Source organism: Trachinotus anak, unplaced genomic scaffold, assembly GCF_046630095.1.
Source record: "Trachinotus anak isolate AG129_WGS33_773 ecotype Australia unplaced genomic scaffold, CSIRO_AGI_Tana_v1 ptg000012l, whole genome shotgun sequence".
In the NCBI taxonomy this organism is placed as follows: domain Eukaryota; kingdom Metazoa; phylum Chordata; class Actinopteri; order Carangiformes; family Carangidae; genus Trachinotus; species Trachinotus anak.
In genome coordinates, this window is record NW_027273863.1 from 8,083,560 (window position 1) to 8,204,746 (window position 121,187).

Consider the following 121,187-nt stretch of genomic DNA (forward strand, 5'->3'; position numbering starts at 1 on the left):
AGAGCCAGTATGTATGACTCGAAGGCCCTGAAAGTAGAACCAGAAATCATCATAGTTACACCTTTGCTTTTCAAGTTGTTACAGTCAAAATTTCTGCAGTGAAAAACGTCTATAACAGTCAAATGTTTTGCTTTATTTATTTGAATGTCTTTTGTACTGCACCTTTGTCAGCTCAAGCTGTGTTCGAATGTGCTCTAGAAATAAAGTGGACTTGACTTCATACTATTTTATTATTATACTGGTGGTTCATTTGCAACGTTGTGCATTTAGTTCATTTTGGACAAATCCCAATAATCTGCGCATGTCAGTGCCAGTAAATGTGTGAAGAAAGGTTTCTCAGTAGTATAGCAGATCACACTACAGAAAGAGAACAGATTGTGTAGACTCTTCACCACCTTTTCATCATACAGCTGCCAAATAACTATTACTGCATGCTGATAATCCAATTCCTCACAGTTGCCTTTGGTGGCACCATTACAGCCTCACTTCTCACAGCCTGGTAAGCACAGTCCAACAATTTAATGGGTAAAAGTCACATAATACCAACATATTAGGTGTTTTTAACAACAGCTGTTTTGACTTGTCACAGTTGGGAAAACATAGGTGCTACAAATAGCAGTAATGATGGCTCTGTTCTATTCAAGTGTCCCAATAAGCAATGACAGTGAGCCAGCATGCACAACAGCAGGACTCTGAAACTGAGGCAGCTGAAGGGAATTCAGACACAGTTAACTTTATTATTTACACCCTTGCTTTTCTTACTGCAACACGTCAAAACGTCTGTGAGAAAGCTTTATTTCCTTGCTAGCATAGTTTCAAGATATCACTGCTATTACAGTAGCCCAGCATACATCCAAATTGTTAAATCGTACAGTTTCAGAGTAAAACTTGCATGAAGTAAAATAAGCACAACATAAAATGAGGGAAACAGCTGGCACAAACAGTTCTGGGAGAAAGCTCTCCTTCCCAGGTCCCTCAAAGGTTACATTTTGTTCTCAAATCAAGAAATTAACTCTGAAGCACAAGCAACTGTACAAATACACACATACAGGATGACATTTTGGTGTAGCCATCTCTTGATTCCCCTTGTCCAACAAGAATTTTGTTTTTTCCTGCTCCTTCTTAAAGTCATAACAGTCAGTGTCATGGTCAGTGGAGACTCGGATAACTTTAAGCAAAAATATGAAAGTTTCCGCTCTAGGTTTGTGATTTTGGACATCGCAAACTGGAGACAAAAGCAGATGTTGGTGTCACAGTTAAGTGATATTTATTAATGTGGACTGAAATGAATTCCTTCCTGACAGCATTATCTGTCTTACTGCTGAAAAACTCATATCATGGGCTGAATAAATCAAATTCAAGACTAAATATAACTGTAATTAATCAAGATATTTTCATATTTTTCTCAAAATGACTGAAATGATATATTTAGGATCTTTTTTTATATATTGCAGCAAATTCAACTTCCTTCTTTATAGAAATGAACTGCCAATCTCACAGCTTATACACAGCTCATAAGGCTTTTTGGTGCATCAACAGTGCATGCAGAAACAGACAGGACACTGCACTCAAACCGGTTACCCAACACAGAGACAATGAAGCCTAAATCAATTATCACACTCTCCTGTTTACTTGCCATCCAGCAGGGCCCGCTGCCAAAACAGACCTCAGCAGATGGTACATGTTGGCTCTCAACTTCACAAGTACTGTAGATCCTCAACACAAATACCTTGACAGCAGTTTGTGGGCTAATAGTTGAGGGGAGGGTGAACTGTTAGTACAAAACCAAACATCACTGGAGCACAAAATGACACATTCATGCCAGCAAAAGCTCAGTCACCCATACAACCATACACTCTACAACCCTTTACTCATCTACACACACATAAATGGACAGTACAAAATGCATTTAATCCCCCCCTCTCATACTAATGAGCAGAATGACCACACCACTTTGAATTTTACAAAGATGCTGTGAGGCTAAGTCACAATTCTACCACAATGCTTGATGCCATCATGGAGGTCCACCGGTGAACGTTTTTGTGTGCAAACAATCCTATCAGTGGGATATACAAATAGATCAATTAGTAGCAAGTGTATCTATCCAATTTGTGATAGTATGGATATGAGAATATAATACAAAATTGTATAATATGGCATGCTTGTTCCCCAATCACCCAAATTATTGTAGTTTATTGAAAACATACTTGGGTTATTAGATAAGTGCAATCGTATCTCTACCCTTTACTTTCAGGAAAGTTACTTTTTTTTTTTTCCAAAAAAAAAAAGGAAGTAACAATAGTTTCTACTGCAGTGGTTCCCAACCTTTTCCAACTCGAGGCCCACCTGATCTCAGAAATGGCCCACTGCCCACATCTGACCCTGTCATTTTAATGATAACGACTGGACTTTCAGGATTGAACTGAAAGCAGGGGAAGCTCAAATTTTCTCTCTTGTTTTACAAGAGGAGATCTTTTGTTGATTCACCATCTTTTTTTAATTCTTCCAGCTATCCATTTTGATGCTCCACTTTTTGCTGTGGATGTAGTCATTTAGTGCTTAATCAGACTGGTAGCAAACCAGTCTACAATGTGATAGGCCTTAATACAAGAGAAAAAAAAAACATGAAAGGATTTTTTAAAAACATTCTTAATCTTTTTTTTTTTTTTAAAGATAATTCCATTTAAAAATATTTAAAAACAATATTTAGATTTTTTTTCACCAATTCTTTGTCTTTTCACGGCCATTTTCAACAAAATTGTACTGTTTTGGTTTTTGATCATTTAGAAAATGATTTTGTTGGCCCACTTGCAATATCTTCACAGCCCACAGGTTGAGGAACCACTGCCACTGTTCTACTGGATATCAAATAGCTAATGGTCAAATTAGGTTTGTCATAAACCAATCATGATTTACAAAGTGACATGAGGTCAATCAGATTTTCTTCCTATTGTTAAAAACAGTTTACACCATCATGCGTTCGTTGATGGTTGGAACTGGTCTTTGATGCGCACTGTGGTTCTTTTGCTGGTCTTAGCTGGACCCAAACTGGTTAAAGCTGGTTAAAGAAAAAGTTTGACATTTTCAGGAAATACTTGTATTTGCTTCCTTGCCAAGAGTTCAATGAGAAGATTGATACCACTCTTATATTTGTTTTTCTGTCTGTTAAATATAAAGCTGCAGCCAGCAGCCAGTTAGCTCGGCTTATTTTCGCATAAAAGCAGAAAATATCAGGAAACAGCTGGTGGGCGGATTTTGTTACCTTTGGACAGAGCCAGGCTCGTGGTTTCTGCCAGATGTTATGTTTAAGCTAAGCTACGGTTGTTGCTTCAGATTTAGTGTACAGACAGAGTGGTATTGATCTCATTTTACTCTTGGCAAGAAAGCGTATTTTCCCAAATGTCAAAATATCCCCTTAAGGTGGGAAATGGGACCACTGATACTGGTACATAAACCAAAATGAGCACATGTTCAGAATACCTTATGCTAACCCAGTATGCATGAACCAGTATATGAAGCTAGCTGCTTCCAAGATACCCACCTTTACCGATATAGGTTGCTTTTTCGGCAGGGATGACCATTTCCCAGTCAAATGTTACACAGACCTCCACTATGGCAGCCAGAGTGTGTGTTACATTAACTTATAGCCCACTGCAAAGTAGAGTGAGTAGTGAGTAGAGTGAGTAGAATGACATTCTCCTTATCTGATGAATCCTCTCTTTTCTCTTTCAGAGCCTGTTAAACAGACTGAAGTTTGAACAGAAGTTTGACTGGAGTTTCATTAGACTTCACAGACAGTCCTGGAAGTTGACAGGAGGCACTGTGGGAATCCGTAGCGGGCAGGGAAAGAATAAATCTTTTCAAACATTATGTGAGTTTTTTAAATTGCCGTTGCCATGGTCACTCCTGGCCCGTGAAGTACGACCCGTCTCGTTGGTTTCTTCCTCGTCCTCCACATCGAGCTGTTCGTCTTTCTTCTTGATGTAGCGCTCGTAGAGCACCATGATGACGCCCATCACCCAGGCCGAGACGGTGCCAGCAGCAAAGATGACAAAGCCGATGACAACAAAGAAAAGATAGTCCCAGGAGCCCAGCGTCTGGTGACATAACGTCCGTAGCTGGATGCCCACTTCACCCAGTCGACGGCCCTGTATGTCAGCAGGTGAGCCACACACTGTCTGGCCCTCATCTGTCACACAGACACACACCAAGAAGGAATGATGAGGATTAATCATAGGACTGTAGAATGTAATACATCAGCATATTTGGTTAGGAAATATGTAACACTGAAGTGTACTGAAAACAGAAATCTGTTTTTCATCTTTTTTATATGAACTCCAGGCCGGTGGTGTTGAAACAAACACAGTAAACAGGTCAGCTGTCCTGGGGTAGCATCATGAGTCATCTTGTTCTGGACTGAATGTGCAGGGCTCGCATTTATTCATGGGCAATTTTAATATGCATAATTGTTCCTTGACAGTACCAAGTAAAATTACATTACAGTGGGTCATAGCCGGGTACAAGCATATATAATTAATTTTAAAGGCCTTGAAAAGTTTTGAATTTAATATTCTTTGATAACATTAATATTACAATCAATTATTATTTATCAACAATTTAACACTCAAACACTCAGACAATCTGCTTCTTGCCCCAATTCCGGGGCAACATCCTTCAGAGGACGTGGTCTATGTGGCCTTTGCAGCCATTATTGACTACGAACCCTACTATCTAACTCATTTCTGTTCGCTGTTCAACTGAGCTGAAACCTAATACTTACTTGTAAAAGTATAATTCTAATAGGCTGCAGCTATGGGAGCCTTTGTTGCCAACGAAAATAAGGCTGCATTTCTTGTCGCATTTGAAGGAGCCTTCGAAATGGGACAGTGTAGTTGCACTGCTGTGACGCAATCAGCCTTCAAATGCAGCCTCCGAAGGATGCGGCCACTGAATTGGGACACAACTCAGGTCTTTGATTGGCACTGATGGCAACATAACCCAACAACTGACAACATATTACCATTAAAATGCTGTCAAACTCTGATTTGTGCACAGAAGTACAGGATATCACCTTCTTACAACTGAGCCCTGCTCACCTCAAACCAGTGAGAAAACCAGGGAGAGAGACACAAGTGCAGGAATCTGTCGTAAAAAAGATAAAGCTGGTTCAACTTTGGAGGAAAATAATGTGCTCATGTGGGACCCCATCACTCAGAGTAGGGAGCTGTTTCATAAAATATATTTCAAGAGCCATTTGACTGCTGATCTCCTTTGCAAATATCATGTAACTTTTCTTACATCACAGCCTTGACGTTTTATTTATATAGCTCCGAATCACAACAAGTTATCTCAAGGCACCTTTCATACAGAGCAGGTGTAGACTGTAATCGTATTAACATCCAAATCCCAAGGATCCTTTGATGTTAGGAGAGCTATAACAAAATGCACAAGTAACTCAGCAAGGAAAATATTGGAATTAATCAGAGCAGCTTGTTGAATAATTCAAGCATATTACTACTTATCATTTTACATAATATCTGTAAATGGCACATGGCAGCAATCTGAGCTGAGGATATCCATAATCCATTCAGGTTCATGCAGCTAAAAGACTAAAATGTGGGAAACTGCAGTAGCAGAACAATGTTGCATCCGTTATCAGAAAACTCTGAGGCTTTAGGAGCTTCCCGTGTACTACAGTCTTGAATTGATGCAGCAGTAAATAACAAAAAAATTCATGGATGAATTATTCACACACACACACACACACACACACACACACACACACACACACACACAGGATTAGAGAGTGACTTGGGCCTTTGTGTCTGAAACCACAGATAATAAGGTTTCCCATCATCAGGCACCCGGTATGACTACAACAAAGACCTTGCTGAAATCCACAAATCCTAATAAAAATGTTGAGTTCCTTCTCTTTCACAAAACTGCAGTAGATGGATGGACTTTCAAAGGCCTATCAGTCAATATCAAACACACCGCATGATGGATTTTGAGCTCTGCAGCAGCTGACAAGAAAAGCATTTTTCAGATAATCCTGCAGCCTGAGTCTTTTGTTACTGGGAGCAAGAACTGGGTGCAACACAACAGAATGTTGCCATCTCCATACTGCCACTGTTTTTAATTGGCTTATGTTTTTTTCAAAGCTTTTGTGCAGGGGGGGAATTCCCACTGGGAAAGATCAAAAGACTCGGAAGTTTCTGCACAGGAAACAGTTTTCTGTAACCCTGTTTCTACACCGGCAGCTTTAAAATACACACTCTCATTTTGCTGGCATATTGCTATGAAAATGTGGTTTTGAGATTACAAGCAAACCCAATGAACACATTAAAATATAGACTCACACAATAACTTTATACTTGCTGTATAAGACACACACATACTCTCACTAAACAACTGCTGTGCTTTCAATCAGTGGTTCCCAAACCGTTGTTGTTTGTCGGGTGTGCACTACAAGTCAGTTCAGATGTTCCTTTGAAATGACTGAAAATGTTGATAATATTAATAAATAAAATATAAATCATATTGGTGATAACATTTTTTTCACACAGCGGAATTGGTAATGCTTGGGTCGATTTATTGATTATTTTTAACTGTCTATCAGTTACCTTTAGGTAACTTTTTTAACTGGTTTTGTATTGTGTCTAGTTTAACAGGTGGTTTTCACCTGTTCATCCACTTCTCTACATAATTGTTTGAAATTATATTGGGTTACTTTTCAACTGCCCTGCAGACTCACAAAAAGTAGAAATGTTACAGTATACATTTTTATCTTAACAGTGTTTTAAAATGATTGTCCCTCTGAATTATGGATTTCAATCTCCTGCGCATGCCAAGCATGTTCCAACTTCAGTCTTTACTGAAAGATCTCCAACTCCTGAAATCCTCTGATGGAGCGCTCAGATGATATTTACTTTTAAATTGTACAAACTGAAAGTTGTCTTTGTATATTAAGTGTTATAGAAGATTACCCACACAAAATCCTAATCCAGATCCAGAGAAGTCAGTCGCGGTCAACTGGAGCAGCACAAAGAGCACACAACCAAGGCTTCTTTATTCATTTGTGCAACATTAGATGATTTTTATGTCACACATCATACAGTAAATGAAAGGCTTATGTACAAACTGCCACTTTTAAGTTGTACTTATCATCTCCAGCCTCTGCTTTTGAAAAGAATCTATAGCAATTACTCTTGTGTTCGATCAAACTATGCCAAATTATAGAGTTAACTGATTTAATTTCCTCTTTTTTTTCAATCTTATTCTTGGACATCCACTATGCCAACCAATCTATGATGAAATGTTTGCTGGATGTTTATCCATGAGTCCTTCAGCTAATTGTTTCACCTGTTTCTGTATTACTTGTCTCTAACTATTTTAACTGTTTATCTCAATTTATCTATTAGTTTTAGTGATTTCATCTAATAAACCAGTCATTTAGCTGATTGTTTGTTTTGGGTTTTTAGCCAACTTCTTTGTCTCCTGCTTTTAGCTAACTATTTCACCTGTTCATCCATTATCCTCAGCTCATAATTCAACTTTTATCTATTACCTTTAACTCTTTTACCTGTTTATCCATTAATTTTAGATAATTGTAAGTTTACCTTCTTGTCCTTTATTTTCAAATGGTTAGCCTAGATGCCTGACCATGTAAGCCATTCATCCATTAGCCTACTTTTTTGATAGCTATTTACCTTGTTAATCTATTAATTTCAGGTTATATTTCAACCCTTTATCCAGTACTTTTTTCTATTTTTACCTGCTGTCAGCTTGCTCACTAGTTGGCGTGTACTTTCAGTAGCAACAAAAGTTGTTAAGATGTTGAAACTGGCTCAGGTTGGTGGGTGGTGTGATTTGACGGAGGAAGAGAGAGAGATCATACAGTTCCTTTCAATCAAATCACTTTACATGTTAATTTCATGGGATGACTGGAATTCACGTTCTCCTAATATTTTATTCACATTGCATAAATCTGGGTTCTTATCCTCAGTGCGGCTCTTCTCTGGCTCACAGATCTGAAAACGAGCCTGCAGCTGAAGAACGCGAGGACAGTTTGCTCCTCTAAGCTCCACATCTACCACAGAGAATTCAAAGCCTGCTCTGATCCTCTCAAAGGCGGCTACTGTGCACTGTTCACACAATATGTGGTTGGGCTCTAGTTATAACAAAAACACACACACACACACACACACACACACACACACGTCCATCCATGCAAACACATACATGTACCGCTCTGTCTCAACCCCCCTCCACAAGACTTTACTCTCCCATCTTCTATCTGTGCCCTTGCAGAGTCTGCTAATGTGTGTCTGCACGTGTCCATGTGTGTGTTTGTGCCTGACAGCTAGGAAGGAAACCCTTCTGGCTTCACCCCCACCATCCAGCCCCCTCCCCTGAAGGGACTGGCATCAAAGAAGAGGGCTTTCCCTCTCTCCTTCCCCCATCCACACTCTGCTCTATTTCTAGACACTCTCCTTATATAACAGCTGAGAGAGTGCTAATCTAGCCAGAAAGGCGAGACAGGAGGAGAATCTGTTGGTTCCTTCCTGAAGCTTTCTCTCTCTCGCTCACCCGCTCGCTATTGATGCATCTCCTAAACCAAGGAGACAAGCGAACTGTGTTGCATGAACCAGGTGAGACCCAGACGAGAGATAACAAGCCTTTGGAGACAGAGCTCGCAGCCGAAACGCAGTCGTCTCCAAAATGTTATTCTTCCGTTTTGCCCCCTCGGGCACGAAAAGTGTGCTGAGTGTGTATTTGTGCGTTTGTATGCATGTGTGCCTGCGTGTGTGTGAGTTTCCACATGGTTTAAGAGACGAGGTGCTCAGTTTAAGAGAGGATGGGCTGTTGTTTGTGTTGTTGGCTGCAGGAAAGCGATGGACAGACTGTGTGTATGCATAACAGCGGTGGAGAATGTGTGTGTATCTGTGTGTCCGCCTTCTCCCATGCTGGCAGCTGTCACTGGAAGAGGCTTCACTCCAAATTAAGCTAGACAAAAGGCAGTGAGCAGCAGGAAAATAGGACAGCTCTTGCAGGACTCGTTTTGAACTTGGACTAAGCTTCACAGGGACTGTGGGGAACTGTAGTGTGTCTGTGTGTATGTGTGTGTCTGTGTCTGTGTGTGTGTGTGTGAGAGAGAGAGAGAGACAGAGAGAGAGAGACAGAGAAACAGGGGAGGCCTTTTTAGTGAGTGTGGCAAGTGTATTATTGCTATGGTGCTAGAATTACGACTGACTCCTTGCTCAGTAAGACGCACTATAAATAGCAGCTGGCCTTTTGCATAGTGACACATCCACACCAGAGCTTGAGCATAATAACTCAATGTAAGAAAGATAATGGAATATCAGACGCATCTATCAGCTTGACTGCAAATAACACAAAAGGATGATCAATATTTGCTGGTGCCACCGCGATCCATTCATCACACCTGCAGCGCAGTGTCCCACTCGCTAAATAGAATAGAAATTGATTCGTCATTTCTAGATAAGAGACTCTTGTTTTCCTCCCAAACTGCAGAAAGCACGGCTGAGTTACTGAACACAGTTACTGGAAGGGAAACCAAATGGCTCGCTGCCTCCGATCTTCTTTCACCCTCTTTGTCATTTGATATTTTGAATGCTGTCACGCTCCACTGCCGTCACCTGCGCCTCATCCCACTGAAAGCTGAGAGAGGGGTGAACTTTGGAGGCCTCACTAAGCAGCATGTAGCTGAGCTGTGGTTACATACATGTGTATATCTAAGACAAGCAACAACGTCATTAGCATGTGATACACCGTGTTTTACAGCTGAGAATAACGCAGTTGTGGGTGATGATCGTGTGAGATTATCTGTTGTGTGAGCTCAGAGGTGCAGAGGTGACGGGGAGTTTTGATGTGAGATGTTGACGTGACATTTGCTTCGACGCAGGGCTGGCACTGAGTCGCTCATTAAAGTGCTCTAAAAATATATTTATCTTTTTAATTGGTGAATAATGCTGCCTCTATGAAGGGTTTATGTGGGCTTGATGGAAGGTCAGTAAATATTAATGCTTTATATATCAGTTGTAAGCCATTAACAACAACGAGCTGGGCAACTAGGCAAAGTGGGCAACTGCCCTGGGGCCCCAGAACTCCACGGGGTCCTGGAAGCTCCAGTCTCAGTGTGTGTTCATGTTTTTCATTGAAAACGTGTTTGGCAGTATAGAGCACTAACACACATCATCAGCTGGCATGAACAGGGTCTTCAGGTAATTTTGAGGCCCTGTTCTGAAGAGGGCCCCTGTGCCAAAATGCAGTTTTGAGATTTGCTCATCAAAAATCAAAGCAATGGCTTATTTTTGCTCCAACGCTCAGGAACATGTTAACAAAATGATTACGATTCCTCTCACCCTGGATAACTCAAACATTCTCATTAATGGCTTATTACTGATATTTAAAGCATTAGTACATTATTTATCAACACTTTATATCACCAGTAATTACAATTTATACACTATTTATTTATTATTATTTTAATCTTCTATTCAAGTTGTCTGCTTCTCTTTATTAACAATGTTTTATTTGTTCCCAATCAATTTAAAACACTTACAGCTGCTCTTGTCTGACAGATAAACAGGTTTTCATGACGGGATACAGGCCTGTTATTGGGGGCAGCCAGCAGCAAAAGGCCAATAGTTTATATAACCGGGTATTATCTAATAGGCTCATTAATAACGGAGCACGGCAGTCCTTATAAGTGATACCACATTATATGTCATTACAATAAAACAGAGCAGAAAAATTGATGGGACCTTGGAACTTGAAGCCCTCCAGGTGGACCCACAGACACAGGTCCTCGTTGTCGCACTCGCAGCTCCACGGGTTCCCGCTGAGCCCCACGGAGCGCAGGGCGGGCAGCGCAATCAGGGACGTGATGTTGAGGACCGTCAGGTTGTTCCGGCTCACATCCAGGACCTGAAGGGCCGCGTTTTCCGCAAAGGCGTCCGGATGAATCTCCGAGAGCCCCGGGTTGTCCGTCATCCTCAGCATCACCAGACTCGCCAAGGGGCCGAACGTCCGGTCCTCGATTCGGGTCAAGGTGTTGAAGGAGAGGTCCAGGTAGGCCAGCTTGCGTAGATTCCCAAAGGTGGACTCTGACACCTCCGTCAGGGAGTTGTTGCTGCAGTCCAGGTACACCAGATCGGAGAGGTAGTTGAGAGCGAGCGGCGGCAACTCCACGATGCGGTTGTTGGAGATGATGAGCTGCCGCGTAGCCAGCGGCAAGTTGACCGGGAAGGTGGTCAGGTGCTGCCCAGCGCACTGAACCACCAGCTGGTCATCACACACGCACCTGTCCGGGCAGCCAGAGGAGAGCACCGGGGATGCGATCGCCCCCGTGGTGAGGAGGAGCAGAGCTACGAGCCGCAAGGGAGGCGCGCTTGGCTGCGGGGCAAGACGCATGACACCGCCGAGGGCTTCATCCACCCCGTTTGGAGAGAGTCAGACGCAGTCACATTCTTCATTGATACATTCTCTCTCAAATTGTTTTCCCCCCAGAAATGATTTCCACAGAGGTCAAACGTAACGCTTGCCCGTGGCAACCTCTTGCGCGTAATGTCTCAGTGGATCCAGCGCGCATCCACTGTCTGGAGCCTGACAGCCGGATGCTTTCATGCTGTGTCAGATGTCATTGATTTATCGAGCCTCTTCCATCACAACACAGATATTCACACATCATAAAAGCTCACCACGTCCTCGCATGCTGCGCTGCTCGCAATGATCACGGTCAGTTGCTCCACTACATGTTTGCCATGTCTCGCTTTCCGAAACTGAAACCAAATGAGGGGGACGCGCTGAGCTGCGCTGCGGATGGGGGTGGGGGTGCGCTGTGGAGAGGTCTGACGCTTTGGAGAGAGCTGGAGCGAGAGTGGAAGCTCTGGGCAGCGGAGGTAATGGAAGTGTAACATTAAATATTGAAGCCAGAATAATATTGAAGAAGTATAATCTGAGAGAGCTACTGCAATAAAACTGACCTATAACGTTGCAGCTGCAGGTGCGTGTGAGTGGAAGCTGCATCCATCCATACAATTTAAATAAATAGACTCTGTGCACAGTATGTAAATATCTTGTGGGCATGAGTGTGTGTTGCAGACACTTTTATCAGCCTATATACCTCAGGTGTGTGTGTGTGTGTGTGTGTGTGTGGAGGGGGAACAAGAGTGCAGAGCACCTGACACCTGGGAGGCACACTGTGTGTGATCACATCACATGGAGAATTAGGCTTTGAAACAGGAGTGTGTTAATTACAACAATGAGCTGAAAAGGGGATCCTCAGCCTATCGACACCACTATACTACGTGCAGTGAGACACTCACGATAATAACTGAGATATCAGCCATAGGCAGCCAGCCCCCCACCTCCCCCTAATTCAAACGCTACCCAGTATACAGCCAGCAGATGATGGGACTGGAGGAGATGGGACAGGGTGGTCTCAGGCAGCAGTTGTTTTCCTCATCTCTCCAGTCTCAGTAAGAGTCCTGAGTCTATTCTTGGTTCTCTGTGTAGGTGTTGAAGTGCTGAATCAGACTCAGCATGATGGAGGAGGAGGAGGACAGATGTGCCGCTGACAGTCCGTGAAAGAAAACTACCCAGAGCTGGCAGTCAACAATCAGCCGCTCAGTGACCACACTCTCCCTCTTTCTCTCGCACACATACATCCACGTAATGAAGTTGAGCCTTTTTCCTGTACTCCCTGCTGTAAAAAACTGAAGAGCAGGGGGCCTTTGGGCTTAGATAACCTAATGCTGTTTCACACTTGCCATCCTGTGGACTGAACTAATCCACACAGCTGTTTGAAGTCAAGGATTTTCAGTGACTTTATGAGGACATCTAGTGACGAATACTTGGTAATGTTTCATAGAGTGAGCATGCATGCAACAATCTTCTTATACTGTCTTTACTGATGCCGAGACCTTCGCTGAGGACTATCCAAAATTTTTATTTTGATGAGACAAATTTAAAAACAAGTTTATTTTGTAACCTCTGAACAAGCAGCAGCCCAGACATTGAGACAGCTTGATTTTAAATTTTATTAGAGAAAAAGTTTCCCAAGACACCAAGCATGTCAGGCTGGATTTTGGGAAAATAGGTAAAAAATAAAATGGACATCTAGAATATTTAAATTTCAAAATATAAGTTGCTTTAAAAAGCTTTAAAGCTTCTTTAGGGGAAGCGCAATGGGAAAATTACCCTAACAGGGTGAAGGACAGACTTTAGAAATGTTTTTTTTACTTGTCTAACTAAATGACCAACTAGGCTGGTGCTGGCAACAACCACAACTTTGCATGCAGGCAATATAATCCAGTTCTATCTAGGTGACTGCATCTATTCATATACTGGCATCAGGGAAAACAAATCTCTTCAAGATGCAGGCCATATGTTTTTTCCAGTAAACATAAACTCTGCCATATTATCTTCATCTAAACTCTCGTATCTTCCTCTGGTCACATATTTTCCATGTCAACCGTCAACTGCACTGTCATTCTAAGGGAGTACGACAGATCCTTTACAAAAAACAAAAAGGAGAAGTGCGATAAAACACGTGTACAGAGAAAATGTACATTTGTTTGTTTTAGTAATCCTTACTTACAGCTTACAGCTTGTCTGGCAGGTTCTACTGCTGTTGCAAGAACTTGCCTCCCCTATTATTTCTATGGTTAATCGAAAACCTGTTTTGGCCACAAGCACCATTGATGTACTTTGCAAGTTATAGGACAAAAATAAGAAAAAAACATCATCACTAGAGCATCCAGTTGTTAATCATATATCATATCGTATCGTATCATGATATATGGCTATGTCTAAAATGATTATGAGTCCAGGCCCATGTCAGCAGCTCATGCATTAGTGAGCCTGGGTCTGCTGAACAACAGACAGCACAAATACTTCTGCTTCACCTGATATGTGCTCCAGGAATCTGTGGCCTGTCAGATCCCTGGTCACCTCACCAGAGGGCAGATTTTCTGGCTGCCTTCCATGTTCCTGTAATATGTAGTGGCACAGTTTACTGGGAGATTGCAAAACAAACGATCCGTCATTAATGTGATTACTCGCGTTTCCTGTTATGTCAAGTCAAAGTGTCTGTCATAAAAAACTGCAGTAAAAGTTTATTTATCTGACACTCAGATAAATGGATGCCTTGTTGAATACTTGGATTCTTAGACTACCTCTGGCTCTGGCAGTAACCGGGGAGGAAGAGGAGGAGGTGATCACCCATATGCCATCGCAGCATCCTCTCCAAATCCAGTCTTTTTTTCAACTTGTTTTGAGATGAATACATTTTTCTTTTCCTTTGTGGGAAATTTCCCTGGAGGGGTCCCGGAAGGGAAACAACTGCTTCTCCACAGCAGAGTAACTGGACTTTCTAATAGCGCTGGCTCCCAATTTCTCTGGTTTGAGAGCTGTAAAAAATTAAGTAGTGTCTACTTGCAACCCCCTGTTCTCAGGTCTATGAGATGAGAGTTGTCACCGAGTACTTAAATGATCAAAAATAAAAGTGCTCATTAGACAGCAGAATGGCCCCTGTCACTGTAATGCTGAATCATATTTTCCAAATATCATTACTACATTAACCTTATATTGATGTTGTAGCTGGTCGAGGTGGTCTTCTGTGTACAATTTTAATCTGAAAATAAACTATTAACCAAAGCTTTTAGATTAGAAGTGTAGTAAAAAAAATAGTTTTAAAAAACTCCCTCTGAAATGTAATGAAGTAGCTTAAAATAGAAATACTCTAGTAAAGTACAAGCACATCAAAGCTGAAGTATTTGAGTAAATGCACTTAGTACCTGTTCACCACTGGATCTATAGGTAGTGCAGTGCATCATATTTTATGGGGTCATCATATCTTTTGCCTGTCAGATAAATGCATTTGAAGAACCCATGTTGCCTGTGTCCTTATCTTACCTGAGAGCTGCGCATGTATCATGAAAGCGCGGCTCAGCTGCGCGGGCACGTCAGACTGATTAAATACGAGCGACTGCATTCACAAGTGAAACCAGCCGTTCCCTTGACATTTAGCACACTCCAGCAATAAAAGCCACTGATTAAATCATTGTCTGACCCTCTCAGCCTCGGGCCACAAGCCGCCGCCGCCACGCCCTCACCGAGGGTTGGTGTTACGTAGGCGTCGACGCACACGGACGCGTAAGAGCGGAGCCCGGCAGGAAGCGTCAGTGTGTCCGTGTTTGTCGCTGTGTGTGGTGCTGCGTGCTCCAGCTGTCAGGGTCGCCCTCCACATCTTCAAGGTAAACTCGGTATTCCTCAGCGAGAGCTGCACATTCACCGCAGCTCGCTCTCTAACACGTTGGTGGAAATATCAGTGGCGCCGCCTGAGCTCTCGTTTGACCTTTCGATTTGAAGGCGGCCGTGCTCTCCGCTGCTGGTCTTACAGCCTCTGTCCTCATCTTGGAACAGATTTATACGCGGTGGTTGACGGATACACACAAACAATGGAAAAAAAAACAGGGGTTTCCATAGGAACTGCTCCCTTTTCTTACACAGAAATGGAAAGTTTAAAAAAAAAAAAAACAGCTGAAATGAAAAACGTACATATATAATTAATTAAACAGTTATTTGTCCTCGTTCAGGTTTGTCAGCATGGTCGTGCTTTCCAAAGAGTATGGGTACGTGGTGCTGACAGGTGTTGCCAGCATGGTCATGATTGGTCACCTGGCAGTTAAAGTTGGCAAAGCCCGCAAGAAGTACAACGTACAGGTGAGCAGAAGCCTTCCTCTTCAGATGCTTAGCAGAATACAATAGCAAGTCCTGGGTTTGTTGACATTGCTTCCTACTTGGGCAGTGCCTCTTTGTGGCTTATATGCATTACCTTGTTGAGAGGAAATAAACCTGCCTTGTCTTGCAGTATCCTCAGATGTACAGCGATGACCCAGAAAATGGACACATTTTCAACTGTGTCCAGCGTGCACACCAGAACACGTGAGTATAGACTGACAGGCGCAAAATGCAACTCCTGCTCTGATGTTGCACCAAGCTTTCATCATTCACAGTAACAGAGGGAAAGGAGGTTAAAGTTAACATGCTGCTATCTCCTCCCATCAGCCTGGAGTTGTACCCCGCCTTCCTCTTCTGCCTGGCCGTTGGTGGATTGCATTGCCCTGTGAGTTGATATTTGCACTGTCATACTACCACAGCACTATGGCATACCACTTTAAACCCAATGTGTGACATAGACATTCTTTAGCATTGATAACACAAAGACTTTTTGATAGGTTTTGATGTGCATGATAGGACCATTGTGTGCAGGGATTCTGGGAGGAATGTGTGCGCCTCTTGTCAAATCTTGTCTTAGCTGAATGTGTTTTTCTTTGTGTGTTTGTGTCACAGCGTCTAGCCAGTGGACTTGGAGCTGTATGGACTGTTAGCAGAGAGGTGTACGCATATGGGTACTCCACAGGAGGTAAGAAAATGTCATCTAGTCCTTGTTTCATTTAGGTTTTCTGCTTTTTTTTTTTTTTTTTGGAGTAAACTGAAAATTGCTCATTTTTATTCATCCCAATCAGATCCTAAAAAGAGAATGTGGGGAGCGTTTGGAAACGTGGCTTTGCTCGGGATGATTCTGACAACAGCCAGCTTTGGCCGCCACCTGTTGGGCTGGACGGGTCCACGGATGGGGCCGTTCCGTCACGCACACTGTTGACAAAGTCATCAGGCTGGGCTCACTCAATCATTACTACAATCGCTCTCCATAAACCATATATACATGCTAACCTCTGATAAAGGTAACAGTTGAAGCTCATGTTGTCAAGTGACCTGACCGGTTCTCCCATCGTGGAAATGCCTCATGTAGGATGGTGAATGTGATGCATTCTCAGACTGGCACTCCTGCCACATGCCAGATCTGTCAGTTTGTCTTGGTCGCATTTTCACCTGTTTTTGAAATTTTAAATGAATTGGCCACATGACTTTTCATATCGTCTATTTTTGCAATAAACATATGAAGGTAATGTTTAAAAAAAAAAAAAAAAAAAAAAGAATTTGGCGATTTCAGAGGAAAATAAGCCTCTCGATGTCTGAGAAAGTCCACTTTTGTACACTAATGAGCAAATGAGAATGGTTAGTCATAAATAATGTTGCTTCATAATTCATGATTGTTTTCTTGATGTTTCTCATACTGAAAGTATGATATTAAATATCACATTGGTTATAAATAATCTTGTGCTCTTTCTATTGGGAGTTGACTGGGGTATTGATTTACTGTGCAGCCTTGGGAACAGTGGAGTGTTTTTTTTAAGGGAGTGGCTTTCTTTTTATAAACTGAGTAATTGATCAAAGTCCACCTTGCTTGTCTAAACAGATTCACAGAGCTGCTGAGCTTAAAACCCTCATACAAATTCAACATGTTTGACTGAAGAAACACAGGTTACAATGATGCAGCCTAATGGCTTAAAACCTCGCCCTCCTTTTGTTGCTCTTATAGAACAACATCCGTCCCGGTAAACGTGCAACAGATTTTTTTTAGTGGTTTCTATTTTATTATCAAACAGGAAATCCTTATCAATAAATTCTTACAGTCTTCAATTCAATAGCATATTATCATACATCACTGTTGGCACTTTACAGTAAAGTAACACTAGGTTAAAAACAGCTTAAGTCCAGCACATCTGCTCCAACTAATACAGATACAGGTAAGAAAAAACTTCCCTGATGCTGCTTATCACCTCCACCGCTGAACCAAGGCTATGTGCGCAAACAATTACATCCTCTATAAATATGAACACATTTAATAATAGTAGTTTGTTTTACCTTCACAATTGACTCATAAGTGATTATTTAGTGTAGCAGGGTCTTCTCAGTGTGCATTGGTGGATTAAATATTAGTTAAGAACAGAATAACCAAAGTCAAGTTTTATATACCAGCATCAGACTATAATGATACAAGTTCCATGACATTAACATCTACACATTAAAAGCTGCAACAATAACTATCTGCCACATAATTTTGGGTGACTTGGTTAATACATCTGAGCAGTTGAATGATGCCAGGCTTCTTCTGTAAGAGAACAGGTCTGGTTTTCCAGAGATATGGCTTTTGGATTTGATTTTTGTGTAGATTTTCTGCAAGACCTCAGCTTTAAGACAACAACCTGGCAACTTGGTTTGAAAGTGCACTTCACTAACATTTGGTCGCCTGAGGGATCATAATTTATATTCCTTTATCAATTTGTTCATGTTGGCAACTTTTCCATGTCTCGAAGCACTTCAGGTTTTCTTTCAGTCTCTTGCTCTCGCTCTCTTTTTACTCGCTGGATAACCTGAGGTGAACAAATTTACAATGGAGGACTTTATCCAACCTTGATCCACATTACCTTACATGTCCCCTAGAGGGCACTGTGACCATTTGTGCCACATTAAAGTGCTGTGCATACGTAAGGAGTCCAGTCAGGGAGACAAAGAAAACATACAGTCGCCACCTGACTCAAGATCTCCTGAACTTTAAAGGGAATGTGGAAAAAAGCTGAAGTGATACAAAAACCCTCTTATTTCAAAGACTCTATAAGAATCCCTCTCACAGAGCGACAGATAAACATTTTTATCACTGACATAAAACAGTCACAAGGGGAAACTCATCAGCTGAGATGCAGCTGCATCAGGCAAAGGCTTCGGTCACATCCACACTGGTCTTTTCCTTTGGTGTCTGCTCTGCTGCTGTTACCTCTGAGAGGCTGAAATGACCGAAGAAGCATCCGTCAGTAGGTGTATCTGGAGAGGGGCGTGTCCTCCATCAGATCATCCTGGAGAAGATTTAGAGGACAGTTGTTAAGAATGACTCTATAAAGTTGTGCTTCCAAATAACCCATGAATGTTGAGCTACAAAAGCATATTAGACTGTGAAGTGTTTTACAGTTTTATACTTTATTTGAACAGGGACAGGTAAATGTTGTGACCTTTGAAATGTTATTATCTTAATGTCTGATGGCATCTATGGAGCCCCTAAATTAAAATGTTTTTTTTAAATAATATGTATATTTTGCACCATACAAATTATTACAATCATTTATTTGTGTACAGTATATCTGAGAAGCCCTGAAATGTGGGATTCATAGTTCCTCTTAGGCTCTTTAAACCAATTTAACCAGTGACAGAGGGACAGGTTGGGGAAGTAACAAAAAAATGGTGTTGCAGAGACTGAGATATATGTGTAAAGCTCCAAAACAGTACATCCTACATTTCCCACAGTTCAGCTGGATAGTGGATTAGATCCTTCTTGCGTTGTAAACAGCCTCTTGTTTGAAACGCAAGTGTAGAAAAAAAATGGTGGCTTACTCCTTCAATCACTTCTAATCAGTGAGGGGTAACAACGTAACTGTGATGCACGCACAGGAAGATCTTACCATGGGGAGATCCTGCAGCCGATGAAACTCTGGGTGGTTTGTCCGCTGGCGGAACTTGAGGAAGAGGACGACAAAGACGATAGCAGTGGTGACGATGAACACTGACAGCAGACCAGCCAGCAGGGGGTCTAAAGGGGAGCTTGAGTGGTATCGGGGTCCCTTGAGGTCTACATGACACAGAAATGGACGAACATAAGAGAAAATTAGAAAATCAAGAAAATCAAGCCAATCAAGTAGGAGAGTTCATCACCTTACCTTCATCGCCAACATTAAGCTCAGACGGGACCTCCTGGTGTGTCGGCCCAGCGGGGTCTGGAGCTGGGGTTGAAGGACGGTCTGTGGTGTGTGATTCAGACTGTGGCTGGGTGGTGGAGGCGTGGGCTGTGGAGCTTACATCCTGCACTGTGTGGGCTGGCTGAGATGAAAAGGTGGCAGTGGCGGCGGCGGCGGTGGTGGTGGGGGGCTCTCTGGTCGTGGTCAGCGTTCTGTTTTCAGCAGTTGAGGCGTGATGGACAGTGGTGGTGCTCCGTGGAGTGGGTGTGGATGAAAGGCCCTCTGCAGCAGCTGAAAGTGGGGATGTGAGGGTAGCGCTGTATCAATTCAAAACAGTACAGAGAAGTCTTCAAAGGAAACGGACCATACACACACACATACACACACACACACACAACAGGTAACTGTTACTATACTCCACCCTCATTAAGGCGGATCACTCCCACTGACATTAAAGCATTAAAGCATTAAAGCCACAATGTTTTTGTTGTCCTGTGTGACAGTGCCAAGAAAGTGTGTTCAAAGCAGAAGCAATGACTTGTTCCACACACTATTTTCATGCATGAAATCAACAGCATGATAATACTGGTAGTGGTGGATATGACACGGACACTTCGCTCACTGCTGCAACCTTAAGGTCTGTAGTGGTTGATTCAGACAAAAACAGGTTAACAGACCATCGTGAACATTGCTTTGGTTCTGGCGTCATAGAGGTTAGCATTGTCCCAAACTCTCACAGAACTAAACAGACAAGCTGAAATAACTCAAGCTAAAACAGAAACTAAAGTATTTAGTTTAGTTAGAATATCTAAAACGTGTATGGCTGCCACTCAAATGATTTATTAGGATTACAGGCACTACGGTGATTTTGTATTGCACCTCTATAAAGTTGGGGAACCTATGAGAGACGGAGTAAAAGAATGAATGGTCAGAACTGAGGCCTGTAGTATGTATCAAGCTCCACAAACGTTGGAACCTACATTTCACACAATACAACTGAATAGTGTCTTTTTGAATGGACCGTCCCTGCCTCCTAACAGTCCTCTTCATTCATATACGGTCTTCAAGATGGCCGCCTCGGTGTGTTGGTGTGCAGTGTGGTAAGAGCAGACTCCAGCGTATCATTCGCTCTGCTGAGAGGGTGATTGGCTGCAGTCTTCCATCTCTGCAGGACCTGTCGGCCTCCAGGGCCCTGAGGCGAGCAGCTGACCCCTCCCACCTCCCACCCCGGACACAAACTCTTTGAGTCACTTCACTCTGGACTGCACGTTCTCCCAGACATTTGCACACATATTTGTATTGCATATATTCATATTTTCTATTATATTTTTCACACCTTTATAAATATTTTATAAAATATTTATAAAATATAAAATATTTTATTTTATTGTCATTTTCTATTTATATTGAAGTGACTTGACCTGCAGGACTTGCCTGTTTTATCTTTGGTTATGTTTGTTCTTTCTTGCTATGTTTACTGTTTCACACCAAAACACCAAAACAAATTCCTCTTTTGTGAAAACCGAAATCAACCTGATTCTGATTCATTCCTCACACCCTCAGTCTGTAACGCAGTCTTTTTGGTGAAAAGTTAAAGCCTCAAGCACAAACCACGATTACCCTTTTAACACCATCAGGGTTATTTTCTGAAGCAGAGCACATTACACAACTGTTTTCCAGTCTAAGTGGTGCGCCTTGTGACCTAGCAGCGACCTCCAGGAATGAAAATTTAAGCCAACTTTGAAGTGCCAAAAACTGCAGTTCCTCTAATGACCACTTGAGGCTGGCTCCAAAAGTGAGTCAATCCCCTGAGACTCCCTTGTTAAAATGTCCAACTCACACAGCAGAAATAAACATTTAAAGTAAGTGACCAGAAAAATAGAGACACCACTGTACTTTAAGTCTGCTTCAGCTGTTTGAGTTCTGACTCAGTTTGGGTGTTTTTTTTTAGGCTGAACATTGTGGGGATGTTTCATTGGGCAGCATTATATGAAATTGTTTTTCTAATACTGTGTCCACATCATGTCCACTAAATATATACAGAGGAGCAAAAATATTAGAAACACATTCAAATAATGGAATGCAAAAAGACACCACTGCCTCCAGCTTCTTGATGTTTGACTGTTTGTTGAACAAAATAAGTTATCTGGATATTTTTCACCATTTTCTGGTATTTTGTGGAATAAATGATTAATGATCAGTTGAAGCAATCACCTGCGGATTAATCAGTCATGAAAATAACCATTAGTTACAGCCTAAGTAATTACCATGCAGTTGAATCAGCACAACACAGATCAGACTGCACGATGCAGGACTTTGTTGGACGAAAAGCAAAAAATACAAAAATACACACATTCTGCATTAAGCACAAAAGGACGTGAAAGTAGCAGTGATGCAAGTTGTGGCTTTTAAAATGACAACCTCCACATTATTCCACAGAGCTGAGTGAGGTGGGGGCGACAGCTAAAGAGGGGGCAAAGGTATGATCTGGAGGCCGATGTGTTATATTGTTTGTTATTTCCGTGCTCCTCAAAGAGGCAACATGGCATCAGCTGAGGGGGGTTATATTTAACTGATCTATAAAAGGGAATCTCTTTAAATGAGGTTACGACACACCTTCTCAATCTCAGTGTAGGCATGTGGGGGTCAGGGGAGGTCTACGCTCCTGAAACGCTGCTGGCAATGGAGCTGAGTCTGAGAACAGAGTCTGTGTTTGCAAACAGGCCGCTTTTAGTGTGTGGGTAGTTTTATTTTAAGAGTCGAGTCTGGACTAAGTAAACAGAATGGACTGGAAAATTATAGATGCAGAGTTATAGACTTATGGATGAGATGGTGACCATAATTTCTGTGTCAATAGCTTCCCATGAAGGCCCAGACTTCTAGAGAGACATATAAACAGTGCATGCAGGTTTGTCTGGGTTACCTGAAGAAGAGGCAGTACCAGTGTGAGCCGTCATGACGACGGGTACATCCGTGTGTGGAGACGTTGCAGCTGCAGAGCTTGTGCTCAACAAGTGGCTTTTGAATTCTGCATTTGTCACAGTCTCTGAACGGACTGTTCCCTCGGTCTTGGTAATGGTTGCGGCTCCAGTTGAGGTTTCATCCCTGCCTGCAGGATTATGTGTCCACTTTGGGACCTCGCTCCCAGGATCCTCTGTCAGGTCAGGAGATGCTGAGGTGCCAGCATGTTGAGGGAGGGCAGCCGGGGTGAGGACAGGGGGCAAAGCACTGCTCTGACCTGTAACAGATGAGATAAATCATGCTAAAGGGGCAGATACAGTTAAATGATTAATTGTTTTGTCTATAAAATCATATCTTAACAATAAAATTGTCCACATACAATTCTCCAGATCTGAAATATTCAAATGTCAAAGCCCAAAGATCAAGAAACCCTCAATATTTACTTGTTAAAAAATGATTTAACATGATTAATTGATTACAAAAATAGTTACCAATTAATCTTCCGTCAATCAACAAATTGATTAATTGAGTACCCACTGCAGATCTACAGTCCAGAGATATCAATTTACCATCATAAAATCAAAGAAATAGCAGAAAATCCTCACATTGAAGAACCAGGAACCAGATATTTTTTTGTATTTCTGCTTGGGAACTGATTCATCAGATTCACTGATTATCAGAATCGTTGTTAATTAACTTTATGCCACTACATAATCGATTAATCACAAACACATCAAAGTCTTCTGAAAGCCATCTTGTGCAATTTTAATTTTATGGCTGCAGTTTTGTATTTTGGTGCTGATTAGCCAAGCATTAAATGAGGTTAATTATGACAATGAGACACACTGAGAAGACTAAATGAATATGATATTCAAAGTTAAAACAGATAAATAGGATGGTAATGAACATAAATAACAGCAAGATGAGTTCCCATGAAGAGAGAGAAATGGTTACCTTGTTGATCACATCATAATGATCTGCGCACACCCTGCTGAGGTGCTGAGTTATACATATGATATATGAGTTTATAAAAATAAAGCCAACTGTCTGCAACTTCCTATAAGATCAATAGACGATCGAGAGCATCATGTGCTGAATCAATAACGAGCCCAGCTCACGTCAGCAGGATATCTCTCTCTCTCTCTCTCTCTCTCTCACACACACACACACACACACACCGGGGACGACACCTTACCGGTTGCCAGCGATGAGCCGGTAAGGACCACCAACACGAAAAACACCAGATTACTTTCAGATGTCATCTCCTCCGCGGCCTTCCCCCTGCAGATCACTGTAAAACCGAGCGAGCGGGCTCTGCGCGGCAGCTCTGCTCCTCGGCTCTGAGGTTGTTTCCGTTACGTGATTTGACAGGGCACATCATCGGCGCTAAAAATATCCTGAGGGAGTGGGGCATGCAGAGAGGGGCGCAGGGGTGGGGCTGCGTGGCGGTGGGAGCAGCGGTGAGACACACGCGCGACTGTTTTCGAGAGTGTCGCTGGTCCCCCCGCAGACCCACGCTCCCCCTCCAGGCTCTGTGTTTTTCCACTCACAGCCGCTCGTCCCCGCATCCATTCCTCCGAAACGCATCGGTGTGCGGCCGCTGTTGCCCCCGCTGCTCCAATCAGGTGCCAGTGCGTCAGAGGCGCAGTTGTCTGCGTCAGGAGCGCCTGTTGTGGAGCGCTCAACACACACACACACACACACACACGCACACCATCAGGCTGTGGTCAGGTTTTACTCTGCTCTGTGTTTTTGTAGGTTCTGGTGCAGAAACTGGTTTAGAAGTGCGGCAGCTGAACAGGTGTGAGAGTTTGCTGCCTGGTTTTGTGGGACAGCAACTTTTCGGTCCCCGCAGAGGTCAGTGTGTCGTCACGCCTGAGCGCACTGCCCACATGTGTGGTGTGTAGACAGCTGAGCGGCCCGCTGCGTCCTCTGTCAGCCCGCTTGGACACACTTTAGAGGACAGCTCGGTCTAATCACCGATTTTTTTTTTTTTTTTTCCCGATCGGGCTTTTATTTCTAAAGGGTCTCCAGAGGCAGCGGGAGGAAGGCTTCGCGTCGCGCCAGATGGAGCCTCCAGCCAGCCCGGGAGACAGCCCGGTGGAGTTGGAGTTAACGGTGGAGAATGTGGAATCGGTGAGATAGTTGTGAATAACCAGCCAGTTCTCTGAATGGCTGTTTACCGGATTAGGCCTGCAGATGCACTTTAAAACACCGCTGCTGATTTGAATGCACATGTTTCTGGAAAAAGAAGAGCGGCAGCATCATCCGCTATTGATACGGACAGATTTTATTTGATGCAATAACTCGAATAATAACACAACTCCAGCAGCGTCCTCTCATAGAAAACTGTGGTTTGTTAATTATAGTTTCACATAACGAGTTTAGACAAACTGGACCTTTTGTAACATGATACCGGCTATAAGCATATGCTGTCCTAATAATAACTAACACCATGTGCTTTGGATTAGTTGTCATGACAACACATTTTTTTACTCTATTCAAACAATTGATCTTCCAGTATGCATTAATATTAATGCTTGTGGAAATTACAGCTTTGACAGCAATTGACATTAAAAGTGAACTCTTGTGTTGATTGTCGTAGCCGCACCTCCTCAGTCAAAAGAGTTAATTCATCTCCTCAGATGCTCCTTATCAGTGTTGACCAGTGTCCACTCCTTACTTGCCATTACCATACTTAGTGTAGTAGTTGTCATTTCATTTGCTTGTCCCTCTCCCTCCAGGCTCTCTACCAGCTGTACTTTGATCCGGACATGGAGCGGAAGAATGTGGCCCAGAAGTGGCTGACCCAGGCCCAGGGCTCTGCACAGGCATGGCAGTTCTGCTGGGCCCTGCTCAGCCCTGACAAGGTGTGTTGTTGTGTGTGGGTTCACTCTACAATCTCTACAACTGCACAGCTTACATTTGCCACTCATACTGTGAACTGCTAATGAACACTATAGGCAGTGTTATGTGGGTAAGAGCCCCAGAGAGTTCTGTTCAGAGCAGGTAAATGTGAATATTTTTGCTCTGTTGAGCTCAGAGCAGCTATTTCATCTGTTACGACATCTTCATAGTGCGAGTCTGACTCTTTGCAGCTCCCAGAGGTTCAGTTTTTTGGTGCCAGCACTCTCCACACCAAGATCTCCCGCCACTGGAGCGACCTCCCCACAGACCAGCATGAGAGCCTCAGGATGCAGCTCCTCTCCCACATCTTGCACTTCTCCTCAGGGCCCAAAATGGTGCTGACTCGTCTCTGTGTGGCCCTGGCCTCTATGGCTCTTAACTTAATTCCCCAGGCTTGGTCTCAACCGGTGGCGGACATGGTGAGGGCGTTCCAACCGCAGAAACCTGACTCTGAAGGTGGCTCTGGTGCAGAGGCTTCTCAGGACCCCCACGCGCACTGCCTCGCACTGCTGGAGCTCCTCACCGTGCTTCCAGAGGAGTTCCAGAGCGGCCGGCTGGCTCAGGCCCGCCGCGCCCAGCTCAGAGAGGCCCTGGCTGGTGAGTGGGCGGTGGTGTGTCCCATGCTGCGTCAGCTCCTTCAAAGCCAGGACTCAACGAACGAGGTGAAGGATAAGGTGCTGCGCTGCCTGTCCAGCTGGGTGGGACTGGATGTGCCGTTAGGGGAGAGTTATGAACTGGTTCAGGACTGTTTCACCGCGCTGTCCAACCCGGAGCTGTTTGACACGGCCGTGGAGACGATAGTTAACGCCATCTCACAGCCTGACTGCCAGAGGTGAGAAACATGCTGGAATCATAGGGTCAAAAGGTCACAGTTCGTTTTCAGGTGTGTGAATCAGAACGTGTGTGTGCAGGTACATCGACGCTCTGGTGAAACTGATGCCTCTGGTGCTGGGTCTCCATGACCAGCTGAAGACAGCAGCTCAGGGTGGGGACATGGAGACCTCACACGGTATCTGCCGTATCGCTGTCGCTGTGGGAGAAACACACTCCAGGTACGCAAAGATACACAACCTCAACCTGTAACCTGGCAGTACATGGCTTTTATTTCTTAATTTGGACCGTTGTGTTTGTGTATGACAGGGTTTTGTTGGAACAGGTGGATCACTGGCAGGAGTATCTGGCTTTGGTCAACATGATTCTGTACTGTACTGGTATCCCTGGTCATTACCCAGTCAGCGAGACCACCAGCTCCCTCACGCTCACCTTCTGGTACACTCTGCAGGTGTGGACACTGAGAAACATTTTTGTAGTTTTGTTGATTTTTTTTTCTTTCAGCTTTGTGAGTCACTTGTGTGACTCTAACATGGGTTTTGCCAAATTTTGGTTCTTATTATTTCTTGCACGGTCAGGATGACATCCTGTCATTTGAGGAGGAGAAACAGGCAGTTTACCTGCAGATTTACAGGCCGGTTTATTTCCAACTGGTGGACGTGCTGCTACATAAATCCCACTATCCCTCCCAAGAGGAATACACCTCCTGGTCCTCTGATGACAAGGAGCAGTTCAGGATTTACAGGTAAGACAGGGAACTGGCGGAGGCTTTTAAAGAGCCCTAAAATTGGATTGTAGTCCTCCCTCACAAGAAAGAAAGACTTCAGATTTCATGATATTCCATCTGATAGTTGTCAACACATTTCTGCTAACGTGGCTAAAAAATGCTAGCACAGATTGAGCTTCGGTTTGCGTCTTTGACTGTGTTTCCTTGGCTGCTTTGCTTTATAGGGTAGACATCTCTGACACTCTGATGTATGTGTATGAGATGTTGGGGGCAGAGCTGCTCAGTAACCTCTACGACAGGCTGGGCAGACACCTGATGGACCCGCAACAGTCGGCGATATGGCAGGTAATGTAGTGAAACTACCAACTCAAACTCAGCTCCTTTCTTTCCATGTGCAGATCTTCACACCTCCTGCTTTCAGGTTGTGTTACATCCTCCTCTCTTGATCCTCTCCTTCTTAAGGACACAGAGGCTCTGTTATTTGGCTTCCAGTCCATAGCCGAGACCATAGATGTGAACTACTCTGACGTTATCCCCGGTCTTATCGGTCTGATTCCCAGAATCAACATCAGCAACATTATGCTGGCCGACACCGTCATGTACACCATAGGTATGTGCACGCTTTTCCTTCTCATCTTTCTCTTACCATTTATTTTGACATGTTTGCTATTTGCTTTCAGTTTCCATGACACATGCCCTTACTGCCTTTTCCGTGTTGCTCAGGATCCCTGGCTGAGTGGCTGGCTGACCACCCGGTGATGCTGGGTGGCATATTACCCATGGTGCTCCAGGGTCTTGTGAAGGCAGAGTTGTCTGTGTCTAGTGTGTCTACTCTGAAGAGGATCTGCAGGGAGTGCAGACATGACCTTGGCCCCTATGCTCAGGACATCCTGACTGTGTCACAGGTCAGACACCCAGCCTAACGTGATTGTTAAAGTTGCTACATGTATTTTCAACCATGGTGTGACGTAACCATGGTGACACTTCCTGTGTGTCTTGTCTGCAGGATGTACTGGTTAAAGAAATCCACAAGGTGAGTAAACAGCCTTCAACATTTCCCAGTTCCATCCAATCTCCCTCTGTGAACACGAAGGCACCAACCTTTTCTGTGATGACATCATGTATGAGGTGTACTGTATGTGTCTGTGTGTGTGTGTGTGTGTGTGTGTGTGTGTGTGTGTGTGTGTGCAGAGCAGCCAGTGCATGTGGCTGATGCAGGCTCTGGGTTTCCTGCTGTCTGCCTTGCCGGTAGACGAGATTCTGGGCAGACTTCACTCTCTCATCACTCCTCACGTCCAGCGCCTGGACACACTGGCCCAACATGAGGTACAGAGCATCAGAGAAGCTCATGCAAGTTTAATACTGAAATAATAACTGGACTAGGTGCTTATGCACAAGAAAAAAATAAAGCTCACTGTATTATATCATGTAATGGACTGTATATTGTGTTACTGTTCTTCCATCACACCCTGAATGCTGGGTTTCAAATTTTCACATTAAATATTTATGCCTAAATAAGCAATAGTTAAAGATAAAATATATATAAAACTAGAATCACCGCCTTGTGGCTGTATGCCTCTAAGACTGGTTTCAGGTTATATCCCTGTTTATCCAGAGTCATATAAAATATCAACAATTTGTGTGAAATGGCTAAAAGGTGTTTTGTGAGGTCATTGTGGGCTTTACCTTTGACCTTTGACCACCAAAATCAATTTGTCCTTGAGTGCAAGTGAACGTTTGTGCCCAATTTGAAGGAATTACTTCAAGGCATTATGTTCACCAGGCCAAAATCACATTTTGTGAGGTCACAGCAACCTTTGACCTTTGACCAGTATGCTTTGACAATTCACACATTGTAATGTAAAATCTTTACAATTAATAACAATTAATTAAATATTCTCAACCGTTCACTTTTATTAGTAGCTTTTGATTGATTATCTCTAAAAATCTGGTTATTACATTTTAAAGAATACACCTGAAATACACTATTACTCAAGGTGCATTTAAGTATATTAATCAGTGATACTACTTCACTTTGAATAAGTACACTGCAAACCAATACAAGATAGGATGTGATAAGTAGATGTAAAGTATACTGAGGATGGCACTGAATATAAATGCTGAATATTGGGATAAGATATTTGTTTAATATATACTGTGCACTACTAGCAGTACTGCTTCAGCTTAATATTGTGTCCTCACAAAATACACAGTAAGTCAACATATCGCAGCGCACAGTTGAGAGCGTGCAGATAAGACACATTTTAATGAACTAACTGATGGGAGGCAGGAGATCAGGGTTCAGTGTCTGAAAACTCTGTCGTCTGACAAGATCTTTTCTTTAGCTGCCACTGTTGTTTCAAGGCTTCATATCAAACCCAGCCACTTTGTCTCCCTCTACAGCCTGATCCCACTAATAAACAGTCCATTGTGCACATCCTGGGGATGCTGTCCAGTCTCTTCACCACTCTGGACATCAACAGGCAAGCAGACGGCTTAGAGGGAGCAGCCAGTCCCAGACCCACACCCTCACAGAACTCCCAAAATCCAGTAAGTTCAGGTCAAAATAACAGCAAACAAAGCCTTCATAAAAACTGGGCCTGTGGACGTGGGTACCACTAGCTCTACTATCATCCATCATACCAGCTACTGAATTAATTGACATCAACTGTTCGCTTATTATTTAGTTATACAGTGGTTTGTTTGTCGTTCTTCAGAATAGACCATGAGCAGCAGTGTTTCTCAAAATGTTTAAATGTGCTGAAATAAACCAAAACAAACTTTTATCAAATGTATCAAAATATTTCATTTGTATATAATATTAAATATATTTCAACCTATTTTGTTTTTTTTGATATTTCATGTTATTTTTTAGGTGGTGGTTGTGCTACAACAAGTGTTCACATTGATCCAGACCATCCTCAGCAAGTGGCTCGATGACTCAGAAGTAGTAGAGGTGGGAGGGCTTTTACTGCTTGCATAAATATCTTTGTGTGTGATGTTGTGTGTGTCTGTGCATGTATGATTTCTCAGTGTGCGTCTACTGACTCACACTCACTCACAGCACTCCATTTGCCCCCTCCAGGCGGTGTGTGGGGTATTTGATAAATCAGTCCGAACCCTCCTACATGATTTTGGGCCCATGGTGGCTCAGCTGAGCGAGATGCTGGGGCAGATCTATAGCGCCTTCCCACAAGCCTCTGCTCTGGACCTGACACGGCAGGTACGCCCCCACAGATCAGGGCCCCGAATAAAAAGCTTTATCACCTCCAACTGTAACGGCAGCTCTTAACGTGCTTCTGGCATCAGATGTCATCCTCTCTCTTTTTGTTTTTAGATGGTTCACATATTCGCTGGAGATGAACATCACATCTCTAACATCAAGGGCCTGACTGAAGTGCTGACTTCTGCTACACTCACTATATTTCAACAAGGTGATGCAACGAAATGTCTGTTTGTTTTTAGCGCTTACTTCGTCTTGCTCATCTTACAGTTATGTTACAGGTCCGCGGGATCATCCTGATATTGCAGAATCATTTATGCACCTTCACGCTCAGGTTGGTTGAATTCACACGTCCGTTTATGCACATCTGCACCAGATGAAATCTTTTCCTGACTACACTACACAACTACTACACTACACAACTGTGTTCTTCACTTAGATTCTTAAGAGGAAGCCTGATCTGTACCTGTCTGACCAGCTGGACATCAAAGCTCTGTTTTACTGTGGTGAGTATCATTACATGCTGTTCTCACAGATACGTACAGATTTCTACATAATAATATATTGTTTATTATTAATATAAATATAAATATATATATATAATACTTTTTTTTTTTTTTTTTTTTTTTTTACCATTGCTTCCTTCTCTTTCATTCCTGGCTGATGTGAGGGTATACCCAGGCATAGCATTTATCAGCCGGTCCACACCACACACACTGATCAGTGCATGTGCAGAAGCTAAGGACGTTGCTCAATGATCACATAGTGACATCATCATGGATAGACCTCCTCCTGAATATCACCATGGCCATACTTAAGCAATTATTGTTTACAAAACCAAAGCTGACATTCCAGCACTTTTTTTTTTGGGTTTAATGTTATGGCCTGTGAACAAGTAGGCACTTTTTTCCATAAACTAGCCTGTTACTTTTATGCACATTTGCATTGCCAATTTGGTCTATTTTTTACCATGTAGTTTGAACTACCTTTTCAAAGTAGCTGTTGTTAATCAAATTAGATTTTCTCCCAAGTGTAGCTTTGCTGCAGTTCAACTTGTACCAGTGGGAAGTAACCTGTAGCTGTTAGCTTCCCCAGCACTGAATATCTTTATGTCTGTATGTACAAAAATGAATTTATTGAATAGTTCAACCTTTTCACAATAGATAAATTCAAAAAAATGTTATCAGAAGTGATTAGAATATGGTTTTGCATGATTTGACCTTTTTACACGTTTGGTGCGATGTATTCTATGGTCACATTCAATATTGTGTCTTTCTAATAAACAGTCGTTAGAAAAAGTAAATAAACCCTTTGGAATCATAAGCATTTATGAATAAATGTGTCTTAAAAAATGATCGGACCTTCATGTAAGTTACAGTTATGAACCAACACAATCTATTTTAACTGATAACACACAAATCATTGCATTGTTCCTACACACACTGAGTACATCGTTCAAACTGTCACAGTGCAGGTCGTAAAAAGGTGTGTGCGCCCACCTGCTGGAGCTCAGTAGAAGCTCAGAGATCCAACTGGACAATGACCTTAAACATCAAAGTAAATCTACTACAGAATGACTCCAGACCTTTTGGAGTCACAGTTTTAGACCTTAATCCAGAAGAGATGCTGACCTGAAGAGAGCCGAAGCAGCTCTGTAAGGAGGAAAAATTCCTCCTTGTATGTTACTAAGTTAAGCACATTGTGTTTGTCTGTTTGTCTGTGACTTATATGAGAATCAGATCACATTTCATGACTGGGTAATGCAGAAAAACCAGGTCATTCTAAAGGGCTTTTCCCCCGAGCTGTTTTTGTTGTTGTTTTTTCATGATCTCAAATTTGTGCCACAGTTGTGTGACTCATTAGCCGAAGCAAACACTTAAAAAATAATCTCTTCCTGTTTTCTCCAGGGATTCTATCACTCAAGTTTCCAGAGACACCCACAGTAAAAGCCGCCACTCTGTTCTTTGTAAGTGGAGGCAGACATGTGTGAGGTTTCATTTTGCCCTGTATTTTGTGTCTAAGTTCAGTCAGAGTCAAAGTCAGCTGATAAACTCTTGTTGTCCCCGGCAGACAGAGCTGTTGCCTCGCTGTAAAGACATGCCATCTCTTGGTGAAGTGCTGCAGAGGGATGGAAAGCTCCTGACTGAGACCATACTCCAGGTGAACCAGGCTTTAGACAGAGGACATGATACTGTATGAAAACTAGATGGAGCCTGGAGAATACCCACCCACTTTATTTTTAAACTATCAGCTTGTAGTTCAGACTCTGTCGATGTGTTTATGTTGTACCATCGTACCGTATGTTTTTACCCCTGTCTCAGGCGGTTGGAGGCGGCTCTCCTCGCAGTCTGGCAGAGCAATTCTCTGAGGTGCTGCTGAGTCTGAACAGACACTGTCCAGCTCTGTTGTCCCAGTGGCTGAAAGAAACACTGCAGACCCCAGGATTCCCCTCTGCCCAGGTCTCCACGGAGCAGAAACACACCTTCAGTCAGCAGCTTCTAAGGTAATAAGCGATCTGTTGTTAGAGGCAAGGGATTTTTCTACTTTAAAGCTGCAGTGCCCTATTATTTCATATTAACAACAGACCATTTCACTTGTATGTGAAAAGAGAGGCTCGTAGTGAGCCAGAGAAATATCATCTGATTACAGTTCCCCTTATTTTAGCGTCTTTTAGTTCATTGTTTTGATTTTCTGTGTGGCCCTGCACCCAACAGAGGACAGTTTTACCTGCCAGCTGGTGAATTTTCCCACAGGCCTTGGTTTACAGCAAAACAGAGCTCCAGAGTGAAACCTGGAACATTTATGTCTTTGGAGTGAGGGATGTGTTAATAGCCAACTGTTGTTTGTTCACTGTAGTGAGTACACCATTACAGCCTAGGGGATGGGTCAGTGTTGTGTTTACAGCTTGTTGTGTTTCCCCCATGTGGTCAAAAAATCATTTGTTGTGGATTTTAAAACTGAATTAATTTACCACAAAAGTTGAAAATCGTCAGCCGCATCATAGGATTTGGGTGCTGTTCCAAGTTAGAACGTTTAATCTGTGGAATATTTTATAGTTTTTGTGACGTCTCAGTCAGAAATGTTCCTTTTCATATCTTTTTCTTTCTTCCAGGGAGCAAACCAACAAGCGTCGCGTTAAGGAGATTGTGAAGGAGTTTTCTCTGCTCTGTCGAGGCCTGCAGGGGTCTGGATACTCAGATTACTAGCCTGAGCTGACTTTTCCTTGCTCAGTAGGTCACTGAGGAAGGTCAAAATACAGTAACCAAAAACAAGAAAAACAATCTGAATCTGTTTCCATGACAAATGGTGCCAAATAGGTGACACTGGACTATCAAAAACAACAATACTCAGCCTGAACCAAAGCAGAGCCACAGAGTAAGTGGACTGTTGTGAGCATTAATGGGCCTGTGTGCAACATGTTTTTAATAAAATATCATTGTTAGTTCCAAAGCAGGATTAAATGAAAGAAAAAGTGTCATGTTTCTTATCTCTATGAACATGGATCCAAAGCATTTTTTGACAACTGACAAAACACCAATAAACAGATCTTTATTTGCAGCTGCATGAGCAACTGTGTGTGTTCATGTATTTATTGTTTTTCTTCTGTTGTATACTGCTGTAGATCATATTCACACATTATCAAAATATAGAAACCCTCCCCACCCGAGCCAGGCTACTTCTTCTTCTCTCTGTTACAAAGGAGAGCCTTTTAAAAATGAGACGTTGTTACATTATATAGTGTAGAACTCTTGTAGATGTATACTTCTGCTAATATATAGTAAAACAATTTCATCACTTTCACAACAGAAAAGAAAACGAGACAAACATTTTTTTTTAATCGGACGACGTTTCCTGACAATAGACTGCTTATTTCTCTTTTTTTTAAATCAGTGACGTCACTGTGAGGGATGGCAGTTGTCGAAGTTGTAAAAAAAGTGGACTGGAGAAGTGCCGTGTTCTTGGTGGTCGTTGAGGATGGTGCTGAGATGAGAGGGGTGTAACGGCCAGTCTGTGAGCGTGGCTGGTGACTGTGCACTTCAACCACAGCTTAGTAGGCTCCTCCTGAACCAGTCCTGACAGGGGCCGTTCACTATCGTATTCTTGTGAAGAGGTTCAGCACAGACTTTGATTCCTGAGGAAAATAAAGATATTTACATGAAACATTATAGTACATCAAATTACCCTTGAATCCACAGTTGCCTTTATCTGTCAGGTGAATGTTAATTTCAAGGAATTTTAAATGACTTTCAAGATCTTGTTTAACTTTTAAGTTCTTGTTGAGAACTTAAAAGTTAGACATTATATAGGCTTTGTTATCTGCTTAAGATTTTGTTAATACAGGCAATCAGCATTTCCAGCCAGGAATTAGACAAACACCAAGTTCATTCAAGACATCGTTCAGTAACTTCAAACAATGTACACACTATTGATTACAAATGTACTGTACCTTGGTGCAGCGTGTCTTACTGAAGACATTCCAGAAACGTAGTGTCTCATCCCCTGCTCCTGTAACTATGGCCTCCCCGTCTGGTGACACAGCCTGAGGAGGAGGACAGAGAGAGGAACAGGTGAAGGGGTGAAAACTTTGGTGCGTGTATGTTGAGAGACAGATCTTGGAAACTGCTGAGAAAAAGCTTGACGTCACTGAAACAGAAATAGATCTGTGGAGGTGAAATAATGAGTACTTTAACTTAATATACTCTGAGGTGCATGTTTCTGATAATACTCATCAAAGCATCCAAATCCTTTTACCACCACAGGATAAAAGCATTCTATGATTTTCACTAAACACACTGACACTAAAAGCATCAATGAATTGCTTATCAGTTACATCAACCCTGAACATGCTTAGCCACACATTTAAACCTGCTGTCTTACCAGATACAGCACTCTGTAGGAGTGTCCTGTCAACTTGGCCACCTGTGTAAGAGATGGATACTTCCACACCAGGATCTGGTTCTGAGAGTAGCCGTGAGTGCTCACCTGGAAACAAAGAAATAACTATTATTATTATAAATGTAAAAACCAAACAATTCTGTTGTGTTGTATTAATAATTAATTCATTATTTTAGTCCATCCCCATCTACATACAGCTGAACCAGCACCAATCTGATACTGTACCAACACAGACTTTATACAGTTACCTTCACATAGTGGTTGTAGATTTCTATTGCAGAGATATTATACAGAATTATGTATGATTGTAAATAAGTACTGGAAACTAATTGTTTAATAACTGGTAAAAAGTAATGAAAATGTTACTTCATCGTTAGATACTGAACTAATATCTCTACACTCAGAGTGTATTGTTTGTTTTCTGATAATGTTTTACATTGTCACTGTCCAGCCTTATATTAATAACACACACACACACACACACACACACACACACACACACACACACACACACACACACACACACACAGAGTCCTTGCTGCTACCATTTTATCTGAAGATGTGATTACATTTTCTGATCATGTATTACTGAATGGATTTTTTCATTTTCCAATTGTTGCGTCACATTTTATTGATTATTATATTGTTATTATCAATTACTACAAGGTCACTACTCAATCACTTGTGAGTGTGAGTGTGTGTGTGTGTGCGTGTGTGAATGAGAGAGTGTGTGCCTCCTCACCAGTTCGTTGGCGTGTTTGGACCATGCCAAGTTGCAGACCTGGGAGCCGGTGTCTGTGCTCTGCAGCGCCTGACCTGTCAGTGTGTTCCAGAAGCGCAGGCAGCGGTCAGCGGTGCCGCCGCCTGACGCCAGCAGCCCGTGTTGGTGGGGGGACCAGGCAATGGCCTTCACTGCTGCCAGGTGGTCACTGTACTGCTGCACAGGGAGCAGGCTGGAGCTGTTCCACACCAATAACTGACCAGAAAAAGACAGCAGCATGAAGGTTGAGTATTGTTTAAGTCTCACAGATTATTTAAGACGCTAGCCTGAAAGAACCTGGAATGACTAACAGTTAATTTACAAAAAATAAAAATCTTGAAATCTTCTCACCTTATTGTCGTTGCCTCCAGATGCGAGGTGCTGGTGGTCAGGAGACCATTTGAGGCCGCACACTTCTTGCCTGTGACCTTGCAGCCTCCTCTCAGCAGAGGGGGGGGTTCTGACGTCCCGCTGGAGGATCACTCTGTCCCGACTTCCCGACGACAGCTGCTCCCCATTCCATGCCAGGGCACCTTAGGCACAAAGAGTAGGAGGGGAGAGTCTCATATTTCGCTCTGGCTATCTGGTATTCCTTATATGACACATAACACATGTTCAGTGGTACAAACCTACTGTTAATGTGCAAAACTAAAGTCTTAAGATATTCTCCTTCTTTTCTTTTTTAAGACTCAAACACACTTTAAACTAGCAGTGTGTGATTCCACAGTCATTCAGCTATGACTGACCTACACGGGCTGAGTGACCCTCCAGACTGGTCAGCTTCCTCCCTCCAGCTGCGTCCCAGATCTGAACGTAACCTTTGTGGGTTCCAACGGCGACCAGACTTCCCTGATAGGACCAGAGCAATCCAGTTTGTATTTTTTCTACACTTTCTATTCTGCAAACACTTGTTCATGTGCTCATAGCACATAAATAAACAGTAGATTCAGCTCTGGCAGCTCACCCTCTCATTCCAACAAACTGATGTAACCGAGTCTCCATCCACTGAAAGGTCACATAATCTTGTCACCTGTTAAGACAGACACACACACTTTATTTCTTCCCACTGACCAGTGGAAGAGAAATTTCAAAATAAAACTCCTCCTCTGACCTGGCTGGTGCAGGCACTCCACAGATAGACGCAGGCCCCCAGGCCGACACTGAGCAGGTTGCCCGCTGACCAGTCTACCAGGTTGAGGTAGAAGTCATCCTGCAGCTCCGGAGCATCCAGCACTTTGAAGGGGATCTTGGAGATCTTCCGGGCTGGTTTACGAGGGGAACGGAGCAGCTTGTGACTGCAGAAACATCAGGAAGAAATGGAGTCTACTAAGCAGATATTTGACAAGAGAGCTTTCAGCACCGACTCTGTTCAGTCTGCAGAAAATGAGATGAGCCATACCTCTTGTTACTAAGTGGAGAAAGGGAGTATGGTGAGACTTCATTATCGCTATCGAAAGGCACTCTCTTAGTGTGGACAGTGTACTGCAGAGAACGGACACACAAAGCAGAATCATAGTAAGAGTTTATTTTTTGAGCAGTTTATTTTGTAATTTATTCAGTAAGAAAGGAATAGATAGATAGATAGATAGATTAATAGAAATTAAAGATTGATTGTGCCCATTTTCTTATGCTGTCTTAATTAATGACAAATGTTAAATGCAATATTTAATCATAACGTACAGCACCTGCCTTCAATAAGATTTTTTATTTATTCCTCTCATTGTTTATGATAAAATACAGTTAGAGATGTTGCAGCTTTGCAAAGACACAGACAACGACAAGTACTGCTGTTGTTAAAGAACATTATATGTTGAGTTGTTATTTGTATAAGAGGCGTAGATATACAACGTTTTTCACATCAGATCTTTGTCAGCCTACCAAAAATCCATTCATATCTTCCTGCTAACCAGTGTCACTATCATTACTGTTGCATAATAATAATAATGTCACTTTCAGTTGTGTCTCTAAACATGTTTGGAAACAAATGACTTTGGAGTTGAATAGACACTTACCCTAAAAAGGCTGTTAGAGTCTTGAGAGAGGACTGCATGCCGCCGGTCGTCTGTGTGAGGGTCTGGCACGGTCTCTATCCCCGCCCCCAGCAACTCATTCCTCAACAGGGCGGCATACGCCACAGTGTCTGGAGGGGTGGCAGTGAAAGTGGCGATGGACACACAGAAGGTGGAGAGATATGACCCAGAATTTAAAACCTTAGAACTGAAACAGCTCCTGATGAGCTCTTACAACTTCACATCAAAATGTCCACTGAGGATTTCTGACCTTTGCTTGAATCTGTACTGGCATCCTTTGCTTTATGGTTCTGACTGGGAGAGCGACAGTTCTCCTGTGGACAGAAGGAAAGCTACTTTAACAATGATCGTGGCACTGATCCCTGAGCTTTGCCTGTTTTTGTGAAACAATGTGACAAGTGAAGGAAATAGCTGACTGAGCTGACAAACTAATATCCTTCTCACATTAGCGTAGTGGAAGTTGATGCTCCAGTTGCTTCCAGCTCGGGTGGGAATGAAGCGGTCCCCTGATTTAACACTGACAGGACTGCAGGTGGCACTTACACACTGGGACAGTGGAGAGAGACAGGAAAACCATAAAAATACCAGCAGGGTTATAACCATCATGACTAAGAGGTGTCCTGAGGCAATGTTTTTCAAGAGCCCTTAATTTCATACCATCACCTAGCTGTCACATGCACTCATGTTATGCCTGGCTATGTTGCACTGGGCCCTTGTCTGCAGAGCTGTTTGCGCCCCAGCATTCACACATGAGGGCTCTGAGCCTTACCTTTGACAGGCGGGCCTCTGTCGGCAGGTTCTGGTGGTTAATTTGCCTGAGCAGCCGTCTCTCGTACTCTTGGTCCATCTCCTCAGGGCTGACGAGCAGCAAGGCCCCTCTGCTGCCCTCCCCGCCCCCCTTTAAACGTCCGCTCCCTCCCGGCGAGGAAACCCGCAGAGGATCCCCATCTCTGTCAATTCAGAGCAGAAATTCAGAGCAGAACTCACCAGCCGCGGCTGTGTGGGGCTGGGCGAGGACACAGCAAACGGCCTGGTTAGCCTGGCGCAGGCCGCCTTACTGTTCTCGTTTCATGTTTGAAAGGAGCAAACCTGCCTTTGCTGTTTTTTAAAAGCAGACATATTATGAAAGCGAAATCGCTGCACGGCTTCACGGTGCGCTCATGACAGCCGCACCGTTGTCATGGCATCGTGCTCGCACACACAACCAGCCCTTTAAAGAAGCGGGGGAACCGTCAGCTGACGACCCGCCGCTCCACACCGACGCTTTCTTACCGACGGACACGGCGGCTCAGGGGGCCGAAGCAGCTGCCATCTCCGGTTTGAGGAGATTAGCGCCGCGGCGGGGAAGGCTGTTGTCGCTTTCTTCCACAGTAACGGCGGTACATCCGAAAGCCAACGCGACTCACTGGTGTTGTTTATGTTCGCGACAAAGATGGCGACCGAATCAGCTGTAGCAGAAGTTCTCTGGCCTCCGCCGTCTGCGCAGTCACAGCGGCGCTCAGCAGCGGCGCCCCCCGGCCGCGCATGCTCACTGCGGCTGAAGTCGCAGTGTGGTCGTTCCCCATGCGGCCACATGGCGTCGCTGCTGCGCTGCGAAATCGTTCCGCTTCCGTTGTACCAGAGGTTTCCTCTTCAGTGCGAGTGCACGTTAGAAGTGGAGGTGGTGTAACAGGAAACATAAAATATTTATTAACTGGATGAGGCTTTGACTCTGTGCCCCTCTTTAACCATCAAACATATATTTACCTAAAATTGTTTTCCAGGTTGACACTTTTACTTTTACATCAACTTATGACTTTGAACTGATGTTTAAAATGTTCAGAATATATTTTCCGAACAAGAGAAATATATACTTCACGCTTAGCTTGTATAAAATACAAAGCATGACATATTTCCATATTTGGTGCACTAACAATCCTGAGTGGCCATTCTCATTTTGTCAGCATCATCTCATGTGAAAGCCCAACATGTGTCAAAAGGATTGAAAAGGAATCACCTCAATACTTACTTATAAAAAGATGAGATATAAATTAATTTTGCAATTATTATATTATGTTTACACACACAGTGTTGCAGTCTGTGGGACCCAAAACAATGTGGAGGTTTGTGTCAGTTTCCTTATGTTATACCGACACTGTCAATTTAGAGGTTTGCAGAGAAAGTAGTTCCCTAGACCATCAAGGTCCCCGAAAGCCCTGGATTCTCCTGTAAATACACTTTAATTAACTTTTAAAACCAACCTCTTGCATGAATTTGTGTGCCATCTGTGCTGTCGTCAATAGCTGTGTGTCATGCAGAGAATGAGAGTATTGATAGCACATGCTTGCCTAAGGGCCCCCGTGAGAGCATGACTTCAAAGTAAATAAAGATCTTACATTTGCCCTCACTGATACTACATTTTCCATCCACCTGCTAATAGCACTGCAGAGCACTCTTTCTTAAACAGGCTGATAAAGGTTTCCTCTTTGAACTCTTTCATGTCTGGTTTTTGTTCTGAGCCACTAAAACACTGAAAGAGAGGGAAAGGCAGAGACAGGAAAAGTGGCCCGCTGCTGCCAGGGTTTAATGAGACTGACTGACATGGTAGAGTGGAGGCAAGGCATGGCATCTTTGGTGGCACGCTGATCTGCACGTAGGCCGTCTGCCACACCACCCATCGACATGCTGCGAGACGCACATACGCTATCACTTCATTCTTCTGTTGCACCACATTTCACACGGTAATCCTGTACATTTCCCTCCTCTACATTTATCTGACAGCTTCGGCAGGTTCCCAACCTTCTGTGCTCGTGACTTTCTCACAAAAAGCAGTGTATCATTGGGGGCCCGTGTCATGTGTTAGATATCCATGAGTTGTTTCACAATAGCAGTTCGACTAAAGTGAGATTTCCCCTTTAGACTTCTCACGTGGTTTAATTTGAGTAACTGTTTGAGAACCAGAGAGGTCAAATCATCCAATGTTTCACAAAATACAAAAGATTAGAGTAGTGGCTCATGGGCCACTGTCAAATGAACTCAAGCACCCCTTCATGTCAACCATTTACCCATGGCTTTTAGCCATGGGTAAATATCTCTTTCAACAGTTTATCCATTAATTATCTATTTCAACCATTTATCCATTACGCTTAACTTCTTTGCTTGCTAACTAGTTTTTATGTATTCTATGCATACAATATGTCTTGGTTTTTTTTTAATCCAAATTGTAATTTCTGTTTTTTTAACAAGGTAGTTTAGCTTCAGTCTTTTAATGTACCACCTGGCAACTGCAGGAAAGTAATAATGATTTTAAAGGCAGGACTTGTTATGGAGTATTTTTAGGTTGTTGTTTTGGTACTTCTCCTTCTGGAGGGCATATGCGTATTTTTTCCACCACTGTACATTATACACTACAGGCAGGTTTACAGCACTCAACATGCACACATTCCACACATGCAGACACACGGGCCCACAAACACCAGGCTTACTTACAAAGAACTATCTGACCATGATCACACTTTGCTTCTCAGAGAGCCCAGTCACAACAGCCCCTCTTATCTGCATCCTCCATCAGTTCCACACAAGAGCAACGTGCAGCGAGGCCCACGTTTGAGCAGCCCGATGCCGACAAGGAGGGCAGCGTCTAGGGGTGTAGAGCAGCTGTCTGCCCCGGTCAGGGTGGAGGGGGAAACGCTGTGGCCTTATCGCTACTGTAATACAGTGCAGCTCAGTGGGCACAGAGGAAGCTGGGTCAGTGTTTGCAGACTGTGACGCTCTCAGATCCTTACTGGAATTCACAACAAATCAACAATAGGCCTCTGACTAATCTCATCTCTTGTGTGATGACAAGAAAAATAACAGTTTCAGTATGATTTTTTTTAAAAATGGAAAAAGTTTACTTCGTATCACTGTAGGTGTTGAACACAGGCTCAGCATTTTTCCAGGCAAACATGTGCAGAGAAAGTTTTTATGGAAAGAGTAAAGCTGCTGCATAATAACCTGAGGACTGGAAAATACAGCAACGCGGTGTTACTGTAAAACAACAACCTTATCTGAGAATCATGTCAACAGTGCCACATGTTGTTTAATACCTCAGGTGCGCAGTCAAAGCCCGTATTATTTACTAGATGGCATCAAAAATCATTATACCAGCTGCTGAATCTGCATTTCCTTAAACAGTTTAAGACGTTTTTATGTAGATGGTCATGTTTTGGTGAGAGAGAAAACGTGAAACAGTAAAGATTCAGACCCAGATCTAAGCCCTGGGCCCAGAGCCACATGACCTTTGATAGCATCTCAGGAGTTTACGTTTCACAGCAGCCAGATCGCTTTGTTTATCTCACTCCTATAGACGTGACATATTTGATATTTTCACATTGTGTAGGCCTCACATTTCTTTTCTCTCTTTCTCTCTCAGTTTCTTTTCCCCCACCACAGACTGTGTCGGTGCAGTGAATGAAGAGAATCTCCGCCCACGCTCTCGCTTACTTTGACACACCAGAGAGCTTCAGAGCTGCTTGTCTCCTCCTGACCCCACTTTCTCTCTCTCGCTCTCTCTCTCTCTCGCTCTCTCTCTCTCTCTCTCTCTCTCACTCTCTCTCTGTTTGTCTTTGTGTCAAATAAGGACAATTATTGATCTGGGCAAAATCAAGAGGAGGACATGTGGATTTAACGTGGTTTGGTTTACAGTAGACCTTTATCTCGTGCAGCCCAGACAGAGACGCTGGTTATTTGGTGAGAGAGCCAACAATCTGTGCAGCTGCAAAGGCAGAAAAATCTGACATCCAGCCCGCATGTGAGAGTGTGTGAGAGACTGCTGCGTGGATTTCAGTTAGTTGTGTGTCTATACAGCCATAATCAATATTCACTCTTCTGTCTTTCCCCACAGGTGCAGTGGGTTCTCTCCATCTTCAAGTGTCACATCTGTTCATCTGCTATGTCACACAATTTCCACCGTGTGTGTTTCTGTACGTGTGCAGGCATGCATGTGCCCCGCAAATGTGTCATCTTTGAGCATGCATGTATGATCCCAGCATCCCAGGGGTGGTTTTATTTCATTTTATTTATTTTTGACAAACAAAGATGACAGTGCGCTCTTGTGTGCCGCTGCGTCCCCACAGGGATGTTCCGTTCCATGTCCGAACAATTCCCGGGCTGGCTGCACGCTGGGTAAAGAGCCCTGAGGAAGCGGCACAAATGTCAGGCTGGAGCCACGTCCTTAAATGCATCGCGATTAAATGTGATTTGACACAGACAAGTGCTTTTACACACAGGCTAAAATCCATGTGTACACTTATCTTTAATCACATAAATCCAACACCAGCATAGTCTTTCCAAAGAAGTAATTCGATATCATAAGAAAGATGCATTTATCACACAGAATTTCCATAATATGTTTGTGCTCCACATCTAACTGTGACTAATATTGTTTCCTTTTCAGGTTGATTAATGTTACTCAGAGTTGGTATTAACCACTACATGTACAATCCCCCTTTACATCATGGAAAGGTCAGAAAAACGTATGTCTTATGTTTTGTGTTTGTTGAGACATTTCTCATGTTTTTGCTCCTTCTGTGTATTATGTAACTTCTGCCATACACATTCTGTGTACATGAGGATACTTAAGACAGTTGCATGCAAAGGAAAAACCAAACTGGGAGAAACAAATGCCATATCTATGATGACTGCCGCCACGTTCGATAACTCAATGATTTGTGACATTTTCTGGGAAGGACGCATCCTGTTATTGTCCTAATCCTGCATTTTAGAGTCCATGAAACACAAGACACACACACACACACACACACACACACACACACACAAGGCCTTAGAGGAACTAACTGCCTCATCTGATCGTTTCCAGATTCATCATTTTCTTTAGAGCAGGGCAGAACTGTCTTTTTCAGCTCACTTCCTCACCCATCTGTCTCAGCCACTCTGAGCTGATCTCTGCCATCTACACACACACACGCCTGGACCTCTATTGAATTATCCTGGAATGCCCCATATTAGCCTGTGTTCCTCCCAATGACTGCCCAGTTGACTTCAGTCCTTACTGTCAACCCAACTAAAAACAAACAGCAGCTGGCCAGGAGAAACTCCAGGAAGACATTTGTTTTTATAAAGTGGATATGGAGAGAGCAGGTTTGTTTTGCTGGAAGTGGTTCTCTTCCTCTCTTGCCTTGGCCCCAGGCCGTGGGCCCTTTCAGGGCCTGGCTGGTAGAGTGGAGAAAGGAGGCTGACTGGCTGTCAGCTGGATCCACTGGCAGTGAGCGCCTCCGGCCCAGTCTGAACCCAGGCAGTTCACAGACACTGCTGCCGGGGCTAGGGAAGTCCGCCTTCACCCTGCTGACGTCAGTCACCAACAGACCACAAGACTTGTGTTAGACATTCAAACAAACTCACTGCCCATTGCTATGGTACTGTGGACCACCACCATGGAAAACACTGGTCCCTGTCTGTGCGAGTGTTTACCATAAACAGTTACCTCATTTTGCTGAATCTAAAGGAAGAGGAGGATGGTTCAGGTTTCCTGTTGTCACCCAGACATCAAGAAACTCCAAAGTAAACTGAGTATAATGTCTCACATGTGTGCTTCAAAATTTAACCCGTGATTCATTAACTATATATATCACACATGTAGCACATTTTAGGTTAGTACACCTTACACTGTGTCAGGAACAAAGGACATCTGCATCAGTCTTTCTCAGCAGTGGCCCATGACTACCGCCAGTTCTGTCCTAGCATGTAGTTTTCATAGCTATGTAATGAGTGATTTTCCAAACCACCAGATGAAGGCAACAAACCACCTGGTTCAATTTAAAACAGACAGACAGACAGCGTTCTGTACGTCAGGAGCAGATCCGAGAGCTGAAGGCGGTATTAATATTTATGACTATTTATTACGGTTTATCGACCCGAAAGAGACCCACACGAAATCTACAACCTATCACCACAAAGCTCACCGACCTTCCACAGAATCACAAGCAGTGAAATGTGTAAATGTCTTTACTTATGTCTTCCCTCCTCTGTTTTCTTGCACTTAGTCAGGACCTAAAGTCTGTTACAGTCATCTCTGCCTTCATGCTAATTTTACTCAGCATGCCCTCCTGTTGATCACGTATTCCAGATGCTTATCAGTGGGTCAAGGTGCTCTCGGCTATGGGAGAGTGAATGCCCTAAGGGCCCAGCACATAGCTCCACTATCTCTACCCTTCCTGTTTACATTGCTGCCTGTGTGTCCAGCACCAGTGAACTCATATCAGAGGGATGAGATGTCACTGGTGTCACTGCAGGAAAGTGACTGAAGACTGAATCAAGTTGTTTTTCCTCCTCCTGTCATTTCCACCTGGTTTTTCCGCTCAGAGTTGCAAAACTGGAATCGTGGTGTAAACAAAACCACATCAGTTGCTTTATTGCAATTACAGGATTGTGTTTGTGAATGTGGCTCTGAAGATTGATTTGTGTTGTGTATGGTTGTTTCACTGCAGCCGGACATTCCTGAGTAAAACCGGCAACGATAAATAAAATCTCTCAGACTGCAGCAGTTTGTAATACATGCCCATTTTAATAATCTGATAGAAAACATTTGTTGAGCACAACATACACAATTTTTCACCATATATTGTGAGGAAAACACTGAAAAAATACATTTGAAACAATGTTATATATTTCAGCAAATATTCCCATAGCTGTACAATGACCCGTCACCGTACACAATATACTGCAGTAAATATCCAGCCTTCATAATCCGCCAGGAACAAGAGACATAAACAAAAAGCTTCTTCTGCACCTCATGTGAGGCGTTGTTGCTTCAGACTGTACAAACGTTTCTGGCTGGACTCTCAAACCAAACTTTTCAAATTTGCCAAAACTGAACTGCATAACTTCATGTTATTGTCTCGTAGCAAAATAGCTCGCTGAATACAATAAATCAGAACCACCAGACGAGTTCAGTCAAACTGTGATTTCACACGTGGTAGTGCATATAAATAATAACAAATATACAGTGAATATTATCAATCAATATCAATATTATCATGTACAAGGAAAAGATAATAAATACACTGTTACAAACAGCTGAAGGGTCAGCACTACACAGCTGGGTGCAACTAGCTTGTGCAACTGTGTAACCACTTACATACAGACGCACGCACGCACGCACACACACACACACACTCTCACACACACAGAAGGAGGTATCATGTCATGACACGATATTGACCTCCGCCTTATTCTGAAGGTTGCACCTTACAATGTGGTACCTTTAAGGTAGTGTTGGACAGATCAGCGACCAGCTGCAGAACTGTCGACATATTCAAAGTGCTGCAATAATAACTACAAGATACAATAATCATATCACTGACAGGTGTCTTTATAAATGTGCACGCAGTCTTACAGTCATTCAAAGTTCAAAATGAGTTACGGTGTAAAGCATATTCACGAGGATGGAATGCAGTTAACCACAACAGATGTGTGTGTGTGTGAGTGTGAGCTAATGAAAAGAGGAATTACAAGGTGGAAACAGATTTGTCATAATGGAATATAGCTCAGCATGATACAAGCTTATGGAGTTTTTTATAAGATATTCTTGGTGCAGTTCCACTTTGTAATTAACTTTCAATGGCCTGATCTATTCATTTAGCTACAGGAAAATGTGAGGGATCAATCTGACTTCTGGTTGGATGTTTAGAGTACTATGATTTAGTACTACTACTTTTCAGAGGTGGCAGTGAATTCACCAAAGTGCTTTCTTTACAGAATCTTTGGAGGTTTTTTTTTTTTTTTGGTTGTTTTTGGATTTGAAAATACAAAATGTTTTTCCACTTTCAAGGAATCTGATTGATGGGTTATTTAATTATGTAATGACTTATTGGGAAAAAAAATATTTGGATAAATCAATCAAGTCTGTAAGTTACTGAGGCTTTAAACACTCTTCTTTCTGTATGCCACAAAGTGCAAATTGTGCTGGGAAGTCAACTGATTTTAGAAATACATCCACTGAACGCTTTTGTGAGAACAAGCTCATACTATTGCCGTAACATTAGGAAGACTGTGTGAGACAAAGATGTCCTCTCTGTAGAAAACTTGACACATTTTACAGCTACATGAATGTGTTCAATAAATTATAAAAACACTTACAAAAAAGACACTGCTGTAAAAAAAAAAAAAAAAAAAGAAAAGGCACACAACTTTTTTTCTTTTTTAGACATGTGTTAGAAAAAACTACTTGGTTACACCTAATTGCTGACCAGTAGTTTTGATTGGACACTTTACCTGGTGGCATCCAATCCTGACACAATACAAAGAATCATAATGAACATAAAAAATGTCCTGAAGTGCAAGTTTTGGATTTTTTTACTTGACCCAGTTCACGGATTCATATCGTCCACTTCACCTTTTTGTCTGCGAGGACCAAGATGCAGCTCTGCCTCTGCAGTCCCACAGTGGTCCCTTCTTTAAAGAACAGAGGCTACACTCTTCCAGCTCCCTTCTAGGGCTCAAAAACAAACTGCCACAGGGTTTCAAAGCCTCGTTTGCAGGGCTGCCCCACATTTAGTCAGGCCCTGTTAGCCAGGCTGCTCCAAGGAGCCAGATTGCAGGATTGCTCCACTGCAATAAAACGTATTCAGCCAAAAACAGCAAAACGTGCTGCACTCTAAGAACACCATCAGTTCAGCTATGTTTCCGCTGGGGAGACGTCACGCGTCGCCATTTCTACCCCATCTTCATCAGAGGGATGGTTTTGGAGTGTCACAATGTCACATCCGTCACTTGTCTCCATCATGCCGCTCTCCCTGTCTCCACCCTGACTGTCCTGGTCATCAAGCGTCAGTTCAAACTGAAATTTACTCGCCACAGGCACCCCCTCCAACTCCCCGTGTGGTCCTCCCTCTCCGTCACTGGTGTAGAAGGGAGGGGAGGGGCTTTGGGGGATCATGCTCTGGTACCAGTTCCTGTTGTCCTCAAGTGTGTCAAGGATGTCCTGGGCGTCGGGGTGGACGAGGTCGGCCCACGTCTCCCACAGAGGATGGACGATGTAGTCGATGAAGCCAACCTGGGAACAGAAACAGGGATGATGTCAGTAAGAAGGTAAAAATAATCACAATATTAACTTCCTGTTTTTGGAGCTGGATGTGTGTGTTCTCCTCTACCTGCGTTCTCTCCACTGACGCTGTGTGTTTGTCACACATCGGACTGATCTCCATCCCCCGCTCCCTCTCTCTGTCTCCCTGGTGGAAGAACTCATCCATGATCCTGTCCGTCCACTGCCGGTACAGATCCAGAGGTTTGGTGGGGTTGCTGAGGTCGGCACAGTGAACCATGTTCCGCAGAACCTGCAGGAAAAAAAAATCAACAATTTAAGTTTATTGTATCTCTGCGGTATATACGAGAGTGTGTGTGTACTGTGTGTGAACAGGCATGCCTCGTACCTGCATCCTGTCTGTGTAGTTGTCCAGCAGCAGGACTCCAGAGCTGGTCACCTTCTTGGTTTCCACCATCGTCTTCAGATCAGCCAACAGGCTCATGTGTTTAGACATGTCAGTTGCCAAAACCTAGAAGACAGAAAGAAATTGAGAATGATGTAAGAAAAAACTCAGGAAAGAAGCAATAAAGGAGCCAAGACATCATTTTGAATGCTAAAGGCAGCTCGCCGCCTCCGACAGATATGCAGACATTTCCTCACCATGTCTATGACCATTCTCCGCAGCGTCTGCCTCTGCTTCTTGGAGAGGTTTTGGAAGATGTCGCAATTGTCTTCCTGCAGCAGTTTGAAGCCCACGGCCAGGTGGTGGTTCTCCAGCACTGACTCATCGTTGTACATCAGAGCCAGCTCCGAGTCTGAAGGCAGAGGGGGGAGGGAGAAACGACAGGAAGGGAGAAATTAAATTGAGGTTTTTTAAACTCAGGTCAGGTAACTATGGTAACCATTCAAAGTCCCTAAAAACCCACGTTGTTGCCTTTGGAGACATATCCCATTAAACCATGCAAATATTTCTGCCTGTTATGCCGGTGCAGACTAAATAAATCAGCGCTCTTGACTTTTCGCGACAGACAAGTGGCAGTGAAGAGGACTTACTGGTGTTGATGAGGAACTGGTTGGACACTCCTGGGTGGTCCACGTCGTGAATGGCTGCAGCGAAAATGGCTGCCAGGATCTCGAGGTCAGTGAAGACTGCCTGCGTTTGAAGAGAAGGAGGAAGAATAAACATAAAATGAGCTTTCACACTTAATAAACTGGTTATACAGAGACTGGTCCTTCCATGTGTCATCCTCTGAGGAATGCATTTTCAGGGCCATGCCAGTATTGATGATGGCAATGCCAGTCGCCTCATTAAACCATAGTAAATAACATTTTGATGTTGTCACACGTTTGACCTATTACAGTTAAATGTAATTACTTTTAACTGTGCTTTGTCACTGAAAGTACTGAAATTCTGCATCATCAGATAAAGGAGGAGTGATGAACAGCTGGATGTGTAAAAACTACAACAACAAAGGAACAGACTGTCAACTAAAGCTGTTTTTAAGTGACTTACATCCAGTGCGGGGGTGGACAGGAGGATGTGTGTGGACTGGGCCACGTCGGCGGCGTGCAGGCTGTTGTGGTAGGCCACGTCGGAGTGATAGTGGCCCTCCAGGGTCAGCATGAACGTCACAAAGGTGTCCGTTGGAATCTTGAACGTCCTCATCAGGTCTCGTTCCTGCATGTGACACAGAGGACGAAAATGAGAAAAACAAGGCCTCAGTGATTCTTGAATGATAATGTTACAGCGTGTTGTTTGTCTTTTTAAGCATCTCTTACAGTAGATGTGTTCACCTGCAGACTAATGACCTTAAGATTCAGTTTTTAACCCACAGTCATCAAATTGTGAATCACACACTACAGAAAAGCAAAGCAACATGAAAACACGCCCTCCTGCCAAGATGATGCACAGCTAGGAATCAATTTCAGCTGCTAATGTTCCTCTAGCAGATGCTCCTGCAGTGATACATTACAGAGAACATACTGTACACATCGATGTGGGCTGCATTTCATACCCTCTATAGCTGCGTCTGTATGTATAAATGCTTTCACACTTTTTTTTTTTAAAGCTCTCTCTGACTTAGTGTTGGAGGATGAGGAGGATGAAGAGGCAGAGCACTGACCTGAAAGATGGTGTACATGATACACGTGAGCGGTCGGTTGTGGGTGTGCTCGGCCACTTTGAAGATGTTCAGTCCCCATTTGTTGATGTCTTCCAGGTCCTGTTGGAGAACAGAAAAGACGACTGTGAGTGTCTCAGCAAATCACAAGATGCTCATGTTTTTTTTTTCTCTGCTGTATAATCTGCCTACCTTTGACAGCAGCTCCTCCTGGTCCGTCTTGACCCCAAAACGATTGCCTGTGCTCCCAGAGATGCTGGGCGTGTGGCTGACCTTCCTCACCCCGCTGATCTGAGTCATCATCCCACCCTGCTGCTGCTGCTGCTGCTGCTGCTGGCCCTGCCTCCTCTTCCTCTCCCTGGACTTTGGAACTGGACAGGGAAGCTCCAACTCATTCTGCTTGTCTGGAGAAAATAGAGAAGGAAGACAGAAAAAGAAGAAGGGAAGGAGATAAAAAAAAAAGATTAAACCAATGTTTTTCAGACAAAAGACAAAGACAAACTAAGCTATGGATGTTGGATAAGCACCCAGGCTTGTTTAGCCACTGTACAGAGCAAACAAAGTTAACACAGAGATAGTTGACCTCTCACACCTATGTGATGACATGTTGAAACTACACTGACAGTTATTCAATTAGCAAGCAATGCTTCAGTTAGTCCTCTTTACTAAAAACACATTTCTGTTGCAAACAGCAAAGACAAAAAAGTAACTTTAATACGAAAATATTCCAATACAAAGGTGATGAGACCATTATTATCACATAAAGGCTCTGATGGAGCTGATGTAACCTGCCCATGTTTCAGTGGCCCGTGGATTCTGAGAAACGGAGCCATGTAACAATAACAATCCAGAGAATTGTGGAAAACTGGTTCATATTCAGCTGAAATGTTTAGAGGAGGGACTTATTAATATGCGGGTTTGTTTGCAGCATGTGATTCAAGTCTGTCTGCTGGTTGAGTGTGATTCTCACATGCTGCAGACAGCTGAGACTGTGTGTGTGAGTGCAAGGCTCCCTCGGTCTGTGCATGTGCACCACACACACCGCAGTGAGAAAAAAATATCTCAGCTGCATCCTCCACAAAGCACAGGAAGAAAAGGATCTCTCTCTCTCTGTTTCTCTCTCTGTCTACACCTGACAGGAGTTAGCTGCAATGCAGATGACAACAAAAGTCGCTAAAGCTTCAAAGAAAAGTTCTCGTTGTTTGTCTCTCCTCCCTGAGCAGCTCTGCCGTGCAGAAATCACTTTCACTGCACCACTTCTATTGTTAGGAGAGGTCCAGTTTCTCCACCATGCATCATCCATCGCCTTGTTGGATGGGGAGGTGGAAAAGCTGAGGGGCAGACTGGCTGGCTGTTCTGCAGGGCGAGCGAGCTGGCTGACTGGCTGCGAGTCACGAAAACGCCGCCGGGCTCATAAGAGACAAGGAAACACTGCTGCCCTCCTGATGAATAATGCAGCGTCTATCTGGACCTGATGGCACAGTATGCACACAGACATTCCCCCACTCGCCCACTTACTGCCCTGATCTCTCCAGAGGGAAGTCCCCACACACACACACACACACACATCTCTCTGCAGTCACAGCGAGGGGACTCTGTCTCTCTCCCCCAGACCAGATCAGACTGGTTTGAAAGCAGTGGTGAAGACCAACTATGAGTTTCTCCACCACTTAGCACATGCTCTGAGTAACCTCATCACCTCTGTGTCATTCCTGGAGGATGTTGGTTCATTTGAGTCTCACATTGAAATGATGCAGATATTTCATTTTGTGACAGTCTGTGTGCGTGTGTGTTTTTGTTTTCTGTGTGTGAGTGTGTGCTCACCTAGGAATGTGTTGGAGATGTACTCTGACACTTGGTTGCCTGAGCGACTCATCTCAGACAGGTGGCTTAGCTCCCGGTTCAGCATCCTCTTGAACTGGAGGCAGAGATAAAAAACAAAACAAAACACATAAGGTTAAATAATCTATTCAAGCAAATAAATACTCAATAAATCTTTTTACTGCTGTTTCCAAGCAAACGGATGAAGCATTTCCTGTTATTTTCCAGTGGAATTTGTCCCATGAGAACATGGCCTCTGTTTTTTATGTGCCATATAAGGTCTGTGTTTATGTTTTCTTGGTCCTGGTTTGAGTTAGTCACTAAGACCCTTGACTGCTTAGCATTTCAACAAACAAAATACTGCAATGCATAATATACAAAAAGGTAATGTTTATGCACAATTTTCCAGGGGAACAAAAGGCGCCCGATTTTCGTCAGTGCACGCAACCACTGCGCTAATCGAACACATCCAAGAGTGTAATTAAAACACAATCAAATCAGTGTGGGTAGTCTGAGACATTTCATCAGGCTGCAATGAAAAGGCATGAACACACACACACACACACACACACACACACACACACACACATACACACACAAGCACTAACAAACACAGAGTCCAATCTATGGCGAATCTCCTCTGGGACACACCTTGATGTATCCCCAGGACACAGAGAACAGGTAGTTGGCCTCAGGCATGGTGCTGAGCTGTGCTGAGCCCCTGGTGCTCCCCAGCAGAAGCCCTGTATGCTCCTCTCTGAGTGGACCCCCAAGGCTGAGCTCAGCCCTACTGCCTGAAGCTCAAGGCGCCACCAAATCACCGCCGTTCCAACGGTCGACTATGGTAAAAACGCCCCAGCTGCACTCTCTGGAGAGGGGCTGTGGTGGACCCCTACATCTCTAGCCAAATGCGCCTCCTCATAGCGTTGCTCACTGTTTTCCAGGACTGCAAGCCACTGGTGAGACTGATGGAATCCCCCTGGATGCAATCAGTTTCCTTCCCTTTTCTCTTGCTCTCGCTGCCTCCGTCCGTCTCTCTAAACCTCTGTCTCCTCTTGCCACCATCCAAATGTTATCATCCAGTGACGCGCAGGGAGTTGGGGGGGGGGGGTCCAGCCTTCCCAAGCCCAAATTGAGCAGGGAAGGAAGGAATGCCAGGCTCTAAGGCAGAGGGAGAAAAGGAAAGGAAAGACGGAGAAAGGCGGAGAGGAGGAGGCTGAGGGGGGGGGGGGGGGGGTACACTGTAGCTGTAAGTGTCCCCTGTGGCAGACAGGCTGGTGGAGCCTCTCTCTCTCTCTCTCTCTCTCTCTCTCTCTCTCTCTCATTGCCTCCCGCCCCTGCTAAACACTGAGCCATGCACAGCACTGCAGAAAACGGGAGTTTGGAGAATCCCCCCCCCCACACTCTCTTTCTAGCTATTTCTCTCTTTCTCCCTCACTCCTGTGCTCTCTGCAAAACCCCTCCCACCATCTCTTTCACCCCCCCCCCTCTGTCTCCCTCCTGTCTTGATTTGCTCCCCCTGCTCAGTAATGCAGAACAGATCCAATGCATACTGCGCAATCTGAGGCTTCAAAGCACCAGAGTGTTTATCACATGGGTGAGGAGACGCTGGATATTCATTTACCAGACTGGGTTTGAGTCTCTTTTATGTACATTGTAAGAGTGGAACCATAAGCTGCTGCTCACTCCTTATCACCATGTTGTACTGTATTGTTCTCAGTACCAGCTGTAGTGCACAATAATACCCCCAGACGGTTTCCTGTTTCACTGCAGCAGTTTTCTGTATTTAAGACACAAATAGAGACAAGCCGATGAGAGAGTGTTCAGTCTGCAGCCCACCAGTGTACCACCAATTGCACGACAACCTGAACGCCATGGCAACAGAGTCACGTGGCCCCCTCCGTCGTTCTCACAGTGGTCCCTACTCCAAACACATCGCATCACATCACACACATACACACAAAGGCATGTACAACCACACACACGTTCAATACACCATCTACAGCAGAGATGCTCGGGACAAACCCAGCCAGGCTGGATGCTGCAGAAACCCACAAGGAAAGACTCTTTCTTTCTTACAGACCACAGATTCCAATCAGTGGTGCAAAATGGCTTTTCTTATCAATAAAGATAAACACTAATGGGAAACCACATCAAACTCTTTATGATGAATACAATGGAATAATGGTGCAATCAACTCTATGTCCTGAAAAAGTGATTGTGCTTTCCTGGTTCTATAATGTGTTCAAACATTTTGAGAGAATAAATCAACCAAGGTTCTGCCTTTTGCCAGGGCTTTTATTATTTCTTACAATGGGGTCTTTTCTTTTCACACTGGACCAGACTCTCTCTGGTCTCAACAGCTGTCTAATAGCTGTCAAGCAGACAGCTAACATCTACTTGACTGTGAAACTTGAATACCACTTTCAAAGCGTTGGCTCCACAAAAAACCCAGACTGCCAGAGGCAGTCCATAAAAATCAAAGAGAGCTCGTAAGAACAAAAATTTGAGTTTGGAATCAGACGGCTTTATTCCATTCAAAGGGAACTTGTAATTGATTCTTTAAAGCAGCGGAACAGTGTGGATTTTTGTGACCTCTAGGAAATGAATCAGGCACAAAGCCACATGTCAGTCACCCATGGTCATGTAGTTCAGCTCAGACTCACAGCATACGCTCACGGCATGGTGACAAGTAGATGACTGTGCTCAGGAGAATAGATTACTCAAGGCATGGTATTAACTCATACATCCTTTTGCGTTAGCAGGGAGCGCATACATTCAGAACAAACCCTCAACTTATGAAATCAAGAGAAGTGACGTAAACTCTACCAAAAAACAAACAAAAAAAAAACCAAAAACTTGTGGTCAGTTTGCAGAAGTTGATGAGCCGATGCCTCATCAAGTTTGAATATTCAAAATAGATGCTTCCTGAAGCCATTGTCTCGGAAAATGTAAAAGTAAAGGATATGCTATGGTGTAAGTTGAAACACTACTAACACCTAAACTCATCAAAATTAACACAAACAATTTTTTAAAGAATATTTAAGCCACACTGCCATCTTTGTCCTGCTGACATGAATCCTAAAAGATCCACACCAAAACAAGATTCTCAACATAATCCGTAAAGAAAGAAACTAAATTCAATTTTTAATAATTTTTTCCAAGGTGATTAATTAACTTAGATTAAAATCAATTTATATATTCTTGGATAAATCACACTCTCCATATGGCAAACCACACTCACAGCACAGAGTAAGCAGCTCCAAAACTAACTTACCTTTTTCCAACTCGTAAACATCCCAAAGTTTTTCTTCTGTTTTTCAGAACAACATAGTCCCATTGTTACTTAAAAAAACCCAAAACACTACACAAAAGAAATCCCGTAAAGTTAGACGAGCAATAACTCTGTTCAGTGCGTCTGAGACTCTGCCTGCTTCCTCTCTCTATTCTCTTTTCTGAAGTGGCACTGGGCAGGAAACATATAGTGATAAAGCTGACTTGACTGACTGGCCTACACAGTCTAACGAGAGATCGATGGCTCCTCCCCCCAGCACAGGCCCGAGCATGTAGTCCCACCTACTTCCCTTTTACTTGATAAAGTAATTCACTGAGGTCATTTACTGGTAGACATCCCGCTTCCTAACACGGCCTCAGGCACCAAACAACTAACATACCTGAGCTCATCACTGAAAAGTCCCAGAAAACAAGTTGAGCAGACTGCAATGGTGATGTATTGTGGCAGAAAATCACATAAAACATGCATGTATTCCTTTGGGACAAGTCTTTAAAAGTTGGCTGAGTTCACACAGCACACTTTGACCTTGAATTAAACAGCAGAAACAGAGAGCCCGATTGCGCAGGAACAGCTTGACATCATATTGCAATACCACTGCTGTGCAATCTGACAAAAGCCCAGGCTGAGCTAATGCTGCCTCTGTCCCATGTGTGGCTGTTTACAGTGTCAACACACAGCGGATTAGGCCCAGAGAGTTTTCACACTTTAGTAACATTAGAAAGACACATTTCCTAGAAGGTGCTGATCAAAAGTAGCTATGAATGGGGGTTACTGTGAAAACAGGTTTCATATTTAACTTCCTCATTATGCTTTATTTTCCATGACAACAGCAGATTACAGAGGTTAAACTTTTTTAATTACAATTAGGCACCATAATCACTACTGTAGCTTGTCTGATCTCCTCACCACCCTTTCAGTCAAAAGGAATCACAACACTATAATTTAATGTCCATTACCCCTGCTACAGCTACAGACCCACCGCTACATCTGTTTCAATAATTTTGTCATTTTTTCCCCACTGAAGACGGCGGCGCTTCAAAGTTGAAGTGACCACACGTGAGTTAAAGTTTCCTACCCACTCGCGCTCTGCTCGGGGGCTTGCTCGCACGCTAACCCGCAAAGCGCAGAACTCCCCTAACTGGATTCAGATGGCAGTGTTTGTCCAAGGCCGTCACCAGCATCAGCATGGAAGTGTGGCGAGGCTAATGATAGTGAGGGGCAGGGAAGCAGCTCCCTGCTCTGAGGTCACAGCAACCAGGCTGGCGGTCAGCAGGGTGTGTGGTCCCGTAGCCCCGGATACACCTGTGCCCTTGGACACTGTAAGGGGAGACACCCTGGGTTTGATCGTGGGTTCAATTACATCCTCTCTGGTTCTGAAAAGAATTGGGCTCTTTGTCAGGCATCATGACATATGAATGCTGGAAAAGGAGCAAAAGTCTGCAGATGCTGCATTAATGCTGCAATAATATAAAACACCAAATGTGTAATAAAAACGTGACTGTATTGATAAATGACTTCTTTCCGTCTCGGTAGAATTGCACAACAACCCAGCCCACTTACAAGTCTGAACTGTAACATGATAAACTGCTGACCTCTGCTCTTTCAAAAGCTTGATTGGTCAACAATACTTAGTGGGGGTATTGGTTCATATTGAGACTCTGAGTCACGGTGAATAATGTGCCCTGCCATCCTGACCGGGCGGCTGTGCTGTGCTGCGCCTGCAGGGCCTTGTGCTCATTGTCTTGAAAGTCCCAGTGACGTGGATATCTGTAAAGACTCAACCTGGCTGCCTGGTCAAAGCACAGCTATTGTTGTCTGGTAAGAGGAGCGGGGGGCACTGGGAGAGGGCCACGGGAAAGAGGCAGGAAACTGGTGTCACGGTCATAGTCACCCGTCACGGTATGACAGCACCCCTCCCCATCCCAATCCGTGCTCCTCAGACCACAGTATAGAAGACAGGCGGAAATGGACAACGCCACCCTGGGTGTTTAGAATCTGACGCCGCCACACAGTCTCCACTGTCTGCTTGGGGCTTGAGTAATACTGCACAGTGTATAGTAGTTTGATTGAGCTCTACACAAATGAAATACGCACCAAGAAACATTTATGTGCATCAAAGCAAAAGGAAGTAATTAGTTCTAAATAGCCCCTTTGTGTAGTCTTGCAGTACCACAATGTGTTTATTTAGCTTCACTTAAAACAAATAAGAAAGCTGACTTTTTAAAATTTAAGATAACAAGTTGCATTTATCCAGTGCGTCATGCCAATTGATGAGAATGGATCCTTTATCTTTTTTAGCTAAGCTAGCAGGGTCTTCTGGGTTTGGCAATGTCTTTTGATTTTCATGATGCCTGGAGGATGAGTTCCTGTGACTTTGGCGATCCTCCAACTTTTCCTCCAGTGCCACCATGAGTTTGACATTTCTGTTTTTAGAGACATTATTAAGTATTGGATGGATTGCCAAGAAAGTAGATTTCAAAACAAAGAAGTCACCTAAGTTAAATTGGAACAACCATCGCTAAAAAGAGGAGGAGGTCTACGACACAACTCATCAACCACTTGCAGTGCAGTCGTGAGTTCCTTCCTTTGGCAGCTTAACACCTATCTACTCCATGACTCGTGACCCTGAGGACTCACATGACGGCCGGGTGGGTCACCGATTTACATGTGACCTCAATGACTCTCAAGGTGTTAATGACCCCACGAGAAGTTAAATAACTTGAAGTCCCCACCAGTCAGTCATATAGCACTTAGAAAGGAACTACCGCTACATCTGGGGGAGCATTTGTGTTGGCATTTCTAGTTGCTAGTACATGCTAGTAGGTAAAATTAATATGGGAACATTTATTGTTTCGACTGAACAAACTGCATTATTATCTGTGTTTGCAAGTTTCCTGACAAAAATAGAAATGTTTGGTCGACACAACTTGAAAAATATCAGCTATTGTTGTAGCACTGCCTCTTTGTTTAAAAGCAGATGTGACTTTCCTTGCTCCACAGCTGGTGGAAGAATATCAATATAAAAAGAGAATAAATTGTTGATTGGCAGCCTCTGTAACACAGAGTGCAATAAGGATACAGCAAATGTCATGAGAAAGACATGAAGATACAGTTGAAAAACAGTGGGGTATACCTTCAAAGCTAGTCTGAACTCTACTCAAATGTGAGCGAGGGCAAACTGATGTCTGTCAGTTGAATGTGACCTTTTAAAATGACGTCAGTTGAGAAAATGTGCCCATTTCCCACTGAGCTCACAGACACAACATCCGAACCACACTGAATAAATGCATAATAACTGTGTGCAGTTTAAATCACACTGTAAATACTGTAAGTATCACAGTCTGTTGTATAACATACCATGTGTCACAGGTAGTTTGAATAATGGCATTGAAGCAGAACAACGTTTTCTGTGGAACACAGGCAATGATATGCCTACTATGCTATTCAAAGATAAGAGGAACTAGTAGGCATGTATGCAAAACAAACCCTGCTCATTTTTTTATTTTTTTTTTTTACACGAGATCCATGAAATGATGATGCCAGCTCATACACTACCACAGAACAGCTGTTACTTTGCAAGTGCGTCAGTGTGGCAAAAAGCAATTTACATTTTGCATACCCTGTGCAAATGGACCGCCACACTGCAACAAAAACCTATTGTACAGCTGTGAACAAGTCAGTCAGGTCATCATCACAAGCTCAGTCTCAATTATCATGCCCTCAGCATACTATAGAATATGTACTGTAATAATATTTTTGTAATATTGAACAGCTATTAGATATATCTAGAATGAACCTATGACATTATCATTTCTGATCTGAATTTTTGTTAGAGATATGACACTGTATAATGCCAGTGTACTTCCTGGGAGATCTTATGGTGATCATTGGTGCACTGGGTATAAAAGGAACTGACACAGTGAAATGTATGTTAAGAGTTTAAGCTGCACTGACAGAATGACTGTTATAATTCTGTCTAATACAGTGCTGTTTATGTGTCAATAGCAGGTTTTTAATCCTCAAGTGGAAAACAATATTAAACTTCCTGTTTTCGGAGAGTTCTAATTTTGGAGAAGATTTACCCGAGTTCCCCTCATGACCCCCATCAGCTAATTGTTGTTGTAAAATACGAATAAAAAATATCAAAATATGAAGGTGTTCTATTTGAAGATGAGAAATGTATCTTGCACAGGAAGACGCTCAAATGAAGATCTTCATCAACAGCTGCAGTTTCACTTGCAAAACTCACATCCATCAGAGAACAGATTTTTAATGTTACAAAAAAAGAAAAATCACATTTCTGGATATATGGATGCAAAAACATTCCAGCAAATGCATTGTTTGCATATATACATATATAAATATATAGGCTGAATTGTCCTACCTTGTTGGAGGCCATATCACTGACAGAGCGGTAGGTCTGGATGGTCTCCAACTGGTCCAGACACCAGTCCAGCTCCTCCATGGTCTCCATAGCCAGCTTCTGGTAGGACTCATCTGCCAACAGACACATGGACACGTAATCAGGCCCAAGAGGATCCATGTCCATAGCTGAGCCCCCCGACACCATGCACGCAGGTCCAAGGGTCCCAGAGTGGCTTGATCGTACAGAGGACTGGCCCGCAGGACATCCGGGAGACGCAGAGGAAGAGGGGGAGGTGTGTACACAAAGCTCCTTCATCTTGTTATGCTCCAGCACCTCTGAAAGTTCAGGGATGTCGTACTTTCAGACAAACTGAGGCTAGAGTTACTGTTTGCTGACTCTCCCTCTCTGTAGGCTCTTTCTCTCTGTATCCCCTCATTCCCTCACTCTCATGCGCTCTGCAAACCCCCTCCCACTCTGTCTGGTTCCCCCACCTCTCTCGTTCACTTATCCCCCCTTCTTAGTACCACTCTACTGAGCCAGTGGCTTGCAAACTAGGCGGTCTGCTGCCTCCTGCTGTTGATGTGTCTGTGACCCCCCCCGCCCACCCCAATTTAAACACATACAAACTGTGTGTACATAGAGGTACAGTACACAACCCCAATGCCTGAGGGGAGGCTTTTGGTGAAAGAGACCCATCTGACTTTGCTTTTCTATATATTTTCACACAAACAAATGCATGTCAGACAAAAAACTGCTTCAGCTTATTTAATGCACTTTGTCAACTCACTCCACTCCCGATGACTTCCTTTCTGAAACATGCAGACCACTTCAAGGCTGTACTCTGCTGAACTGCAGCAGCAGCTCACACCACACCACCATGCTTCACAAACTGGCTCTCTCCTCTCTGAACCTCTCTGAGGGAGAAAAAAAAAAATTATATCAAACACCAAGCTCTGTGTTTGCACAAGCAACACGAGAGGCAAACTTTGACTCCCTGAATTGGGGGAAGGCCAGGCCAGGGTCTCGCTGTGTGCCAAAGAAACCAAAGCACTTCCTCTTTGGCCCTGAACTCACACAAAACATGGAGCGGAATTACTGAATGGCGGAGTGACTGCTGAGGACAATCATAGCTGTCATACGATGAAATAGCTCTGTCGTTAGCAGCTATGACTCACATGTGGTAGGCGTACAAGTTTTAAGGGGAAAAAAGTGGTTTATAAGAAATGCACTGAGATGATAAAACAGGAAACAAATTAAGAAGAATCATAATCTGATATGCCAGGGAGAATGTTGATTCAACAAATTTCTGCCCAGAGGGAGCAAACACTCAGTGCATCTGGATCTCCCCGTCTTCCTTTTTCAACGGAAAAGACTGATCTCTACTTCATAGGGCTTCACACATGGAAGAAATTTACCCCATATGCTTAGCACAACAGGACAGCCAGCGTGCTGCTCCCCAATTTACGTCAATATAGTGGATCAAAGCACTTCAAAGCACAGCGATGGCGTACAGACTCTGAACCACCAGCGTTTAACAAAGAACTTCAATGAAATCTCAAACGATGTATGTGCAGTTCAGGAAACCTCCCACAATTGAAAAGGTATCAGAACAACATGATGAGGGCGACTCTTCTGAATCACAAAGGAGAGTCAGATCTCGGCCGTTAAGGTTTGACTGCGGTTTTTAGAAATCATGCCACTGGCTCCTCAGATTACAAGAGGAAGACTGCTAGCATTAGCTACATTCCCCAGGTCAGACCAGTTTTCCTTTACTTCAATCCAGGTTGGAGAATTGAAAGAACCCTTGGCTACAGAATACCACTGGACGCCAAGCTTCGTGGTCCAAACTATTCACAGGAACCACTGGCATCCGAGCCATGTAAAAATCAGTGACATGGAGCAGAAAGTACAACATCAAAGCAGCTCATACACAAGGTGGTGAGCTGTTGAAACTGGGTATATATCCATGTGCGGCCGTCATGAGCCATAGGGGCAGTTAATGTTGCCAAGAAGGTGCGACCACATCCTGCCCCCGTTCCTTCCGATGAGGGTATATAGAGACATTAGACATTTTAACAGAGCACTCGCTGAACATCAAAGGGTTGGCTCTTTCAAAACACCTGTATGACCAGAGTTTGGGTCATTTTGAAACTGGCAGCTGATTCATGCACACAGGCCAGAATTCGATGGCAGTAAACCACTCAGACTGCAGAACAAAAGTTTACTGGCTTTGGTCTCTGGCTTCAGACCACTTGCGTAAAAGCAAGATCACTGAAGCAGAACTTCACACATTCATCTCTCGTGTTTCCTACAGATGACAACAGTTGGAGCCATGCTTCACTAATGTGACTCATGTAATAATCAGATTTGTGAGTTGAAGCTGTAATTAAAACAAAGTTATGTGCACACACGCACACAGTGGGAGTAGATGGGACTGCTGAGGCCATCATCACCTCTGGTCAATCATAAATACAGTGCTAAATGGGCTGACAGACATTTCACAATGTCACCAGTCAAAGGTGGCGTGACGAACTTTCAGTCTGAAAAACCTGCTCCCAGACAGAGTGCGAGGTACTTTTCCAGCCTGTTTTTCACTGGAAGTCTATTTTTTTTTCTTCAGCAAGTCCTAATGCTTTGGCCATATGCTGGAGGCTGCCCAGAGGACAACAGACCTCAGTGTGCAGACAGACCCCGTCTGCCTCCCCTCTCTCCCCCCTTTCCCTCCATCTCTCTCCCCCTATAGGGCCACAAACCGACCTCTGTAAGAGCCATCAACTGCACTAACGACCAGGGCTGGGCTCAAACACCCTCACCCCCCTCCCACCTCCATTCCCGCCCAAGACACCTTCCACTCACATCCACCTCACACTGCCCCTCTCTGTGCTCTTAACCCACCCCCCAAAACCTGTTTCTCTTGCTGTCTGGCTGAAGCTTGGTTTGCAGAACTGTTCTGTCTCATCTATTATACCACCTAGTGATGAGCTATAGCCAGGCATGGATGAAGTATTCAGATCCTTTACTCAAGTAAAAGTAGCAATACAAGTATAAAAAAAATGTTTCATTACAAGAAAAATCCTCAGTTCAAAATGTCACTGAAGTACAGACACATTCTTAGAAAACTGTACTTTAGTATTAAAAGTTAAAGTACTCAGTACGCAGAGTTGAGCCTCTAGGAGATGTTATATTTGTGTATATATTATCTATTGTTTTTATTACTAATGCATTAACATGTAAGCAGCATGTCAAGAATAATCAAATTAAAGGAAAAACCTACAAAAAGTGTTTTAGTGAGGTGCTGGGCCACCATGTGCCTCCAGAACAGCTCAGTGTCTGAGCTCTACTGCAGGGATGAACACCCTCATTTGATGTTTCGGTGATGGTGGTGTAGAGCGCTGTCGAACATGTTTGTCCAAAATCTCCAACAGGTGCTCAGTTGGGTTGAAATCTGGTGACTGGGAAGGCCATAGCCTCATTCACTTCATACTCATCAAACCATTCAGTGACCGCTCTGGATTGGGGCATTGTCGTCCTGTTTCTCATTTTCCAGTTTTTCCTTTAACCCTAGAACACTAACGTTAAAATTAGTAACACCATCACTAACGTCGGGTGAAAATCACCTGAATGCATGCCTCTTGAAAAAACCATAGATAGGAGGAGGGAAACAAACATACCATTAATGACATCAATGAGCAGCCTGAAGCTACCCAAGGACCCATGCAACTCAGACAGCAGCAACACAATGAAAATCACGACAAGAATCGTGTGGGTGAAAATCACCCGACGTTAGTGTTCTAGGGTTAATTGTCACGTGTGTAATTGTAATTACTTTATATACTGTTAGGTTGTTAAATCTATATATGCATCATAATGCATCATATATTTTGTTCATAAAATAAAAATCTGCAGAAATGTGTAACTATAACTTTCAAATAAATGCAGTGGAATTAAAAAAAAAATTCGATCTGATATGCAGTGGAGTAGAAGCATAAACTAGCATAAAACGGAAAAATTTAAGTTAAGTACCATTGCCTAAAAACGTACTTTAGTACTTCAGTAAATGTACTTCACTTCCCTCCACAGTTTTCTATGTGTAAAACAGCTTTACAGGATGGACATACTACAGAGTTGAGTATTAGATTTTTCATAGTGAGGTTGTCTTTAACACAGTGACTAATATGGCTACAATCATGTTTATTCATTCTAGTTGGACTTGTCAGGGAGTAATGCAGCCATTTACAACAGAGTCAATGAAAAAGACTTGAGTCACCACCATCAGGTAAAGTGTAAACAGCTCTGAGCTATCTGCATGTACGCAAACACACACATTCCGCATCTTGGCCTCACCACGTTAGGAAGGAGAAAACGCATACCTTGACACTGATACGTGCACATACTCAGCTCTGTTTGTGTTTGACTTCGCACTATACGTGGAGCTGAGACAGAGAGGGCGGTGGGGTGGGGTGGGTTGGAATGAATCACCTTTGTATCACCCCCCCAATGTACGTCAGTTTGTTCACTAGTGCGGAGAAGCAGGAAAAGAGTCTGACATGAGAAAACTGAGGGAGAAAGAGGGAAGTATCTTAATTCAACAAATGTTTGTCTGATCAGAAAGCAACACAAAGGCTTTATCTTCACAGTTGAACAGTCAACACGGCACACACCTGGTGGGAAAATACACCAAGACTGTAAATATCTTGAGGGTGATCAGTCACTTGTCTGCAGCAAAATTAACTCTTTGCTCTTTGAGTAAATCATTTGCATGGTGCAGGTGTGTAGTGAGTATTGTAGGTCTACACTGCCTCAAAGTCAGAAAATTAATATAGCCACTTTGTCATTTTAACATTTTATATATATATATATATATTGATGTATTTTCTACATAGTCTACATATTTCTTACGTTAGTTTCAATATTACTGGTAAAAAGTAAAAAAAAAAAATATAAAAAAAAAAAAAATATGAATAATATATAGACAGATAGACAGACTAAATCCAATTATGTGCTGTATGTAAAGCCTTTTGTTGTTTAACAGTTCTTAAATTGTTGACAGTGCACAGATGTGTATATAACATTTTTCTTTTATTACTTTTGAATGGTTTCATTAGTTGTGCCATTTCAGCCGTTGTGTGTTTGTGTGCATATAATTTGTTTACTTTTTTTTTAACTGCAGGACCCAACATAGCCTCTGCACAAGGATCAGTAACATCTCATCTGATCTGGATTTTAAAAAAAAAATCTGATTATGAAGAACAATGTATCACAGTCACAGAAACAGATGCCTACTTCCCATTTACTGATTGTTAGAACAATAAGTTAAGAGTTACTGTCTATCCATGGTGTGTTATTTTGATACCTCAATAAAAAAGGGTGACTGCTGTGTGGGACAGAATCTGATATAATGCTGTATTGTTACTGTGTCACTGTGGAGTAACCTCTGGGGAACCTGTGGTGTGATGGACATTTACAGAAAGTCCAGCCCCGAAACCACCTTATCGCCCTTTGTCTTCTGTTAAAAAACAATCCTCACTGCTGATTATGTCTCTTCATAGTTTACAACTGTGGTATAATCTCCTCACCTATCAAAACAAAAGCCTTCAATAGACAGACAAACACACACACTCACACACAAAATGACACACACCTCATCAGGGCCTGTTTGACAGCTCCTTCACAATGCACCATGGAGCTGTGTTGGCATGGGCCAGCTTGAGGGATGGGCCACAGTGAGGTTTATGACTGTGCTGACGTCAATGACATAATTCAAATACTTAACCAGGCTGCACGCTTCCAGCCCTGCAGATCCTCTCCGCTGGCTGCGAGCCTGGAAAACCTGACATGGATTCCTTCTGCGGAGCAGAGTGGCTGCTGCAGACAGGAGCGGAGCAGCCTGGCCAGACTGAAAATGACCAGTCAGATTTGTTCTGGCCGTCAGTGTGTGGCCTGCTGTCTGTCTGTGTGTCCATCCACCCATCTGTTTATTCGTTATTTCATATGTGAGGGAGTAGACTTCATTATATTCAGAATGACAGCATTGTTATATTTTTTAAAAAACTGTCTCACACACAAATGCTATAGGCTTGAATAAATAAAACAAAAATCGAAAAAAAAAACAAAAAACAATTCACCCCAACACACTATGTTGTTCCACCACTTTGATCAAAATGATACCACGAGGTTGCCAGAGAGCATATACTTCAATATTTGGATGTACTGTGGTTCCAGTATTGATCCAAGTGTTAAGTGCACAGTATGTAACTTCTGCTGCTAGGTGTCTCTCAATCAGAATAACAAAATACGGCGTTGGGTGACATTGTAAAGTAGCGTAGGATCATAGGAGTTGTTGCTTTTAACCCCATTGCCATCAGCTTCTCCCAGTTTAGAGTCCTTCAGTGTCAGTCATTCTGGAGTTTTTTACCAGAAGCTGAATTATCCACAGAGGTCTCCTACTCTCCTAAACAAACAGACCCGGTGATTATAACCGCTGAAAACACTGAATAAAGCAGCTTCACATTAAAAACCACTATATGGCAGACACAGGACATCAGGGAGGGGCTGGGGGCTGAGACTGCCACTAACCTTTGTTTCAATTGTTTCTCTGATAATGATGATAATCATGATCCAGATGTTCAGGAGCTTTTTACCAGCAGCCAAATTATCCACAGAGTTGTCCCTTTGTCCATAACTAATGGACCAGGGGATTAAAATGGGTGGATTCACTGAATAAAGCAGTTTCACATTTAAAATCAGTGATTCACTAATGCAGTTCAGCAGACGCAGGACATCTTGGAGGGTTTGGGAGCTGAGCGGCCCGACATTCACCTGGCTAATTTTCTCTGTTAACATAAGATCTAGACATTCGATGACTAAAATCTCTCATCTAGTTAAAATAGATAGTTGAAAGTGTATCTTAACAATGTGGCTTAAAAAACTGACCACTTCTGGCAGGCAACCACGAGACTGACACATACGCATAGGTTATATGTCATTCACAGGCAACCAAAAGAAACGGACCGTTACCATGATTAAAATCACAGATTTGAGAATTGCTGGAAACATTTGGGACAATGCTGGTGCACAACTCAAAAAACATATATAAGATATGTAGGTTTATGTAGGTGTAGTCTAACTAGACAAAATCCCAGAAGCTAATTAAACTTAAGTACTTTAATTACCAGTAATCTTAGCTGCAATACAGGCAGCTGAAAGAGGTTTGGCTGCAACAGTTTCACCTGAGATATTAGACTTCAGGTCATTAATTACAGACACCACTGTTTTGCTTTGTCATTGCAGCCTGCTTCTTCTCACACTTAGATGTATACACTACTAACAAGACTGCAACACTCCTGGCCTGATTTAAAACTGATTACTCATTGTTATTTATTTTCTCTGTCTTTATGCTGTTAGAATAACCTGCTAGTTCTTCATTACTTCTCTTTCAGGACATGTTTACAAAATGAGACAATAGATGAATGAGTAATGCTTATTGTGCAGGGTCCCACACCCTGGGCAGTTTACGCACAAGGTCACGTGTCTGTTTAGTTTCAAGGCAGAGAATGTGTATGTATGAATGCAGCTGTCTGTCATACTCACTTTATATCGTTTGAACTGCTTCAGATTCTTGGGAACAGGCTGACTGAGCAGCTGACAAATGCATTTCATTTCATTTGACACTCTTTTCAACAAGGCTGAAAACATAAAAAAGGAAAAAGAGTGAACTGATAAAAATAAGAAAAAATAAACTAATTAAAAAATATCATGATAAATGTAGGATGACTTGACCCCTGGCCACAATGGCTCTGTCAGGGAAGTTTTAAACAATGGTCCTCAATTTAGTACCTCCTATGAGGCTATGAATTTGAAGGGGATCTGCAGGATAATAAATCCTACAATAGATGTAGATATTGTTCAGAAGTATAGTTGAACATTTTGTTTAAACTCATTTGCTTTGTTGCTGAGAGTTGATGAGAAATGAATGAAGGTCGATACCCTTCTCATAAATGTCCATAAAGTAAGTAATACAGCCGGCGGCCATTTAGCCTAGCTTAGCATAAAGACTTGAAAGAAGGGGAAACAGCTAGCCTGGCTCTGTCCAAATGTAACCAAATCTGTTCACCTGCATCTCTTAAAACAAAATCCAACAGAAACCAAAGTGTAAAAATTACAATTTATATTTTTTAAAGGGGGGTTGTGTACCTGATCTGGCCTAGAAATAGTCCAGCACAGGACCAAAACCACACAGAAAGACAAAAAGTGCAACTTGTCATTTTTAATCCTCTGCTTTTGTACTAATAAAGATACAAGATATGATGTGTTAATTAGTGAGCTTCAGAGGGGCGGCAGGAGCTTCTTCTTACCTTTGGACAGAGCCAGAGTAGCTAGCTCCTTCCCTGTTTCCAATCTTTGTGCTGCTTCGTATTTAACATACAGACATGAGAGTGGTAAGGATCTAACCTTTCGCAAGAAAGCGAATAAGCATTTTTCCCCAAAATGTTGAAATCCATATAGCAAAGTGAAACTTCTAGCCCAGGGTACACTTCGGTTCCAGGGTCCATGTCGGGCCCATATCCTTCCACATCTGGGTAGATTCCAGCTATTATCCTCGGTGTTGGCTGACAGCTGGAAAATGATCTGTGTGTTCACATGAATTGCTCCAGATGTGGAAGTAGCACCTGACAATCATCCTGTGTATGGGCCAGACTTGGGCCATGGAAACGGGTGTATACAGGGCCAGAAGAAACTCGAGCATGTGGCCCAAGTATGGGCCGGATGTATCTTGCTTTCTGGAAACCAACACTGACCTATGTGACATTTATTACAGGTACCGGGCAACCCGATAGCCAAGTGGTTCCTGTCACTCTCTACTGTCCTATCGAATAAACGCAAAAATGCCCCCAAAAATATATCTTAAAAAAAATTATAATTAACCATTAGTCACTCCGGTCATAAATGTGAGCTTTGCCTTGATAGAGGAAAATTAGTTGGAGATATGTAGTGTATGTCTGATCTCAGGCTTCAATCAAAAAAGCACACAATATAAATAAGTAGTATGGTGGAGGACGTACTTGCACAAAATCATAAGAGGTAGCACATGATTATGATTTTCTCTGTTTTCATATAGTGGGCCAAACTGAAAGGATAAACAGGGCAGCCTTCTCTGGCCCCCAGGCTCTACTTTGGATAGCACTTCTTTAAACATTAATTTCTGGCCATTGTGTAAATATTAATTTCTCAAGGCCAGTCAAAGGGAACATTCACTCTGAAAACATGATGAGGTTTCACATCCCCCTTCTTAGTCAAATGACTAACCATGCACCCTAAAGTCCCAACCATCTGCGACATTATTCAGCTAGTGATAGCCGTTACAGATTAATTACCAATGTTTGACGGTTAAGGACGTCATAATCAAACATTTTCTTCAAAAGTGCTATTTATCAGCAGTAATATAGAGCAAAGCCTATAATCTGAATCAGTCAGGGAAGAGTGAGCCCTTTGTTGGCTGCCTGGCTCACGGGACTGCGTGTGATGGGGCCAAGATGGTTTTGTGAAGCGTAAACCGCAAACTCACATGGGGGAAACTACAATCCCCTCACGTTACTGGAGTAAGATGTTTAATAGTGTAAACAGCCTGCACTGACGCATTTGTAGCTGAGCTGATCTTTCTGTATACCCCCCACCCTCCCCTCACTTCTCTGCTTCTTGTGCACTTTCACCCAGTGACTGCAGTCACGTTACTGCTCTTTTTGTTTATTTCATCCAGTTTGACCTTTTTTCTGCGTCTCTCTGATCGCATCTGATTAAAAGGTTCAAAAACTGTGACGTCTCTCTCTGACCTTTGGTGTGTTTTCTTTCTTCCCTGTCTCACTCCCCGCAACGATCTGGTAAATCTCTCACTATTTCTTGAACCCACTCTTCGTCTCTTTGTCTAAGCTCAGCATCGATCCTACAGGAGTTCACACTGCTCTCTTTTAATTTCTGATGTGTTTTATTCTATTTCAATGTGTCCTTCTCAAATCCCTTTATGGCGGCATTAAAAGATTCAAAGAGCTCATGCTCAGCCATCTATGCTGAGCTCATGCCCTGAAAGACGCAGGTATCTGTTCCACTATTGGGGATAATATTGCCTCCCTGAGAACACAGACGCAAAACAGGAAAAATCTGTTCTCCTTTTCCGGTCGAAGAGTTGACGAAAAACGAGACAGAAAGCAGCACAAAGGAGGATATGAGGACATCTTTCCTTGTGACATTCTTAATTGTTATAGTCCTCCTGAACAATCACCATTACATAGTGGCAGGTGTAGACCGTATGTTCTTTGTATGCTTGGGAACCGTTGATGACGTTGATGTTCTCTGGTGGGACTGGAGTTAAATGCTGCAAAATGTGTCACCGAGATTTCAAACTAATTCCAACAAACATTTGTTTTTCTCACTTTATCTTCTCCATGCGTCACGATGGAAGGCAATAACGGGATGGTTTCACTTGTCAGCGATTGCTCAGTTAAGGTCAAGGTTTGTGAGAAGAGTGGAGGAGGAAGGACAATAAGAGACTCACACTTGTCTTGTATTTTTTCCTGCTGCGGGACGCTCCCAGCAGCTCATTTGTGCTGATAGGAAGTGGAGGGCACCTGCTTGCAGGCTGTGCTGACGTCAGTCAGGCTTGAAGAACCAGTGCAGCAGGAACTAATATCCCCACCTCCCTCCTCCCCTTCTTTCACTTGTCCTCTCCCTACTTCTCATCTACCTGATCTGAATCCAGACCATTAAATCTCTTTCTGCAGCTCTCACCTGCTTCCCTTCCGTCCAACGTGGGAATATTTGTGTTTTTATCAAGTCACAGTTTCCTCTACCAATAACTCAAAAGATTACATTTCCTATATGTATGCATGAAAAGGCTCAAGGATGACTCAGTGTAAGCATCTGTTACAGTGCTTACATGGACATTTTCATAAAGAATTGTGGTTCTACCCAAAGTCTTTCTACACCAATCACCATCTCTGAGTTTTATGCATGAAACTGCACGTATTGGGTTTAACGCCAGCTGATGCATATTCATGTTTAGATCATTATCTTTCATTCTTTTACATCTTTTAAATCTTTATCAGAGCATTGTCCTTCACCAGCAGCCAACATTTGCCTTCTTGCACAACCACCACAGTAAAAACAGTACATCACTGCATTGCATTGCATGCATGTTACAGTTTTCCACATTTCCCGGAATCATGACCTCTGATGAGGGTGTACCTAAACTCCACTCATCACACACAGAGAGGTTTGTGACCGTACTCACCTGAAAGACAGACTTTGGTGACAGAGGGCTGATTTGCAGCGGGAGACCTCCTGTAACCAAAGAGAAATAAATTACAAACTCTTAAAACCAAAAGTCCTGATGTGTAACAAATGGTTGCATTATTTTTTTCTCTATACTGTGATTTGGTTTCAGCAGCAGTCATTGTTGCCCCAGCACAAACACTAAAAAGATGCCCTGTCACTTCTTTAAACTGGTCACAGGTCACTTTTTTTTGACCGTGCGACACTGTCACAACTAATTCAGTTTTTTAGCTCAGTGACCCCTCTCTCTGAGGTCATATTGACTGTGTGTCCACCTCTGGCAGACCTGATGCAAGTGAAGCTATGGTGCTGACCCAGTTCAGTGATCAGAGGCAGCTTTTATGCACTCAAATGAGATGTGGTCACCTCCTCCTTCACTGAACATAAAATAAAATGTCACTGGGTCTGGTTTAGGATTCCAGTGGTGCTGCTGCAAACCAGCTTTAACACTAAAATACAACAGTCTCTGAATGTTTGAATCTGTATTTCTGTTCCTTCTTCAGGCCACAGCACCAGAAACATTTTCGATGCATTGGCGCCCCCATGTGAGGGATGTGGGCATCTTGAATTGTAGCGTCTCAATATCCTGAGACCTGAAGTCCACATGTTGATTTCCAACAAAAAATCATGTTGGGGTTTTTTTTGCCGAGAATTACCACCAGCACACAAATGACAATAATGATCCTTGTACAGAAACCTTCGATGCATAGCTGAAACCATCCTGCAGCTTGTAGGCACTCTCACAAAACACAAGCACATACTATATCACAATTATGAGGTGACTTACTTAGTGGATGCACATTGTACATTTGTCAAGGTGGTGAAGTTGTTCCTGACAGTCCGAAGGCTTGCCAGAACCTAAGAAATAATAATAATAAAAAGAATGAGAACAAGACGCAACATGTGGCAAAGGTAGAGTTGAAATATGAGGAACAATTGCATTAAAAAAAGACAACAAAGTAAAAAAAAGAAATACACAGACTACAATTTGACACTTGCAGGAGGTTTAAGAGAATATACACAACGATAAGGTGCAATCTTCACTCTCATATTAATCACAGTACTGTGATAATGCAACAGCTCCTCCAAATATACACAAGAGTTTTCTGCATTTTTAAGTAGTCTTTTAAAAGGTTCACATGGTGCAGGCTCATTGACTAATGGTAGTATCTGAATCATTTACAACAATTCATTAGCAGTGAATTCAGAGCAGCCTTTGCAGCTGCCTCTCAGTGCTAAATGGTGCTTGTTGTTCCCACCACCACCCCCCAAAGTCAACACAAATCAATTTTGAGCCTTTAGGAATTAATGATCTGCATGAGTTTAAATTCAGCACATTCATAACTGTATATTTTTTCTAAAATATGTTGTAACAAGGTGGGAAACTATAGCAGCAGAGCTTGCAAAATCTACTACAGACCACCAGGGGGCAGAGAAGTTAATTATGACTGAGTGGGTGGGGTACTTTCAGGATCCAGGATCCAGAAAGCTTAACTTCTAACAGCCCTTGGTTTTCAAAAATGCCTTAAGATAATATTGATATTTGCTGAAGCAGATTTATTGAGTTGTAAGCAGGTCTTACCTGAGCAAATGGAGTCACGATCAGGTCCTCTCCATGCCTGAAGTGGGATGTGATGAGAGCAGTTGAACTGACAGTTATATACAAACACACACAGCTGATGATAGTGGAGTCAATATTTCAGAGGGCTGTAAACAACTCACAGTTCTCCAACGATGGAAGAGTTTCGAGACAGGGACTTTGGTGACAGCTCGTAGTCGCTGTCTGAGCGGTACAGGAAGGACTCTCTGCGCTGGCCATGCCCCGCCAAGTTAGGGTGTAGAACCAGACCGGGTGACGCCTGCAGGTCTGACGGACTGCAGCACAATGACGGGCCATTCTCCACTTCAAAGCTAGAAGGAGCAACAGTACATAACAACAGTATTCAGTAGAAAATAGAGGAGAGGAGACTGCAAATATTTAGAGAGTATTTATTATCATCAAATGAATGTGTGTGGATGAGACCTAAATCAACTCCAGGATCTGACTTGTTGCACTGCAGGAGCAAAATTCAGAAATCTGCTGATTTAGATAATAACTTTAACCATGTGTATGTTTGATCAGTCATCAGTCTAATCACTTTCAAATCATCATCATTATGCACTTAAGACTTTCAGTAAGCTGCCACTAAGTACTGACTTGCGCAACATGTCCACAAATCCCATCCAGAAAAAAAGGTGGTTGCATAAACCCTAAAATGATTACGCATCCACCCATGGTCTAAAAACAAAACTATTTTGCTCATCTAATAAGTCAGTTATAGGGGGGTGGGGTGGGGGCAGCTTTATTGGAAACGTCCGGTCTGGTCTGTCTCACTGGAGTACTGCCTATGACAGCTTCATTTAATCCTCTCCAGTAGAAGGGAGGCAGCACAGAGAAAGTGATTATCTTCTTATGGTGTGATGACAGCCATAGTGTAGTGGTTATTTTTACACCCAACTATACTCACCTCTCTCTGAAACACGTATACAGGATATATTGTGTACTACAGTGTTTGTAATTACCTACCCAGGGACGGCACAGTAGCTAACAGCTGAATCTGGAACAAGCATCTCCTCTCGTTGCTTGAGATCAATGTTTTTATACATTGTCCTTGAGAAATAAATCTAATAAGGATGAACAGTCTATTTGAAAATTGAGCTGTTTAGCTATGTGTGTCCTCAGGCTTTTAAATAAATACATATAGAGTGCCACATAAAAACAACAAAACACAAAAAAGATAAAACACAGACAATGACAGCAGTTGTAGCATTTATGAAGGAACCAACAAGATGCAGAGTTGATACGTAACCTGAACATTTTATGTGTAAATGTAACACAAACATCTCCTTTTCAGGCAGCTTGTTTTCTGATACAATAAGATACGACAGCGGAGCCACCACAGATGCTCACACAGATACAATCTGTTTATCAACATGGAGTGGGAGCGGGAGGAAAGGATGAGCTACTGTGTAATCAGATGATCAAGTCTGATGGACTTCAGAGGTGAAAGGTCAAGGTTTCAGTGGCCTGCAGGAACAACAGATGGCACCAACCATAAATTGAAAAAAAAAAAAAAAAATATTCAAAACAAATTAGCATTTTCTTTTATTTTAGTCCAATTCTAGTGGTGGTCTCATGGTGTCCACCAGAAAACAAAACACTTAAACACACCCAGTGCCTAAACAACTCCTCCTTAATCTGTCTTGTAATGTTGTAATGGACTGACTGTACCAAAGACCTCTTCACTATTTGCCCCACATTCATCCCTGCCTCTATAATTTCAGCTACATGTGGGATTAACTCGGCACATATCCCACTGAGACACTCTCCGCCGCACACCTCTGCCAGAGAAGCTCAGATTAATGGGAAATGTGCAAACTCTGTTTACACACATGCTGAACGATAAACGTCATCGGTGTAGTGTTTTGCGTCATCCAAATCCCAATTTCATACAACGCTAACAACCTGCTTTACCTAAAACAATCTAATCTCTTAATCTGACTCGGGCAGAAAACCACACTATGTTAATGACACATCATATCTGTAGATGGCGATGAACTGTAAACTCTGCTACAGTGGATGAATCCTGCAAATTAAACTCTTTTGGCAATGTACTGTAAAGTTAGAATTTCATGTCACAATCTATCGTTGATGCAGTCGTTTTAAAACATAAGACAAGTAGAGAATAAAAGAAAGAAAGGCTCAAAATACCAAAACAGAGTCTATATTCAAAAGGTTTGCAAAATAACATGTTTGAAATAAGACATAATACAAAGAGGATCGATAAAAAGTCACCTGGGAGCCGAGAGGTGTGCTCTCCTGACCACTTCCTCACTGAAGTCAAAGTGCCCAACTCTGCACCTAGGGGACCTCCGTAACATTCTTCTCTCCCGTCCACCTCCTCCCTCATCATCGGGCAACAAAAAACACTGATTCTGTGGCTGCTCACTCATACACTTGCACACACACACACTGACAGACCCCCTTTCTGTCCAGTAAGAGGCAACGTGCTGGAATAACGTAGGCTTGGCAGATGCTAACAGGCAGATCTGGGCTGGACCACAGGGAGTGGACTCACAGTCGCTCTGTTAATCTGACCGCCTGCCCCTTTTCCCTCTTTATTAAACCACTGTAGATTAATCAGGGCATTCACCATCCCACCCGCCCTTCAACTGGCCACCTATGACACCATGTAAAAGCAACTCAGAAACTCACTAATGTGCATTTGACACAATGTGGATATTTCACAGTGGAAAAAAATGAATCCGTGACTGCACAAAGTAATGGAGATCCACTGTCACCTGGACTATGGCTCTTAGGTCACATCACATCTACATAAGACCACAATCACACGACCCTTTTCCTCTATCAAGGACTAAAATGACATGATTAGGAAGGAGGAGGATACAGTTAGGTTACAGGTCAGGCCCTGATAAAATAATGAATATTTTAGGTAAGAGAGCAAGAATGAAATGGTCATAGGAGGGACTGTTAGTAGGGTAGAGGTGTGTGGGACAAAGTTCCCAAGTGTTATGGAGTGATATACAGTCCAACATGATCGCTAAGAACATTCAGTTTAAGGTGGAAAAGTCCAGCAGTAAACAGGACACCACTTCTTTGTCAGACTGCGAGCCTTACAACATGACCTAAAATAACATTAATGTTCTGGTTCTGGCAGACAACAGCACATTGATGATCAAAATTCACTGTTAATTTAACAGTTTGTCAGTGTTTATATACAGTATGTCCACATCAGTAGAGTTGATTTACATTAACGCTATCTGAATAGTGTCACTGGGTGACAGTTGGAGGACTGAGAAGAACCAGAGCCTCCCATTATTATCAGAGTTAAAACAGAGGGAGAAAGAAACAGACTGGCTGTCTTTAAAAAAAACAAAAAAAAAAACAAACTCCAGCAGTACATTCAGAATCCAGACAATAAAATAATGACTGTGTCTCAAACTAAATAACCATGCGCACTGGTGAGCATTTATTCATGCAGGGGTCAAGAGAGACACTTCTCTTAAGCACAGTTCATTCCAGAGGAAAAACACTTGGCACTCTGCTCAGCTTGTACTTTTCAGTGTACTTTTCAACAATATAAACACATTTTAGAATTAAATAAGGGCAGCACCTTTGGCTTTATTTCAACAAATAAAGAACAGCAGCACTGTAAAGGCATGTACTTAGAAACCAACACAAGATTTGGACAAAGTTTATTCAATAAACTCATCTTTTTTTATCCTACCATGGCTACTTCTGTCTCTACGGCATCTGTTGGACATGTTAATCTACAGCATCTGTAGACAATAGTCGTATATTGTACAGCCCTTTGAGACAAACATGTGATTTTGGGCTCTACACATAACCACGGCTGGACTTAACTCAAGGAATGCAGGAAACTGTGGCCAGTTGTCAGGGTCTGTTAGCAGTGTTTTTAAACATGGATAAATCTCGCTGATAAAACACACCTCTGGATTCTAACACACACTGGTGTAGGGACATTTCTGGCAGACTGAAATAAACTACTGCTAGATAAGGGTTTGTGTGAGTTAATGAATACATCTTAAAATCAGCATGCATCTATACTCCAGCTCTACAAGAACACACGAAATAAACTGAGCTAACAAACAGAGACAAACAGTGCAGAAAAAGCTTCTTGAGTTACATTTCTTTTACACTGGCCGCCGCTTTCTCTCACTCGTAAAATACACGCCAACCAAATCCTTACCAGGTGTTTGCTACAGTGAAGCGTCTGTATCGACGGAGATGTTTGTTCACGACCTGCTTGCGAAAGCATCTTGGTGAGTTCTGTGGGGAGAGTTTCTGGCCAGAATCAACGGCAGCAACACCGCAAGAGTCAGCCTGGTCCAACCCGAACTCCCTGTTGTCTCCCCTGTCTTCCATGAGTGTCTCTGCTTTACAACCAAGTACAGAGTGATGGCGCTTTCCTGGCATTTAAAAGCTGCCGCCTTCCCTAGAGGCAGCTGCAATCACAGTGTCCAGAAAACTATCAGAGCTGTCTCTAATTCGTTCTATGTTATAAAATAAGAAGTTACTGTGTTGTAATCAGGTCTCATAGAGAAACACTGAGGACAAGACAAGTATTCACTCATATAGTTAGAATATAATAATTGGTAAATGTCGTTTGGGCAACCTCCCACATCCAAATCAACATGCTCAACAAACTGATTGGCTAATCAGCAACAGCTGGAAAATGACACACCAACAGTTGTGGGGCATCTGCCGTGTCATGCAATAAGGAGGGCAAAAGTTTTCCAGCTCCTGAACTTTCATCCAGATAAATGCAACAGAGGCTTTTACAGAGCACAGGATGAGTGTAACAGAGATGAAAGCAGCAGATGAGAGTCAGTGGACAATACGTCTCTGAAGCCTATAATCATGTGTGGTTTAGTGGGTTCAAAGAGAAAGGACATATGTGGCAATTTAAAATTCAATAATCCAAAGTGATAGCCATCATAAAAAAAAAGAGTAATGATACATTTTTCCTAAATTAATGCTGCCATGGAACAGCAGCCTTCTGTTGTCTACCTCACAAAGTAGACACAACAATAACAGCATGCTCAGTCAAATGACTGCCAAATTATTTTGTACCATCTGATGCTGTAGAAATGTTCTTCTCCAGGGCGCATTTATTACTGTAAGAACTGACAAAAACTAAGAAGAAAACAGAGGCGCTGAAAACACAGTTGTGAACTGCAATAAAATATTTAAGTCTTTGCCAACTTTTCTGCTAATTTGCAAATCTAATGTCAAAACTCGCTGGGAGCAAACAGCAGCCTCCCACTGTTACCAACGCACGCGGTGATCTCAATCCTGAACTAAAAACAAAATCATATATAGTTCTCAAAAAAAAAAAAAAAAAACTGAGAGCAAAAGCTAGGATCTGCATAAAAATGAAAAGTATTATAATTCAGCAAACATACAGCAAACATGTACGACCAACAAAACAACAACATGTTACTTCTATAGTGAAACTGCACAGTTGTATCACTTCCTTTGTCAGTGCCTCACCTGTCGGGGTCGGCCTGTGTGATGTCGATGCGAGGCAGGGAGGTGATGGGCAGGCTTGTGGGTCTGGCCCGGGTCACTGGATCCTCTTCAGGTGTGAGCGGCCTGCCCCTGTCCCTCTCCTTTTCTGCCTGTCGCCATGACAACGGAGGCAGCTGCAGGTTGCCAGAAAACCGCCTGTGGACTTTGCACACCTCTACCCCAAGGGTGCTGGCTGTGGAAAACTGTCCCACAGGAGGCTCCATATTATCCTGAGGGTAAAAAAACAAAACAAAACAAAACTGACAATGAGATGGACTGGATCACACCGCTTCTTCCAGACAGGCCTGGTGATGAACAAGCGTGGAGAGAGTGAGGGTGAAATGTTAGTATTAGGTTTATATCTTCTTGAAATATAAAAAGGGAATTAAATGATAGCGTGTTAAAGATTGTGATGACAATATCACAAAAATAAAAATATTCTTAAAAAGAAAAAAAATTTCCAAAATACAAAATTGTAAAAAAAAAACCACACACTTAACACACATCAACAAACCTCTTTTAGAGCGGGTCAGTGAAGTACAAATGTTTAAACACTAAATAAACAATCTGCCTGCTCTGCACATATCCCAGATTTAACAAAGTGCCATACAGCATACTGGCTATATTTACATTTTTATTCTCTTCATTAAACAGACTGAAATGAAGTGTTTGATCAAAGCCCATTTCAGGTCCCTCGACACCTGAGCTGCCAATTGACATTTTATTGAAGCTGTGCTGAATATAAATGGTGTGTTTAATGCGTCTGGCTGAGTGTGAAGGTTCCACTGAGGAGCCCTGGGTGCTTCTCTCTAATGACTGGTTGTAAATAAGCCAGCGCGCTGAGGAAACAGAGGCGAACTGCCAGAACCCATTCTGCATACATCACCCTCCACTTTACGCTCAGCACATGCAAGCGTGAATGAAACACGCCGACAGCTTTCAAATGAACATGGGAGGTATACAGAGGTTCGATGGGAAAGGGAGGAATTCCTAGAAACGCAGCTGCGGCAAACGAGAAATGATTGGTCTCTTTTATGTGTGTGTGGTGCAGGAAACTGGACAGAGACGCTGGGTGTGAAAGAAAAGTGGTTGACAGTGAATGAGAGTGTGAGTAGGAGAAAGAGTGAAGCAGCCTGACCTCACTGTCATCATCAGGGCTGACAGCTCACTACAATTTAACACAATCAACTCCCAGCTCTCGCCACTGACAGTATCTACTTCAATGCAGTTACTTGTCGGCACTACAGTCCGACCAATATGAGGCAGATACTGATATTGATGTTTGGAATTAAAAACAAAATCATAGATATCATCCAATCATATTTTTTAACATAAACACACAACATGTACTTACTTACTTTTAAAATGTTTTTGACACAGAAGAACTGTGACCACATGGGACATTTTGCAGTTGAAAATGTGGCAGTGATCTCTAGTGGAGAAGTTATGTAGTGATGACAATGCTTCCATATTACCTCAAACCTAGTTTGGCATTTTTGTAGTTTGTTGTTACTCATCACTGATACCGATATATCTGTAATAAGCTAAAATCAGCCAATAGATCAGTCAGGAGGATTTATCAGTGTGTCTTAGGTACTAAACTACCTTTAGTAATTATTTCCATTACCCTCACTACAACAGTCTTATTTATGCCTGCTCATTCATGCTGGACAAATACTGAATAAGTAAATGAGGAGCTCAAATTTTAAAAACATCCATGGTGGCAAAAGCATGTTATTCAAATATTAGCATAATGTAATCCATTATGCAAAAATGACATAAATGTGATTAAACTCAATGTTACTGTATGCTCGCCCAGTCTTGTTGTTTCCCAGAGGAAATTATTTATTATCCAAGAGGGAAAAAAAAACTGTAAATCCTTACATTTGAAAAAATAATGATCAAAATTGTTGCAGATTAATTTTATGTGAATCGACTTCTTAATGATCAGGAAAATCGTGACTAGCATCATTTACCTAAGCTTGGTAAGAAGTCAAAAGGAGCACTGTGAGAACACATGCTCATGTATCTTGTCCAGGTGAAGTGTCCAAAAGACTGTAACTGGGAATTATATCTGCAGGGGGGCTGGCAACACTGTCGCCTTCTCCCATTACATTTTTGGTTTTCATTTTTTCATTATTGCACTGAGAAAAGTATGACAGTTCAAGTCCAAATTGGCTGTTTGTCATGGACACAGTGCTTCTCTCTGAAATTAGAAAATGTGTTGTTGTGAGTTCTGTGAGAGATGAAAGGTCAAAATTCAAACTAATGAACGAGTGAGTGAAGTGAGACAGATTGGTGTCATATGATGAGGTAGAGAGCTAATGATCTGAGACAGAAAGATGGAGAAGACAGCAGACAACATCCCACATCCTCTTTGCAGTGACAGTGATGGACATTAATGGCAGAGAGGAAAGAATGACAGAGTAAACTACAAAAAAGATGAGGCCAGGAAAGTTTCTAAGTGAGGGAGGAAGGGACAGAGTGAACGGAAGAGACCACAGACAGGAGTCTGCCTTCCTTTCTGATAGTCAGTAAACACAGCTCTGCTGACTCCTCTGCTCCTTCTAGGAAACCCAATTTGTCTGATTTATTGTGCCTGTCTTTCCAAGACACAATCTTCCTGTCCCAAAGAAACGGGTGAAAATTAAATCGGGCAAAACACAACTCTGTTCCAACGACTCTGACAAGTCTGTATACAATATGTCACAGTGCCACCGCTGTTTTGCTGCCAAATTAATTATCAGTTGTGTACTGATTGTACCTCTGACATCTGGACATGTAATTCTAGTTCTTCATTGATCTCTTGTCATTGATCCAAATGGCATTAGGTAGAGGAAATAGTGCTGATTTACTTTGAGTGCACGCTTGTATATAACCCGAGAATGGGAAAAAGATGTCGATAATTTTAGAATTCAAAACATCAGTAAATTTAGAAACCTGGGATTTATCATATGTGCCCCAATATGGTCATAAAAGGACAGGAGCTGCGATGAAAGGTAAAACAATGAGTCTCAAACAGAGGTAGTGTAGCTCCAGTGTCAAACAGAGGTGGAGTGGGTGTTTTTCGATGAAGATGAAAGGCCTTTCTTGGCTGCAGAGCCTAAACAACTCCAGTGTTCTCTGGGTTACTTCCAAAAAGCCTTTTTGAAGACGGTAATATAAATGAGATCTTTAGAAGAGAAGCTCTAACAGCATGGTTTGATATGGTGCCTGAATTATTGAATCTAGAAGCCAAGAGGAAAAGAAGAGTTTTAATTATTAAGCTGCTATAGAACCTGAATGAAAGGTGGGTGATGGACACTCTAGGGTGTTGAGTGGAGAAGCACAGCAGAACCGCATTTATCTATTTTTTGTGAAATTAATTAATATTTAATTTAATTAATTAATCTCTATAAATGTTGGTGCACTGAGTTAACACCAGGGATGATGGAAATGAATCCAGGACTTGTTAGAGTTGTTCTATCCCTGAAGTCTGATATGCTGTATTTTTTTTAATAAATATGTGAGATTGTTCATTAAACCAAAATAAATAAAATGCTAACATGCATCTTTGGCTTTGGAAAAACTACAGCAACTATTGAGTCTTGCATCCATGGAAGCTGTTGAACAGTAATACACTGAAATTCAAAATATTTTAAACATTAAAGAAGCCTGCGCAAACATCCCTGCCAGCAGAAAATAGCATTTTAGATGCTATTAATTGAAGGACATTCCAAAATGAGATGCCGACTTTTGAAAAATGTATTCGCTATTAACAAAATCACTGGTGGCATAAAAGTAGAAAATCACCATTAATCACTGCCGACATTAATGGCTATTATACTGGAATAAATTATGAATTTCCTCCTAATAAAAAGTGAGAAAAGGCTGCAGTTGGAAAAGTTTTACAATATGTTTGCATCACGTGATGATGTGAGGCCAGTCACAGCAGGAAAACTTTGGCATCCAGAATGTGAGTTGGCCTCTGAGCTCCTGTTGGACAATGTCAAAGTAAATGATCTGGCTTGCCTGCCCAGTCATAAACACCGGTGGCATAGAGGAGAAACAGATGGGCCTCTCTGTCAGATCTCTGTCCTTCCTCCTCTTGTGCATGTTTCTATTCACTCTATGGCCTAAATGTCTCCTGTCGTGAACACCTTTCCTCCTCTTCCTGCTCTGCCTCCTTCTTCTAAACTCTGCGTCAGCCTTCAACTCTCTGTCTCAATCATCCCTAAGTCTCTCTTGCAAACACACAACACATTGTCCTTCACCCCCTTGTCTCGGTTCCAACAGACACATCATCTCCCTCTCTGCAGTGTGCCCTGTCGGATAGCGGTCTGTTGTGTACAGTACAGTCATCTGTTTATGAGTCACCGACCGCCACACAGACATACTGCACTCGCTGCCTCGGTGTATTCTCATTGTATCTCGGTTTGGGAGGGAAAAGGATGGAAGGCAAACGTTACAAAATTTACAATGAGTGTGAAAACTGCAGAATTAGGCTGTAAACTTTAGAGGTGAGATGCAGGATTTCAGATACAGAACAATCATGACTGGCTGTGTAATGTATGCATGGACGGCTACATGGTTGCACAGATGGAGGGTTGGAAAAATCAATACTTACATCGTCTGGTGTAACCCCATGTGCACTCCTGCTTTTCTTCATCCTGAGAGATGCTCAGCCAAACTCTCTCTCTCTCTCTCTCTCTCTCTCCCTCTCCCCGTGTGTGTCTCTGATCAGATCCTCTTTCTGAAAAGGCAGCTCTTTCCTGCTTCTCCTGCTCTGGGCAGCCTCACCAATACGCCTGCACATGGGAAACAGAGAGGAGGAGGCAGGGAAGTGGAGGCAATGATAAAGTAACCAGTTCCAACCAAGTTACTCTGCCTACCTCACAGTGAACATCATGTCTGCAGTTGCTGTCCGACTTACATTATTGTTCTGACTTGGTGATGTAGTTCTGGCTCCAGTAATTTGACCAGTCTACACTGTGTTGCATTACACACTGAATTACACAACTTAAACTAAAAAGCAGACATTACATGCACTGTGAGGGATTACCTATCTCAGCAGTTACAGGTTTGTACAAGCAGACATTCATGTTGTCTTGAAATGAATTGAAACAAACCTAGAAGGCGGAAAAAACGCAGTAAAAGCAATAAAAGCTCCAATACCAGAAATACTTTTCTTGATGCTTTACTTCTAGAAACTCCAGCCATGCTAGCGGCAGGGCGGCATGGCTCTAGGGATAGCAATGTGGGTTTGTCGGTCAACACCTTGGTCCAGACTGAAACATCTCAACAGCTATGGATCTTTTTTTCGTGGTTTGAAGTGAAATATCTTGACAACTATTAGATAGCATACTATGAAATTTGGTACAGATGCTCATATCCCCCCAAGCATGAACTGTAGTAAAGCGGGTGATTGCTTAATCTTTCCTCCAGCGTCACCTTTAGGTCGAAGTTTGTATTTGTCCATTACTTTGGTTTAAAGGTTAAAGTTCATCTTCAGATATTTTAACTGTATGAAAATACTCTGCTATGATGAAATGTTTAACATGGTTTGCAGAACAGTCGGCGTAGTGAGCATCTTTTGTTTCTGTTGTTTGTTAGCTTGTAACTGTCGGTGGCTGACACTGTTAGTGGCTGTGCCAATGCAAACTCTCACTCTTTGTAGTGAGAGGATATCAGATTTATTTTGCCCACAAGTTGACAGGTTTGGTTGAGTAGGTTATATGACGTATGAATCCCTGGCTGTCTGAATCTGATTTTATGAGACTGTCATTGGTTCACTGCAGTTCCAACTTGGAAATACACAGTCATGGTGTTGACTCCTTATTTAGTTCATGAGATGTCTTTTATTATATTAAAAAAAACATCATATGGACATGTTAGCAAGGTTAAAAACTTTAAGGTGGTCTTTAAGGTTAGCTTAATGGGTAACAGTGATGTGAAGTATATGCGATTGGTAGTAAACGTGCTAAGATGTGCCAAAACCAAAGCAATGCTCCTTTAATCCTGCTCTGTATTAGGGCATGACACACACACTCAGTTGGAATGATTCAGTGGTGAGATAGAGTTGTGTGATGAAGTGCATGGTATGTGCCTGAAGGTCTTTTAGTCCAGTCTTGTCTGTCAGCCTGTTCTGAGTGCACATGAGTGACTAATCTATGTGACAGAAATGAATCAATATTTTCCATGTCACTTTTGATCCACCCTGTGTCATCCCTCCCACATCACACCCTCTTTGCCAGGCACTGTCCTTGTCAGTGTGGAACCACTGCTGAGGGAGGCTGTTGTTGGTGCTCTCCAGCTGCCGCCAAGTCAAGTGGCATGAAAAGAGAATTTCTCAGCTGCGCAAACAACCCATTCTTGTTTGTAGCTTTCAAAACAAACATCTACATGTGCGGCTTCCTCCTGTCCTCAGTTATTATGGAAAAAAAATGACATGAGAGGTGAAATGGCAGCAGATCACACAGGGATTCCGTGTTTTGTGTGGTGGTTTCTGGAAGATAACTCTTGAGCTGCTGGTTCAAATCTCAGCAGGAGGGAGAAGTTCTCAATAACGTATGAGGTTGCATAGATGTATCCAGTGGTTCATAAGAACGTCATTCAAATTCTTTATACTTCATGATACAGTTACAGTATCAGACAGTATCAGTCCAAATAGTTCTCAGTGTAATTTATATGCTCTCATATCTGCCAGTTCTGAACTACTATGACAAATTCTCAGCATGTGCTTTAACTGGATCAAATCATCTTCTTTCACAACAAAGTCTGTGAGATTGTACTTTGGCAATGCAGTCTTTGAGATAATATTCACACGGACGTGGTAATATACTAACAATGACAATGCAAACATGTATTTAACAAGTAAAAGGTTTACAATATTCATTATCTTAGTTTAGTATATTAGGATTCTAGCATTTGCTAATCAGCACTAAACACAGAGTACACTTAAGCCTGATGAGAATGACACTGGTTTTGCAAGCATTCGGTCATAAACCAAAGTATTGCACAAAGTGAAATTTCAATCAGCGGTAGATGAAAAGTCAGGGGATCAAAGTCATCCGAGTTTATCCTCTATTGATCTTTAATGTATATTGCAGATATGATCAAAAACAAACAAAACCGAGAAAATTCAGGGCATCAGTCATTAGGATTCATCCTGCGGGGGACACAAATGTCTACAACAGTGGTTCCCAACCTTTTCCACACATGGCCCACTTGAAAAACTTAAAAATGTTGGCGGCCCACATCCAACCCCATAACGATACAGAGGCCAATTAATGCCTCCCCAGAGCACATTTTATTTTCATGATAGTGATCGAACACTCAGGACTGAACTGAAGCAGGGGAGGCTCAATTTACTTTTTTGACTGACGGTGGGGAGATCATTCACCACCACCACCTCTTGACTCCATTTCCTTTAATTCTTCATTTTGCTAACCAGCTCTCCATTTTGATACTCCAGTTTTTGCCATGGATATAGTCTTCAGCGCAATCGGACTGAGATAGCAAACAAGGATATGATGTGGTCTGACGGCGATCACATAAAAGTTGCTATCATTGGATTTTCACAGTGATAGGTCTTAATATATAACAAAAAAAATTCAAACTTATTTAATTCTAAAACATTTTTTTTTTTACATCAATCATATATCATCGTATTTTTTAAATTACATCTTTTCACCAAAATTGTACTGTGATGGAAATGATTTGTGGGCCCACTTGCAATACCTTCACAGGCCCCCAGTGGGCCCCAGCCCACAAGTTGGGAACCACTGGTCTACAAAATTTTATGGTACTCCATCAGTTATGGAGACATTTCTGAACCAAAAATGTCAGCCTAATGGTGGCACTTGATGAAAATCAGGAGATCATCTGAGTCAGTAGGATTCATCCTGTAGGGGACCATGAATGTACATACACTACACACAGCCACAGCCACAGCAACCATTCAACATTCGTGAAGCTATGTCAGTCTAGATGAAAGTGGTGGATCGACTGCCCAGCAGTGCACTCCCTAAACCCATGTTGCTAGAATGGCTAAAACATTAAGGTTAAGTTACTTGTATTTTCATCATGCACACTGCTCAAAATAATATAATGACAACAAGAAAATATTTTTTCTTGCTATCAGAAAATTATTTCGTTCCAAATTGAAACCTTCAAAAAATGCTTTGAGGGAAACATTTTCAATCATTCTGTCACAGCATTTTTTTTTTCTCAAGTCCTGTGTCCCTTCCTTAAAAGACCAAGCCAGTGTAAATTAAGGCTGGATGAATGGACCCCAGAGCCGAAAACTTCTTTACGAAACAAGCAGAGAAGACGTACAGAAAGAGGTTATGTCAAATCTTGTCATGTAAGTCCATTGATCATAGGTGTGATCCTAAAATGGTTTTAAAACTTTGAGAGCATTAGCACAAATCATCAAAGGAAAGGTTCAGAAAGGTCAGGACACTAAGAGCCAACTGCTCTGTGCACACCATACCCGAAAGGCTCAAAAAACTAGTAGTAGTGTTATCTTTTGTAACAAGCAGTTTGGGGAGTTCTTCGCCTCTAAGCAACCACTTACTGTGATTTCAGGTGGCATACAATATTTAATTGTTTGTTTCAGTGCTTCACAAGTTAGTTCTCAAAGGCTGTGGCATCTCCAAGGACTTGACTAGTGTGAGAAAAACATCACCGTTACTGGCAACTAAACAACCAAAGCCTGGATGATTTAATGTTGGATAGAAACAGATCCGGAGCCTCAGTTCAAGAAGTCTTCGATGAATAAGTATTTGTATCTCATCCACACAAAGGATATACACTCCCCATTCATTGAATTTTTACAGCCACAGTAACTGATATGTTTGTTAACGTTGCTGCTGTATTAATCCATTCACTTGTGCCCTCTGCATATTTCTGCTGAATGAGTTCACTGCTTTTTTAATTAATGTGTGTCTGGTTTGTAACTATTTTGTCAGGCTGCAACTAATGGTTTTCATCATCCATTAATCTTTTTTTTTTGTTTGCCTATAAAGGAGAGAAAATTGTAATATATGGCCATCAGAAGCTCCCAGGGCCCAAGGTGACATCTTTAAATCTGTTTAGCCAGACCAAGCTGATTTAAATTGTTCATTAGTGCACAGTTGAGTACTTCAAAAAGACACATCAGCAATCACTACTGAAGCTTTACTTGCATCCATAGAAAAAAGAATCTTAAAACTACTAAGGGATAAAATTGTTTTCTCATAAGGCCTGTTCACTGCTGTTAGCACTTCAGAGAAGAGGTCAAAGCTCTGTCAATACCTCCAGGGGAAGAATAAGCCTGAGACTCTGAGGAGCATTTAAACCTATGACCCAAGAGGCCACTCAATTTAAAGAGGATCACTGGACAATAGACACTGGCTTCAGAGTGCACTGGGGTCTTACTTTGGCAAACTGCTGCCTCCACTTTTTAGAGAAACAAACTTTAAGTGACCTCTCATCCTTATAACCCCAGCAATAGGCCATCCCCATGGTGGCTGCCTGTACCTCTGCAAATAATTAGTTGTTGATGTGAAGCCAGCAACAGATTGTACAGTCATGAGACAGCACTCAAGATGCTGAGTGTAAGGACTTTGAAGAGAACACCAGGGAATATTGTGCAAGGCGTGTATCATCACTGCAACAGGGGACAAAACAAACCAAAGCAGACCGCTTCTTTTCTTAAGTTACAACTCAAGGACAACATCGAAGGCCATGGATGGACTTTGCTTTAAGGCTGTTATTTCTGCCATTAAACATGGGTGTCTAAAAAAGTTTTGACGTATTCATTTAGTATGTATGAGTACAGTGTGTTGCCTTTGGGCAAAGAGAGGAAAGAAAAGACTCTGCAGCAAATCAACCGCATCGCCTTCTCTAATAATACCAGATACACAGCATTGTATTGTGGGGTTTGGGATAGTGCTCAATCGATTTAATCAGTCAATCAGTCTAATTAATTAATTAACTGGCAACAAATTATTATCATTTAAATCAAGCAAAAATGCCAAATCTTTACTTGTTATAGCTTCCGACATCTGAGGATTTTACATTTTATATCATTGTGCATTGTACAGTTTGAGCTTTGGACTGTTGAGTTGACAAAACAAGCTATTTAAAGACTCCACTTTGGGCTCTGGGAAATAGCTATAGGCATTATTTCACTTTTTTCTGACATTTTACAGAACAAATGACTACTTGATAAATCAAACAAAAAATCGATTGATTAATCAATAATTAAAAAAAAGCTAAGTGGTTAGTGTGGTTGGTGGTTTTGTGTGGAGTTGTGTGGGTCACAGTCCAAAGACGTGCACATTAAGTGAAGAAAACTCTGACTGGTGTACATGTGTGAATGGCCTTGTGCATGTGATAGACAAGTGACCTGTTCAGATCCTTTTCCTGCCTTTTGCCCCATGTATGCTGAAAGAGACGTGAGCCCCCCCAACACCATCCCCTGTGGCCTTCAACTGGATAAGCTGGTATGGAGAAGGATGGATGAATGATATTAAGGGCGTCTGTTATATATGACCTCATTTACCACCATGGGTTCTGCCCGACTGACCAGTCAATGTACGTATTTCACACAGCGTCAATGCCCAACGGAGAGCTGTGAGTCAGTAGCTGTCGTACACTGAAAATCACCAGACACCCACACAAAAGTAGCTTTTGTGGCACCAAAACAAAGGAGCCTTAGGAAATAATGTTTGGAACTGCATTATTAATACATTCAATGACCCTGTAGTCCAACAATGTGAGTTTTCACAGCCATCAGTGCGCCACAACCATGACGGACGGACTTTACAGTGGTTACTCATTAACATCCAGAGAGGTCAGATTAACTGTTAAATGAAGCTCCATTTAGAGAGAGAGAGAAAAAACATCCTACACAGTTATTAGACTTAACTTACCCAGCTTTGAGCCATTCAGGGGAAAATGAATCTCTGTAAGGCTTCAAATGGTACTTCATCAAATAGTGGCTGCTAAATGGAGAAGTAAGCAGCTCTGGTCACAAGACATGACAGCTGTTGACAGAACAGCAGCAGGTCCGGTTTGACTGCTGCGACCTCCCACATTTATTCAATCCACACAACACCACACCCACTTTATTCACACCTCGGGAACAGCAATCTGAACACAAAGCATGTTGACTGTTGACATTACTCAACTGTACCCATTTAAAAATAGCCTCCAAATACTGACGTTCAGTGTCAGTGGAAATACTTTAAAACAATGTCTGTCAAATTTTCCCTTGGGGTTTTTTCTGACACTGAGCAAGACACTGTGCGATGTTGTTTTATTACCTGAAAAAAATATATATAATGCATTCAGGAAGTCTTCTTGAAACTTGACACTTGAAATTTAGCTCCGGTGCCTCCCATGTCTCTCGATCATCATGTTCCTACACCTTGATTGGAGTCCACCTGTGGTCAACTCAGCTGATTGGACAGAACACGCCTGTCTATGCAGTCTCACAGCTGACAAGCATATTACAGCAAAAACCAAGCCAACTGAGTGTGTGCTTTTCCAAATCATGTGCAATCAGCTGAACTGACAATCAACAGGTGAAATCCAATCAAGAGAAATGGGAGGCAAACTAGCTAAACTTTGAACTGTCATAACAAAGGGTCTGAATACTTATGTCAATGTGATATTTTATTTTCGTCTTTTCAATAAATAAAAAAAATTATTTGTGAAAAGATTATTGAGTGTAGATTAATGAAGGAAAAATTATATTTTTTATTTAGGATGAGGTTGCAACATAACAAAATGTGAAAACATTGAAGGCGTTTGAACACTTTCTGAATGCCCTGTATATATACCTCATATTTAGGTCCTTCTGACCTAAAAAAATAATAAGCTGTTCCGACCTAAAAGACTGCTGCAAATTGAAATACATCTTACTGAGGAATCAGCCACTTTGTATTTATTAAGTTAAAATATGAGATTTCTGTATTTTTTCAAATGGCATCTACAGTGGAATTATTTTACTGATACATTCTGAAAGCATGTGAATATTTTATTGGTTGTCATGTAATCTTTCAGAAATGTAGCTCAAGGTTAGAAGAAAAAAGAGAATCACTGTTGACAAGCCCTAGAAGCAACTCGAAGAAGGAGGAGAGAAAAAGAAACTAGGCCTTGTCTCTTTGGTTCCCCAGGTTATAGAACGAGCTGTCTGGAGCACAAAGGCTTCAAACTCACTGTCTTCTTTTAATTACGCAGTTACAAGGTTACTTAAAGTGCAACAACACAAGTGGCATGAAAAACAGTGCTTGTTGTATTGTTGTCGTTAGTCCATTAACATGATACTGTTGTGTGCAGGCTTTTGTTTAATTTGTTTTGTATTGTTAGATGAATGACCAAGAGCATACACACTCATTTGCTGCTGCTCAGGATACAAATCCCACTTGGTGCTCACACTGCTTTCCTCCAGACTATTTACTGCTCTTGCTCTGTACTGTACATTATGAGCCGTGGATTACCACCTGAATCTGTTTTAAATGAAAATTATGCAACCTATAGAGAAGTACTTGCTTTTCACTGATACTGCTTGTTTCAAATTTTTGGACATTTTAATGAATTTATAAAACAAACATTACTTAAAAGATGATCTGCACGGCTGCTACTGCACTAAATGAGCACAGACATTCACGACTCCTGTACACAATAACAAAGCACTCAGACTGTGTTCACAACAGTGCGCTGGGTGCCTTTTGTTAATCCGTTCTTTACTTACAGACAATTTGTGGTTAAGGTCTCTAAACCTTGTCTGGCACACTGTCATCTGACACACATCCATTTTAATCCACTTCATACAGCATCGGATATGATGCCAATCAATGTTTGGCCAGACGTGTTCAGTGGAGGGTTAGCTGGTTAATTTTGTCTGAGTGTAAAAGGGTTAATAACTGTATGTCAAGAAAAGCAGACAAACAGTGTTGGAAGGTTGCAATAGGTTTAAAGGCACACACTCTGTTATCTCTTCTAATCTTATCCCTTCTTCCCACACTGTTTGTGTAGGCACTTCCTCCACACAAAGCAGTTGTTGTACTTCATGCAGGTGTCTCTACAGTCACTGACAAAGCCAGACTTAGACTTAAACTGTAGAATATTTTGAGGAATATTCCATCTTAATGAAATTGTTACATCCACAGATATGAACTGCTACTCCAATGGAGGGGACAGACAAAGTTATAGATTGTAAACATGTAAAGTATGGCCTGAGTAAACATTTATCCAATAAATTGATAAGTTGATAAACAAGGTAATTGATTAATCTTAAGTCATTTTTAAAGCTCATGCTTTTCTTTGTCTCATATAATAGTTTTTTTGGAGATGTCATCAGGGTTCTGCATGAGAAATTTCACAATTTTCTGACATCTAATGCACCAAATGACTAATGTCTTAATTGACAAAACAATTTGAATTATTTTGGTTGAAAATAATCATTAATCACAGCCCTGCTTTTAGGACAGAGGGCTCTAGTCTCCTAGGGCACAAAATTAAAATCTTATGCCAAAAGGAGACATTTTCCTTTGAGTTACTCTAATTCAGAGGCCTGACAAAACACCAAGAATGCTCCAGTATCAACAGTGACTGTCAGGGTGGAAGGCGACAGGTCTACAAAGCATTTATCATTAAACTGGGGTGAATTTACGATGCCTACCAGAGGGCAATACACCAGCCCCTCTATTTGACAGTTGTAAGCATGTTGTAAACTTATAGTACGTATAGTAGTAAACTTATGATGCACCATAATGCAGTTGTAAGCATTATATGTGTTGTATAAGTGTTAATAATGCACTTGTCAACAACTACAACTCCTCTTGTACACATCAATAAGTGGATGATGAATAAGATAGTAAAACACAGTTCTACTTTGACAAAAACTATAAATTAATAAACACTGACAAATGCCATTATATTTGCTTACAACAACATTATAGCGTTAGAAGCCATTTATTAATGTTTATAAAACTATTCTATATGCTAAATGGAAGAGAGGGATTTAAATCGAAGTTTTAATGTAAAGCAAAACTGTCTGTGTTGAGCTCTCAGGATCTGAACGTCAACATAATTTCTCGGATGTAATATGGGCAGACACCCACCCAACATCATTCAACAGCTTTACATTGTTTTTATCACTCACCCCAAAGCCATGTTATTTCTTTGACTGAAAAAACAAAATGCCAATCAACACAACGACTACGATCACTTGTCACTGAAAAATCAAAAAACCAAGTCACAGTGGAAACTTTGCATTCCACGCAGCGAAGCAGATTCCAGCAGAAATGAGCTTTTCAGACAAGTCAAGACAGAGGAGTTTGTTGAGGAGGAAGAGAAACAACACACCAATTTGTGGCAGCTGAAAGATGACGTCATTGTGGAGGTCACATGCAGGGAACCCACTGCTCTACTGTACAGACATAAAGAGAGAGAGAAAGAGGCTGAGAGACTGGACAGGCTGGGCCCTGTGAGCCTGTGGCCTCAGGGGCCACATGTCACAAAGATTGTTGGGATTATTTTGCTGTCACAACATGAGTTTGTCATGCTTGCACCGTAAATATCATCACTAGTCAGGAGGAAGAAAATCTTGCAACAAAATTGGTGGACGCTGACTGATTTCAGCCTCTGTTGTGAACAAACTGTTTTAATGGGTTTTAAAAAAAAATTAAGTTTTTTTGTGCTATACCAGTCACAATTTACTCCTTTGGTCATATTCAGCATTCATTACAGACTCTACCCTTTTTCTTTTCTAATAATTTGATTAAAGAAATGAATCAATACTAATTTATCATGAGCTTTTAGTGCCATGCTGCTGCCACTGCTAAGACGAAAAAGAAAAAGAAAGAAATGAGAAATAATTGGTGGCTAGAACACATGGCGACTGTGATGCTTGATGAGTCATTGTTTGGTTGGAGTTGCAGAAAAAGCCCAGTAATTAAGATGCAGGCCCACCCTGTCAAATTCAAACACCCACACACATATACTTAAGACCCTATCATATTCAAGTCACCCAATTTAACATCCATTGAGGTACTGTGAGTGAAGTATTGTCTATGTCAGCACTTCATCAGTTATCCATTCACTAAATTAAACTTTACGTTGCCAACTACATTTTATGGTGAAACATAACAAACAATGGAGATAACAGAAGGCTTGGCAGAGTCTTCAAGGTTTGAGACACAGAGCCAGGCTTCGGTTGGTGTCACCAGCTGGCAACCCCCATGTTTACATGACTGTAAATCCTTCAGATACAGACAACTGAGACAGAAATGAAGCAGTGTTCCATGGAGACGCTGAACAAATCGATTTGATCAAACACTTTTTTAAAGTTATTTTTTGGGGCTTTTTACGCCTTTATTTGACAGGACAGTGTAGAGACAGGGAGGGGAGGGGGTTGGGGAGGGGGGTGACATGCAGCAAAGAGGCTGGCCGGGAGTTGAACCGGGGACTTGCCTGCTCAGAGCATATGCCCCCAGCCATTTGGCTATCGGGTTGATCAACCTCCATCTTTACATACAGGCTGGCTACAGTATATCCTGCTGCGGAGTGACTGGGTGGGCCTTTGAACCATGATAGATCACACACAAACACACAATCACTCACACACACACACACACACACACACACACACACACATACAACTCTTCATCTTAACCACTTGTATCTATGTTAACATCAGGACCGCAACTCACAATTATTAATTACGTCCATTATTTATCTAATTATTCAATTAAATGTTGAGTCTATATAATGTCATAAAATACTGGAAAAGGCCAGTAACAATTTCCCAGAGTCCAAGGTGACAACTTAAAATCGTTTCATTTGTCCAGCCAGTGTTTCAAAACCCACAGATGTTCAGTTTATGATCATTAAAGACGAAAAAAAGCAGGAGATTCTCACATCTGAAGTGATTGATTTCTATCACAGTGGTACCGTGTGGTGCAAATACACGCAAGAAATATCATTTACACAGATCAGTGTACTGTACAGGCTTACAGTTACTTTTTCATCCAACAGCTCCATTAATTCATGGAAAACTGATCGCTTCTGTTTAGCAACCAATGAAGAAATATTATACACTACTTAGTCAGCATTAAAAAAAAACAAACAGATTCTGACCACAACAGTTGCTACCACATATTAAAGAAAGGAACTCACAGACAAAGCTGTTCTCGCTGAGCCAGTGGTGGAGGACGAGTGGGAATTCACGTCAGCATTCTGTCAGCCTGGGAGACAAACAATGTATGGATTACAATTCGACAGATCAAATAGCACAGCAAAATATTTGAAATGAAAAAAAAAAAACAAAAAACTGACCGATTAACAGTATTTTGGCCAGTTGGAACTACATGATTGATCTTAGATCAGCAACAAAGACAATCTCTATAAGACACTATACTTTCTCTCTGACAAGCATCTAAAGGATCATAAATATTTACACATTATAGTAGACAGTAGAAACTGATAAGTCAGTTATAAGAAAAGTCACTTTGGTGAAGTCTTTGCCCACTAAATGCCCACTGCAGACAGGCAAGTATTCATCAGCTGGAAGCAAAACATCAATGTTCAGCAAAAGAAAAGGCAGTATAGTATTCACATCACCAGTAAAGCCATTAAGCAGCCAGTAAGTGAGTCATCAGTCTGGCAGCCGGAGTCCTTTTAACAAGAAGCGGGATGTGTGTGCCCTGTTGTTTCAGCGCTGACAGACAATAAAAGGGGCTGTGGCCACTTGAGTTTACGCCACGCAGAAATGTCCAATGTATAGAAATGCTACAAACTGGGCTTAGGGGGAATAAGAGCTAAACGTGGAACATAATAGTATGGCATGCCAGTGAAATGTCACTACTGTGGCGGGGTGAGCTTGTGTGGGATGCCAAAGTCGTGCATAGTGCTACAAAAACTTATTTGTAAGAGAGAAAATGCCAGAATATATAAGGATGAATCGATGGATCTGAAGTATAGCCAACAGATGTTCAAACAGATGTTCGAGTCAGCAGCAAAGTCAGAATAACTATGAGTGGTCTGCTGGTAGTTGAAGCTCCTATAGAAGAGTTTCACACATAATAAATCCCTTTAGAGTTGGAATATTACAGGAGTAGGGGGGGACATGCAGGCGGTGGTAACACTGTCCATCTGACCAGACAGAAATGAACTGCGGTGGTGAGACCAATACACACAATCACACTTCCCTCCTAATCTTAACCAAATCATTTTGCACACACACATGCTCACACGTAAAGAAAATTAAATTAAATGTATGTTTAAAATGTTAAAAAGTGTTTGACAAAGGGCACAATTATCATATTTGTTAATGAATATTAGAATAATTCCTGACATTTTGTGCACCCATTTCTTTGAACAAACGAAGCATTCATTGTTAACACTGCATTTTCAGATGAAAGCCACTAACACTGATCGGCTACAAATTCCCATTCCAGTTAGGTCATTGGTTATTGATAATTGGTAGGCAGTAATTGATTTCTGTGAGATATTTGAGCACATGTTTTTTGTATTAATTGCAGCGTGTTTGGCAACTTTTACCAAAAACAATTACAACATTTGTGTCACTGGAACAGTGTTGTAACAGTGGAACACTTTCTCCATAATTTACCTCACATTGTGTATGACGCTGCGGTGGACGTCAAGCGACTTGCTGACAAACACTAGAGGCTTTAATCGAACTTTAAATGGTTCAACGCAAACACTCCCTAAAGTGGATACAACGAATAGGCTATAATACTGCCACAGTGTCCACTGTAACAGAGACCACAAAAGGTCACTTTCAAGTCTCTATCGACTCACGTCAGACACATTAAGCCCTTCCTGGAATATAATGTTGATTTATCCAACTGAATAAAATAATGAGCCTAACTAGATCTATTTATTTTCTGCAAGTATTGGCTGACCTCATTTGACTTCACTGCTAAATGGACACTGATTGATTGTGTGAGGCGATGTAACACTTGGTTTATAGACCAAGCCAGCAGCTCTGCCATTACTGTGTTAATGTGGGTTAACCAAGACTTCCCATCACATCATTTACACAAATATTCATCTGTTCACGACCCTCATCTTAACTGTCCCAAACTCAAATAGATTTCAAACTCATTCAGGAGTAGCTACTAACTGGGAATGCGTCTTACCGCGTTTGACCCCATCATCATTCTTCATGGGACACATCTGTGTAGGCTGTAACTGGAGCAGCACATCACTAAGATTTCTTTCAAACCAGACACATACAGACAAAACTGACAAAGCAGACAGTCAGAGGGAAGAGAGAGATGCCCACAGTACAAAGTCCTGAGAGGGACGAGGAGCGCAGTCGACACACAGACAAGCCTACGTGATGTGACTGAATCAAAAGACCTTTCAGTGCAACTCAAGATATTTGACCGCCGGTCGTTTCCTCGAAAACAGCGTCTGTGCAGCTCGGACGACGGAACCTGGAAACACGAGTCTTTCTGCACCAGACGGAGCCTCTCGCCCTCCAGCACCATCAACTTCGGACGGACGCTGCGCACATTCAGCAAAACTTTAAAGGTGCCGCTCGGCTACCGGCAGCAGGCGGGAGAACAGAAGCAGCATCGCTACCGGGCCGGGCCGGGCGGGGCCGGGACGGACCGGGAAGGCTCGGGCTCTTACCGGGTCGCGGTGTCCGCCTTCGCACGCGCTGCTGCCGTCGCGTCTCCTGCTTCTCTGCCGCGCGTCAGCAGCACGCGCCCCCCTTTTTATCAGCCTCCGCTCGCGCTGTTCGCGCTCGTTCCCTCTCTGGACACCGGGAGCGACCTGATTGGCTGCGACGCCGACGACGCAACACCCCCCCCCCCGCCCGCCCGGAGTCGGTCCGTAGATCCGCTCCTGTTTGAGGCCAGTGAGGCTCTGACTCTCCGGATGTGTCCCTCACCGACTCCCCGGTGTTCCTCCAGCTGGTTGTCTATTCAGATCACAGCTACCTGTGTACTACTGTGGTGACAGTCGTCCACATTGTCTTTCTGGGTATGATATGATGACGGGAAATTCAATTAAAGTTTGAAGTTTTACACTGTGGCCGGTGTAGCTCATTACAAAGAGCAGAGGTTTCTACTATAGGCCAAAGAGGCTGTTCCAGTAGCAAAATTAAGATTGGCTAATTAATTCCATATCTTTTATCTATCTATCTATGATATGTATCTGCCTGTTCTGTTTCACTGTTGTGCTTTGCATTACATAATAAATTGGGTGAATTTACATAGCAATTTTACTCAAGACATTTAAACACGACACTACAATTTGCCTCTCATTCACTCATTCACACTCTCACTAATGGCAGCGAGCTGCCTCGCAGGGTGCTGTCCTTCCATCAAGAGCAACTTGGGTTTCCTGTATCTGTCTTGCCCTAGGACACGTCTACATGTGGACAGCTGTGGATCAAATCACCAACCCTGTGATTATTGGGTGACCCACTCCACCTCCTGAGCCATCCCATAAATATTGTAAGTATATAATGCCATTGAGTTCTGCTGGGAAATGAATTACATTGTGCATTGCTGCATTTTCTTGTGCTAGTTTGAGGTGTTGATAATAACATTGCATCACTTAGTGTTACACAATTCTGCATTGCATTGTGATGTGTTGCATCGTTGCATTGTTGAGGTCTTTTTCATCTTGTTCTGTCTTCAGCTTTGAGCCATGTGGCTGCACTTGTTGAGTTTAACACCACAACCTACTACAGTTACGATGCATTATATTTTACACAACAACATAATATGAAGTGTTGCATAGTGTTACATTACTTTAAACTGTGTTGCTTTGTGTTGTGTTCAAGGCCAGACTCAGCGGTCTTTTAGAATAATTTTGATGCCTTAGCAGTTGCCAGGCAACAGCTGTCGTGGAACGGAGATGAATGGGGGTCCCTGGGCTCTTTCTCTTTATTCATCTCATCTATACCTTCCTTTTTTATTCTCAGTGTCTCTTACTCACAGTTTATATTGAGTATGAATGAAGTTTGGCTTGATCTCGTTTCTCTGAACAGATAGTCTCCTTATAAACCATCAAGGTGTCAAGTTACGGGTTGTGGGATATAGTGCAACTATGATTCATGTGATCTCATAGTATTTTATGTGAACCAAGGGGCAGTAGGTGTTTCTTTCAACACCAGTCTTACCTAAGTCTTAACTAAGTCAAGGTTAACACCTTCAGCAAATATATATTTACTTGTCTGGATACACAGCCACCTTAAGGTCTCGCTTGGTTTCTGTTGGACCTCATCTTGCAAATACTGGCACAGGAGTGAACATTTGGCTTGGAAACCCTCTGCAGAAAACCTGGGTGGTTTGAAACTCTTTTCCATAAGTGCTTCTCACGCAGCAGCTTTGATGCAGCCACTAACCTGTCTGTGGGATGTTAGTCCATACATGCTGTATCTTCTCCCTTCTGAAATGTGATGACTGGAGGCGTATAGCACAGATGTTTTTTCATAGAAATAATTCATTTGCAGAGTGTGGGTTCTTTTTTGTGCGGAGGAAATGCACTCCAAGCAAATTGGTGAGGTAGCTTCAGTGCATTTCTGACACACGTGAATAGAGAATGAAAATTAAACCAGTCAGATTTGAGGCAGCTGCATGGTTGATTTCTATCACATTCTGTTTAACCCTGAATAGATAATGTTGGCTTTTATCATTCTTTTGTTTTTGCAGCTTTTTCACAATGGGTAATATTGTTGATCTGTACTATTTAATATTAATGTTTGTGTGCTTGCAAAGAGCAAAACAGACAGGGACATGGAGGGATGTTTTTCAGTGAAAATTACAGGCTACGAGGTACAACAGTGGAGCTGTTTTACATGCTGCTTGTTGAATACTGCAAAATATCTAAATTATTTAGCAGCTGTTCTCACCTGAATTTCTGTCAGCCAGGCCCGAGGTCTGGCCAGACAGAAATGTACTGACCAACAAAAACACACTGACCCGCACACCACCTCTCCCTCTTTTCTACTCTGTGCCTCATGGGAGGCTGTTACTGAGGTTTGCTCCAGTCACTACTGCTCCTGTACTATATAAATAATGTGCAGGTGTCTATTTGAATGCACCATCCATCAGCACTGGACAGAGATTAGCTTTCCAGAAGTCAACATCAACAAGTTCAACATCTTCTTCACTGACCCCTGTAAGAATCACTTTTCATAGCAGCATTCGTCTCGTCACATCATCGGCAGAGAAGCAGCAAGACAGAGCCCACACATATGTTTCACTATACACAGAGATTTAATCAATGTTAGAAAACCAAATGCAGTCAGGAGGTTATAAAATAACCTTTCAGAGCTCTCCAGCACTTGTTAGTGTTTTCAAGGTGTGGGTATGGGGGGCATGAAAGATAAAACAAACCTTTTTTTTTAATTATTGAACATGTCAGTTATGAGACATAAAGTATGATGCTTGTCATTGTGAAGCACTTGTGCATCAGATATCAAGGAAATAAGAAATTATATAGGACACTGAATAGCAATAATTTTCAAAACATATCTTATGTACTCTGAAGTGGGGTATCTACACAAAAAGAAGAACCTCATTAATAGTCAGTAACTGACAATGATGAAACAGCATGAGGATGTAATATTGATTTACAGTTACACATTTCAATGGCCCCTGATGATGAAACATAAAAACTGACTTGAATCTCGAACACAGAGATTTTTCCACTAACAGTTTGCACAGGCACTTGTGACTGAATTCGCAGGTTAAGCCCTCTCCATTAGGATGAAGTTCACTTGGCCTCAAAACATCCATGTACAGTATTTACCATTCAACATGTAAAAATATAATTCACAAACTGATGATCATTTGTGGATATTGTGAATTTCTTTGTCATCTGCAGGAATATAAAATGAATGTGGGTACGGTTCACATGATTGAACACGAATTGAACATAGACTCTCAGATGTATGATACATACTAACCAGTGCTCTCTCAAATGCCTCTGCTAGCTTTTGAGGATCATGCTGCTGCATAGTAAAGATCAGTGGTGAGTATGCTCCATTTTTGCAGTCTAAAATGATCTTTGGTGAGAACGTAAACAATTGCACCAAAACAAAAAGCAAGGCTTCAAAGTCTTGAAAACAAAAAACATTTCCATACAAATATATATATTTTTTTTACCTGATTAGGAGTCCTACAGCTAGTTGTCAGATAGCATGGATTAAGATAACTTGCCCTGCCTTTACACTGTGAACAGCAAACAGTGTTCATAATAAGCAAGCCATAACTCAGTATAGCCACTTCCCCCTTGAACAGTGAGGACAGATAACACAGCAGTGAATATTGTGGTATGCATTAAAATACAGTTACTCTTTAGGATCCCTTTATGATATTGATTAACCGAAGCATAATGAAATAGAAGGTAGCTGCAAAGAACAGGGTGTTTTAGGGGTTGAAGCAAAGGCGAGACAAGCTAAAATACACGGGTTAAGGTGGATAGTGATGGTGTTAAAGCATAAGCAGGTTACAGGCATCAATGTTTCCCTGGTCCCAGATATAAGGCACATTAATAGGGTACATAGTGTTGTCTCTAATACCCCCTAATATATTAACATCAGCCTGATAACATGCCTAGTAAATTTGACATCTTCAAGCCTGATCATCTTCCCAATGGAGTGCAGGACACACATGCCCCTTAGTCTGCAGTTTATCCATTCAACTATCCACCTACCCACCTATCTATCCATCCATCCATCCATCCATCCATCCATCCTTCTGTCTGTCCACTGTCCAAAGGCACTCTACCACTGCTCCCAGCTGAAGTCATCGCCACCTCCAAACACGACAAAGAAGCCAAGGATGGTGAGAAAGATGACAGCATTTCCTGTCATCACCAGACCGCAGGCACCCCACTGGATCTGTAAGAGAGAAATATCGTAACTGAGGTGGCCAAAACATAACAGTAGCCATCTATTTGCTTCCACAACGGAGTGGTGGCATAGAAGTCTCCACTTTTTCTTAAGATATATAGTCTGAGAAAAATCTAGTTATTAGCAGCTGATATGGTGCAGACCTTTTTATACACAGTCTATGGTGCAGACAAGATAGATGTATTGACATCTGACAAGTAAACAACAGCCTTCAAAATATTTCAACATATGTAGAAAGAACTCACTGTGCTTTTACGGGCTAAGACAATAGGGAGCCCGAAAGATGATACAACGATGCCAGTTGTGAAGAAGTAGGCCAGCTCTCTGCATGCATTGCTGGAGGAGTCAGTGTCATCGCTGACGCGTCTGGATATGAAGGTCGGGATGGGGCTCAATATGTAGAAAATCAGTACGAACAGAGGCCAGTATACCCTACAAAGACAGGTAAGGAACAGTTAAAGCAATGGTTCACATTTTATGACAAACAATGGCATGAGTTTGCAGCTTGTCAGATAAAAATAAACAGGAGAAAATTCTTCAAAAATATATTATACTAAAACAGACCAATCAAACAACATAACTACACACAACAGAATGAAACACTTTAAATGGAAACTCTACAGATTTTGCACATGAAGCTCAGATTACACATCACAAGAAGAACTATTAAGCATGTAAAAAACACTGTATAATGTCTCATGTGACTCTGGGGGAGATTTACAAAGTCTGAAAAAATAATCCTGATGGCATCAGAGTTATCTCAGCTTGGGCTCCAGGCTTAAAGTTTTAAACAGAGAGCTTGCATTACAAGCTGGGAGCGTGGGGTTTGAAAGAAGTGGGCATTTAGGGGCAGGGGGGGCTCTAATGAAAGACGCTATTGAGTTACATCATGGAAATTGTAGGATTTTGCATTTCTGACCCATAACAGGGGCTACACTTCTGGGCCTCTACTGAATTCATTATGACCATTATATTTTAATCTGCCTCTTAAAAGTCCCTCAACTGTAATACTAAATTGCTGGAGGACATTTATGAGTACTGTGATTTCTTTCAAATAAACAACCACATCACTGGTAGAAATAGATGTACTATCCCTTTAAGACCCAACAGTACATGTCTGGGCTACACAATGACATGAATGCTTTGTTATAACGAAGGATCTACCCATATTGCTCCAGTGCACAGCCCAGCAGGAGAAATGTCAGTCCAATGGCTCCACTGAAGGACAAACCAACCAGTGCTGAAAGCAGACACACATCGGTTATTTTACATGACATCGGCAGAGGTGTTTTAACCAAACGTATAAAGAAAAACAAAGCAGACTTGTACCACTTGCTGCGAAGTGTTCGTGGCTAAGTGTAAAAATTTACAGTGGAAAAATAGCAATAAGTTAAAAGTTAAAACCGGTGAATATAATAATAATGGAATGAGACCGCTTGTAATCTTCACATCCGCGGACAGCGCTGTAACGATAGCTTTCGAAATGATTCAGCACAGGTTTTCAAACATTTGAAAACTAGGTCAACAAAGTTTTTGAAGCGCAGTCGCCAAAGAAAACCGTCAACTTATTAAACGTAACTCTGTCACTGTCGACTAAAATACCTTTAATTCCGGCCATTACGATAAATGTGTGAAACTTTCTCTTTGACTTTTGCTCTGCTCCTTTGCTGTTGTTTATGTGCTCAGGCTCTGCTTCTTGCTAGACCCACTTCCTGCTTCCTCCATCGGGTCCTTCTTTGTCATCAGGTGACTGTTAAAGCTGCAGTTCAGCAGCTCGGCGCTGCGCCCGGGACACATGCACTTCGACACCGGCGGGTGGAGCCGGCTCCTCTTCCCCTTTAGTAACCTCCTGTGGTGCGCACGGTTTATCACCCACAAGTTATTGGTGTTGTAATGTCACTGTTTACTCAAGTACTGTAGGCCTACGCATAGGATAGATATGTTTAAGTATTTACAGTGTGCTCCCCGACATTTCAAAAATACCGTTTTATTTGACAGCTGTACTTACTTTTCTGATTAACTGTATATATGAAAATGTTGTGCGTTGCTAACACATTTGCATAAGCTAATAATATAAATGATAATAATATACACTATTAACTCTTGCAGGAGCCATTTCTTGCACAATGAATACTTTTAGTTTTGCATTTTGCTGATAATTCCTCTGTAGTTTTGCTTAACATTTAGAAAGCAGGACGTCCACTTGTAAGTTTCACATTGTTGTGTTGCTATTTTTTACTTACAGGCTCCTGAATACTTCCTCAACCACTGTGTGTTATATGTAAGCAGTATACACTACTCATTATTTATAGTAAGGTACTATAGTAATAATGTACTATGATAAGCACAGTTGTAATTGGTGACATTCATGAAAACTGAAGTCCATTTAATTTCTGATTTATTTTCTTTACACATTTGTAAGTAGTTTCATTTCATCTTCCATCAACACATAGTTCCCTTACTAAAATGTCAAGTACTCCTTTTGTACTTAAAAAAAAATGAAATGGTTGAACTGAAAGTTGTTGATGAAACTACAACCCACAGTAAAAATTACCTCAGATGAACCAGTACTAAACTCTGTATGTCTGTTGTTGGGCTTCAGGCCCAGTGTAATATGGAGATTAAACTGGCAGAAAGGTACAGTACTTCAAAGGGCATGACTGATCACAGAGCTGGACCAGATGTTAGCGGACTGATGCTGTACAGATGGAAATCCTGTAGCCACCAGACCTGGATAAGTTCCTTTCAAAATGTTTCCTGTTACAGCTTAAATGTCTCCTGTTAAAGAAGATGTAGTAAGAGAAGGATCAATAAAATATGAAGTTCTCTGGACCGTTACTGCCAATGGAAGGATGTGTTTGTGTCTCTGTGTTTACGCTTGTGTGAGCTGGCATGTTGTCACTCATCCTCCAGCACCCACATGCTCAACGTCAGTTTAAGGTTGCTTTTCGCTGATGAGTTTTAATTTCCCAGAATGACAGAGTAAGCATCATCCAAATAATAATTTGAGGCTTCATGGCAGGAAACACCCAGTTTTTTACTTTGAAAATGATCATTTCAACTTAATGTTGCTTTCTTATTTTCTTCAAAATCAACCACTCAACAGTCTTTAGTTCTCCTTCCTGCAAAACAATAAAGCTGACACTCTTTGCAAAACCACAAATCTCAAAAAAATAGACGCGAGAATAGACGCTGCTATAGAAGTTTCAGACAGGAAATGAAAGTTCTGTTTTCAAACCACATTATGTGTTTAATAAGACAACGTGATGTCATGATTAGATATGCTGATGATTTTGAAATCCTGCTGATTTTTGCCAGTGATTCACTGCTACAAATCACAATTACACACAATAAAAATTAAATCAATATGGACCACACGTTACACATAATCCAAAAATAAAAAGCTGTTTAATGTGTTACAGAGACAGTCACTGAATATAGTTCAACCTAAAATGCTTGTCTTGCAGCTACATTTGGAATTTAAGCTCAGTTCATACAAAAATCTGGAAGGAAAAACAAAATGGGCGTTACTGCAGCCACGATGGAGATGTGAGGAGTCATGTGATGACTGATGGGCCACTTCGACCTGTCCTGCGATGGAGCTGGGAAATCTTCAAGGCGATTGTCGCAAGGGGTGCCAGTATCACCTGTCACAAACAAGGACAGCATATAAGCAATATTGTTTGTTAGTATTGTGAATTATTGATACACGACACATATTTTATTCCTAATGACCATATTCCTTAGTGTGGTGGACGCAAAGATTTCTGAAGTCTTGGCTATTTTGATTAAACTAGTCTTGAAATCTTCATGAGACATCTACCTGTGTGTCTTCAAAAATATGCTCCTTCTCGTAGCTGTCGATGTAGATTCGAACAGTCGCCCCGTCATTACCTGTCCCACTGAGTCTGTAGATGATTCGAGAACCATCAGAGAAGATTATCCGCAGACCCTGCAGTGAAAACAGTCCAGCACAGACTGTGTGAAGCTTTCAGGATTTGCAGGCACAGCTGAGTGGCTCTGATGCTAAAAGATACACCCTGCATCTGCATCATTACTGGACTCAGGCTCAGTGTGTGTCATGTACCTGGTTCCTGGAGATGGTGCTGTCTACAGGATCTGTGTACTCAAAGTTGTCAGCTTTTTCCACTTGGTAGATTTTGTCCTCCACAGCAAACCTCTGCTTCACAAAGGACTTGTCTGCAATCATCAGCTCCAAATCCTCCATCATCTCACAGGCTGCGTCTATGTCGACATTCTCATAGTCATATCTGGACCAAACAACAACTGACTTGAATTACAAAATGAGAAGAGCTTTAAGAGGTTCTTAAATCTCATCCATGTTTTCATGTTCCCGATTTGTAACATGACAAATATTTTTTTCTGTAACAGTCTGAGTTTAGTGTTAATGTTATTATCTTAATCGAAGCAGTAAAAACTGTCAAAATTTTTAAATCAACCCCAACAATTTTAAGAAGATTGTTTGCCAACATAGAGCAGCAATACCTACTAAAAGTACATCATTTTGCCAATGCAGAGTTGTAAGATGATTTGTATTGTTATATTGTTATAAGCTTTAAAAGAAAATATATATGTTTACACGATGAAGCCAATGTACGCAAATGTTATAAAAGAGCACAGTCCCTGACTCATCATTTTTCATTTACATATGCTGTGCAGCATAGTTTGACAGAATGTGTAATGGCATATGTTTTCCACTAGATGTCAGTCATGGCCAGCATGCATCTTTACATTAGGCAGCACAGGGGATTCTCAGCCGACTTTTTATATGAGGTCCATCAACAGACAGGTGATAAATTAAAGGAAAAACCTGAAAAATGAGTGGAGAGGCAGGATGACACTGCTTCCATCCAGAGGGCCTGGGGGACCACTGAATGGTTTGATGAGTATGAAAATGATGGGAATCATATGCTGTGACCTTAGCAGTCATTTGATCTCAACCCAACCGAACACCAGTGGGAGATTTTGAACTGATTTGTTAGACAGCGCTCTCCACCACCATCATCAAAACACCAAATGAGGGAATATCTTTTGAAAGATTGGAGCTCATCCATCCAGTGAAGTTCAGAGACTTGTAGAATCAATGTCGAGAAGCATTGAAGCTGTTCTGGTGGCACAAGGTGACCAATATCTCACTAAGACACTTTATGTTGGTTTTTCCTTGAATTTGTCATCATCTGTATATTAGATAAGTAATATAAAATATTTGTATGGAAGTAATGAATCCCCTGTTTCTCACTTTTTATGATTTCAAAAAATGTTTTAACAAGTGAGATGAGTGAACATTGCAGCCCAAATTGTCAAATTGCCCAATTGTGTTCTGTGTTGTGAGATATCTTCAGTGGTTTCAGTGGTTTCTGATGGTTAATGCTGCACAATGCCAAAAACAAACTGAGAAACAAAATTGACTGACTATCAATTAATTGACATCTCACCTGGTGAAGTAATTTCTTCCATATTTCTGCCAGTGGTCCTTGAGAATATCCTCCACGCTCTGCTTTCTGGTGGCCAGGATGGACAGCCATGCCAGCACGGCCCAAAGCCCATCTTTCTCCCGAATATGGTCTCCACCTGAAAGATGATATCATCTTTTCTCCCCCACAGTATTTCAGTTAAGATGAAGCATCTTTTGATTGAGTAACCTGCTGGAGAGATACAGTACCTGTACCGAAGCTTTCCTCACCACACAGAGACAGTCGGCCTGCGTCCATTAGGTTTCCAAAGAACTTCCACCCAGTGGGAGTTTCATATAGCTCTATTTTTGTTGCCTTGGCTACTCTGAAAGAAAACACAGTGAAGGAGTATTCTGAGAAAGCACAGAGAACCTTTGAAACACCAGTAGAAGGCAGCACAATGCATGCAAATGCAATGAAGAAATGCAATGATTATCATCAATCATATAATCTTAAAGAACTTTAAGTTTGTCTTTGCCACAACTTTGAATATCAAAGGCTCATTGGTTTTGACAGTGATATGAGAAAGCCAGGCCAAAGTTTTACCTGTCTAAGGCTGCACTCGTGGGCATGCTGCGAGCGAAGCCTCTCACCCCTGTATGCTGGAAGTATGGGATGCAGAAGATGTTGTCAGCAATCACAGCCACGGAGTCAGATGGGGTGACGAAGAAGCCGTGTTTACCAAGGATCATGTTCCGGTCCTAGAAAGCCAACAGCCAGACAGAGGTTAGAAGTCAAGGCCTTTGGTTCAGGACCAGGTTGCTGACATGAATGTGAAGTATCATTTTTACTAGATACATTTTGAAAGGAGCACACATAAAGATTAAGGACATCAGTGCACACACCCCATCACCATCAAAAGCTGCACCAAAATCATACTGTCCATCTCTCATGCTGTCAACCAGATCTGCAGCGTAGGTGAGGTTAGGGTCTGGGTGTTGACCCCCAAAATCCTCCATTGGGACACAGTTAATGGCAGAATTGGCTGGACAGCCCAGCTCCTCACACAGTATTCTCCTCACATATGGTCCTACCACTGGGGAGACAGGGATAAGAGTCAGATCTGATATGAAGTAGCAATATTGACATCGCTCTGTTTAAAACAATAGTTTGGAAAGCTCCATTTAAAATGTTATCAAGACTGAACAATATAGCCATGTTTTGAGAGTGATTGAAAACGAGAGGCCAGATATATAGTTATATAGAGGGATATGTGGTATCTACTCAAAATACCAAAATCACCAACAATGTGTCACAAGTTTCTGTGAGGGAGTCTATGTTGTGCTGTTGTGGCAGAGGGGGTGTGGGTGTGTGTGAGGAGGTTGAGGGGGTTGGTGGGACTGTTCAGCCACTATTTTCAGTTTCAGTGTTTGGGGACCCTTGAAATAGCTTTAGTAACTTAATCATTATGAATTGTTCTGAAGTTTCTACAACCCCATATCACCTCTCCACTGCTAGAACAAAGTCTAGAAAAACACTTTCTAACAAGACTGAAAACTTGTGTGATCTTTTGGCAGTTTTCTCCTCATCATCACTCATATGGACATGGTTATGGTTAGTTTGGATGGTTTGGATTTGGATAGCAATGCAACTGAAGCACTTGTGTCAATAGAGTCAACAAAACAAAACATCAGGTGATGGTCGGATGTTTTGGTGACTGAGAGGCCAAACAGATTGTTGTGTACTGACTGGTGGCTTGACTTGTCCTTCGCATTCGACCTTACGCAAACAAGCAAGGAACATGAACATCATAAACATGTTGTCTATCCTGATAACAAATGACTCAGTTAGAAAGACACACAATACTGAGCCTAGATTGTGAGAAGAATCTACATAAACTGGCCTGTGTGCCCCTGTGATGTTGTTGAGAGTGCATTTGTGGGTTTAATAGATATATTCAAAGAGGAGAGGAACAGGGGGAAAAAAGAGGATTGGAAGTTGAAGCCAAGGGCCAATTATAGCAGATATAGAAGCCAATTATATGTACAGGAAAAAATATTAATAGAGCAATGAAAACCAACCGCAGCAAGACTCTTTTACTGCAAAATTTGTATCATATAATCTTTCAGTCATTAGTTTACAGTGTAACGGAGAATATCTTAATGAGATGACATGCTGTTCTCTCACCTCCATGCATGGCATCTAGTCTTATCTTGATGTGGTTCACTCCAGACAGAAGCTCCTTCAGGGCCGAGAAGTCGAAGATATTCCTCAACAAGTTAGCATAGGATTCCACTGAGTCCACAATTTCCACTGGACACAACCGCAAATGTGAAACAAAAATGTATCAGTTATTGTGTCAGTGAATCTTGCGTTTTGTTTCAGGATTTGATCAAATGAGTTGGATTTTATATCTGATCCTAGAGTCTTCAAGGACTTTTTTTTTATACATGCAACAATAAAGGGAAAGTCTTTAGTGATCTAGAATCCAAACACATCTCTTTTTTTCGCTCATTCCCTGTGTCTTCTCCCAGTCTGAAGTGGTGGGATAATGCGACACATCACCTGTGAAGGGTTTGAACTTGTTCTCCAGATCAAACATCTGTTTTCCCAGGGTTGTCAGATCCACTCGAAGTCCGGGGCAGATGGCAAACTCCTCGATGGTTCTGCTCATCTGGAAGATCTTGTTTGTGACAGCCTCCTTGGCTGGTCCTGGATGAAGTAGAAAAACTTGGGTTTAACACTGATATTCAGATGTGGTGTACTGTAGAACTACAGATGGGTGACAAAGTAAAGGGAAAATCAGATGGAGGCACTGTCATCCTGGAAGAGACCACTCCCATCAGGACAGAGGGATAAAGGTGGTCACTCAGAACAACTTTGTACTGATTTGCAGTGACCCTTCCCATTAAGGGGACAAATGGACATAAACCATGTTAGCAAAATGACCCCCACTGCATAACAGCGCCACCAGATCCCCTAACTGTAGGTGTCAAGCAGTCAGGCCTGCACTGTTCTCTTGGTGTACGCCACACATGACCTCACCCACATGTGGAAAATATGCTGAAGGAAGACTCATTTGACTGTACCACTGTTTCCACATCTCATGACCTGTGCCTCTGGTTTTTGCACCACTAACTCAAATGTGCATTCATCTTTGTAATGAGGGGTTTAGCCACAGCAGCCCTGCTGTAATAACCCTCTCTACGTAACTGTTGACGGACTGTTCCTACTGACACAGTCTGGTCACATCCTGCATTGACATTCTCAGTCACCTGAGGAAGAGCTGCTCTTCTCTTTTTCCCTACACATCCAACTAATGCATCAAATGTGTGCTGTCAATCACAATGTCGTTCCCATTGATCCGAATACAGTCACTTTAGTCACTGTGCCTATTGAAGCAGCAGCCTTCTGAAAGCTCCTGCCATCTATGCCCCAACAATGAACCCTCTTTCAAAGTCACTTAAATCTTTTCCTCCTGTCATCTTGATACAAAATCAGAATCATCTGGGCCTGCTCAGGATTTGTTTACATGATACCACAGAGCATGACTGGATGTTAATTGCTTATTTGTACCACACGGTGCACTCGTATTGAAGCGTTTGCATTAGTTATGTTTCTCCACTCATTTTTTTCAGGTTTTTCCTTTGATTTGTCACCCATCTGTACACACAGTCAGTATACTGATGATCAAAATTCAGTGTTGTCTGGGATTTTTATTTGTAAAACTGCGCTGATTGTTTTGATGCACACAAAGTTTATAATTTTATCTTTCAGTGCTGTGTGTGTGCCACGTGCATGTGTCTGAATGAAGCCTTGTATAGCTTTTCTGACTTCTCTCTTAACACTGTTTTGCACTTGGCTGATGTCCCTGCATGCGCCCTCCTCTCCAGTTACCATACCTCCATTGGCAGTATTGAACTTAATGCCAAAGTCTCCGTCAGGTCCACCGGGATTGTGGCTAGCAGTGAGGATGATGCCACCAATGGCTTTGTATTTCCTGATCACACAGGAGATAGCCGGCGTGGACATTATCCCGCGGTGTCCAATGATCAGACGACCCACCTGAGGAAATGTCACACAGGTGTGTGTGAGTCAACTGGCATGAGTGTGTATCTTAATATATCCGAATGCCACTTGATATCAGGTTTTTTGTTTATCATGCTTCTTCCTAAATCTAAGTGGGGTTAGAATTTCATTTAATGAACGAAACTTAGGGCTCATCAAGAGCAAGTTCTGCCATGTGTGAGAGTATTTTGAATCCCACTAAGTATACCATCCATCCAAGAAAGCATCAGAAGCTTAAAGCTTATGTAACTTAAACCTGAGGACCACAGAGAGCTCATGGCTTTTGCTGGCAGGAGAGTGGAAAACAAAACAGGTTTCATATTTTTCTATTTGAAGCTTTGCAGTAACAGCAGCAGCTACCTAGTTTTGTGGCTTAAAGGCAGAATTCATCCTTTAATTTCACAATGTTACATTATTCTAGTGTTGGATTGCATTATATTTTCCTCTCACAGTGGTCTTCCATTTCTTGTGGCTCACAGATGCTGTTTTTGTGAAGTTTTTGTTGAAACTGTTTTATTCAACTCTATGGTCATTTTGGAGACTGCAGTTTGTGGTGCTGTTAAATTACACTGTGCTATACGACAGGTATTTATATTATTTTGTCCTCCCCATTTATATCAATGAGGGCAGGCTCAATAACAGAAACACCTCTCTGTATAATGTACTACAGTTCAATAGCAGCACAAACTGCAGACTCCAAAATCATCACACAGTTGAACCAGCATCTCAATTTCAACACAAACTAAAACCTTCATGAAGGAAGATTTATCACAGGACTGTTGTCTTAGACGCCATTAGTTTCAGTTAGATGTTCTGATCAACCTGACAACAGAGTGTATTTTAAGTAATCATATTTGAAGTTGATTTAAAAAAGTGAATCAGTGAACTGCTGCTGCTGTTATGAACCCCAAAAAAACAAAAAACGGGTATAATCAGATATTTAATGCAAAAGGCAACATGTGTTGTACTTACATTTTAGTCTGGATTTAGTTTTAAATGAAACAGGTCATACTTGTGTCTTCTGGATTTTTATGGTCAATCAAAATGATCAAATTATCAATAAAATTTGTTCTGTTAGGCTGACTAATATCAACATTCTTACAAAGACAACACTAACATGCTAATGGTTTGCGGGTAATATTTGCCATGTTAGGCCTATGTAAAGTTAGCATGCTAACTTTTATCAAATAGCAAACAAAAGTACAGCTGAGCTTGATGGGATTGTCATTACATGTTGTCATAAATACTGAACAAAATAAAATTTTGACCTGATGATGGCGCTAGATCAAATGTGAAAGGTTTATCAAATTGCTACAAAATTTTGTAGCAATTCATCTGATAGTTGCTGAAAAATTTCAGTCCTGACAAAAGTGGTGGACCGACTAACTGACAGACTGACACTAAGAGTGATGCCAACATACAGTATACAACTACAATATACCACCTTTCCATGAAGCATAGAAATTCATTCTTAATCTCAGAAATACAGACTGGGTTTGACAAAACAAACCCAACTCAAGGTCCACTCACTTTTTTTTTCAAGAGCTTTCAGCTGTTTCACATCAGCAGATGGACTTGACTCAGTTGTCATGGAGATCAGCAACTTCAATGATTTCATTCATAGCAGTTATTGGACTTCTGCAACTTTTACTTCAGGAGAACTGTGTAATATGGTTGCAAGCCCCAATAAAAGACAGTAAGTGGACCTTGAGTTGAGACTGTTTTGTCAATCGCAGTTAATGCAAAAATACATTCTTAATAACTGACAGATCATAAGAATTAATGTAAACAACAAGCCCCTTGAATAAGTGTAACCTCTAAACAGTATTTTACCTTTCATTTCATGTTTTGTATAATAAAGTAAGATACCAAAGAAGTTCCAATCATCAGCTTGGATTTCTCTACTGTTTTGTTTACATTTGGATTGCAAATTGTACCTTTAACTTGCTGGATCTAGGATGCATATCTTTCAATTACAAATGCTACCATGTGTCAAAAATGCAAGTGAGTACTGTTAAGACCTGAGGCCAGTAAAACCAATGACAACAAAGTGATAATAACTGGTGATGAGGGCAAGTGACACTGACATACGTGAAGTGATCTGCACACAGTGACACATCGACCCATGTGCTCACCCACCCACACACTTACACATACACACACTTTCCAGCATGCACACACAAGGTGAGTAAATACACACACATGGTGACACTGACCCCATTGGCAGCTGCCATCTGCACAATGACCTCAATAGCTGTTTGGTTAAAGAAGCGTCCGTCTCCCCCCACCACCATTGTTGAACCCTGCCGGTCGCGCAGGTCAATGGAAGAGAAGATACTCTGGATGAAGTTGTGCAGATAGTTCCTCCTGGACTGAAATACAAAGACCCTTTTCCTCAGGCCACTGGTGCCAGGTCTCTGGTCAGGATAAGGGGCTGTTGGGACAGTCAACACCTGTAGAGGACTGTTGTCCATTGTTTCAAAATGAAGATCCAACCTAATGCTGTGGCGTAAAGAGCTGGGGAACCTGTTGTTTGGAGGGAAATCCCCTTGTCAGTGGACATGGGGAATGGTACACCGCAGGGGCAGAATGGGAGGGTAAAATCCTGACTCCTCCTATTATTTCACTGGAAGTACAGGGTCACAGTGGTGCTTCTGCAGCCCAAAATAACCCTTCAAACTAATGTGTGTGCAGAGGCAGTAACTGAAGACGCTCCTTCACACATGTGCCAGGAGATCACTGTCAAGGCTGCAGGCCCGGTCACAAAGGTCTCTGTGTGTGAGTGTGTGTGTGTGTGTGTGTGTGTGTGTGTGTGTGTGTGTTTGGGTGTGTCTGACTGGAAGTTACCAAGTTGTTATGGGAGCTATTCATCCATCTGTGAAGGGCTGCAGCTGTGCTTGGAGATATGCAAGAAGAAGGATGACATCTCTCATCAAAGATGCAGTTAGTACTATTTTAGTAGAAGATATTACATACGCATATAGATATCTGGTTTTAAGAAAGTGTTTGTTTACAAAACAAACATAATTGGTTGAATCTAATTAAACAAGCGGCCCAACCAAATCAGAGTGGAGGGTTATCTGTGTGAGACAGAGCAACACTGCCCTCTAGAGTTTATTCACGGCACCTTATGACACAGTACAAAAGAGTTTGGCATCACAACCTAACAGTGCAACATACAGAAAGTATGTGTGTACTTGTATTAGTCCTATACTATACTTTGGCATAGAAACAAAGTTAAGTTATTACTTCCTACGGTACTAGTTAAAAGTTTGGACACATATTTTCATTGAATGGGAAAGTGTGTCCAAACCTTTGACTGGTTTTGGTAACTGATGGACTGGTTAGGGAAAACAATTTCATTACATTTTCAGTTAGGAATATCCACACCCAAATGAATATTATAATTAAATGAAATCACCATCATTCTTTTATTTATTTAAGTTAAATAAAATATAGCAAATGTATCAAAAATATAGTGCGTAAAGTAAAGATGAGTGTCATCTACAGCAGTGGTTCTTAACATTTGCTGAAAATAAAGCATTGTCTCTCTGGGACCCCTTGTCTCTCGTTGCAGATGTTAAGTTGGTACTAGTGAAATTTCAGATTGTTGTTTTTAAATCATTTTTAGAGGACAAAATAGGTAAATGTGTACGCAGTATATCACAGGACAAAGAAAACAATGAATGAAGAGTCAGACCTATGTTTTAGTCCTTTACATCCTGTTAATTCTCTCCCGACCCTTTAGATGTATCTTGTGACCTGCTCAGTGGGTCCCAGCTCCAGTGTTGGGAACCACTGCAGTACAGTGTGAGTCAATGTGACCCAATATAAAAACTGCTCATATAGCCTATAGCTGTCTGTTTCAGTTTCTTCTCTGTAACCTTTGATGTCTGACATATACTGTGAGTGAAATTATATTTCATGCCATGGTTTGAGGTTCTGAACAATGAACTGCACTTCAGTGTATTTTGGATTTCACTATACGTTTTTGATGTTCTACAATATTAGAAATTACATGCACAGAATCCTGGCCATAGGAAGTAACCCCTTCTTTTGGCTTGAGGAGTACTCAGGATTATAAAGCTTTGTTAGTGTCCTCTGTGACTAACTTCAATCTATCAGGACTTGAGACTAGAAGGAAACAGCTTCCCCTCTGCTCAAGCCTTCTAAAACCAAGGCTGCTGACAAAAAGCATTTCTGAAGCCCTCCTGAAGAGGTCGCTGTTTGATGCTGATTTGTTTTGAGTATTTTCACTGGAGGATGTTGGTGCTGGATCAGAGTAAGACGCCCGTCTCGGAGGAAGTTAAGGAAGAGGAAGGTGGAGCTACAGAGATCTGGGTGAGCTTGAGGAAGTAGGAAGCTTTTCGGGCAGGCTTCCATTGAATCCCTCTCCTACGCTCTGAACGCCCCTTTGGTCTCATGTGGAAATATCTCCCATTCAGGTTGACGTCTCCGCAGGCGTTAAACCACCATCCACCTGGAGGATATACAGAAATAACATGCTGTGTAGCTAATACTACATGACAGATATTTGCACAACACTGGGATAAAAAACACCTGCTGTACCTGTGTTGCTGTGGGCACAGTTGAGGTCCTGGTGGTTGTCGTTGTCCCTGTCCTTGGTGGAGAACATCATGCCTGTGTGGTTGCTCATGGGGTCTGGCAAATCTCCAGACAGATGTGTGAGGCGAATGGTGTAGTTGCTCTCTGGACCGTCAAGGTAAAATATGTATTCGATGGAGCGTCTCACCTGTTTCCAATCTTCCAGCTGGACATGAAGGACAGAGTTTCCCTGAGTGGCCAGAGAGTGGATCTTCCTGAGACCCAGCCAAAACTCTCCTGAAAGAGAGGGAGAGAGAGAGAGAGAGAGCTCAGAGATGGTTTAATAAACACAGACATGATGCACACAAACCTATATACAGAGGAGAAGACGTACTTTTAATTATAGAGGTTATAAAGTATTTGAGAATCAATTTTCCAGCATCAAGATGAGTGATCGCACACAGAACTCTTACCTTGAAAATATCCAAACCCATTTTCATACTTCTCCCAGGTTTGATCAAAATTCACTGAACCATCCGTCCTTCGCTGGATGACTGTTAATCCGTAGTCTAAATGGCGAAAAATAGAAAAAGTGGATGATTTAAATAAAAGTTATAATCTTTAAAATTTTCACGATATAGTTTTAAAAATTATTTCTGGTTGCCCATTATTCAGCAACTGCCGATCAATAGCCAGGACTTTACAAATCTCTGCCTTCACACACGAGGGATACACAGGTTATGATGCGTATTAGTGGTTATTTAACACATTGATCTGAGCCTCAGTTTTAACTATTCACTTGCAAACTACACATTTGCTGGTGCTGCTTTACACTAAAAATGACAACTTTAAGTAAGACAGGGAGCTGGACTTAAAGACTGAACAAATATTAACAGGTGATGGTTGACATAAAAGCCTTTGGCTTACCTTTGCTCATGTCACAAAAGGCCATGAAGGGCTCTGATCCTTTGGGTCTGATGGCGTAGACGCCACTGACTCGTTCCCCTCTGCTGAATAGCTCGCTGCAGTCTGTTGGCAGATCTGTTAAAAAATGACCACAAGCTTAATGTTAGACTTGAAACTTTCCTGAATAAAGTTTAGCTGCAGAGTGGTGATCTGGAGCAGAGAGTCTAATGTGCACATGTGACCAGAGAGGCAATATCAGCAGTACGAACAGGACAACGTGTGCAGGGTAATTGATTGTTCAGTAAGTAGTGACACTGTGGATGTACCAGGCAGCTCCCTGCTGTGACTGTGTGAAGCTGTACGAATGTGAAGCAGAAAATTGCTGGAAATTGCCTGGATACATTCTTAAATCATGAGCAATGACACAGAAGGACTGAATATTTAACCTAAGTCCTTGCTGACTGTGTATGTCAAATAAAATATACCAAATCCAAATATGACTCTCAACATTTCCTCCAACTTACTCATCATTTCGGGGTTCCTGGTGGAGCTTGAGGTCAGAAAAGGGGTGAGTGTTGGTGCCTCACTGTTGAAGGATTCAGGCATCCTCTCGATCTCCTGGGCTAATGTGTTGGCCGTAAGCTGGAGGAAAATTGTAAGGGAAACACTTTAGCTTGCAGACATAATCCTCAGACTGACTCTAGAGGAAAAAACTGTGGATTAAATAGCAATTCCACACATGATAAACTGTGGGTTATGTTATTCTGCAAAAGTAGAAATTTTCCCCAGTTTTTGATTCATTTTATTGTAATGGTTGCAATTTTCAGCTCTCAGGACTCAATGCAGATGTATTCATCACTGAGGCAAAAATATGGACAGCTCCTTCATCATGTCTGCAGTCTTCAGAAATTTAAAGTCCGGATTACAAAGCACACTAGCATGACTCCATTAAAGCGTCTTTGCACCAGTGCAGCCGGTGCAGTGCCATGACGATGACAGCTCATTACTCAAAAAGCCGCAGTTTTGCAAAGCAACAAACTTCAAGCCACTTTGAGTGGAATTTACCACTGAATTAGGGACTGCACGTGTGTGTGAGTGGGAGGGTGGGGTGAGGGTGGGGGTGGAGGGCAAGGCCCACACACCATTAACAATATTTTCTTTGGTCCCTCTCCTTGACAAGGAAACCCCTCTGCTCAAGTACCATAAGAATATGTTATTTTGGCAAACAAAAACAAAACGGTGAATATTCCACTTCACAGAAATATAAATAAATGTGATTTTAATGATGCTATATCCTGTATGACATCAGATTTCTCTCCAACAATCAAAACAGCCTGAGTTGCATGGTTAGTTATGTTGGAGATGACAGTTTCTATAGATGGTGCATTCCCTGCTGTTTGAATATTACACTGAAAATGTTCTTTAAAGCGTAACACTTTGATTTTTTTTCTTTCCCCTTTAAAGTTAATATTATAAGAGAGGAAAAGATATCAGAAGAGAATAAAATGTTGTTGTTTTCCCCCAAAAAATTCAACTACAATAAAAAAAATAAATATTACCCTCCCCCTTCTCTGACTCCCTGTCCCCTCCTAATAATTTTGGTACAGTCCCTAACATCTACCTTTTCCTCCAGGATCTTGATCTTTGTCTGCTGATGGTTGATCTGATCGTTTTGTTCCCTCACAGCGTTTAGCAGCTCAATAATGCTCCGCTCCTGGGTGTGGATCACATCCTGGGCATGGAAAAAGTAGGAATTATGGGATCTGTTAAACAATGGTGTTAGTGAATTGTTTATATTATACATAATACTTTGAGTCAGTATTATAGCAGTCATACAATGGGAGAACAACAGCAAAACAAAGCATAGATAAAAATCTATTCTATTTCTTACTAACTACTTCTTCCTTGGCACCTTGTTGAAGTGCAGGTTTCCACAGCAGGTGACTCACCCTGAGGCCGTTGATCTCTGCCACTTGTTCGGTGGTCACCAGACCATGTGACAGACTGCTCAGCTTGTTCTCCAGGCCCTCCACTTTGTTCTGCAGTCGGCTCTTCTCCTGCAGGATGCTGTCCATCTTGGAGTTGATCTGAAAAGACAGGTCTTTGATCTCATCATTGTTGGCCTTCAGCACGACTGTGGTCTTCTTCAGCTCCTCCCCTTCTTCCTTGATTTCACTAGCGAGTGCTGACAGCTGGTAGAACGAGTGGTCGAAGATGTTAAGCTTCTGGAGGATGTCATTTATCTGCCCCTTCGTCCTCTGCACAAACTCCCGCAGGCTCTGGCCCAGCTGGAGGAGGCCGTTCGCCAGGAGACGCACATCATCCAGAGCGGCAAATCCGGACCGGGTTTCAGCCGGGGCCCCGAGCTGGAGGGCAGGAGGCTCCTCATTGCCACAGAGGCCAGGGACACAAGCAGCAGACAGGACAAACAATACAGGAATTAGTGTTGGTCTCATGTTGTTGCCTTGATGCTTCACCCGCTGTGTGTTGATGGTGTCAGGGGAACAAAAGGCAGCGCTCTCCCTCCTCTGTGACTGGAGCCACTGGGTGAAGGAATCTTGGGTTTTATATGTACATGGTCTGCTATCAGGTTAATGATTGACCTCATCTGATCGATGTCTGTACGCAGGATGGAGTGTCCTCCTGCTGAGTGGACTACTGAAATTTAATCAAATTCACATATTCATCTATATTCTAATTCCAGTGGGTAGTTTTAATATTATCATTAGGTGGAATTCACCCAATTATGAATGCATACAGTTTTGCTCCATCTAAACTGAATTTGTTCCACCAGGTTGAAATTATTGAAAGAAGAGTAATTTACCTTATTACCCACTTGCCCCTGCAGCAATGTTATATGATGTTATTCAGTATGAGTTATCCTAACTTCTAACTTGGTCTTGTTTTGTTTTTCTAATCCAGGACAGTGTGACACAGTGTTTTTCTCCTGACCGGTAGTTACCTTCAATGAGGCCGCTCTCTGTTGTTGTTGTGTGGCTAGTTTATTTTTGAACAGGAAGATGACCCAGTTTACATATAGGATCTATTGAGAAATATGACTGACATGCTTGTGGTTTTGTAATGTTTTGCGTCATCTATTTCGATGCGGTGGCGGGTAAGTATAGAAGCTGTGCAAGTATAGATCCATGTAATGTCACTAGCTGTTCCTCAAAATGAAACCAAGCAACGTGGATTAATTTCTGCTGTAAATCTAAAGATGAAAATGCTACATGAATCGACATGTTGTCTCTTATTTATAAAAGGAATATCTGCTGCCCTGCAATGAAACATGATTCCATTCAACGGCCTGCAAAAAAAGGTTGACCTGCATTTCTTCAACAGCACTCCTAAACTTTCACTCTACAAACACACACACACACACACACACACACTTACACACGATGCAAGAAAACAAAAGACTCATTTGTGGTGCACACTCCCTGCAATTGTCAGCGGGAGTATGAAGACCTAGGTTCTCCTCTGTTAAATGTTAACTGCCCATAGGAGAGCAGGATTGCATGAGCCACACAGTGTGTACACAGTAAACACTGTCCACTGCCCTGACTTCAGCCAGCGGGTCCCTGCTCTCTGGAAGGTAAAATGTATGGGTGCACAGTGGCCAACATTTATGAACCCTCTAATAACAGAGCAGCTGCTTCAAAGAGTGAGAGACACACAGTCTAGGGGCCATGGGGAGTGCAAGGGTGTGTGTGTGTGTGTGTGTGTGTGTGTGTGTGTGATTAAACAATGAACAGGGACCAAGCCAGTCACCATTATCCCTCACATGGTTGTGGGTTGAAGATGGAACATTGAGCTCATGAATACAGGTTTACATAATTTATCATTGTTTGCTTCTGCTGATTATTGTAAAAACAGACACATGCACATCACATGCACATCACATATAGCTGTTCACCTATTCTGCTAAACCAGAATAGGTGAACATGGAACGGTTTCTATTTGCACCTTATTCATATTAATTATTCTCTTTTAGCCTCACAGTTTTAGCTTATTTATCATTGCTCGTAAATATTCGATTTAAATTTTATACTGATATATTGCACTGAAGCATGTTTATTGACTGGTGGTATGTGTGAAACACAATTTTGTTTTTATGTTGATCATAAAAATGACAATAAAGGAATCTATCTATCTAACTCTGAATGACAAACAGGTCCTGTGCTGTCCAAACCAAACCAGTGCTGAATTGTGTGTTTGAATAGTGTTTTCATTGCCATCCAGTCTCTCCTAGTCAGGAAGAAGGTCAATGTCATATGTGTGGTCAATGTTTGGTTTTTTATGGGTTGTCTCATGAAAAGACAACAGCTTGTCTGCCCTCAAAGAGCAGTGTGTTTTTCCCACTCGTTGCAGGAGTGAACAGGAGACTGTGAAACGCTGGTCATCCCTCATACAGAATTCTCCCAAATGAAAGCAAATGCAGGGCAACTCCAGAGACGAAGATGAGGATGAAACTGAACTCTATCCTAAACAACTCCTCACCCTTCACATAGAGATGATCTTATGTTATACTTCTTGGGTCCAACAATTATGGAGTTGTCGAGTTCCCAAAACATTTTCTACGTTCAGGCCCACGGAGGGATGTCCAAATGGATTTCTTACAGAGAATATGTTTCCAACTGGTTTATTTTGGATTAGATTTATACTAAATCTCATCATATCAGTCATATCAACCTCACATGAACTCCAAACTCCCAAGTTAATAAAACTCCGAATGATGATCTGATGGAGAATCTTCAAAGCTACCTCAGGGGCAAAATGAAATGTTCCTGAGGTGTGTGCCAGCAGCCATCAGACTGTACAGATCTGCCTTCACACACAGCTCCTGCTGGAGGGTGAAGCAAGTCTCCTGCAGCATCCGCACTGCTTTGTGCACACACAACACTGTGGACTGACCTGTATGTCCTTTGCTCTGCTGTTGAGTGATATTTAGAGCATATGATAATGTGCACATATTTTCTCTCTGTGTCTTTCTCTCTTTACACCAACCAAAACATGATACAATTTAGTGATACTGTTGAGCAGATTTTCTTTAGCCCAAATGGAATAATGCAGACGCACGACCAGGTTTTGATGTTACAGTAACTTTTTTTGCTCTCTCTCTATTTTTTGCCATTTTGCTCCTGCTAAGACATAGATAACAGTTCACATTATTTCATAATACTATTTATCTACCATGCACACAGACTGTTTACTTGTTTGATCAAACCACCAATGTCAAATAGATTTTTGTGCAGCTGGCATATTTGTAGTCAATCCACATTTCACACAAACACACACACACACACACACACACACACACACACACACACACACACAAACACACACACACAGACACGTG

At 42.2% G+C, this 121,187-nt stretch overlaps 9 protein-coding genes across 14 annotated transcripts; 2 read left to right on the forward strand and 7 right to left on the reverse strand.

Moving 5' to 3' along the window:
• Positions 1-3,724: 3,724 nt before the first annotated feature.
• Positions 3,725-11,570, reverse strand: LOC139629706 (leucine-rich repeat-containing protein 52-like). Its single transcript, XM_071492491.1, has 2 exons — positions 10,788-11,570; positions 3,725-4,189 (listed from the first exon to the last, which is right to left on the reverse strand). Exons 1-2 carry the CDS (start codon positions 11,434-11,436, stop codon positions 3,861-3,863), a joined length of 978 nt encoding a protein of 325 aa, XP_071348592.1. The 5' UTR covers positions 11,437-11,570; the 3' UTR covers positions 3,725-3,860.
• Positions 11,571-14,982: 3,412 nt separating this feature from the next.
• mgst3a (microsomal glutathione S-transferase 3a) lies at positions 14,983-17,207 on the forward strand. The gene is made up of 6 exons (XM_071492494.1): positions 14,983-15,281; positions 15,624-15,750; positions 15,899-15,972; positions 16,096-16,153; positions 16,381-16,453; positions 16,557-17,207. The coding sequence occupies exons 2-6, from the start codon at positions 15,634-15,636 to the stop codon at positions 16,691-16,693; spliced, it is 459 nt and encodes a 152-aa protein (XP_071348595.1). The 5' UTR covers positions 14,983-15,281; positions 15,624-15,633; the 3' UTR covers positions 16,694-17,207.
• A 298-nt stretch (positions 17,208-17,505) lies between these two features.
• On the reverse strand, positions 17,506-24,092 carry LOC139629707 (uncharacterized). The gene is made up of 5 exons (XM_071492493.1): positions 23,818-24,092; positions 22,585-22,899; positions 19,644-19,952; positions 19,389-19,555; positions 17,506-18,788 (listed from the first exon to the last, which is right to left on the reverse strand). Exons 1-5 carry the CDS (start codon positions 23,882-23,884, stop codon positions 18,744-18,746), a joined length of 903 nt encoding a protein of 300 aa, XP_071348594.1. The 5' UTR covers positions 23,885-24,092; the 3' UTR covers positions 17,506-18,743.
• LOC139629702 (importin-13-like) lies at positions 24,086-33,898 on the forward strand. Its single transcript, XM_071492485.1, has 23 exons — positions 24,086-24,247; positions 24,381-24,479; positions 24,648-24,758; positions 25,367-25,492; positions 25,721-26,361; positions 26,441-26,581; positions 26,670-26,811; positions 26,939-27,105; positions 27,312-27,432; positions 27,550-27,697; positions 27,811-27,992; positions 28,094-28,120; positions 28,279-28,413; positions 29,491-29,637; positions 29,963-30,043; positions 30,173-30,310; positions 30,425-30,521; positions 30,592-30,644; positions 30,750-30,816; positions 32,218-32,276; positions 32,381-32,470; positions 32,632-32,813; positions 33,423-33,898. Exons 3-23 carry the CDS (start codon positions 24,690-24,692, stop codon positions 33,514-33,516), a joined length of 2,907 nt encoding a protein of 968 aa, XP_071348586.1. The 5' UTR covers positions 24,086-24,247; positions 24,381-24,479; positions 24,648-24,689; the 3' UTR covers positions 33,517-33,898.
• Positions 33,716-39,494, reverse strand: fzr1b (fizzy/cell division cycle 20 related 1b). Its single transcript, XM_071492489.1, has 14 exons — positions 39,269-39,494; positions 38,766-38,946; positions 38,441-38,542; positions 38,247-38,310; positions 37,979-38,106; positions 37,366-37,448; positions 37,078-37,261; positions 36,931-36,996; positions 36,713-36,815; positions 36,318-36,499; positions 35,949-36,182; positions 35,189-35,293; positions 34,758-34,850; positions 33,716-34,442 (listed from the first exon to the last, which is right to left on the reverse strand). Exons 2-14 carry the CDS (start codon positions 38,841-38,843, stop codon positions 34,401-34,403), a joined length of 1,464 nt encoding a protein of 487 aa, XP_071348590.1. The 5' UTR covers positions 38,844-38,946; positions 39,269-39,494; the 3' UTR covers positions 33,716-34,400.
• Positions 39,495-45,519: 6,025 nt separating this feature from the next.
• On the reverse strand, positions 45,520-96,744 carry LOC139629549 (3',5'-cyclic-AMP phosphodiesterase 4B-like). Of its 6 annotated transcripts, XM_071492233.1 has the most exons (18): positions 96,656-96,744; positions 94,172-94,239; positions 82,626-82,806; positions 78,002-78,249; positions 72,649-72,837; positions 72,509-72,545; positions 71,714-71,784; positions 70,886-70,935; positions 59,620-59,732; positions 51,944-52,037; positions 50,312-50,523; positions 50,123-50,221; positions 49,513-49,677; positions 49,053-49,152; positions 48,660-48,814; positions 48,406-48,528; positions 48,127-48,309; positions 45,520-48,029 (listed from the first exon to the last, which is right to left on the reverse strand). In XM_071492233.1, the coding sequence occupies exons 3-18, from the start codon at positions 82,665-82,667 to the stop codon at positions 47,652-47,654; spliced, it is 2,259 nt and encodes a 752-aa protein (XP_071348334.1). In that variant the 5' UTR covers positions 82,668-82,806; positions 94,172-94,239; positions 96,656-96,744; the 3' UTR covers positions 45,520-47,651. The 6 variants fall into 6 exon arrangements, with proteins under 6 accessions (XP_071348334.1, XP_071348335.1, XP_071348339.1 ...); XM_071492234.1 differs by lacking the exons at positions 94,172-94,239; positions 96,656-96,744 and adding an exon at positions 88,918-89,016; XM_071492238.1 differs by lacking the exons at positions 70,886-70,935; positions 78,002-78,249; positions 82,626-82,806; positions 94,172-94,239; positions 96,656-96,744 and adding exons at positions 62,497-62,512; positions 76,698-77,069 and having other exon boundaries at positions 59,620-59,786; positions 71,734-71,784.
• Positions 96,745-99,236: 2,492 nt separating this feature from the next.
• On the reverse strand, positions 99,237-102,657 carry LOC139629552 (leptin receptor gene-related protein). Its single transcript, XM_071492242.1, has 4 exons — positions 102,498-102,657; positions 102,060-102,135; positions 101,141-101,327; positions 99,237-100,883 (listed from the first exon to the last, which is right to left on the reverse strand). The coding sequence occupies exons 1-4, from the start codon at positions 102,511-102,513 to the stop codon at positions 100,767-100,769; spliced, it is 396 nt and encodes a 131-aa protein (XP_071348343.1). The 5' UTR covers positions 102,514-102,657; the 3' UTR covers positions 99,237-100,766.
• Positions 102,658-104,284: 1,627 nt separating this feature from the next.
• Positions 104,285-112,851, reverse strand: LOC139629550 (phosphoglucomutase-1-like). The gene is made up of 11 exons (XM_071492239.1): positions 112,594-112,851; positions 110,212-110,374; positions 108,875-109,021; positions 108,497-108,622; positions 107,215-107,405; positions 106,916-107,070; positions 106,579-106,694; positions 106,352-106,487; positions 104,983-105,166; positions 104,719-104,847; positions 104,285-104,542 (listed from the first exon to the last, which is right to left on the reverse strand). The coding sequence occupies exons 1-11, from the start codon at positions 112,849-112,851 to the stop codon at positions 104,453-104,455; spliced, it is 1,695 nt and encodes a 564-aa protein (XP_071348340.1). The 3' UTR covers positions 104,285-104,452.
• Positions 111,303-118,383, reverse strand: LOC139629551 (angiopoietin-related protein 3-like). Its single transcript, XM_071492240.1, has 7 exons — positions 117,778-118,383; positions 117,450-117,560; positions 116,353-116,470; positions 115,850-115,963; positions 115,396-115,491; positions 114,947-115,219; positions 111,303-114,857 (listed from the first exon to the last, which is right to left on the reverse strand). Exons 1-7 carry the CDS (start codon positions 118,282-118,284, stop codon positions 114,655-114,657), a joined length of 1,422 nt encoding a protein of 473 aa, XP_071348341.1. The 5' UTR covers positions 118,285-118,383; the 3' UTR covers positions 111,303-114,654.
• Positions 118,384-121,187: the final 2,804 nt, after the last annotated feature.

Excerpts from the sequence above, each read along its gene's own strand:
- LOC139629706 (XM_071492491.1), bottom strand. The coding sequence starts at position 11,436 with ATGCGTCTTGCCCCGCAGCCAAGCGCGCCTCCCTTGCGGCTCGTAGCT. Across the intron at positions 4,190-10,787 it reads GGAGGGCTTCAAGTTCCAAG|ATGAGGGCCAGACAGTGTGT; the intron begins GTCCCATCAATT and ends TCTGTGTGACAG.
- mgst3a (XM_071492494.1), top strand. The coding sequence starts at position 15,634 with ATGGTCGTGCTTTCCAAAGAGTATGGGTACGTGGTGCTGACAGGTGTT. Across the intron at positions 15,751-15,898 it reads GCAAGAAGTACAACGTACAG|TATCCTCAGATGTACAGCGA; the intron begins GTGAGCAGAAGC and ends CTTGTCTTGCAG. Across the intron at positions 16,454-16,556 it reads ATATGGGTACTCCACAGGAG|ATCCTAAAAAGAGAATGTGG; the intron begins GTAAGAAAATGT and ends CATCCCAATCAG.
- LOC139629707 (XM_071492493.1), bottom strand. The coding sequence starts at position 23,884 with ATGACATCTGAAAGTAATCTGGTGTTTTTCGTGTTGGTGGTCCTTACC. Across the intron at positions 22,900-23,817 it reads CGGCTCATCGCTGGCAACCG|GTCAGAGCAGTGCTTTGCCC; the intron begins GTAAGGTGTCGT and ends CATCTGTTACAG. Across the intron at positions 19,953-22,584 it reads TGGTACTGCCTCTTCTTCAG|CTGCTGCAGAGGGCCTTTCA; the intron begins GTAACCCAGACA and ends CCCCACTTTCAG.
- LOC139629702 (XM_071492485.1), top strand. The coding sequence starts at position 24,690 with ATGGAGCCTCCAGCCAGCCCGGGAGACAGCCCGGTGGAGTTGGAGTTA. Across the intron at positions 27,106-27,311 it reads GAGCAGTTCAGGATTTACAG|GGTAGACATCTCTGACACTC; the intron begins GTAAGACAGGGA and ends TTTGCTTTATAG. Across the intron at positions 27,433-27,549 it reads AACAGTCGGCGATATGGCAG|GACACAGAGGCTCTGTTATT; the intron begins GTAATGTAGTGA and ends CTCCTTCTTAAG.
- fzr1b (XM_071492489.1), bottom strand. The coding sequence starts at position 38,843 with ATGGACCAAGAGTACGAGAGACGGCTGCTCAGGCAAATTAACCACCAG. Across the intron at positions 38,543-38,765 it reads CAGAGGCCCGCCTGTCAAAG|TGTGTAAGTGCCACCTGCAG; the intron begins GTAAGGCTCAGA and ends CCACTGTCCCAG. Across the intron at positions 34,851-35,188 it reads CCTACAGAGTGCTGTATCTG|GCTGTGTCACCAGACGGGGA; the intron begins GTAAGACAGCAG and ends CCTCCTCCTCAG.
- LOC139629549 (XM_071492233.1), bottom strand. The coding sequence starts at position 82,667 with ATGAAGAAAAGCAGGAGTGCACATGGGGTTACACCAGACGAT. Across the intron at positions 50,524-51,943 it reads CATCTCCAACACATTCCTAG|ACAAGCAGAATGAGTTGGAG; the intron begins GTGAGCACACAC and ends TATTTTCTCCAG. Across the intron at positions 48,030-48,126 it reads CGTCAGTGGAGAGAACGCAG|GTTGGCTTCATCGACTACAT; the intron begins GTAGAGGAGAAC and ends TTCTGTTCCCAG.
- LOC139629552 (XM_071492242.1), bottom strand. Across the intron at positions 101,328-102,059 it reads TGTGCACTGGAGCAATATGG|GGTATACTGGCCTCTGTTCG; the intron begins GTAGATCCTTCG and ends CTGTCTTTGTAG. Across the intron at positions 100,884-101,140 it reads TCTTAGCCCGTAAAAGCACA|ATCCAGTGGGGTGCCTGCGG; the intron begins GTGAGTTCTTTC and ends TCTCTCTTACAG.
- LOC139629550 (XM_071492239.1), bottom strand. The coding sequence starts at position 112,851 with ATGGACAACAGTCCTCTACAGGTGTTGACTGTCCCAACAGCCCCTTAT. Across the intron at positions 110,375-112,593 it reads AGATGGCAGCTGCCAATGGG|GTGGGTCGTCTGATCATTGG; the intron begins GTCAGTGTCACC and ends ACATTTCCTCAG. Across the intron at positions 107,406-108,496 it reads ACTAGATGCCATGCATGGAG|TGGTAGGACCATATGTGAGG; the intron begins GTGAGAGAACAG and ends CTGTCTCCCCAG.
- LOC139629551 (XM_071492240.1), bottom strand. The coding sequence starts at position 118,284 with ATGAGACCAACACTAATTCCTGTATTGTTTGTCCTGTCTGCTGCTTGT. Across the intron at positions 116,471-117,449 it reads TCAAGATCCTGGAGGAAAAG|CTTACGGCCAACACATTAGC; the intron begins GTAGATGTTAGG and ends ATTTTCCTCCAG. Across the intron at positions 115,492-115,849 it reads CTTTTGTGACATGAGCAAAG|ACTACGGATTAACAGTCATC; the intron begins GTAAGCCAAAGG and ends TTCGCCATTTAG.